This window comes from Anopheles coluzzii, chromosome 3, assembly GCF_943734685.1.
Source record: "Anopheles coluzzii chromosome 3, AcolN3, whole genome shotgun sequence".
Lineage (NCBI taxonomy): Eukaryota > Metazoa > Arthropoda > Insecta > Diptera > Culicidae > Anopheles > Anopheles coluzzii.
In genome coordinates, this window is record NC_064671.1 from 25,323,508 (window position 1) to 25,439,542 (window position 116,035).

Below are 116,035 nucleotides of genomic sequence, written 5' to 3' on the forward strand. Positions count from 1 at the left end.
GTTGCTCGAAGCTGCAGATGCTACTGTGCTACGAATAAGACGAACCAGAGAGAGAAAAGAAACAAGGGAAAGTGAATGCAACAATCGGCTCGACCTGTACAATACATGTTGGCAGCATATTTCGGTTGCAGAATAGGGCAAAATTCGGCATCAGGGCTTTTTTTTGGTGTGTCTGTGTGTGTTTGTGTGTTGGTGTGCGTGCTACGGGAAGGAATTGCCCTTCTACTTGTACCACTATGGACTATGGTTTGCAAAACATAAGAGGGAGTATTTGCTACCGATGCAAAACACTTTGTTTTAATGTGAATTGTGTTTGTGAAGCAACAGCTTTTAAAATTAGCTTAGACCGTCCAGGTTAGAGTTCGGGATTCGATTTGTAATATCAAATCGTTTGACGAAATGTGTGGTTCACAAATTGTTTAACGCTCTTCTGTACGGTGCATGCAGATTGGAGCTTGTGACACAAGGAAGTTGCGAATGGATCTTGCTGTGCATTGGCTTGTCCATAAACTGGGCCTGGGGTTTGCTTTAACCTATGCTTTAACCGAACGTTCTGCACATTAACATGTAACTACTGTGTGGTTTCAAAACGAGCTGTCTTGTCTTTCGACAACCCTTTCGTGCACGAGTAATAGAAACTTCCCCCGCTTGTGTATGTCTATGTGCCCCAGCTGACACACGCAAAAGTCCTAAGACGATTTCTCCACGTGTGTGTCCATCCCGTGGAGTTTCATACGGAACCATCTCTAGTACTTTGACTGAATGTGTACTCACTGTGTTTGTTTGTCTATCTTTTTTTTTTGAAAGGGGAAAAACAAAACTAGAAAACAAGAAATTGTAGTTAAGTGAAACGGTAAAAGTACTGACATGATAAGAAGCACGTGGGCAACGTACATATATATAAATATAATCCCAAATGTAAGAAGAACCAAGCAAACATTAAACATAAAAAAGGAACAAAAAAAAAACAAACAATTAAACTTAAAGTAACGCACGTTGTGTTCCGGGTTCGCTTACGCAAAAAAAAAACAAAACAAAACAAAAAAATACTACAAAGCAGTTATTATTCTGACTCACTAATTCTCTCTCCTTCGCATCGTAGCCGCGCTCTCCACACTTTTTAGTAGATTCCAAGTAGATGTGTAAGGATAAAAACAAGGATATGACCAGCATAGGACTAATTTAGTATGAGGGCCGGCCGGGACGCAATGGGAGAGAGTGAGACCCACACACACACAAACAGAGAATGTCCTCGCCGATCTTGTACGCGTGTACGCAAACCTATGATACAATACAACAGGAAGAAGGGATTCGGAAAGCAACGATCGGGATTCCGTGGGGTAAGGCGTAGTTTTATATAATCTCGTTTCATTCTTGTTTTTTGTTTTTTGTTTTGGAACCCTTTGTGTAAATAGATGGATTGATGTTTTTTTGGGGAATGCCAGAAGCACAGCTAATGCGGGAGGGTGAGGAAAATGGTGACAACCTGCTGGATGAGGATCAAGAGACGTGTGATCAGTGTTTTAGGACGTGCGCGCGAAAGTAAAACCTTGGGTTAGGGCAATTTAGTGAAAGAAGAGTGGTTTCGAAAACGGAATGTAAGCGTATAGGAAGGACAGGAGGAGGGAGGAGGCATTATTTATTAAAAGAGCTTTACAACGAGACGTTAATGAATATTTGCCACCATCTCCCTCCTTACCCCAATATGCACGTTCAGATCATCATCATCATACACACTACTAACAAGGTGACGTATAATGTCTCTTTTAGTTTGTTTGTAAGAAGTCTTTCCTTGAACAATACACACACACACACATATACTATTTCCTAGAAGAAACGGAAACTAAAATGTGGAAAGGCAAAACCAATCCCGCTACTTCTTGTAAACTGCCGGATCTCTCTGCACGAGAGGGAAAGGGAAAATCGAACAAAGCTATTGCTCCTTCCAAAGGGAGGACATAACAAACATTATAAAAGGATAGTGCACGGGAAGGGCGCCCCAAAGTTGGTGTGTGTGTGCGAGTGTGTTTTCTAACATGTATTATTACTACCACAGAAAAGGAAAGACAGCAACAGGAACTGGATGCTGCTGATTCCGAACGAATTAGTGTAGTAAACTGTTAATAATTACATATGCACACACTCGCACACACACACACATAAGGGACAGGCGGCTTCCCGTACGCGAAAGTGCGCGCGTTTGAATGTGATTTGAAGTAGTGTACCGAAGGTCAGAGAAGCGAATCGGAAGAGCGAAGGCAACAGGAATCGAACCGCCGCCGGAGTACGGACAATTTGTGTAACGTGTGTAGTGTGTAATAAGTAAGACATATACAGAAATAAAGATAAAGCAAGAAAAGAAAAGCAAAACAAAACAAAAAAAATACACGCGTATAGATTAGGAATCGATTGTGAATAGTTCAAACCAGCGGCAAATACACACTAGAGGTAAAGGAAAATGGGGAGGGCTTGCAGCAAAATTTGCAAACGAAGTAAGCGACGCCTCCCTCCCATAAAAAAAGAAAGCTTTCGATCGAGGAAGAGTTGTGACGTGAGTGGAGGAAGAGGAAAATGCGAATGAAAATCAGTAAAAAGAAAGAAAAACCAATCCCAGAACAGAGAAAACAGACACAGCAGGCGGTGCGACACTCAACCATCCATTACCGCGGGAGTGGTGGTGGTGGTGGTGGTATTGTGTTGGCAGTTAGGCCTCTTAGGAATGCCCGTGTAACGTAATTCGATAATTAGTCTATTATTGAAACAAAAAAAAAAAACAACAACAGTGTATTTATATATAAAATTATTAATAAAATAATTTAAACAAGTTAGCAAAACAACAATTACAATGCGTGTGTGTGTGTTAGTGTACATGTCCTGTTCATACCGCTTGAACAAGGGTGCAGAAAGAAGGTCCTTATTTGGAGCAGCGAAAGGAACAGCTTCCATCACGACAACTCCATCCATCGTGAATGTCGCCAATTATCGTACAGACGACACATTACAAATAGCACATAATTCATCGTCATTTCAAATTAAGTCATTTCCATTTGCAGACCGAGGAGATGCTGTTGAAATTTATTGCTGCTACTTCGTGGCTCACCGCGACGTCTTTTGCGCGCCACAACACAAAGGCAATCGTCCCCGGTTCTGAATGTGGCAATTCTCGGCGCACATCATAGCGACGAAATGGACGAGAAGTCGAGAAAAGAAGATGCATTTCCGCAATTTGGAAAAGGCAGCAGCCGGGACGAGCTCTGGATGATGTCGATGCAGGTGATTGCCACATTGGCCGTCGTCTCGCGTTGGTGGGCTTTAATTTAATTTGAATTATATGAAGGTAAGTGCAGTCAAGATTGTGTTCGCTAGCGCTGGTGGGCTGGTAGTAATAGTAGAACGTTATTTACTATTTTTGTGCCTATTGTTTTCTGTTTCTGCTGCAAGATTGCAACCATATATATAGTGTTTAATGATGGATATTTAAAGCACAATTTAAAGACCTTCTTTATTGCCAATACGATCTGTATCTCACCAATATGCCACCCAGATGCGAAGGCAGTCTAAAATGCCAAATTTACCTTTTTTTCCCCTTCGCCAACAACTTTCAGCGCACCGAAATTGCATTGAATTGTGATAAAATGTGTACACATCACACCCGGACATTTCACCTTTTCTATAAATTGTGCCCAATTTATTGGACTTTCAGTACACGCGCGCTCCGTCCCGCCCTTAAAAGTTGACAAAATCCAGCTCACGCACCATTACCAGCGTAAGGCGAAGCGTTTTCTGATCCGACAGCCACGCCGCATTGCCCCGGTCCGGGTTGATCCGGTGCGGCAGGGTAAGCTCGAGCCGATACCTTGGCGACCCGACCGTTACCCGCTGCTCCTGCACCTCCAGCTCGATCTGATGGATGCCTACCGAGTCATCCTCGGCGGTAAGAAACACCTCCACGACCATACTCTCACAGCTAGCCGTGGCGGGCGTTTTGCAGTTCATCTGCAGATAGATGTCCTCGGTGGCGACCGTCTGGCGGTAGGAGATCCGATAGTCCGGTTGCTTGCGCGAATCGAACAGTGCCCGGTCCTGGTGCAATTGCTGTGCCTCCCATTGCTCGAGCGTGCTTGGTTCCGGGTTTGGTTGGGTGTCTGGTGCGAGCGGCGCATAGGAGCAGGGTTTCACGTGCTCTGCCGGATCGGTGGGATGTTTTTTTGATTTCGGCTTCTGTGCCGCCGGTTCTCCAATATCTCCGGGACCTATAGGGGAAATGGTCCAGAATTGTTATTAGCACGTTGTGGGACATTGGGTAGTGAAACATCTTACCTAATTGGGGAACATCTTGGGCAGTAGGCTCATCGTCTGATGACGAGCCATCATCGTCGGCTTTGAACAGTTTCTGTAGCAGTCGAATGTTCTCACCACCCAGCAGGGACATTTTATTTCGGGGTTGTTTTGTTTCTTGGAAATATTCTCACGCGCGGATTCGTTTTTTTGGGTGCACACAGAGGACAGGCACAGGCTGGTGACTGTGGTGATGGCGATATTCGATGAAATAGTCGATAAGCGGCGTGCTGCTAGATGCATAGTAAACATGTTGCCGTGTTACCATGGTTGCGCGTATGGCTTTCCAACGCATGCGTATTAGAGATGGGCATAATGAGAAACAGATTGCACCTGGTTCCGGATGGCTCCAAACATATCGGATCCAGTACCGAAGGATAAGTTTAATGAGAAAAAAAGAACCACCTGGAAACGTTCGAAATTGTTTGGAATGATTCGAAAATTAATTGGCTAATTACTGATCTCGAGTAATTCCAAACTATTTTAGACTAATCCGATGGTTCTGAACGATACTGAACGATTCTGGCTCCGTCCAGATCGTCATGGCGATTCATATGTCTTTGGAGTCAGAACCGGAATAACCCTAGGAAGAATCTGTTTGGAATTGTGTTTGCCATCTCTAAGGCGTACCTCGCAGTGTAGTGGAATCCTATTGGAATCTCATTTGGAATTGGAAGCAACAGCTAAATCTCTAATCAACAAATTAAAGAATCCTAATCAATTTGTTAAAATCATTCTGTACAAATTACAAACCTTTCTCACAGCAGAGTCATTGTTTGTTAGGATCTAAGTTCAGTGAGAAGCCACTCAACCCCATGAGTATATGTGGCTCGATCGTCATGGTTTGTGCTGTATCATTCACTATGTCCCCTGCGGTCTCTATTCCCAACCTTTACTCCAATATTTCACCTAACGGCCACAAAACAAAGCAAAAAGGAAGATAAAAAAAAAAACCATAAAATGCTTCCTTCTTCCGCGATTTTGCCAACGTCGTCGTCGTATCGTCGTATCGATACTCGCCCACTCCAATACACTTTTTGGGATGTAAGCATTCGCAATTTTAACAGATCGATCACGATCGTCGCTTCCTTCTCGTCGTGGGTCGTGAGAGCCATAAACCTGTACAGCCGTTAGTAGTTTGTTCATTGAGCACGCATTGGGAATTGTTTTTTTTTGGTCGACTGGTTGGCCCATACAAAGATATTCTACAACACAGCAAAAAGAGTTTAAGCTTATTCTCGATCTATTGTTACCATGGCGCACCTAGTTATACACGCACCACTGTACCTCGAACAGTGCCAAAAGTTCCCTACTCCACCGGGTTCAAATGGTCTGTTCGCCCTTCCTAGCAGCTTCTGTATCGTTGACATTCTTATTGTTGCTATTGGTACCACCACCCACTACAGCACACACACACACACCAGCATTACCGGTGGCATTATCGCCAACCTCACCCATCCACCTACCTGCCCGGTACAGCGCGGAAGAAAACTTATAATCTTCTCGCTCGGCTGTCTCCATTTGGGCGGCTCGTTACGATCGGTTTCTATCCTCCCAACATCTTACTACAACCGCCGCCGGCTTCGATGCTTCGTCTTTGCGCCCCTGTTCACGATCGTTGCTCGCCTATCGTCGCTCCTCTCCCCCCGCCCCGGATCGTGACACATATGCTTGGGGGAGATATTTTTTTCGCGATCTCCCACATTTAAATCAGTCCACTACTCGACGGCAGCCGGTCCGGACGTTCTGTCGTGTCGTCTGGTCGTCTGGTCTGCGCGGTTTGGTGGTTGCGTGTGTTTCGGTAGCACGTAGTTCTTTCGAGTTGGTTGGTCGCTGGTGTTTTGTGTCTGCCAGTGTCTGCCAGAAGTCGGAGTTAAGCTTGCTGGACGAGTGCAATCGGAATCGGTGGTTTTTGGCAACCGTGAAGGTAGTGCTCGTATCGATTCAAGTGTTTGATGTAGGCGAGCTGATCATGGTGTGGGGGCTTTCGGGTAAAAGTGGCGTGTGTTATACGAGTAATACGAGATGAGGCGATGCTAAATGGTGTGATTATCGAAGCCGGTTGCGCGTTGATTTGGGTGACTCAAGCTGTGAACGGATCCTGTTACGGAGTGAAAATTGGAGTTCCTCGGTAGAGTGGTCTAAAGTGTCAAGTTACGGTTGGTTAGAAGATTGTGTGCGGTTCCGTGAGTTTAAGTAAGCAGCAAAACGTGCCACTAATTTTTCGTTTGATTTATTTACGGTAAGTAATTCTTCGTTAGAGCACGCACAGCCACATGTGATTCGCTCGCGTAGAGCTGACGCGATCGTTAATCCAGAGTGTGATTCTTCGTGTGTGGCATTCCGGACAATCGAAACAAAAAAGCTAAAAACTATGCATTAAAACACTGACCACTGTCACTGGGAATGGGTGGTGGACCCCATCGTCAGCATGTCTGTTGCATCACTCAACACCCTGTTCGTTTCCTTTCTTGGGATGCGGGAAACGCGTGATCATCGTGCCGGCACGATTTTTGGCTGTAGCCAGGCAGCAGCAGCTTCCGCATACAGCAGCCGCAACCGTACTATGCTCTGCCGAAAGCGATCGAAAGCGTTAGCAAAGAAAGCAAAGCGAAGCAAGAATAATGTGCATGATCTCGTGCCCGTCGTGCCAATCCCGCTCTTACACAGTGAATGCATTCGAATGAGATTTAACGACTTAATTATTAATACGCGTGAGTCGGTCGGTTTTGGAGGGGTGGTTGGGGGAGGGAGTACCGACCACCAGAATTTATGGCTGCCCAGTTTGATCGCAGATGGACGCTTCGGGGTTGGAAGTGGGAAGATTCGCAGCTAGAATTGTTGTTTTCTTTTCTTTGCGGCCGCTCTCTTCGCCCTATTCTGCGTAATCGGCCCTCCCCTTCAGGTCAAGGATGTTGTGGTTTGTGGTGCAGCACGCTTGTGCACACAATTTATGCGTGTTTGCGCGTCGATAATCGCGCGCCCTCCCGGCGTTGGTGGGCCTATATCTTAATTAGTCGTAAAAATTATTTATTGTCTTCCAGATTCGGACCGTGGCTGTAGAACCTAGCGATGCTTTGGTTTGGTGGTGCAAAACTTACCCATCGAGAGAGAGAGAGAGAGTTGGGGAGAGTTTTTGGAGATTTTAAAGCATTGTATTATAGATGAGTGTCTGAGCCTGAGTGCCGGCAGCGCCGTGTCCTTTTATGCCACTGGATCCCCGGCGCGTTTGTTTGGGGTGCGAGGCCAATCCACCATTGCTGGTTTTGTTTTGATAGCATTTTAATGCCCATTTTACGATCTGTTAGCTTTAGAGGCCGGCTTTAGAGAGCAATGGTTCCGAAATGGTGTGCTGAAAAGATTGCTGGCGATTGTTTCCCGATCGGAATTAGCATGATAGGAAGTGTGCGCTACAGCACGCTGGGCTTGGCGGATTTTTATGACAACATGAAGTGACAAATGGGACTGAAATGAGTACGAGAATAAGCGGTGTATTAGATCTCCCATCATCAACAGATCATCTCCGTGTGTAAGTTTAGCAAGCACGACAACACTCCTGCTGACCTCCAAAAATGTGTGTTCTTGTTTTGGGTGGAGCAAATCTGTTTGCGAAAAAAACAGTCGCAAATATGCGAAATGATGATGCGGAACGAACAACATGCACATCGATGCTCGTAAACATCGGTCCTTACCTTGGTGATGAAAACCGCATCGCATCGGTACGGGCCCCGAGAGGGTCACCATGTTCGGTGTGGTAGCAGCCGATCGTCACACGGCAAGAGTGTGAACGATGAACAAGCGCTATCGGGCCAATAATTCAACTCCCACAAGTTGGTTGGCCAGGTCCCCTTCCCATTGGCGGGCAGGGGGGGCTCTGGTAGATGTGTCTTTGTCGCCAAATGCTGGTCCACTTTCAGACACGCGCGCGGCACTGCTTGCAGCGAGATGACAGATTGTGCTTTTGCCGGTCGGGGCCAACCGTGATGGTGACGTCGATGACACCTACCAAGAAGGGAAGGGTGGTTGGGTTCGTTCTTCTCACGCGACCATCTGTTTTTTCGCAACCAGGAAACCATCAAGAGCGCTGGAGGTGATCTTTACCATTTTTTGTAACGCACGTGGTGTTATATTTGGGGTGCGTTTTTCTACGTTTTTTGTCATCATTCGGAGTCATGTTCGATCGATAAGCTATTGGATTTGTGAGGGGGTCAAAAAACATAGATGAGATCTTCAAAAATAAGGAAAAAAGTATCTGCTCCCTATCCTACGGCCACCAACCTGAGGGAGAATTCTAATTCAAATCGAAAGAAGCAGAAAAGCAAACGTTGGCAGAATCTTGATCGTGTGTCAGCTTGACGCAAGTGGAACAGCGATCGTTTTTCGCTAATCGCAAAACATGATCACGATTACGGGGGCTTTTTCTGCCGAACAACTTCTCGATCTTTGGCAGTTTGAAGCAGCGTTGTGCAGCGCGTGCTCTCCAGCGCGAAGAGAACTTTAAACCCGGTGCCTTTAACCGTAGACCGTGCCCCGTGTAGTTTAGCCATTTGTTTCGTTTTCCCACCATTTATACTTCTCTGCCTATCGTTTCAGGATCGGAGCAGATCGGCGGTACGACGCGAGCCGACGATGATCGTCCGGTGGCCAAAAATGGTGCGACCCGCCAGTGGTTTGTTGCTGGTCTGCGCATTGTTGGCCGTTTGGTTCGATCTGTCCGATGGTTGGCGTTATGACAGAGGTTAGTGTGATGTTGTGCGTGTGTTAGGATCCCGTTTGATGGAACTGGAGCTAGCGAGTTGACAAATTGGTCTTGTAATGGGAGTGGTTTGAGTCGAGTTTATCGAGCAATATTGATCTCTAGAACTTCTGGATAGCATTTCCAATGACTTTAGTAGCTTTGATTTAATATACGCTATATAAGCTACTATTTAATTTAATATCTCTAGAACTTCTAAATAGCATTTCAAATGATTTTAGTAACTTTTTTTCTATTCAGGAGTAACGGTCCAACGATTTTAGTAACTTCAATGTAATAAACTAATTCGTCTAAGTACAAGATCATGTTATTGATCTTTCTGATCTTTCTGATCTAAATCATCTCCAAACCAACGTGATCTTCACACTTTAGATACACGCCCAAATCTACTCAACTGGTTTTGCTATTCTCATTGGAACTTCGCGATCACGATCCAAGATCATGATCTATGCCTATTACTGATCTCATTTCCTATTCTGCGAACAATTTTGTTTGTTTCTGACCGACCCATTACCGTCTGTGGGACAGTAAATTTGCAATTCACACTAACGAGTGTCCCTCTCACATCAATTCGGTGTCGCTCGTGTTGCACCTTTACTTTGCCAGACGGTGGTGTGAACGCAGGTTTTAGAATATTCCACTCACGCCATGTGTTCTCCATCAACTCCAACTTCGATTTACATACAGTACCGATTCGGTGTTATTTATTTCTTCTCTCACTGCTCGATTGGACGACTTATATTCTTCTTTCCATGCCTTTTAACGTTTGATGCTACCGACACGGCTAAAAACAACGACGACGATGATGGTGACGGCAAAACATTCTGCAACAAACTCTCGCAAAAAAAAAAACAAAAATCAACACCAACCAACCATTGACTAAATGATCGTCACGCGCATCATCATACACACTCCCCTCGGATGGGGATGGGGAAAATAATTTCTTCATTCACACACACACACGCACACACCCTCGATCATCAACCCCGTTTCCTCCCGTTCGATGGTGGAAACACAACGCGTTTGGAACACGCGCACAATGAATCACATCCCATCGCAACAACAACAAAAACCGGTTGACCGGATGCCGGCGCGAACCTTTACCCAGTGCCCAGACTGTATGGAGACAAGGTGCCGACGAAGGCAATTTCGCCCCGATTGCGCAAAGTCCAGCGGCGGATCGTGATGCTGCACGACTCGTACCGCACCAAGGTGGTACCACCGGCCGCGAATATGCTAAACATGGTGAGTAATGTGGAGCTGAGGGGGAATGTTTGGTCTTGTGTGTATGTGTTGATTTTGGGGTGGGTACAAACAAACAGGCTGAACACCGAGACCAAGACGGGCTAATGGGAATTGGGCCCGCCGAAAACGTGGAGGGCGGGAGAGCGTAGAGAATGATTTTCTGTCACCAGAATGTCTGTCGCGGTGATCGCGCGCTCGGACGCAACTTAACATCATGGGTTAATTTATAACCTTGTACAATGTTTAGATTCTTAACAGATTCCAACGGTCAAAATGATGTCCATGGAGGGGAGGTTTAATACATTAGCTTGCGAACAGATTTGCCGAAGAAGGTGATCGTGTGTATTTTAGGAACATTACAGGGAAGTTGTCAAGTCAAGTTGCGCATTTGTGTTCATAACCTAAATATTTTGCACAAGATTAATGCGTTACGATCGCTCTGGAGACTCTTGGAATAGGTGCTCCGCGACTCATGAACCTTATTTGATGAACCAACGCAAACGATCCGTAGCTCTATGCTATGGCGTACACGGCACATGACATTACTGGCGCCAGCTTAACGGTTTTTATTTCGCTATAAGGGAAATCGAAAACTGCGTACCATAAATAAGATTCACTCCGCGTCTTGGGTGCTTACCATAAAGTACTCGACCCGATCCGCTGATGCTGCCAACAAACTGCCTGGTTGCCTTTGTTAAACACCGGACGCCAGATTAACGATATTTATGTGATAGGAAAAGACGCACAATCGCTCGCAAAATGGTGTAACATTTCAGTCAAAATATCGACACGATCGATTCGGGAAAGGATTTATGCAGTGTTTATGGGTGGGTAAAAAGAGAGAGAGAGGGGGAGTTGGGAACACCTAGCCGCATGAAAAAGGGCATAACGGTTATGGTTATGAAAATTGTATTGTAATAATCCTAAACATGCCGTTTGGTGACAAATGAGCGGGTGCGTGTTGTGCGTGAAGGAAACGATTTCTCAACACCCGTAACCCTGTGGCTGCGACATTTCTGTGCGCTGTTTTGTGTGCGCTACTGGCTCAGCCGAGCTACGCAAACGCCAGCTTGTCACGGGGCGATAAAATATTGGAAGTTAATTTAAATAGAAGAGAAATTTATCTTATCCCCGAACACCCCCGGTCCCATGGTGTCAACCATGGGGACGGAAGCGGTCCGTACCATATAAGGGTCGCAAATCGATACAGTGTTAGAAATGATTTAGAAGACGCAGAAGTGGTGGTGGTTACTGCGCTTTTCGAGGGTATATGCAAGATCACCAAATCTCGATCGCAACATACCGCCTTTTGGGCCATGAACCAGAAAAAAAAAGACTAAAAACCCGCCTCTGCTTCGGTATCTTTTATCTGGTATCTTGTTTGGTTGTACGTGCAAAGCCACAACAGCACCCAAGAGGACAACCGGCATCCTCGACCTTAAAGCTTAAACCTGGGCATCATAACGCAATCATTAATATGCAAATCCGTATGTGACAACAGACGGTTCAAAACGTTGTTCCCCCAAACGTCGCGGCCAGGTTCGAGTTTGCGAGCGACACGTTAATCGGGCAATCGGGGTGGACAAACGCGGGACTAAAGCACACCGGTCCGATTCCGATTTGTCGTCTTAAAGTACGTCGTTTTCGCGGTTGGCAAATTTATTGTGATCGCTTCATTTTTTTCTACGAATCGGAGGCTTCGGACAATCTGGCAAAGCAGCGCCCCCTTAATCGCATTAGGCCGGGTGGAGTGGGCTATAGGGTGGTTAGGTATTAGTGATGGGAAAAAATGGTGAAGGAATCGGTTCCGTCTAGCTTCGATTTTCCTTTATTCACCTACTCATCGGAGTCGGAGGTCCGGAATCAGTGTCGGAAAACGGGTTTGGAATCGATCAATCAGAATTGGAATCAGAATAAGGTCCAGGATCGGAATCGAGATCGGTTCTGGGATCGAAATCGAGATTAGGATATCGATCCCGGGGAATCGGTTTGCTTTGCTGCTACATTTAGAACGTTTGCAGCGGCGATTGTATCTCGTAATGGGTAAAGTTAGCAAAAATCTGGAGTCGACTCCGATAAATTCAGAATCGACTCCGGAAGGTAGGTCCGCCGTCCATTATCCAAAGTCGTTCGGAATCACCCGGAGTCGTCCGGAGTCGTTGGGAGTCGTCTGGAATCGCCCGGAGTCATTCGGAGTCGCCCGGAGTCGGAGTCGTCCGGAGTCGTCTGGAGTCGGCCGGAGTTGGGCTTCGAAACATAGGCCTGTATACGAAGCGCACGAGTAAAGCGAAAAACAAAAAACACAATGAAAGGAAATGCCTGATCACAAGCACATTAAACCCCACGACTCCTGTTCACTCCGACCAACTCCAATTCCGCTCGACTCTGATCGACTCCGGACGACTCCGACTCCGAACGACTTCGAACAACTCCAAACGATTCCGGACGACTCCGGGCGACTCCGGCCGGCTCCAGGCTGCTCCGACTCCGGGCGGATCTAGTGATTCTGTTTTGCAGAAGTCGAAATCAGACTAACAATAGTGGGAGTCGGATCGGAATCGTGGGTGCGCTCCATAGAGCACATCACTAATTGTATCGATAGCCCAGCTACTGTATTGATTTAATCAATACATTTGTGTTTTTATCAATAATTCCTGAAATAGAATTTAGTCCGAATCTAATTCTATTCACAAATCGATATCGGTCCCAGAATTGGTTCCACAATCTAGCCCAGCATTAATTTCAAAATCAATTCAACCGTATTCGGTTCTAGAATCGATTCGAGAATTGGTACCAAATTCGAATCCAGAGTCGGTTTCAGATACGATTCGATAATCAGTTCCAAAATCAATTCCTGAAACGAATCTAGAATCTAGAATGGGAAACCAGGAATTTAAACCGAAGCCTGCTCCAGAATCAATCCTAAAACCGATTCCAGAATCGAATCCAGAATAGATTTCCGAATCGATTCTTTCAAAATTATGTTTGTATGTATACCATACTAATTCCCTTGAATACGAAAACGTTTCACTTTTCATGAAATTCCAGAAGGGGATTCGAAATTAGTTCCGGACACGTAATCACAACCGAGTAGGTCCAATTCCGAGCGCCCACCACTATTCGGAACGTCAAAAACGCACTAACGATCCGGAGTGGACGATCGAGAATGGAGAGATAATTGGTTCACACCTTCTCCACAAAATCGATCTCCAAAAGTGCAATCAAAGCAGTCGGGGGGACATGCACATGCTTAACACACGCACACCGAGCGTTGGTGGACAGGCGGCTCTGGACCAATATAAGCTGACAGCGATTCAATTTAGGGTTTAGAGGGGGGGTTGAATTATCGCTCAAGCGCGAAACTCACGTGAGCAATGCGTTCGGCTAACGAGCTGCTTCCCGAACAACGCCGATCGAATGTTGTGCATTGGCGTCGGCGGGCTCGACACCATCTACCAAGATTGATGAGCAGCATCCACATCCATAAGTGGAGATCTCGCTTGCAAGAAAGTGAATTGAAAACAGGCGGAAGTGGACCTGTGCCAGAGCGTTAAAGAAGCTTACCAGTACTGCACACTGAAGGTGTGACCCACGAGGAGGTCCTATTATTTATTGGCAATTTGTTTATGGGAAGATCAAACAGATTCGTTGGTAGTTGCCGCAACTTCATTGAGACGTTTTACCCCGTACAAAACGAGCATTGGGGGGTTGGGGTTCGTCGTTCACCAGGTGTGTTACCTTTTTCTGCGGAAGACGCTACGGTTCGATTCAGCTTATTTCTCACTCTCCCATACGTTTCGCGTCTCGAAGACGCATTGGGGGAGAAAAGCAATCTAATTTGCATGCAAATCAGTGCCGGTTCACGCTCAATCCCCATGTTCCCTCACCATAAGTGGGCTCGCACACACACGCGCGCGCGTAAACTAATAAAACTCATCAGCCGATGATCTCATTCATTAGGCAGTGTTTATTTAATCTTCGACCACTGTCGAACGCATCGCACCATCAACCCGAGGCCTCATAAAGTGGCCGAATTTACGATCGACGATCGACTCGCAGAACTTCCGATCCGATTGTGGCAGGTTTTTCTTAAATGGTTCCCACCACACTCACCGCTTGGGACACCAATTTTTGCTCTCAATTTCCGGAACGTAATTTCTTATCTCTACATTCTCTCCTTCTCTCTTTTCTCAGAAATGGCACCACGGTGCGGCCCGTTCCGCCCAGAAATGGGCAAATCAGTGCCGCGTCCTAACGCACGACACACCGAAGGGCCGTTGGATCGACAACTTCGGAGCCTGCGGTCAGAACATCTTCGTCTCGACGCATCGTGTACCTTGGTAAGTGGGCATGACGGCACTCTCTTCCGCTCCGTGGAAGCTGTCAACGGGTACGACCTTCTCCGGCAAGGTTGATGACTTGGTCTTCTTCAGCAAGTTGCGCACAGTGCGTAGGAGTCCGCGTTGAAGGCAGCATTGGCCAATGCTTTCCTTCAACCTTTATCCGACAGCTTTGACAGCTTCCCCGTTAGTGCGGTCGGCGCCTACTACTGTCATCGGGTTGCGGATTTGATTTTGATCGATTTTTGCACCACTAGCAACCGGCCGGCGATCGTGATGCCATTTTCAGCAGGGTCGCAAAATCCTTCTAAGGTTAATTGCGATTAACTTTTCTTCTTGCTTTCTTTATTCGATAGGATGTTCGCCTTACGGACGTGGTTTTTGGAGCGGCAAAACTTCACGTACGGCTCCACCCGGAACGATCTGGACAGCGTCGGGCACTACACGCAGATGGTGTGGGCCGCCACGCACAAGGTCGGCTGCGGGCTGACCAAATGTCCGAAGGGTGGCCCCCGGGGGAAACCGTTCTACAACTACGTCTGCAACTACTGCCCCATGTGAGTACCCGGGAGGGGTGACTGCGGGGTGATCTTCAAATGATCGTGTGTGATCGTGCGTACTAATTAAGTAATAGTGGCGCAGGAGTTGGAGATTTAAGGCGTGTAGGCCTTGACAGCCGCTAGGATTGGATTGAGGATCAATGCGACGAAGACAAAGTACCTGCTTGCCGGGGGCTCTGACCGTGATAGAGCCCGACTCGGAAGCAGAGTATCAGTTGACGGCGACGATCTCGAGGTGGTAGAGGAGTTCTGCTACCTTGGCACGATCGTAACTTCGGACAACAACGTAAGCAGCGAAATCCGAAGGCGCATTGTTCAGGGAAATCGTGCCTACTACGGGCTCCACAAACTCCTGCGATCCAGAAGACTCCAGCAACACACGAAATGCGCGATATATCGCACACTGATACGTCCGGTGGTCCTCTACGGGTACGAGTCCTGGACTTTACTGACGGAGGACGCCAATGCACTCGCCATTTTCGAACGGCGGGTGCTAAGGACTATCTTTGGCGGTGTGTGCGAGCACGGCGTGTGGAGAAGGAGGATGAACCACGAGCTAGCTGAGCTGTTTGGCGGTGCAGACATCCTGACGGTCATCAAAGCCGGAAGGATACGCTGGCTGGGGCACGTGATGAGGATGCCGGACTCATGCCCCACCAGGAAGGTGCTCGTCAGCGACCCGTTCGGCACGAGGCGTAGAGGAGCACAGCGAGCTCGCTGGCTGGATCAGGTGGAGTCGCACCTGTCGGAAATCGGATGCAACCGTGGTTGGAGGACTGCAGCCCAGGACCGAGTTTCCTGGAAACGAATTGGCGACCTGGCCATGTCTACGAGACGTGCTCATTGAGCAGGCCAAGAAGAAGAAGAAGGCCTTGACAGCCTCTTATGGACGACCACACGTCCTTGCACCAGTTTGTGCGTGTTTGTCCTGATTTATCGCTCTGTCCCCTTTTTGGAGTGTTTCACTTTCATCCGTTATACCACGCATTTTCTCCCCTTTCGCAATGTCTGATCGCCAAGACGCGACTGTGACGTTGATGGATGGATTAAGTCGTTTGCGAGAGCGGGTGTCTCAAATGCTTTCTTTCAACGCACAGCGCGCGCGGATTTGGCCATGTCCAAAAATGCTTTCCACACCCCGAAACAGATATAAAGCTGTAATAGTTTGGAGTTGGATGTAACTTGAGCGCCAGCTGAGAAAGTTTCCGTTTCGATTGTCCGAAAATAATTAATTGGAAAGCGTTTTTGAATTGAAAATGGAACGCATCGAGATCGGTTTGTTTGTGTTGCTGTTACTAATGTTTTCGTAACTTCTCTTCCAGCGGAAATCATGAGGAGAAACTGGGCCTACCGTACAAGCGGGGCCGCCCGTGTGGTTCCTGTATGCCCAACTGTCTATCCCGTAAAATAAGGTAAGCGTAAGCAAGTAAATAAACACTTCATTTGTTGATGTAAGACCCCTTTTTCACTTTTTTTTACTAACAGACTCTGCACCAACTCGTGCAATACCGCCGATCTGTGGGCAAACTGTCGCGATCTGTACCGGACCTGGCCCGGGTGGCTCTGCAATACTGCCACGCCGGAGGGGCTGGAGCGCCAGCGGAACTGTGCGGCCACGTGCACCTGCCAAGGGAAGATTCACGACTGAACGGAGAGGGGTGAGGGTGGCCAAGGGGTGGTAAGGGTGAGAATGGGGTGAGGGTGGGTAGGGGGGGAAAGGGAATGTTGTACTTAAAAATTAAGCTGTCTCGGCCAGTGCCATTTGTATCCTAGAGAAGAGTACTGCAGGCAGAACGTAGAAAAAGAGGAAGAAGAATAAGAAGAAGTAAAAGAGGAAGAATTAAAAAGAAAAGAGGAAGAATTAAAAAGAAAACAGGAAGAATTAAGAAGAAGAAGTCGAATAAGAAGTAGAAGAAGAAGGAGAAGAAGAAAAAGGAGAATCCGAAGAAGAAGAAAAAGTAAAAGAAGAAGAAGAAGAAGAAGAAGAAGAAGAAAAAGAAGAAGAAGAAAAAGAAGAAGAAGAAGAAGAAGAAGAAGAAGAAGAAGAAAAAAAAGAAGAAGAAGAAGAAGAAGAAGAAGAAGAAGAAGAAAAAAGCGAAGAGGAGAAGTAGAGAATACAAGAAGAGGAGCAATTTCCAATTCACTTTCATCCCATTACAAGCATACTGTCTGTAGCGAAATGGGGGGCAAAACACTCTTTATTTTAGTTTGTTTCATTATGGTTTTTTTCTTTATATTTCACTAGAAGTTAGTTTATAAAGTTATGTAGGGGTTCCGACAATTGTGATGGGTGTCTGGGGTATCTTTTCTTCTCGAAAGCCTTTTGTTTCGTTGTTTCGTACTCAGAGCGAAAAAGAAAGAAAGCAACACAGTGAGAAAGAGAGGCAACAATTAAAACTAATCAACAACATTTCGGTTTGGCTCGTTGTGATGTAAATACTGGCGGGAAGAGAGAATAAAATGTCCTACAATCGTAAAAGCACGTGTTTGTTCTCATTTTTTCCCCTGTGTGTGTCTATGTGCTGTGTCACATACAACAACAGCTAAAAGCTCCGTTAAAGTTGGCATTTGTTTCGTATTCGAAATTGAACAGTATGTGTCGTGTGCTGATGGGTGGCATTGCCCCAATGCACGGTGAGTGGTCTGAAAGCGTCACGACAGGTCAGCTTCCGGTGACGAAGCACACGCGGTGATGGACGGGTTCCCCAGCCTCCCCCTCCGCTCAGGGTGGTATATGTGTAGACATGAATCACAACAAGTGGGGCCGGTGTTGTTATGCTGTTTATGTGCTGTGATGGATCTGTCGTACGGTAGTAGGCGGCACTATTAGCATGGTTGCCATGGTGTTGATGCTGCTGTTAGACGTGATGGGGGCAAAAAGGGGACCATCAGCGATGACGCTACTGCGTGAAAACTGTTGACCTTATGTTGCCGTCCTATCTCCCTAGCAGCGTGACGGTGAGTAGCTAGAATTAAATACACAAATTAATACTTTTTGCTTGATTTTTATGCAGCAAAATGTTATATAAAGGGTTATTTAATATTTTATATATTTTTTACTATTTTCATTTGCTTTTTACTATTCAATTTACTATTTATTTTGCATTTTGTAAATGAATTTGCAATACCTTTTCCAATCCTGCTAACGATACACTCCCTTTCGGTACTACTGTCCACTACTAACCTCACGGTGGCAAGAAACGTAGCCCTCAATTTATGACCCGCGCTGACGGATGGCTTCTATCGTACACTGACCTTGTATTGTGTTTCGCTTCCATGGTCACGACAGGGTGGCAAAAGGGGGACAACAGCATGGAACTCCCTTCTCCCTACCCATGCCGATGCACTTTCGCGCACCGATCCAGTGTGTCATTTTTCCCCCCGGTGTAGTGAAGTTCACGAATTGCAAGGCAAGGGATGACCTCTTTGTTGCCGGCACGCTGCAGGAAAAGCTATCAGCCAACCGATAGTAAACCGGGGATGGAGGGACAACCGAATGGTGGTCGACGAAAATCGCTCATGCAAAACACAGAAACGGGAAGCGGGGGAGGACAGCGGGATGAGGAACCGAGACAAGATCGTGGTTTTCTCACCATTCTTACGTACGAAGTAGGCGAGTAATTTAAGAACGCACAAAACATAATCAGAATTCATTACGCGCGTCGGGCTGGGCTGGTGCTGGCGGGTGCTTCATGCAAAGTGAAGCAGTCGGCCAGCAGGTGGCGATCAGTTGGAGCGCTTGGGAAAAGCCCGAGGTCGTTAGTGAAGTTTCGGAAAGGAGTTTTATCTTCTCTTTCTGCGTGTTTGTGTGTGTTTTTTGCTTTATAGCTTGTTAAGTTTGTCAATGTTTGTGCCCATTTCCAAAGCACTAAAAACACTTTGCGGATGATAGGAAAGCCTCGTAAAGATATTGTATGTGTGTGTGTGTGGGGTGGGGGTCTTTGGAGAAGAAGAAACAAACCCGACTGGCGAAGATAAACTTGTGAATGAATCTAACTTGTCAATCAATAGCTTAATTCTTGTCACGTTTAGCGTACTCGGGAGAAGGGGACAAATTGAAAGAAAGAAAACGTTTGAAAAGGCATTTTCAATTTACATATTTTATTCAAAGCAGTATATTGACCGGGTTGGATGGAGTTTGGTATGAAAAAAACAGGCGTTGAATTAAGCATTCGTAAATTGATCGTTCCGTGTACAGTTGTTCTTGTTCATGTATTCTCAGCAATTGGAATTTCCTAGTGCGGTATTTACATTGTTGGGCGAATAATTGTTCATGAGGAATGTTTTATAATCAAAGTTGTTCTTCGAAGTATGATTCTAGCTAAACCAATGCGTTATTCTTTTGCTTAATTTTGGTTAAGCTTTTCAAAGCAATTTGTAATTTATATTTAATTTTTGTTTGAAATTCAAAGAACTTAATCGCTTTGTTGGTAATTAATCTACAACTAAATAGAATGATAATGATGGCAATAACTCAAGCGAATTGGTCGTGTTCTAGTTATTCAGAAAGCTAACCAAAATTACCACGAAACAAGTGATGATGCATGTTAAAAGTTCACTTGTTCCAGAATTGACACAACAGTTTAACTCCTTAACCCACCTGCTACCAGTACAGCAATGCAGAAGAAAGAAAGAACCCTGACCCACCCGGGCAGAACATTCAACAGCTCTTTAACAGTCCCAACTTGCAGCGTGTTTAAACCACCATTTCCTCTTCCTCCTCTGTGTGTGTTGCGGTTTTTGGCACAAAATTTCCTCCCGCGGTTTGTGTTTTTGTTGCGGTTTTGTTTTGCGGCCCCCTTTTTGGGAAGAATTTTACCTCGAACCCCAGGTCGAACCGCCAGCACAGTAGTGCCCTTGCCGGACGCTTTCCCGCGTGTTGACCCTCGGCACCGCCATCGTCAACCCCTCTCAACCCCGGTTGACGCATCACTTTATATGCCGCGCGCTTATGCTGCGCGCTAACTACTCTGGGAGAGCGTTTTATTACCTCGCGCTGCTATCTCATTGGATTCACCACCCTATGGGTCTCTCATCCCCTTCGTCCGTTGTTTTAAAGCTTCCCAGCGACAGAACCACCCTGGACCGTATACCCTGGACACTAGTACCATCGCACGTAGTCATCGCACGCAACCCCTCGCGCGGACGCAGGTCCGAAAGGTCCGGTGCTGCGCAGGTGAAGCGTGTCGGAGCGTTAGGGGTGTTTTTTGTTGTCGTTGTGTTGTGTTGCTTGAATTTATGCTTCACGCGTGGTTCTCTCCCTTTCTTACTTATCACTTTATTTGTCCCCTCCCCTCCCTGGCCTCCCTATGTTTTATCCACGCTCAACCAAACACCTATATTCACTTTGCGCGCGGGGTGTTTTTCATGCGAAAGGAAGGCGCACAGGTGGCGCTACTGGTGGTGGAAATACCACGAGGTACTACTCTCTGCCTCTCTCTCTCTTTTTCTCTCTGTTTTGGGGGGCGATTTTCTGTTGTGGCTGAGGTTCCATCGAAGTCACCGGGGTGGCTCCATTCGCCGTCCGTTGGTCCGAGCGTTCGGTTCGGACTCAGTTTTTGTTGTGTTGAGCATTTTCCACGCGTGAGTGTGTCGTTTTTTTTGTCCAAAACCCCTTTTTAATTGTGAGTGACCAGTGCGTGTGTGATTTGTTGTGGCGTGCTTGGATCGTTGTCCGGGAGAGAAAAAAAAGTGTCACATGCAGTGAGTGATGCAACTCCAAACTCCCAACGCCTACTGATGTGATGTTCCGCTTTCTATGCTAAGTTACGAAGTGTTCTAGTGTGAAGAGGAAAGGTTCTAACCCCAGCAAGAATGGTGGTCAGTACGAGTACCCCTCTGGGGGGGTTAGCAAGCAGTGCGGGTCAGGGGATGGGTACAATACTGCGCACCTACAAACCACGCACACCGCGCGGTTCCGTGTCAAAGTTCCCGAGCGTTGGCAAGCTGTCCGTAATCAGTGCCGACATCAACTACGAATCCTTCCAACCGGCCCAAAGTGATGGTAACAATAATCGTGTGCAAAAGGTGCTAGAGTATGGTGGTGAGGGCGATGTGCCGAGTTCCAAGTGGCCCGATGCTACCGGCGATGGTGAGGGTGGGAAAAGTGCGTACCGATTTACCGAACCGGGTGGGGTGCGTACGGTGAGCGAGCGGGTTGAAGGGTCCTGTTCCGGGTCATCGTCGGCGGGTGTGATTATCGGCAAACCGGTCAATCTGATGCTGTCGAAGATGTCGCTGCTGTGGAATACGAGCGGCTGGCTGCGCGTGTACTGTGGACCGGATCGGAGCGAAATCAGTGCGGAGGATCGCAGCCGGATGATACACGTCGTCACGACCGCCACGACACTGGACGTGGTGAAAGATATGAACCTGCCGGGGGACTACACACTGTGGGTAAGTAGTTGTTGTCTCGTGTGCGGGAGAGAGAAAGTGGAGTGACTGTCGCGGAATGCAGCAGATACGGGAGCAGGTGGTACGGAATCGTTCCGTCTGGACTGGTTTGTTAGCTAATTGGTGGTTGGGATCTCATCTCCAACCGAATAGCAAATGAGGTTCAATAGAAAATCTGATAAACAACTATTTTGAACAAGATGTCATCTTCCTTCACTCCCGACAAAAACAGTGTCCTCCAGAGTTACTTAATGCACCTACTACTAAACTGACAAGCGTGTCGCTAACGTGTGATTTAAAACTTATCGCGAGGTCACGATCGTCGTCATGATCATCTGTCAGAAGTACACGATGGTATCGTGGGAACCACGGTGCAAAGTGAAGACATCCGGCATTATGGCCGGGGGACTGAATGTCTGGGACAAATCTTGCTAGAAGTCGTTAAGTTGGGCAGCTAATTATAGTGAAGCACCAAGGTAAAGTTGTATAATTTAGCAAGATTGATCGTTTAGTACTCCGTGTAGGAACTTCAATCGGAATTTGACGGCTTTTGATGGTGCAAACATGATGATTTGCGAAAAACGAATGCGAGTCCGGTTATGAAACGTTCCTTCAATTAATTGAATGTTGGTTTTTCGAGTGCGGTTATGCAAGCCTGGCGAACAGACGATATTGGAGCATATCTGGAAGGAAGTAAAAGCAGTAACACCTGTTTGCAACAGATTGAAATGAACGATACGGAGAGCTTCAAAATTGCTAACCATGTACAACCGTTTGACAGTACAATACCATCCAGACAACGATCTACTGGGTGTGATCGAACAGCGAGGAACTCATCCGTACTTCGCTAACGAAGTTAAAGCTCACCCATGACTGACGCTTGTTTTTGCACGAAGTAAAAGTGAAACTAGCGCTCTTGTTTTTATGCCATCTATTTCCTCCTGCGCTGCACCATCTAGCGCATCGCGCCCATTGCATCCGCTGTCAATCTCGTGCCCTTTCTCCACACACGCCTACAAACTGGCGGCGCACCGCACCGCATTATCTTCTCCACCCTTGTGACGTGTGTTTGCACTTTCTTTCTCCACAGGTCCAGATCGGTGGCGGACGGACGCGACGGTTGGAGGAAAACGAGTATCCACTGCTGGTGCAGGAGGAATTCTTGAAGTCGCTCGGTTACTTCGACGAATCGCGCCGGGCCCGGCTCGGTATCGATCCGGAGCTAAAGTACCTGATCCGGTTCCATATCGGCCCGGCCGAGATACCGATGTGCAAGGGTGTGCTGCGTTCCGGCTCGGTTGAGGTACTGAAAGGTTTAATGTTTCCCCAGTGGCGTCGCCGTCATCTGGCGATCGTTGGTAGCAAGCTGATCTTGTATGCTGGTGAGTGGGCAGTATGGGCCTTTTTCTTGTGAGTTAGATGACATTAAACATTGATTTTTACAGGTAGTGCCGCCTTCCCACCGGAAGTGTACGAACTGGCTGGGGCGAACGTATTCGAGCATGCGCCCTGTGACAATCGGCTCGTAATCAAGATCGTACCGAAGTGTGGCAGCACGTCCAGTGCACGGGACAGTCTCGATCGGGAGTCGTCGATCGCGAGCGTTGAGTTTATCGATTGTTCCGGTACGGTCGGTGTGTATCCCGGATCGACGATGACGGGCGGATCTAGTCTGGCGTCGGCCGATCGTGACGCCGTACTGTTCCTCGGCTTCCGCGAGTCTTGGGAGCGTGACCAGTGGAGCGTCTGGCTGACGGTGGTAAGTTCCCGGCTCGAGGGCTCGAAAAGAAAGGGCCGCAAAGTTGTTTCCTCCTCACACACACTCCACATCTTCACAAGGGGCCTCTTGGTGTGTTGGAATTCTGGCCGAGCGCTTTCTTTCTGGCTCCATTCAGCTCTCAATGCGCTGCACAAACAAACGAACGCTTGCCAGTTGGTGCTGCAAGTCAAGTGCGGGCGAGAATGGGAAGGTCGTACCATTCCGTGCGTTTCGGATCGATGGTTTTCCGGTTGGCGTTCTTAGCTTGTGGAAACATTATAAATACACGGCGCAACCAATGTTTCGCTTCGCCCAAGAACGCCTCATGGGGAAGGGAGCGAAGAGAACGGGTTTCGTGTGTTTTACGAAGCGATTTCTCTCTCTCCTTCGGTCGAATGCATCGCAGAAGCTTCGTTTAACCATGGCACAGGTTTGCGTTTACTTTTGCCATTGAGTAAAGCATGGATTGGTAAATGGATTGCAAAAAACAATAAGAAAATTGCTTTGCATTCTATTGCAGATCAGGCCAGACTTCTTTGGGTAAGCAAGCGGCAAAAGAGGTCTTTTTTGTGATGTGTTCTTCAAAGAAATGAAGAATTGGAAATGTCTGGGGAATGATAATAGTAGATGTAAGATTGATCAAACATAGGTTTACATGTTCGTAGGTATGTCTGATCGCTCTATGATCATGCTTTCAATATAGTTTGAACCCCAACAAGTTGTTAATATGATCGCTGATCATACAGTGGTTGAATTCAAAGCATTAATCCGATTTTCCACTACTTATTCCTTTAGACTCATCTGCATATTTTATTATTATTTGCACTAAAGCAACTCTAAACAACAATACCTCTGGAATTTAATTAGCTAATTAGCTAAATTAGGCTAACGTTGTTCGTCTTAGACGGTTAATCATTAATTGAAATCTCACAAACTGCACATCCAGAACACAAACGGTTTTCGCACAAATTGAAATGTTAAAACGTAAGCATATAGCTCACCAAGGCCTGATCTTTAGTGCATTTTCTTTCTCTTTTCCCTCGTTTTTATAAAAAGAGGAAAGGTACAGACAAAGAAAAAGGGCCCCTTGTTTTTTTACTTCCATTGAATCACTACCGGTACATCCCAAGATTTGAACAACGTAAAAGGTACTCTAAAACGCAGCAGTAGCAGTGAAATAGCGTTAGATACGCTTGGTAGCCCTTCCAACCCCGTGGGGTTCAACCATTTAAGCTCCAGTTGATCCTGAACCGGAACGTTTGAGTTTTTTTTATGTTGGTTTGTTGTTTATATGTGAGTCTTCCCTCCTCCAATGATGATGATCGTAAGCTGGTGATCAGTTTTCATGCTTGCTTTTGGAGACGATCGTCGTCCACCTGTGTGTGCGCGCGCGCACACATCTTATAATTAAGAAGGAGCAATTTTCCACCAGTCAAACCCGGACACAATGAAAGTAAAAACTGACCACAAGCAAATGGATTCACATTTTGCTAACTGGATTTAAAAGAAAAAAACACCAAGGAATAACTAAGCTAACAGGCCGATCCGTAGCGGAAATGGAAATTGAGCCAAACTTTACCCAAGTCTAGGCATTTCTCTTTCACTCTCCCGCCTGTCGCTCAGGTCGGCTTTTCGGTGAGGCAAAGAAAATGGGTACCTCCCGATGCGTGACGACCAGCCCGGGGTTCGTCCTCCTCCCTTGCTGCTGAGGTCCGATGCCGTGCGGTTGATTGTGTCATAAGCTGTGAAGCGCATGATACTGCCCACACGGTCCGTCCTTCGTCCGGTTGGAGAGGTTTGTTTTGTGGCATCGGCGTTGCGTCCACCGAACGCCGAACGGCATTCCGAAACTATTCCACCCGATGGAGGCAGTGGGTGGTTGTAAATTAAATAACTTGGCAATAAGTTGGCTTGCTTGCGTTTGGTTTGATGAGCATCTTCTGCGCAATCGTGGTCGTGCTCGTGGTTAGGAAAAATCCACTTGTCACAGTGTGTGGTGGTGGCAGCCTTTGCGCTATCGGAATGGTTGACAAATCGGGAAATTGTTGTACGCGATGCGATGTCTTTCCGCTGTCGTACAATGGTTTTGATTTCGCAAAATTTGCAATGGTAATTTTTTACACATGCAGTCTAATGGTGGTTAATAATGTTAACGAACCACGGAACATCGCATTGCGTAAGCAGTTTGCTCAAACAATTAATACGTGTTGTCAACAATTTAAATTAACCTTAAGCCTGAACAACATTAATACATTCAATAAAGCTCTGCAAAGACATCATTCCGACTCACTTGGTTGGCTAGAGTCAGATTTGGCATGAGCGGAATTGGGAATAATATGGTGGGTATGCGGGTCCTTTGGCTTTGCGGGCGGTTCGGCCTCGGTGACGCCGCTGTGCAAAGACCCGTGGCCGTCTAAGGTGCGCATGCATGCTGCACTAATTAGTGAGCGATGTGGTAACATCAATGGCCGCATATGAGTATGTTGACATGTTGAGGGCTCATTTGGAGAAGAGGCGTACACTGAAATTGGGAAATTTGTAGCGTTATTACATTGTGTAATTTTATAAGTAGACTTACACATCTGACCTAGATAGGGTTATTGGTTTATTGTGCATCGTACGATCCACTTATTTTACTGCAAATTGGGCCTGAACTTTACTCTATTTAGTAATCAAATTAACCTTACTATGGTCCAACCACATCTTTAAGTAAATCATCGAATTAGCTCAGAAACTGCTCAGAAAGGGTGATCTTCATTGTCTCGATCAACTTACTTCCTTAACTTCTCCATCTCTGCTTGCCTCTTTTTCCAACCACTGGCAAACAGACAACGAAGAAAGAAAGTCAACAAACCATTACCCCCCTCACTGTGCGAGGGAGATGACAAAGCCGTAGCGACCACACACTTACTCGATTGTGTTGGCACGTGCGATATGATACAACTGACGGAAGACGCGGAAGCGCTCGCGTAGACTTTAAGTCTCCGGCTCGGAAGTAACCCGCTTCCACCACCAGTTCCAGCCACCAATCGTTAGGCAGGAAAACAGTCGCAGAGCTACTCTAGATCAAATAATTTTATGTAATCACGTGTACCGTACACATAAGTGCTCGCTTGTAGTGCACCACCCAGTTGCGCGCGAAGCGTAGCGCCAATGTCCCGTCCCGGGCGTACGCCGTTCCGTTCCTGAACTCTTTCTTGTCACAGAGCGAGGTCGGTGTTCTAGTCCAGTTGCGAACGGGCGTTAGGTAGAGTAAGACGTTCAGACGTTGCACAGTGTCGTTTGTTGCTTTGAAGGAGTTTGAAGGAGTGATATTGGGTGATCGATCGAGTGCTGATGTAGTACTATGGTGCTGAGCAAGTGTATTATCAAGACGATGGGCGATGGGACGTCTAGCTTAAAGTCGAATAAGAGCCGTGTTACCTTTTCCGACATGGAAACGATCGAGCTGGATTCGTTGGAAATGGAGTTTGATAAGCTCGATCGCATCCCGGATGGTGATGGTGAAGAAGTGAGTTTGTGCATGAAAAGTCTATTGCGTGTTAGAGGCGAGAAAGAGAGAGAGAGAGAGAGTGTGTGTGTGTGATAAAGATATAGTTACCTATAGATATATTACTTCAAATTCACAAGTTCACAAGTGTTCATACAAGTGTGTTAATACAACAATCACCATCTTACAGGACGAACCGGATCGTAGCACCAACCAACGACTGGATCTGGACGACTCGGGTCTCCAGCAGATCCCGGACGTGTTTCTACAGGCACCGACCTCCGTCGAGGAGCTACTGGCCGGGCGCAACAAGCTGCAGGAAATTGCGCTGCGAGCGCTCGGTCAGTTCACGTACCTGAAGGTGTTGCGTTTGAATGGCAACGCGCTGAAAGAGTTCCCAGACAGCCTATACCAGCTGCGTAACCTGCGGCTGCTCGATCTGAGTGAGAATGAAATACGCAAGCTGCCGGATAGTATCAGTGCACTGAAGAGGTGAGTGCTTTACCGGGGAGGGAGCAATGTTTAGTATGATTTTCAAATTTAAAGAAATTCAGAATTCTATTTTTTTTTTATTCAGAAAGAACGGCTTTGGCCGTATTGCTTAAAGAATTCTATTTCATCTCGGTGCAAATTCGATAAGTATTATGTTAAGAAAATAAAAAGAAAAGAAAAGAAAATTCCAACAAAGAGAGCAAAAACATAAACAGCTTCAACCGTAAACGGCCATTCAAAACTTATCGTTTCGATGTGCTGCGATGTTTTTGTGTGTGCGCCGCAAGGTATGCAATGTGATGCGCATTCATAGTGGGAGAACAGGCGTATTGTGGGTCGTGCGATGTTTTAAAGACTTCGGTCGGTTGGGATTTTTCAAATCTTTTGTTTGAATCCAGTTATATACCAGTTGTATGGTTTGTTTTGCATGTTTTGTTTATTTTTTTCAATTCAGGAGGAACGGTCCAAAAAGGCCGTACTGCTTAAATATTTTCTTTATTCTTTGTTAAGTAATTTGTAGATTCAAAACGATTCATTTTAAAGAAGATTCATTTCATTTTTCATAAAGAATTCAATTTATAAAAAAAGGAGTAAAATTCATAATCTCATCCGTTTTTTGTTGTAACCATCGACGACGTAGATCATCGACATTTAATAATTGTTTAGCATTAACTTGCGAACTCTTATCAAACTGATATTATTTTATTTCAAAGTCAAAAGCTATCGTTTCATTCCAAACTCCATCTCAGCTTTTAAAATAATTGGTTTCTCTTTTCGCACTGTTACAAAAGAGCAAAAACGTGTGTCGCAAACATCATACCTCATCGACGGAGTATTTAAATCCCTTGCCTCTTCCATTTTGATGTTTTGTTTCTTTCCGCTTCAAAGTGCACCGAAAAGTTACTTTACCGGAAATGTCTATCAAATCGAAGATGATCTAAGTGCTGTTGCGCGTACGAAAATCATCACACAGCCTACGGTGGCGCAGTCATGGTTCAAGCCGGTAAATATGGGCCGCGTTGCGTTAGGATGTATCATAATGAGACGGTAACCCTCTCATCTGCAGCCGGATGAGTTGAATTTCCATATCGTCACACTAATGAGCGACAGGGCGCACCGGGCACGAGGTTCAAGGAGAGTAACGCTACCTTTACAGCACTTACTTCGGTCCTGATACGCATCTTCCACGTTTGCTTTGTGTCTTGTGCGTTGTGGGCCGCAGGACAAAAAGATGGCTCAACCACCAGAAATCTACCTCCGTTGACTTAACCGCAGCAAGCGAAAGCCAAGCACTAAGTCAAGTGTCAATTCCAAGGGTAAAATTTGGGTACCGCTTGAAAGAAACGCAAATGAATTAATTACGCATGCATGCGCGAAGCATACTGCCGCCGGTTCTGCATGAAGAATCGCTCGCTCCGCTTTATCGCGGTGACCTATACGTGGCACATATGATGGCGTCGTTCTTAGCGACGGCAAACACAGTCAAAACAACGGCATCAAGTAGTAGGTGCATGAGCAAAAAAAGCATAGCCCCCAATCCTTCTACCTTTTCTGGTCCGTTCGACATGTGACATCGATTTCTTCGCAAGGTTCTGTGTTCTGAGTTGGCTGTGCCGAATGGGCAGACTTCCGGTGGTTGCGCACTCATGCAGATACTTAAAATTAGTCACTATAAAAAAAGCCAAGACACACACACTCCCTATTTAGTGCTTCGTAAAGTCATATCCCACTGTTTGTGTGTGTGTATGTATGCGTGTGTGGAGCATCTCGAACAACAACGGGCACGGGTCTCTTCGTAGGTCAAGCTTGAAAAGCAGCCCATGGCTGGTGGAGGTTTCACCCAACGTCGGCTACTAAAGAGAGAGAGAGAGAGAGAGAGCCCAATACAGCACTGACTAGGCAAAGCGTCCGAAGAAGTAGCCCCGCCGGTGGTAGCAGCGTTTTCCTTTCCGAACCAGACCCCAAACCCGGGTGAAGTGAGTCGTGAAGACAGCCGTGAGTGTGGCGTGCCTTCCTTCGTATGGCGAGCGCGCGCGTGCTACGATGTGTGTTGTGTGTTCAGTAGTACACGAAGCCAGCTCCACGATGGAGGCATTTTTGCGCCTTTGTGATGTTTGTTAAAGCTGTAGTGGTAGTGAAATAATGTGCCTATTTTATTGTTTGTGAAGCGGAAAAAATCATACAAAGAATTATATTCTAGAACGTGAATTAGAGTGCAAAAAACAGGGAGTGTTCTCGAAAGTCATCTTCAAAGCAGCTTCTATTGCTGCATCCGCTAGTGAGTGTGATCAAAGTAAGCCAGTTTGCAGGTTGTTATGGATGGGCCCCGTAGTTTTCTAGCAACCATTTTGGAAAGGATGCTGTCCGGCAGCAAGCTGCAGCAAACGTGTTGCAATCTGTGTGTGCTGTGATGTCTGTCGGGGTTGTGAAGTGAAATGTGCAGGGAAGCGAAAAAACGAGGTGTGAATTTCGAAACATCCCGCGCGGGCGTTCGGCAGCGTGAAGATTTTTAAACGCTGATAGGTTTATTGACCACCGGAGTAAGACTCCTTTACACTTGGGACCTTCGATGTGGTTTGTGAGTGCAATTGTGCAACGCAGAAGGTTCAAACGATTTCAATGCTCGGCGAAGCGAGGAACAAGTGGAGCGCGTGGTTTTGTTTGTTTCGAGAAAACTTGCAAATGAATCATGTATCGATTGTGTGTGTGTGTGAAGAGCATGTTCTAATGTGCAGATAGCTGTTTACTATTATGAAGTGAGAAGTGCATTTTATTGTGTTTAATATGTGCATTGCTGAATTGGAATTAGGATTAAATTTTCTTTCGACCATTTCACTGATTTGTACGTGACTCCGTTGCTCCGTTCGTTGACCGTGACGAGACTTTCGGTGGCATCTTCACCTTTCGTATATGAGCTTTACGGCTTTTTTCGTTTCTTGTCGTCACCCACATTCACATACACACCCAAACTGTACGATAGGTAAAGAGAAAAAACTATCTACAAACGATAAGGCTGCTGTGATGAAGGAGATGAAGGCCATACAGCGAAAAAATGCTGAAATGAGAAAGGGAAAACTGACCAACTGGCCGCACTGATAGTGGACATAAAAAAAGCTTTATCAATACATATGATCACCCACCCGAATGATCGTTCCGTAGTGTTGTGTTTCGCTTTCTTTCCAATTGCAACTTTCCGTTCCGCGAGAGAGTAGGCGAGATGGTTGGTGCCGCCTGTAGTGCATCTAAGCTAGTTAGTGGACACGTTTATGGCAGAAATTTGGTGAAATGTTATGACAAAAATTGTGACGACGATGGAACGTAATGTGAAAATATGGAAATATGGAAATGGCAAAGAAAATTAGCTTAATCAGTGAACATTTGCTTAAGCAGACCTCGTTATACTAATGTAGAGACTAATTTGTTCAAGAAATTGTCAGTCTCTACGAGATTTTTTTTAATTAAAAAACCCGTAGTATTAGAAGCTTTCGAACATGTTTCCAAGAATTTATAAATGATGATAAATTAAAAAAACAGGTAAATGATCAACAAAGAAAACTGAACATCTAAACGTGCGTCACTACATGTGATCGCGCTGCCAGATTAAAAGACGGGCAAACCCGGGAGAAGACTAACCCACTCTCCCCCCCCCCCCCCCTAACTATGTTGCCGGAATCCATTAGTCACACTGCGGTGACTTCTTATTTGAGCCGCATGAATATTCCGGTTCGCTTTTGTTTTCTTTCCGTTTGCGGTTAGCATCCAACCCTCAAAGCGTTTGGTTTACTGGTACCACTTGTTGTACCTTCGACACCTTCTGACCTGAAATGAACGTAAATGCAAATGCATGTGTGGGTGCGTAGTTTTAACTTGCTGCTTTAGCTTGTCCACTTACTTCATTTACTACTATCACTTTAAGGGTAGTTAAGCGAAACAAAACCAAAAAAAAACCCTCTCACATTGGGGCTCTGTACGAACAAATCGAACTGCTCCGGATTTACGAATTAACGACCGCACACGGTGTTGAGTAACGCAGAAACGCACAGTCGAACGAAAGGAGAATGGTTCATGAAAACCAAATACCACCAGTGCTGCGCGTACGACGGCTGAAATATAGACAAAATGAAAAACAGCGCCGTAAAACAAAATGCATCACATAAGCGAACACAAAAAAACGCTGAAGCTGGCACGCGAAAACTCATGGCCCACGCACGCCGGTTCACGGTAGCTTACGTCTTTCGATGCACCGAAAAGCGAGGTGGGCTGGAATTTTCCCTGAGCCCCGACGGTACCGTTGACTAAACTAAAAGAAGAACTTTTTTCTTCTGCCATAAGCGGAGGGCGTTCGGTAGAGGGTTGCAAGCGGGACCGGGAGATCTATTGTTTATGGTCACGGAAGCGCATCAGCATTGATTGAAACCGATCTGTGCAGCAGGGTGAAAACACGGGGTGAAACGTTGGGATGGAGCTACTTACTTTTTTTGCGAAGAATGCTGCGACGATCGTATCGTATCGTATCGCGTTGTACTTGGGAGAGGTATGATTTACGCGAGCGCACCACAAAACATGGGCATATAGCTGTATGTGTAAGTTATGACCCGATATTAAGCGATCACGCAAATGATTGATCCATGCCAGAGTTGGCAGAAGCGCCAAGCGATGGAAATGAAAGTGAAATCCATCCATACAGCGAGAGCTGGACGGGAAAAGGGTTGATCGTAAGTGAGGCATGAAATGTGATGACCGTTTGCTTTGGTGCACTTGATGGCTACTTATCTCATTTACATAACGACAAAGTGCAGCGAACCGCGAACGAAACGTTTTTGTGTGGTGACTGTGGTGACTATCCTTACTTTTTTAGGTGCATTGGATCCATAAAAAGATCTTGCGTGTTTGATCGACCCGTATACAAAACGATTTGGATTTTAAAACAAGCAGTACAATCACACAACGATCTACATTTGCGAGAACTAATCTGGTTGCTTTTATCTCGTCCACAGCTTGGAAGAGTTCACAATCGAAAGGAATGAGCTGCGCGAGCTACCGGACAGCCTGAAGGGACTAGCGAGCTTAAGGATCTTGAATGCGGCCTACAACCAGCTGGAGCAGCTACCAGCGTTCATGGTGAACAATATGCGCTCGATGACATTGTTTGTACGTTACGGATGCTTCGATTTCTTCATTCCAGACATTTTGTCGTACAAAATTGTGAACTGTCTACTTATAAATTCCAGCAACGAAACGACTCACTCCGCAATGGGCATCTACAGCATCAAACGCAGCAACGGGATGCGTCCCAGAAGAGCGAGGAGAAGACGGACATACCGCTGACGAAGGTGAATCTGCGTGGAAATCAACTGAAAGGCAGTATCATTCTTGGGAATTATGGAGTAAGTTGTGTTTGGATGTGTTTTTTGGTAGTGTCTGATGTTTCTGAATTTTATGTCCATTGCAGCTTCTTACACAGCTAGATGTGAGTGAAAATTCGATCGAAGTGATGGATCTTTCAGCACTGGATAAGCTGGAAACGATCCAGTGCTGCAGAAACAGTTTGCGTGAGCTGACATTAAGCGGACGGAATCTTCACTCCTTAATTGCGGGCAATAACAGTAAGTCGATGAGTTGAGATATTCCAGGTTATAGGACGATGTCTCTAAAAGATCTTCTGTCTTCTTTTCGCCCGGTTTAGATCTCACAAAAATATCCGTCCGAGCAACTCCGACCAACCTGAAACACATGGACCTAAGCTTCAACTGTCTACAGGAGCTGCCCGACTGGCTCGTCGGCTGCCATCAGCTGCGCACACTGTACGCAAACAACAACCAGATCCACACGATTTCGGAACATCTGCTGAACAACGAGCATGCCACCATCCAAACACTGCATCTTGCGTACAACCGGCTAACCAGCTTCCCGCCCATGGTGAAGCGCAAACTCCCTCTTCAGAAGCTCTACCTGCAGTGCAACCTTATTGAGGACCTGCCGGAGAACTTTTTCATTGCCTGCGAACGGCTCACTATACTGAATGTGTCCAGCAACAAGCTGATGACGTTGCCAATCATTTTCGGCTCGAGCTGCAGCTTGGAGCGACTGTACGCCACCAACAACGCCCTTACCGACCGGGTGCTGGATTCGCTGATCTGTTTACCCCGTCTGCGGGTGCTCCATCTCGGCTACAATCTCCTCACGACCATGCCCGAAACGTGCATCAGTTGCTGGGGTGATCTGGAGGAGCTGGTGATCTCGGGCAACAAGCTGCGCCATCTGCCGGAAAATCTGGCAAACATGGCGAATTTGCGTGTACTACGTGTACACTCGAACCAGCTGCAATCGGTGCCGAGTTTAGGGCGTACGATAACGCTACGCGTGCTGGATCTGGCACACAACCAACTGGATAAGGTCAACATTACGGCACTGGTGCCGCGAAACCTCCAATTCTTGGATCTGTCCGGCAACAGACAGCTACAAGTCGATGCACAGCAGCTGCAGGCGTGCCGAACCCAACGACCCATGGCACTGGTGGACGTGTCGGGCAAGAATCGTCCATCACTCCCAACGGCCCCACTACCCTACCAAGAGCACGAAGATTACGAACCCTGCTGGAAGGTTGGTTTCGCAGAAACGAGCGGATGTCTGCCGAAGCTCTGTATCGCACAACTCCGTCTGCCGGCGTTTTGCAACTCGGAAGGTCTGTTCGGACTGTTTGATGGCGAAACGGGCAATGGAGTGCCGAACCTGTTGGTAAAGGCGATCCCCAAGATCCTACTCGAAGAGCGCACGGTAAAAGAAACGGCAAACGATTACATGAAGTACACTCTGCTCTCCGCCCATCGCGAACTGAAGCAGCGCGGTCAACAGGAAGCCGTAAACGTAACACTCTGTCACATTGCCCGCAACCGGTTGCCCACCGAAGCGATGAGCTACCTGCCGCAAACGGTAGCAAGTGGACGAAAGTTTATCCTGCGTGTCGCAACTGTGGGAGAAAGCTCGGCCGTCCTGATCAAGCACAACCGCTGTGTGCTGCTGAACAAGGGCAGTCCGGCACGGAAGCTGGGACTGAGTGCAAACTTCCCGGTGACGGTGCCCGATCCGGAGGTGCAGGAGGTTGTGCTGACCGATGCGGACGAGTATCTGGTGCTGGGCAATCGGAAGCTGTGGGAAGTCATCACAATGGAAACGGTGGCGGAAGAGATACGAAAGGAGGAGAACATACTGCTGGCGGCGAAGCGGGTTCAGGACATTGCCCAGAGCTATGGAGCGGAGGAGAATCTAAGTGTGATGATCGTACGGTTCAACAATCTCGGCACGGATGTGGACTTTCTGATGCGTGAGCTGCGCCAGACGATTCGCAAGAAGCCAACCCTTATCCAGGGTGGCACGGGTGTAATATCGGGGTTCTGTAAGTGTGGCTGCTGTTGCGAGACGAATAATAGTTGCTGTCATTCGGCGGCCGCAGTTCAGTTTGTGCGACATCCTTCCGGGCGCAGCGACCGATCGTCGCCCAGCGGGCAGAGCGATCAGACGAGTGGCAGTGAAACGGTCACACTGCATGGGCTGCCCCGCTCGAAGGTGTCCGACGTGTCGTCGGTGGTGAGTCGACGGCCTACTGCTACCTATTTGGCGAACGAACGGCGCAGCTTGCGGGGCGGGGTGGTACGTGCTGTAAGGGCGAAGATTGAGGAGGAAAAGGAACGGGAAGGAATGGACGAGTCCGATTCGGCCATGTCGGAGGAGCAGTTCAAGTGCTGGGAGTACATGCTGGAGCAGAACACACAGCTGCTGTTCGATAAGGAGCTTAACACCATCTCCCGCGGGTTTGTTGGCAAACGGACGGGTGTGACGGTGACAAATGGAACCTCCGAATCGGGCACGAACTCTTCCGGATCTTCTGGATCGTCCGGTGCGAGCAATCTTACCAAGCTGCAGCTAAAGAACCTCTCGACAAGCTCCCCGCAGCTCGCACAGCTGGAGAGTGACAGTGGACTTAACTCTTCGCTGGCCAGCGGGTACAGTGGCACGATGATGACAACGGCCCGAGCGACACCGTTCCTGTCGAAACAATTCGGCTCGACCCGTTCCTTCCATCCGGCCTCGTCCCAAAGCTACTTTAAACCGATTCAGTATAGTACACCCGCGACCCGACCGCGCCCTATTAATACAGGCCCAAATGCAGCTTACTTCGGGTCGTTGCAGCGACTCATGCCCTACAATCTGGAGTTTGACGGAGCATCGGTGCAAGACCGGTACGGTTCGAACGGGAACGTGCTCGAGCGAGACAGCACACTGGAGCTGGACACGATTGACCCGGACGGTGGCCGGATGCGACAGTACTGGGGAGTGGCTACGACAGAACTGTAAAGCTGTGGACGCTGTTCTTTTCGGACGCTGCCAGGGGTTGTCGCGCAAAACGCAAACGGGAAACGGTGTCAATCCGCAAAACCGGCCTGTGTGTTTGCGGTGTCTGTATTTTCGTTCACGATCGATCCTTTTGTTTTGTTTATAGCAATAAATTAAATAAATATGTACACATTTTCCGTTAGGATTACCGAGCAGAGGGCCATGCGTGCAGCCTCCGATTGGTTTAGTAGCTGTAGTTGCTGCTGTAGTAGGAGCTGTATATAGCTATGTATGTATATATGTATAGTATGTATATATATACGCAGGACGTCAGTTCTCGTTTCCGAAAGGTTACTGTTAAGGGGTGTACGGGACTCAGTTGGTCCTTCCTATTTGCCTTGTTTTTCCCTGCATTTTCTTCACCTTTGATTGACTTGTGTTGTGTGGCTGTGTGAAGAAAACACTGTTCTTACCTACTCATCAGCTCACTTCTACTAACACTGCTATCCTTGCATTTTTCCAACAAAATGTTGGTCATCTTGCGAATAATGCTGCACACGACGGTGATGGCACACTGTACATTGGATCTTGCTGTCGAGCCTTTAATCCTACCGAAAGTGACGTTCGATTGGTTTCAACTTCTTGTTTTTGGCTTCAACAAGACTCTCGGCCGAGATGGCCGTTTCGTACCAGCTACAGAAACGAAACGGAACCCCAAGGAACAACTAGTGGGGATGGAGGGGGACGTGGAGTGGACATAACACATTTTGTTCCGGCTTCCGAAAACCAAACCGGACCAATCGGGGTTTCATTTACGTATGGATTGGACTATCGCACTACGCCTCCGCCTTGCACGCGGAACGCACTACAATGCACTAACTATCGGTGTCCAAGACGACTAGCACCGGGTGATTTATGGGTTTTGTTTTGACTTACTGCTACTTACTGCTTTGGATCTCTCCTCCACTCTCTTCCCGATTTCTTCACGACTAGTTCTACACTCATTTGATTTCTGACTTGGACAATCTACTCGCTGCTATAGTATAGTGGTTTGATTGTTTTGTGGGCTGTGGGTGCTTTTACAGAGAAAGTGTTGTGACACATAACCGCGAAACGATGGTTCGCGCAAATCTATGGCACATTTCGACTAACGGCTCTAAACGGAATCACAAAACAAACGCCGGGGGGCTCTTTGCCCCGTCACTAATGCAAACTAGTGCGCAGCTGGGTGTAACACCGTGCCGGTACTCCCTTGCGCCTGCATCAGTAGTGCGTCAGGGCGGACGTGCCATTCGGTGCCGGCTGCTGCTGCCCCAGCAGTGGTGGCGGTGGTGCTACCTGCTGCGATTGAAGGGGCCCGTTTGGGCCGGGTGTACCGTTGGGCGCACCACCGGCCGCTGGAAGCTGTGTTTGCGGATGGGGCGGACAGTCACCGAGCCACGAGTCGGGACTGGGCGGGAAGTCGGGATAGCCGTGCGCGGGACTAGAATCGTTGCTGAGGTCCGACACGGCGCTACCGTGCAGCCCAGGCCGGCGAGCACCAGGGTGCATCGAGCTTAGGGGTTGTCCTGCAATGGAGAGAATTGAGGCTGGTTAGTGGACGAAAGAAAGGGGGGGAATCGGGGGGCTTCTACTTCCACTGACGCATGGCACATTGGACATACTTACTCACCTAGTGGCGTGTAGACGATATTGTCCGGGTAGGAACCGTACGGGTGGCCGGCTCCCATGGGCGGAGGCGAGTGGCTGGAAAGGTACGGCGGGGGACTGCCGTTGCCGTGGATGTAGGACCCTCGGGCACTGTGCGGCGAGGCACCGTCCTCCAGGCCCATGTTGGACGTACTGTAGCTATCATTACTGAGGTCTACAAGAAGACAGATTGGGTGTTAGCAGGACAGCTTCAAGATTTCCGAACTTTTAACCACACTTACCGTGATGACTGAAACTGTCGAGATCAATCTTTAGCTCATCCTTGTCGAGCAGCTTGTCGACACGGCTGGGCGAGGAGGTTCCCTTCATCGACCGGAAGTACTGACTCCAGCGAGTGCGACCCGCATCCTTCTTCAATCGCTTTTCTTTCGCTCGTCTGTCAGGAGTGGATAAGTTCAACCGTTACAGCACTTCACTTCACTTGTGTAGGGGATAACAGGTTGAAAGCTTACCTATTCTGAAACCACACCTGCACTACACGCATATCGAGCCCGGTATCCTGGGATAGCTGTTCCCGAACGTGGCGTGCCGGCTTGGGACTGCTGTTGTAGGCGCTCTTTAACGTCTCCAGCTGCTTGGCAGTGATGGTGGTTCGTGGTCGCTTGTTCGACGACTCCCCGTCCAGTGAACCATCGGAAAGATAGAGACCTGTCGATGGAAGAACGGTGACATAAAAAATGACGTTCTCAACGGAACTAACTGCCACCAAAAACAACCCACCTTTAGCTTTCGCTGCCTCGTAGTCCGGTTTGCAGATCAGCTTGCAGTCCTCCATCAGGTAAAACTCATCGCCCGTGTTTAGCTGCCGCGAGCACATCGAGCACATGAAGCACTGCAGATGGTACACGTTGTCCTGCGCCCGTCGGACCACCTGCGTTGGCGGTATGCCGAGATCACAAGCGGCACACTTTGTCCCGTAGCGCCTGTCGGACCAGCAGGGAAGCAGGGGGTAAGGCAGAGGGCACACGAAAACATAGATTAACACATAAACAATCCGCTTGGTCGCGTGGAACCGCTTGTTGGCACAGAATGGACCAGCACGCCCTGTTCGCGCCACTACTTTAAATACTTACTTGAAGAAATCGTCCTTGCAGAACAGCTGACCGTTGCGGGCGAAACACTTTTCGTTCAGCTGCACCCGACACTCGCTGCACTGGAGACATTTGGCGTGCCACGTCCGGTCGGACACCTTGAGGATGAACCGGTCCAGGATGAGCTCGTGACAGCCGCCACATTTGGGAATGGTAGCTGCAAAAAAATGAAGATGTTTGCAAGTTAGTTGAGGATTCAACGATGACAGTTAGTGAAGAAAATTATTTTATAGAATGCATGGTGAATGCAGAACATTGGTATTGATAAGTACATGATGCTATTATGATCGTTTTCTCTGCTATAATTCTATGTGATATAACTTTAAAGAGTGGTTGGATTCTTTGTTTATAGTTTATTATCTATTGAACGGTTTTATTTGTATCCAGAGGTCCCTACAAGCCTTAAAAATTGAGCGTTTCAGTTGGAAATTAATCACTTTCATTATACAAATGCCTAATGAAGGTACGATGCCATATTCTTTTAAGGCGATAGCCATGTCACGACTGGATTGAAATGTAAGATAATTACTCCCAAAATTATGCAATTTACGCGACAATAAACGCCTGAAGTTATGCAATTGCTTATGTTTCTAGAGCATTGACTCATGAAAAGTGTATTAAAATGAAATAAAAGAACTTCTTAGCCAGAAATAAATGCTTGGAATTAATACTTTAGTGACATACCAAGTCGGTTAAATTTTTGAATTTATAATCAAAAGAAAACAGTAATAAAACGGATTATTACTCAATGAGTTTGGGTAACATAAAATCTTTATTTTTTATTCAGTAAGGAAGGCTACAACTCTATTGCTTAGAATCAATTGCAGTAGCGCTTCAATCTATAAAGGGTTGCAAGACAATTACTTCTCGCCGCCATGAAATGGGCACCTTATTCCAGACTTTACTTGAACATTGAAGTACAATATTTGCGCAAGATTATATTTAAATGGACTTTTCAAAAAACTGCTGTTAGTGTAAGGTCTCTGATATGCGGATAGAATTGTTTGGATGAACCTTTTCAATTCGGTATTCTCTATAGTTGAATGTTCTTTAATTGGTTGACTGTTTGATGAGAAAGCACTCGTGGGTACAACTCTCGAAAAAAGAATAAACACTAATCGCTTGGAGAATCATAGAAAATAATAGTTTTTTAGCTTATTCAAAAGTGTCAATTAGAAAACATACATTCGGAGAAGACATCGATCTTAAATTAATGTTATACCTAAATTATGTTATAATAATAGCCGATAAACTATCTTTCCCGCAAAAGACTCTGGTATTGCACTTTATTTTAGTACAACAAACATATGCTACAACGTAGTTTTCTTTAGCATGCATAAAACATCAATGTAGTTGTTTCCTTTAAAATTCAAAACACGTGTTTCATCAACATTCTTTTCAAATTGTTTCTGAGAATCCGCGATATGATGTTATGTAGAAGAAATATCACGCATTTTATCACATTATTTGTCTTATGTTGAGTTGATATGCCATTTCAGTGCTTCTTATCAGCCTCATTTCAGTCAAAATCATTGATGAATGTGACCATGATTCATAAATACAACCGTTGCCATTCACCATAAATGAATGCTTTAATGAGCAAACAGAGTCTTTCAAAGGTGCCCATTAAAATGGTGAAAATTAATAGCACAGGATAAATGCAAAAGGTAACACATTTTCCCATCCAACTGCGATGCAAAGCTTCCTTTATATCGGGGTGCCATTCAAAATGCTATCGTGCTTGTTGTTTTTTTGTTGTTGTTCGGGTGGGATTCCTCATTAAAATTCCTCCGTAGTTTTCATATTAACATTCACGCCCAAACACACACACACATACACACTTACAGAGCAAAACCTCGGGTAATTCGTCGAGATTAATCGGTGGTACGCGATAATCCGGACTGCGGGCCCGCTGCTGATCCTTTTTGATATCCTCCACATTGTTGTTGTTGTTATTGTTAATGTTATTATTGTTATTATTGACACCATTGCCCAATCCGCACAAGTAGTCGCCGGTGTTCATCATCAGCTTTAACATTTCCATTTCGCTGTGTGCTTCCCTTTTCTTTGGCGCTGTTTGAGAATATTTAACACACACGCAAATGCACGCACTGCTGGCTTGCGCTAACGATTCGCTCCGTTTGCGCTATCACTGGCACAGGACATCGACATAAAAAGGCATCCTTTTTAGGAGTCATTTATCTGCACTGAAACGCTACACAGGATCTAATCGCTTTTCCGCACATTAGCTAGCGTGATGTATCATTTCTTATCATCGATTTTTGTGTCGATTTCAGCGAGCAAAAGCGACGGTATGGCAGGAGAAAAACGGAGTATCATCATCACACGTTACACATTATCCTTTCCGGTTGGGGGGCAAAAAAAACGGAAAGCTCGATGGCACACGCGATTAGCTTGGCGAAACGGTGCGGGATCAAAAACAGGGAAAAAACGCTTGTCTGCATAGGAGTGGCACATGTATCCGGGTTCCGGACGATAAATATTCACGTAGTAGCACCAACGTCTCGACCGAATTCTGTCACGTCGCTGTCACGAAAAGTGGGTTGGCATTTTACACACATTAAACACTTACAGCACGGTGTGGTTTATTATTAAAACGGCCACAAAACTCACGCAAATCACAACTCCAAAAACACGCACACACACACACACGCCTGGTGATTAAAGCCACACCTGATGATGCTTAACGTGACGGTGTGGTGTTTGCAAATTTCGGTAAAATATTTTTTCCCAAACCCGCTCGACAGTCAGACGGGAGCAGCAGCACGCGCGAAATGCATCCTCCTCGGTCGAGATCACGTTCGGAAACGAGCCAAACGCTTCATAAAACATAGCACATAAAACGGTTTGAACATAGCCGGACGTGTGTCTCGCTCTTTCCGGATGTGCGCCGTCCCGTTCGCACTGATGCGGTTTTCCCGCACGGGTTTTTCTTTTCACCATTGCATGCGCGCGCTCGTTCGCTCTCCCGCTCTCTCGCTCGTGCGAGACGCAAAAAAGTGGGCGTGTTTATCGCTATTAGAAACGGTTGGCGTGCATGTGGTTGTAAGTGCGCGTTGTTTAGGGGTTGGTCAGGGGTGCTCAATTTCAAGCGCCTCTGGTTTGGTTGGTATATTGCGCAAACAGAACAGGTGCGAAAGACGTGTTGAGATTGAATAAACATTGCGCAAACATATAATTTTAAGATAAATCATATCTCAGCCATATTATCGGGAATAAATAAAACAAACCCTTCGCTTTACCGCCGAATGCTTCCAAGTCGAATTCTCTTGCAAGGTCTCTCTTACACACTCTCTCGTCTATGATGAATCCGTTCGGCGTAAAAGGCTCCATCGTGATATATTATCCTTGGCATAAATTTAGACACCCGTCGTCCTATCGCTTCCTCCCCCAAAAGCCAGGCGTTTGCTAAAGTAACCCCTGCGGAGCCATTTTGGAGCGACTGGAGGGCGCTCTTTTCGCGGCTTGTACTGATATTAATCATCGCCTGCTTCGGTATGCTTCTTTGTGGCCCGTTCAGCCCGGCGGATAGGCGGAGTATGCGGGAAAACATTGCTCCAAGATATGAAGTGCCATTACCCACTTCTTTCGTCTATGAACTCCCTGTGAAATGGCGACCGAAGACGACGTCGACGAATCCATCGGCTTTTATTTCGACACGGGAACGAAGCAAACTGTACAAAAGTTGGATACAAAATAGCTCCCACATTTGGTTCGTCGTTCGTTCCCATTCCCTGCAGATCTGAGGGCTTCTTTAGGAGTCATCAGGAGAAAAGGTGACCGTGGGGAAGGCACCCGGATCAGACTGTGATGTTGCCACTTTTCCCGTTCCCTGTGCAGGATTAAAGTCATGGCTTGCTTTTTTTTGTATGAGGCGTAGAGTGAAGAGTGAAGCTTTAAATGAGACTTTAATAGCGTACCGGAGCTGCGTACGCGCCTGGCGCGGTTCATAAATCAGCGGTGGCGGTGGGCTTTTTTCTCATCTATCAAGTGACGAGCACTACACTTCGGACGGGCAGGATGTAATGACGTATCGGGAGGAGGGGGCAAAACGCAACCTTTTCCGTCGGGGAATTGGAAGTTGAAGTGCTGGAAAAGCATGAGTCTGACGGGTAACGAACGGTTCGATGGCATTCTTGGAAGTTGGTAGCTGCGCGTTTATTTTGCGGGCAGCTTTGCTTTGCTCGCAAAAGGTACGAGAAGTGGATTAGATTTTCCTCCCTGCTACAATGCATTGTAGGAAAGCTTTCGCTCTGTGCTTAAGGGATGGAAAAATGGGAAAATGAGCAAAGCTTTACGAGCGTAACGATGAAAATGTGCTCACCATTTTAAAGGCAAGATTAGATTGACGTTTTCCGGGAAATGCAGTGGGAAGAAGATACAACTAAAGGGCTTGATTTTATGAGCTAAAGAATATTGAATATGAAAATGCTTAAAGGATATAAAGGATTTAAAGTTCGCTTTTGTCTTTTTTATTACCTGAAACCCATGTTTAATAAAGTTCAGTTCAGTCATCTCATTTTAAGTATTTATCGTTTCAGGTGAATTTTTTTTTAGAATCTTTGATAAATCTACAAAATGATAAAAATTAACTGAAATTTGTATTTTACTATTAAAAAATATGTCAAAGTTTCGGGCTTAAATCTGAAATGAACTAAGTCTCCCAAATACCCAAACCTACTTGAGGATAAGATCAAATGAGTGAATGGGAAAATAAGGACCTTTCGGCATGTATATTTCTAGCACTTCAAAACGCTAAACACTAAAACTAAACTGTCACCGTCAACCAATTTCTCTAATCCACTCTTACCGACAATTATCATTATCGTGACAACCAATACTTTCCAAAGCGATGCGCCCCCTTGCACCACTAAGCAGCGCATGGTCCAACATGGACTTTAAGTTTCAACGTGTGTGCATGTGTGGGGCTTCCAAGGAAAAGGATTAGCCCATTCATTTTCTCCGCTCTGAGGGGTAAACCCCATTTTGCGTCTAAGCTGCTTTATTTTCACACATAAGTCTACACACACACACAGCAAAAAGAGCTGCACCCAAGACTCTTAAATCTCTAATGACCTACCAACCTACGGGGGCCCTAACCCTCCCAGTGCAGCGCTGCCAACGGAATCGATTTGTTATACTGCTAATCCAACACTCGACGGTTCGCGTTGAGCTCCAGACGAAACGAAGTGTCCGTGTGTGAGTGTGTACTATTATTCAAATTTATATTATTACCATTTGCAAAAGTATCGTCTCGCAATGGGGAGGTCTCGCTCTCGCTTTCCCGTAGCACCACACTTGTACGGATTGTTCGGCGATTTTCTTTGGCACCACTCTGCTGCTGCTCGTTTAAATCGTTTCCACCGCCGAGGATATACGACACGGTACCGGAGACTATAATAGTTATTATAAGTGTCTAATTTATTCATCTCACTTAGATTTAGAGTATCCAGTGTCCCGGCCAATGCGCCGTCTAGCCGGGAAAATGAGGGAAAAGGATGGTGAAAGTTCCTCTGCAAAGAAATTGCTTTTACCAACCGACTGCATTTCCGAGTGCTATCGTTGCAATTTCAATTGGTTGCGTACTTTAGCGCGTTGTGTCACGTCTCAATGCTAAACCCAAATAGTGAAAGAGATGAAGAGAACCCCGCTTCAAACCTTCTCGACCACCCCATACGATGGAAGAAATGAAAGTTGGTCCAGATTTGGCGAAAACTTTCGGGCAAAACATTTATCACCACGCATTTATCGGAGTTAATGTAGCACGGGAATGGGTAACCGGGGCCGTGCATCGGGTTCGGGTAAATATTCGTAATGTACTTGCCCGGCAGCATTTACCCGGGATGTGTTGTCACGGTCGTTGAAGGATGTAATAAAACCAGCTCCGGTGCTAGGCTTTTAAGTGATTATCGCCCATTTACAGCATTTGTCACCCGGATTGCCGATTGGAAAGGGAGCAAGGAAGGGACGAGGAAGAGGGAGAAGATTGAGGATAAAATAAAACCTGTCGACCAGTGTCTGTGTAGGAGTCGCGTTTAGCAAGGGTAAGCAATTTATGCGGGTAAGCCGGCAAGGTTTATTGCCCGAAAGAGAGGGAAGGGATTTGCGTTAGGCTTGAGCTACCAAACTTCACTCAGCGCTGATTAATGTCACCCATTCGCCTCACTCACCCGTTACAGGTGCATCCCGATGGTGGCAGTGGCTGCACCGGACGATCCTCGGCCGATCGGGCAGGAAATGTGTCAATTGTGTCCGTAAGCACCGTACGACTGCATCATTCATTCTGCTAATCGATCCATTTAGAATTTGCGGGACAGCAGCCGGGATCAGTATCAACCATCGTCACCAGCACCACCCAGACCCGGGGATGGATTGGTGAAATCTGTTCCACTTAAATCGTGTCTCTTTCTCTGACCATCTGTCAGCCGAACGTTCGGATTTTAGCACCCAAACTGCCGACCGAGCGCCCGGGTGCCTAGTTTCATCATCACCATGTTCGCAACTCGCCACATTTCGGAACGTGCGAGTCACATTATTATCCCGGGCCGGGTTAAACTCCACGTCGCCGCGTGGTTAAGTGCCGAGAGCGACCCGTGCCGTGCAGTGCATTGCGATTGATCCTGTTTTGTGAGCGCTCTTCAAAATTGTTGCCATCCGTTATCCGATGGAAGCAAAAGCACGCAAGGGGAAAAACAGGCGACGAACGGCAAAAGCGTCCAAGAGGAACTGATCCTTAAATACCTTATTGACATTTATACGACCAGTTGGAAACAGTTTTGGGTAGTGTAGGGGTTCGTCCACCGAGGGGTCGAGAGAAGAGAGAGAGAGAGAGTGAGCCGGTTCAACACACAGCTCAATAGCAATCGCGAAACCAGAACCATGGTAAGTGATTTCGGGGTCGGATGAATTTTATTCCGCTGGTACTCGGAGCGTAAGGTCACAGTAGTAGTGATCAGGACGACCAAAACACCCCTTGCGAAAAGGGAGTCTTCTGAGCTCTATTCAAACCTCAGAAAACCCTCGCCTCGGTAATCCTCGCTCGCTGCAGCTTGCTCACACAGGCAGGCAGGTTGGATGAGCGGGAATTTATTCATTTGAAAATTTATTGCAAATGCTTGAAAGGATGTACCGATCATTGCCGCACGATGACAGATTTGTTGGTCTCGAGGGGCGTGCATTTGTCGTTTTATTGGAAGATGGGTGAGAGGATGGCTGTGTTTTTTCCCCCGGTTCGTTCCCTTCACTAGATCGGAAGAGTGACTTTTTTGTGTTCCGGTTTTCTGTTGAGATTTTTTTTTCTCCTTCCCACCCCGAACAACACCGGTTGGTTTGTTATTCTATGGTGCGAAGGGGCACGCTTCCACCTCGCCGGAAAAGTCAATTACATTAACAACGTATGTCGCACTGTTTTGTGTCGTTAAAAAAGAGCCGAGGGAAACCTCCGGCGAGTACAAGGTGTAAAGCGATTGATGTATGCAAAAAGAAGGGAAAGCTAAAGAGAAGAGAGAGAGAGAGAGAGAGAGAGAGAGAGAGAGAGAGAGAGAGAGAGAGAGCAAGAGCTGAAGGCTATTAGGCTCATCTGTTTAATTGATGTTAAATATTTTGTAGACACTTACAGGGTCGAGCATTCCGTCCCGGTTGACAGTGATACACTGTAATTGCTGTGTTGGATCAGTTTCAAATTCATTTGCCACGATTGCAAGGTTGCACCGCATTTACCGAGCAGGTTGACACTTGTTTTTTTAAACAATTCCGTAAAAATAAAACGTCACCATTCATTTGCAAGCCTTTGCTGTCACATTCTAGAGCCAACAGTGTCCCCGGAATGTTGGCAAACAAATAAATCCACTCACGAAACCCGAACAATGCCTGTGATTGTTGCTGCTGCGATGTGTTGGTCCAGCGATAAAAATCAATTATTCACCAGATTCTTGCTCCTCATTATTTTTCCTCCAGAGCGTGCGACTTCCGTGCGCTAAACGGTGTCATTTATTCTGATTACCGTCGCACGCCCTTTGCCAGAGCTGGATAAAACACACGCACACAGCTTCCTTCTTGTTTGCCGTTCGCTCTGGTTTCGGTGCCAAAAGCTGTCGGATCGGAAGGAACAACCCCGGCGTAATGAAATAATCCAATAAAGCTATCTTAACTTTCGTACGGATATCTAGTTCAGCCCGGTGCTCAGCAATCTTCTACACCGACACTCGCTCTGAGTGAAGGGGATCTAATGCGTCAATAATTAGATCAGAGTTCCCAGGAAGCAAGCACCAACCGGGGTTCCGGGGAATGGAAGTCAAAAGTCTCATACCAATTACTCCCCGAGGGGAAGTAATAGTGGTAGTGGTGGTGGTGGTGCATGTAATGTCTGGCTACATTGAAACATCCAACCATTGAGTTTTTCCCTTGTCGAAATGTGTTTTCATTAGTGTGCAGAAATTTATGAAAACTGATAGTCTAATTCAGTGCTCGAATGCGTTTGTTCAAATGCGAATGCTCCAAGAGTGAGAGAGACACGATGCCACCGACTATACGGTGACATTTCGCTGATTCAATAGGAAGGTAAAAAGGACCAACACAAAAAAAGAGCACTACAAACGCCCCATTAATTTCACTTACACTACTTGAAGCGTACAGACACATCGAGCAAGATTGGTTCATCGACAGCCACCCGAGTATGTTAGTAGTTTTAGTTCATGTTCCGTTTGACACCCGGCGGTTCGGCCGTTACGATTTGGAGCGCGCTTGTCGAGGGACGGCCCAACAAGACAATCCGGTTCGACCAGGACCATCGGAACCGTAGATAGAACTGACAAAGCAAATGGTGCAAATAAAATCAGCTACATTGTTTGGCAAAACTCCCCAACGTTAGCGGGCGTTACAGAGGGCACAGTCATCGCAGCAAAGGACTGTTCTCGTGCGATCTCGTATTGTACGATATCTTCCTGACTGCCGCACTTTTCAACCGTCGGCGTGCGAGGTAGGTGCGTCTTCTAATAGCTTCCCTGGGACAGACCGTAAAGTGTAGCAATGAATTTTTATTTCAATTTTATTTCGGTATAATTTCTGTACCATTTTCTGCTGCCACTCGCTCGGACCAGCAGCAGCTCTTCTACTTGCTGCGGTGATAATGTGGTCCGAGGCGGGAGAGACAAGTGACACAGGATGACAAGGGATAAAACTTTATACAGTCTTCAGTCGGGAGCTGCAGAGGGCGACAAGGCACAAGGTTGGGAGGGGATTTTTTTTCTCGGGAAACAGGGTCTATTTCCGAGGGGATTGTTTTGTGGCCGTTGTGGTGGATTGGTCGCTGTATAAGGGTAGGGACAGCAGAAGCAGATCGATAAGATGAGTGAGGATTTTTATGGTTGTACGCGAGCGTGGGGCTAAATGACAGAAGCTAGAATAGTGTGGGGCTTTTGGTGGAGAATGTTGGCAAAAGTAAAAATGAAAAGCAGATCTTAAGAAGGCTTCCAAGTTGAAGGTTTCTGTTTATGTATTCTTAATGTTGTAAGCGAGACAGAGAGTTGCAATTGAAATCAACTTCGTCTACGTCTTATCAATATTTTCAAAGGTCCTTTTTACTGCACCGTAATCACAACGTTTAATCAGCTTCTCCGATTATTTTATGAAAAGATTTATCAAAACAAACATATAAAAAAGCAGACGCGTGGACAGACACACACAGTTTAAAATATATCAATATTCTATCCGCTTTTCAAAAGTCTCTTTGTTCCTTTGGGAGCGTATCTCTCCAGTTCGTACGGCTGGTTCCTTTCTCTGTTCGCAACCTCTGTCTTTACTCTTCCCCACAGTAAACGCATTTGAATGCGAAACATTCGAAGCTATTCATTCGTATTTTATGGATTCTTTCTCCCTACTTTGACGTCACCCTGCCACCCAATGCCAGCTAGTCCTGCTGCCACTTTTCATAAAAGATCCTTCGTACCGTACCGTATCGAAGCCGGAACCCGGAATGCGATCCACCATGGCTGCTTCTGCGCTCATCCACTACTATCCACCTTATCGCTTCCATTAGCTCCAACTTCCAACGCCACTAACACAACGCTTTCCTGCTTGTTTGGAGCGGGCAAGGGAAAGTCAGCCAAGTATTTACTCGGGGTTTCCTCAAGGATTGGTGTACGGTTCGGTTCCATTCGATTGGCAGTGTATGGAAGGTTTGGAGCGGAGGCGGGAAGCGATGAAGTCGCAACATGCAGCAGAGAGAACCCGTAGCCGTAAAGGACCGTTTTGAAGTGTAAGTATTCCGTATTCCGGTACGGCCCAGAGGGGAGTTCATTTGAAATACACATTTTTTCATCGTTCGTTCGCATTCCCGTGAGTGCGTGTGGGAGTTGGGAGAACCTTTTTTTAGCCTGGCGCCCATACACACAAAACGAGGGCTGGAATCGTAGAGGCGGTACGTTTGCGTTGTGTGGATGCTAAACACACAACATGGCAAAACATGAACCATTTCCAATCCTCTCCGGTTTGCGATGGCCGATTTGTCGGGACGCCGTGCTGTGGAGGAGGATTCGTGTGGCGGCATACAATAGGAAGGATCTAACGCTGTGGATTATTCCACGTTGCCAGCAACCAGCACCCGGGGCACGTATTTATGAGCTATGAGCTGCTCTAAATGGTAGAACGGTGGAAAAGAACGCTCTGGAGCCGTTGACTATGCGACTGTGTACGAAGGCTCCCTTTTGAGTAGACAACGAACCCGAACGAACAACGGCGGCAGAATCATTCTCGATGGTGCGCGCGTCCTTTCATGTTTCGATTCGTCTTTGATGTCTTTGTTGGTGACCATTTTGTGCTTTTCCCCTCCCTGGAGTTTTTTGCGACAGAACTAACCAGCAGCTCACAAAGCAGAGTACATATAGCAGAAGAAAAAATATAAATCGTCCGCCATCGTTGGAGGATGCTCGGTACTCTCCCTGGGGATCAAACCTTGGGGAGCTTGCTATGGTGGTTTCGGGGAGGTGGATTCGAACCACTTTGTGGCAGCTAGGAACATCAATAATTTCTCGGCTTTCGTTTCGTTGTGCCCTAGAGGGGAGTCCTTGCGGGATGAATATATCGCTGGAGAAGTTTCCATATCCTTTGACAGTTGCGATGTGGATTTGAAAAGATCAATAAAAAAAATCAATTGCAACTAAAGTTGCGTACCTTGCAGCTCGTCACATTGTGTTGCTATTTGTTTGAACGATCAAAGAACAACCGGAGATGCTGTGTGTCTTCGCTGCGTGTCGTTTGGGAAATCATGCAATGCTTTTCATTAATCCGTTGTAAAAGTACCTTCGAACCGAAAATCACTTAAACCGTAACAAATGTGACACAAAGCGCAATGCACTCGCGCTAAGTAATGAAACGCCATCAAAGCAATTCCGCGAGTAATGGTCCGGGGATACTTAACCACCAAATACGCGGGACAATAATTAGGATGAACGGTCACTTTATGCTTCTGCTCGTTATGTTTAATAAGTCCTCGAGTTCGCTATCGCCCATCTCTGCGATAAAGTTTTTACTGTCCTGATCTCGTAGTGGACACACAGAAGTCTTGGCCAACATAAGCGTACAACGTACACTGTCATAAATTCACTCTTTATATCCCAACCGATTAAAAGAGGTCAACTCATAATGACCACGAACGGGGTGAACTTTTGTGACTTTTTTGTAGCTTCTTTTCCTCTTTGCACTTTTGGTTATAAGTAATCGTAGAAGCGGAGGGACAAAAGTGCTCGATCCACACCAAAACCTGTGTGTCCCTTTTTGAGAGCACCATCAAGAGTTTGGTGGAAAAGAACCTGACACCCAAGCTGTGGTCATCCTCCATCCTCGGAACGTTTGCAAGCTTTTCATTTATTTAATTTACTCCACTAATGTCTACCGAGTGCGGAGTCATTCTCAGGTAGGGGCTCTGATGTACACACTTTCCACCACATCTTCCTGCGAGTTCACCTGGGATCGGCGGTGGCAAAGTTGGCAAACAAAAGCCATTTTCTGTAACATCCACGCCATTCACTCCTTCTCCAAGTGCTACGCGACTTTTGCTACTCCCCATTTAAGTTGTTCGACCTGAGCTCTCGCGCAAGCATTGTGCCCATGCTGCTTATCAGAAACAGGGCCCTTTTGCCAACAGCTACCGAAACCGAAAACGACGATAAAGATGAGGCAGCAAACTCGTAAAAAAGTACGATGACATAATGTAGCTTCCCCCGGGCAGCCCCTCGGCGGGGCCGCGAGGTAGCAAGCATTGTTTCACCTGATACACAGAGAGTGGTTGAAGCGAATCCTGCGCTTCAGAAGGGGTCGTGGCATGACAGAAGGGCAAAAGTCTGGATTTTGGAGCAGCATCAGCAGCAGCTCGTGTACAGCCCGCGCGTTTTAATACGATTTGCTAGACAGGTCCTGGGGTCCGTGGGTGGAGAAGAACCATGTGGCCGCCCTTAGCAAGGTTTCGGTGTTGATGAAATGAGATTAAGATGGGTTCGCGCTTTCATCTTTCATCCCACGGAAATGGTGAAGCACACGGAAAAAAGCCGAGCACTCCCACACCCACCTACACACAATAGACATGCTAGCGCGGAAACGTACCGAAAGAGAGCAAAGGTTGGGTCAGGTGTGTAATGTGACGGGCAAAACAGCCGTCACGTGGCCACATTTTCCGGATTTCACTTCACGCCAGGCGGTGGTCGTAAAAGCAAATGGTGGAACCCATTTCCATTGTTATCCTTTCCCCGGTGCCTTTGTGCCCGTGGAGTGAAGCAGCCGGCCGTGGTCTGTACGGGCGTGCCTTTCATCGCCCCAAAACCACCATGCTTGGCGCACCATGCTTCTGCCGGCCCGTTTCAAGATTGTTGCTTACTACCCGCAACAAACGCTTGGCACAAAGGCACTCGTCGTGCGGACGATGCGAACGGTAGCGGTTCGGTAGCAAATGTTGCAACATTTAATATTTATACAGAGCAATTCTGTTGAATATTTTAGCAGTGCTTAACGAGTGTTTTTGTGTGTATGCCAAGAAGCAGCCAGGCCACAGTGCGAAGTTGTGTACGCGAGGAGGAGATGGTTTTGTTTTAAAGGTAGCCGTACTGTCAGACCGTATGATAAGCCCTGCAGGCCCTTCTGTTGCTGCTGGAGACGCCCGGTACCATCCGGTCTGGTGGGAAGATTTGGATTTTTCAGAGCTTATTTCTGATGTTGTTGGGAGTGAGAGGAGGGAAAGGAGGAGTGGTGAGCTTGCCGGGAAGATTGAAGTAGGATCAACGCAAACATCAGACAGGTTTACTTTTAGCTACTTCGTGTTTTGGGCAACGGAGGTCAAGAGGCAAAGATGGTACCGAAAATACCGCCACTGAAAATGCCTCGGTGCACAAACGGGACAAGATAGAGAGAGAGAGGGAGATAAAAAGAGACCGAGAGAGACATTATATCAAAGCTAATTAATTAATTTATGTGCGAAAGAGGCAGTGAAAGGCACCGTTTGCTGGCCGTGATTTGAGGGCTCGATTTGATTTCGCCCGGGACACGGTCAAGGATCGGCACTGCTTTGGAGGGTGTCGGTTAGGTTTACATGGTTTTGATGATTGTTTGGACAATAATTGACCGACAAAAGGATAGATAACTGTAGGCTACTGCTGTTTAATGCACAATTTTGCTGTAAATATTGAAGCTGGAAAATTTCGAAGAATAAAATGTGTTTGAGATTGAGGAGTACTTGGAAGTAGAAGATATTGCATATCAAATCGGAAAAACAAGATGTAAGTAGCAAAAAGTGAAATTCTGGGTAAAAACTCAATTCTGGAGAGACAAAAAGGCTTAAAATCTTAAGTACAAAATCAGTACATGAAAACATCAAGAAAGGCCAAAGAAACATACTGCTGCAACAGCAGATAACAACATTCAAACACATTAGCATCCCCAAAGGATATCTTCATAAGCCCAACTCGCTCGTTCGCGGGCTAATTGGTGACGCTTGGCTTGTTACAATCGACCCATCCCGTTTCAAGCGATTCTTTATCTCCCTTCGATTCTCTGCTAATCAAATATCCGTGCCGTTTTGATCCACCGCTGAGCGCGCAGGATTACAAATAAACTCTCGAACATAATTTTACCTTCAGCAATTTCGATGTCCTTTCCGAATTTCTGAGCTGTGGAAATATTTTCCCTCCACTTGTATAGGCAGCGAAAACGAAGCAAAACAGGGGACGATCGGATAGAAACAAGCTTCCTTTCGGTTTCGTCCTGTTCAAATAGACCCGAGAGCGGTACTGTTTGCTCGGGGAAAAGCGAAGCGAAGTGTGTGCTTATACCGCGCAACATAAATTATCTCTCCCGAGATATGAAGCCACGTGAGTGAGTGAGTGACGCTTTACCACGGAATCCGGCCAGCACAGTTAACCCTCGCTCAAACCACCGACGCATTTCTGGTCGATAATTTTCCCCTCGGTTCACCCCCGGGTATGACGTGGACCCAGTGCCAGGAAACCCAATCTGCAGGAAGACTGCTAAACGGCGTATAATTTGCTGTTTCCTCTAGGAAAAACCCAGACCACCACCGACCACCAACCACCGACGAAAACTGTAGCAAAGTTAACACGCACTCCGGATACCGGTACCAAAACTCTCGACGCAGTGTCCCGAGGGATCAGCAGTATGAGGGACCGGGGTTGGTTGAGCGTTCTTTCGCCCTACCCGTTGCAGGATGTTTTCCCCTTGTTTTGGCTAACAAGCAGTTCGCTTTGCTCGGGGGAACAAGCGGTTACGGATGCTGCAAGGGAGCGGCTTCGGTGACAACCGTGGCAACAAATGGTCCCAGAGCGGGGTGACGAAGGCTGGAGCGAGGGACAAATATGTTTGTTTTAGCATAGAAATGACTCCTCGAGCGATCTCGGCGCAGCTCGACAGCGGGCTTTCCCCTCGCTAAAGGGGCGGACAAACTTCGGCCAAACTAACTTTGACATCTCGATCTCGGTGGCGGGTAAAACCCAGCCAGAGAGCGTATCGCAACAGATTGCCGGATCTGCTTGCGAACGCAAACAAACCCCGCAGGAAGCCAACTAGCGTGCTCGAGGAAGCCACCCCGTGCGTATCCCTTGGTGGCTGTGGCAACCGTAAAAGGGGGAAACCGTCAGCTCGCGAATCTCCGTAACCGGGGTTTGGAAAACAAACACACATCCGCTTGAAAAAGGCCGAGAGGGCCACGGGATGATAATTAAATTAATCATATAAATTTTTACTGCAGAAACCAGAGCGAAACAATAAAATTGTTTATTTATATTTATGGGCTTCGCGGAGGTTTTTTATTGATTCTAGACTTTAACAGGCCATTTCGGGCGCTTTCGGCACTGTAACGAAGCTGTGTGTTGAGTTTTGTGCTATGAGGGCAAGCGGAACCAGATGAATATTCATCCCCTTTATTTAACAGGACCAAACTGCTGCACCAGAGCTCACTCTGTTTGCTGAGTAGCGGTTGCTGACATCGTTAACTCTGCTCCAGAGACCAGCCATGGTTCATGGTACATTTAAGCCGCACAGATGCTGGAAACCACTCAAGAACCGGCATAACGGCGGAGAATCCTTGGACAGTTTTCCACCGAAGTCCATTGTCGCAAACGATTTTATACGATTATGGTGAAATTAAGCTGCACCATCCAATTGGGACAAAGGATTGTAACGTTCTGGGTAAAAGTGTCCCCCTCCCTAGCTGCAGGGACGGACGAGCATCGTGAGAACTTCAATACGTTTCTCATCCACCAGTGCGCGCCAGTGCGATTAGATTTCCATCGATCCCACAGACTCCACATGAAGCCCTTTGGCTGCTGCTTACGACTATAATTACTGTCGCAAATCTCCGACCCTACGCTTGTCCTTTTCCACGGTGACCACCGAGCCCGATATTGCCCGTCGTAATTGAATACTGTGACGATCAAAATCTGCCGCTCGCGGGTGTGTGTTCGTTCCCGGTGCGGCTAGGAAGGAAACATGAAACCGCGTCACGTTGCTAGACTTGCCCTAGAACCCCTAGCCAGTGCAATCAGCAAGCGGAATCGACCGTGAGCTGCAGGTCGCGTGCTGAGCCCGTGGCTGAGTACCGTCAGGACGTCATGTGGAGGACGGTTTGATTCCCCGAAGACCCCGACACACACACACACTGAAGGTGGCTCAGCGCTCAGACTACCCCATTCCAGAGTGGTTTTCCCTCGGGCAGATTATATTGAATTAGTTTTGATAATTTTTCATACTTCCGTGGCATACAGCACACACACCGTGCTTGGAAGATCCCCTGGGAGTGTCCATGATACTGGGCCAGGTTCTTTATCGATCCTTCTCGATGGTGAGGCTCCTCGAGACGGCATTCATTCCTCACCCATCAAAAACCAGGGTGGGATTGGAGTTGTCTCCTTCAGTGTTCAACTGTGAAGAGCACACTCTTGCAAGAAAGTCAGCACTAATCTAGGCATTTGTTACACACGGGGTATGGTGTCCGTCCCTCGTTGTTGTGACCGGCTTGGACAATGCTGACACAGCACACAGCAGTCCTACAAACCGTTCCCTATCGCTTTTGCTAGCTTTGGGTTCGCTTTTGTGAATGTGTGTGTCTGAGTGCAGTCCCGGTGACAAAGGCGTTTTTGTTCCGCCAAACAAAAGAACCTCCAAAGACATACAGCGCGCGGACGGTGCACACGGGCGCGGATGGAATAGAGCACATGTTAGGTACAGCATTTGTTATGTGTGTATTTGTATGTGTCTGTGTGTGTGCATCAGTTCTATTGTGTGCGGAAAATGAATGGAAAATCGTAAAATTAACAAGTCGTTCATTTGGACGGCCCTGTCGGTGTCCCCCCCCCCCACCGGGTGCTGCTACTGGTTGGGAGAGCAAAGAAGGGCTGCCGCCCGCGTACACATCAACGCTCATGAATGCGGGGAATGCCGGTTGCGCAAGCACAATGGTGCGCTTCGGTAACGATCCAGATCGCAGGGGCCCGGCCACACACACATCTGTCCCGGTGTACAGAGGTGCAATTGAACAAAGTTTGCCAGTTGGCGTTGGATTGGTTGTGTTTTGTTTTGCAGGGTTTTATTTTTCCAAAAACCTCACCAGCGAGCGATACCGGGCCCTACAGTGACACACGCTGACATGGAAGATCAAAGCATGTGGAGGAGTCTATTGATGAGATGTCAAAAAGATGTTGTTCGAAAGAAGAACACGTTGTCAAAACGTACGCAGCATGTTGCATCGATTGAAGCTTTGTGAAAGCGTATTTTGACACATGTCCTTGTTTTTTGGGGGGAAGATTGTTACTGGAGAGGTACTAAGTCAAACCAATGTTCACATCTCTGATAAAGTTATTCATTTATTTAAAAGGAAAACCCGACACAAAAAAGCCTAGATTACGAGGGGGTTTCATATACAAACAATAATGTTTGTTGTACACAGAAATAGAAACATTACAAACATGACTTAATCCTCCCCGGCTTATTGATAATAGCGCATTTGTCAACCCAGTGATTATGCCCGCACGTGACTGCAGATAATAGATTCTGGAGAGTGTTTGTGTACCGGCTTCGATGATCAACATTCGATGATTTGGGAGATGCTTTCTTGAAAGCGACAACACACACACACACACACACACACACACACACACACAAGCCCTATAATTTGCCAAGTCCCCATTACCGATCGCGGGTGTGAAGATTGCGGGTGCCATACGTTACCGAATGACCGAAAAATAACCACTTTCCAGGGCTGCCCCTACGAGCCAGTTTAATGCGACCATTACGTTTCTGGGCACGCACAGCACACAAACACGCTCAGTTCCAAAGAACGTGTACCAGCTGACGTCACGATGGGAAACCGTAAACGCAAAGGGGAAACAAATGGGTCGAAAATCTGCGCCACGCGTCCGGTGATGCGCACGCCTTGCTACGCCCTCTCCCTGGGGTTGAGGGCGATTCAGCGCGCTTCCAGCTGACGCGTGGCAGGCCAAGGTTGCCCCCTACTACAACAACTCCCGCCGATTGTGTGCATGTGTGTACGGTGAGTTTCGTCTCGTGAGTGATTAATGTGGATCGATTATCGACTGCCGTGGGACTGCGGTGGGAGTCTGCTTGAAGGCAGAGTCGCCAGCGTTTGGCACGCTCCGCTAATTTAATTACAATCTTTCGGTACGGATCTTTACGCCTCAAGAGAGCGAAAGCAAGCGTGTGCCTGTGCGGCTGTCAAGTGCGATGCACCAGGCCCGGGCCCAGGGCCGGGTGACAAAAAGCAGCGTGAAAATGGAATAGCCCTCCATTAGCACGTCCGCTGGGAGCCGTTCCTTTCGTGAGCGGAGGACAACTGCACACCAAATCCGGCAAAACGTTCTTGTGGAGTGGTCGCGTGCAGTGATCGGGGCCGAACCAGCCCGGCTACAATCGGCAACAAATGTACGAGTGAGCAAGATTGTGTGTGTGTGTGTGTTTTGAGTCGTTGCCAAATGAGATTCAAAACAAGTTAATCCTTTTGAATGACACAAACGTTTCCCGAAGGCAAGTTGGTTCCGTAAATGAAGAAAACCATTTGCGCAGAAGTCGGGGGGGATTCTGAGAGTCAGTAATCCGGTGCGTAAAGATGTGATTGAGCAATTTGTAAGACGTTGGACGAGTGTGAGACTTGAGTGCGTCTGGAATCTTGCCTGGCAAAGGCAAACGTCCACCACCATCACAGCCCTATAATCCCAATTAAAGCCTCTGGGCTGACCAGGCAAGTCAACTCCATCACACTTCGCGCCGACCGCTCGACTTCCCCAGGACTGCTTCAGGTCTGGTGCAGTTTGGTCAGGACGTGCTGGTCACTGGAAATGCGGCAAAAGGGTGACTTAATTTGTTTGGATCTTATCAAACTTTCATGATCATCCATTTGTGGAGCCTTCTGGCCCATTACGTAAGGCTGTGCTGGGGGGTGGTAAGATTATGATCGGTGATTACGAGAGGATAGTCACTTGAGTGCTATCGAGGAGGGAGGTACTCCGGAGGCTTCCGTTTCGGCGAAAATGGCTGTTCTGCTAGCGATGGTAGGGAAATGACAAAATAACAACCTCCACCTTCTCCATCTTCTTCGGGCCCCGTTTTCCGTCAATTCCCTCAATGCGTTAGGTGCTAATAGTGGTGTGGTGCCCACTTCCGAGCTCATTATTTATGCAGATGATTTTATTATAAACATACGGCACGGAAACGTTCTTCCGTTCTTCCGCCGCCGGAAAATTGGAGTGAACGGGGCAGGCGCATTCCATGCCTTGTCGTGACTGTTTCGATTACAGACCAGCGAGCCTGCACCCTGGACGAGGTCAGGTCAGCAATGCACTTTCGATTGCAGCCACCAGCAAGTCCTTCGGGAACGTTCGGATCAGGGAACCATTCCGCCTGGAACAGACCATCCTCGTAATTTGTTTTCAATTAGGAACGCACCGGAACCACGAACCACGCGCGATAGGCCACGGCAAACGGTCATCGTCAGGCCCCCAGCGTGGCTAATGCGAATAATTGGATGATGATGATTGCCATCGGGCAAAAGGGCAATATTTAAAACGCTCAAAACATTACACAGTCACTAATGGAGAGTGTACGGCAGGGACCATATCCAGGTGTAATTGTGCCGAGTTGCTTTGGTGGAGTGGTTCTGGCAAAAGTAACTACAACGCTTACAAGTCTTCTTGCCTGATTGCCATAACTTCATAAGTCGCAGGAAAGCTTTTACGATATTGCAAGGCATCTTCAAAATGGTAAAGTTGCATATCGAGCAGCAAAAATTGCATCACACTGCACTTTATGCTGCGTTTCCAGGAAGTCGTCCAATCACTTTTACGGCACTCTCGAAGAAGCTCCGAAGCAAAAGGGATACAATTTGTGGGGTGTAATATGAGGGAAAGTTTCCCCAGCTTCTTGTAGATCGCTTTAGTTCTCGGAATTACTTGTATTGCCGTTAAGCAAGCAGTTTGTTCCTGTGCGAGTGTGCTTTCATCTATAAAGCAGCCGGCTTTCTGTTTGCATCTATGTCGATCGAACGGGAATTGCGCTCGCAAAAATAGCGTTATTTTATAGCGTAATCATTCCGTTGCGATGAAATTAACCGATTAAACTTTACAACTTTTCGGTACGGTCATCCGTAGTACTCGGAGTGTTCACTTTTGGACGTTCAAAAGGACAATTATCCCATCGAGCCAATCGCACAAAAAGGGGTTTCTATGAAGCGGGGTTTATTGTGTGAAAAAATAAAACAAAACAATTAAATTGATTCCATCGAAATCGAACTGAGCACTTAACCGAGGCACTGCAGCTTGATGCGGCCGCGTGCTGATGTTACCCGGTGGTTGGGGGGAAAACACACACACACACACAAATGGCAAATTTATTTGTTTTATCACTTATAACGCAATAAAACGTAATATTTATCGCTCCGCCAGCGGCGGGATGGGCTCTGTGGCTGAATGTTTCGAAAGCGGTACAACATCGAGCTATTAAATTACGCTTAATTCGTTTAAACTAACTCCACACAAGTTATGAAGAGTGTGTGTGTGTATGTCTGTGTACAACGAGTGGTTCTTGAGGGTTGATCATCCTTCGGTGAAATATGATCCTTCACGCTGACACTGAGCGTTACAAATGGAAGGTGTGAACGCGCGTACGCGAGGATCCTTGTTTCGATCGCGTCCCTTGTTCCCTCATCCCTAGGCCAATGTGTCATTGCCCGGAAGGGCCGTTTGTTAATTTTATTGCCTTTTTTCCTCCGCTCGGGGGGATTCGTTTTTTGTACCAAGGGCCGAACAACTTTGGAGTGTGCACATGTGCAATAAATAGCTATCATCTACCATACCCCGTTGCCTTTCCGCGACAGAAAAGCTGGATCCCTGTTTTGTGACTGCCTGGCTTTTCCCCGCTGAAAACCAGCCACACGACACAGACACACACAACAAACACACAGTAGGAAAAGTCAGCTCAGACAAACACAGCACGCGCTGCGGTGTTTTCGAGAATGACAGTACATAAAACATTATTACGCACTCGGACGGGTGTGACATTTACACGGCGGGATGCCACACCGCCCGGTACCAGCAACACCGGACCGCATACACACATCCGGCAGGAACACCCGCAGCGATCAGGACCTTTTTCCTGCCGTACACGGAATAACAACAGCGACAAAAAAAAGCGAAACGGGGCCGCCCGAAAATGGGTTCGTCCCGATTTTGTTGGGTAAATAAAACACGCTGACACACGCGGCCAGTGCACTGGTGCGCGTGACAAGTGACGGCAGGCTGGCGGTTCCGAATGTACGTTAGCACGGGTTTTTCCTTCCGTTTTGGGAGTCGCTCGAGACCGAAGTAACCCGTTGAGCGGTGAACGACGAACAGTTTAATGGAGGCGCACGGTTAGCTTGAAAGCGAAAAAGCAAAAACTCCCCTGCGGTGGACTCCGGGAGCAGTCGTTGAAGTCGTGGCTTCGAGGAGGTTTTTTTTCTGGACGAGTTGGTGTGCAGCTTCTTCAGCAGGCAATAAATTAAACCGTTTGTGCATGTAACCATGGGGGATCCGCGAACCGGGAGATGGCACAAATGGTTCCGGTGCGCTGCTGGTGGTAACAGGGCGAAAAATGGACACGATCATAAATCAACGAACGCGCACGGGAGAAAAGATAGGCCGTGAAATGAAATGCACTTTTATGCAAGAACCTGTTTCTTCGCATGTGTTTTTGGAAAGCAAGAGCAGCACGGCAGTGTGACTTACTTGGTAGGAGAAGTGGGAAATGGATTTGTTTTTTGGTAACGATAATGATACAAGCTTGCGAGAAATATACCCAGAATATGTATTGCTCTACTATTAAGCAATCATATTGTGTAATAAGATCTTATGAGGAATTGTTACTGGGAGACTCTGTCGTTCATGAAGAATGATGTCACGGTCTAATGCTAAATTTTGAGTAACTCCATATGCCCATTAATTCTTCGTACAAACGAGCAGAGAATGAAGTCATCACGTTCACCTGTTAATAATCACAGGAATTTGAGGTTTCTGTTAAACATCAACATGACTGTTTTAGTATCGTTGAACTTCTTATCTCTCCAAAATGAATTCAAGATTCAAGTACAAGAATTCACCCAGGAATTTTTCAGGGATTCAAATCGCCTTAGAAAGCGTGAAATGTCTAGTGACATAGTGACAACATTATAAAGAAACTTTGTCATTTGATGTTCGAATGTCACAAAATCTTCCTCAGAAATCATAGTACGTACATCTGATAACATAAAAGATATTTGGAATTCGGAATAGATAAAACAATTCTGGAAAACTGTGTTGAAGCGTTGTGGTGAATCGATGATCCATAACTTTCAGGTGAAATTTCAAAAATTCATTTTTGCTTCAAATGCATTTACCATTCCACAGAACAGTCCCCCCTTGCACGTTGAACGCATGCACGTTCGTTTATCTAAATCCAGGTTTCTAAAAAAGGAAACTACTCGTGTCTTATTTTTCGAAAATCGCTTCAACATCTATGTGATTCACAACGTCCATGACACTGACCCACATTTAACACTCACATAAATGCTAGTGTCCGATAAGCAGCACACCCGGTAGCAGGGCAGCGGGTACCGAATTGACCATCGAATAATCGACCCACTGCGAGTGTCAGAAAATGGGACAAAGCCAGCGAACACCACACCTTGGAAAATGTACGCCACACATGTGAAGGGTAGGGCACACAGACACACATACTCACATATCATTCAATCTGCTCGAGCCAAGAGCGAGGTGAGGTTATAAATAAAATTGGATACAATCCCCGCTTAATGCAATATTGTGCCGGAAGTGGGTGGCCGGTGGGTGAGTCCGAACTCAAAGCGGCTAATTCAAGCTCAATCGAATGTGGAATCTTCAAACCGGGTGGAAAACGCGAGCCGTGCGGGAACAAGGTTGGTGCGCTAATGCTTGCTCACACATCATTATTGGTAAGGTTTTGGGGTGATAAAGGTTGGGCAGGAATGGAGGATGGTTAAAAAAGAGCTGCAAACCGCCCTTTTTCCCAGACCGAACCGCGCCTGGGTCAGTATGTATCGGGTTTTCTACAATCGACCCTCTTGTTTCGGATGATAATCGCCGGAAGTATTGGAAAAACCTCAAACCAGAGCGATCGGAGCAGGCGAGCGGGGATGGTTTTGAGCAGCCGCCGAGTTTGCCAATCGATCGATCGACGTTTACAGATCGTAAACAAAGCGTTCGCGCCACACAGAGAAGTTGTGGTTTTTGTGTGTTTCTTGTTCGGCCGAAAAGCTGGGAGTGTCTTACAGCATTTGTGTGCGCGTGTGTAGCCGCTGTGCAGTACATAATATAGAAAATAGATACATTGTGAAACAGACAATGATATCAATTTAACTTTTGAAAAATTGATCAAAAACACATTTAACATAAATTGTTATATATTTTGATAAAAAGTTTCGTATAAATAATTATACAAAAGAACAAAGAAGTTATGTTGCTAAAATAATACCATTTTTCATTAAAATAATTCTAGAAATTGCTTCTAATAATACTTCCCTCTTGAGGTAACCCAATATACATCAGGTTTGTTATTATCATTTTAATTAAATACAAAAATCTGTAATATATTTGCTGGTTGCAACGATGAATGGAAATTGTTGTAATATTTAAACATCGATTCGTTTTTGTTTCCTAGTTGTTTTGTTTTAAAAGACAAAAGTTGAGCTTTATAATGTCTCCTAAATTAGTGCAAGTCTTGTTTTGAGTTTCATTAGAAACCTAATAATAGAGTTATGTATTGAAGGCGACCACAAAAAATTACTTAAACCCCTGGAAACGTAAAGGATTCCCTAAAAACTCAAATGATATTAAAAAACGAACACATGAAAAAGGTGAAAAACCTCACCCTCTTAAACAATCTCCGAACTTTTGACATTTTTTGCTATTTATTATAGCACATTCCATTTCACTTTGAGTGTATTGCTTTCCCCAGTTTGGATGACATTTATGAAGTAATGTGTTTCACAAAAAATCCACAAAGTCGTGTTCGGTTTTTTTGCCTCCCGTGTGGTGTACATTTTTCTTTAAATTATTGTCCATCTCCACCTCGCCCAAAATCCCTCGCTTCGCTACAACCTTAACACATGTGTGCATGTGTGTGTTAGTATTTCTAGTAATGGTATCCCCTTTTTTGTTGGTTGGTTGTGAAAAATACTTTTACATACCGTTCCATTTTTTGCTGTTGCTACTTCTGCCCTGCATTTTGGGTCGCTCGTGAAGTAAAAACTCTCCCCACAGGACATCCCTCCCAGGCTAGGGCTAGCAGAGGTGCGTTTCTCAGCAGACACGCAGGGAACGGAGGTATGAATGAATCTTTGTTCGGGGTGTTTAAGCCCCCTGAAAAACGCACACAACAACAGCAACTGTGCCGGGGAGGGATTCCGTTCGGGAGTTTATGACTTTTTGTTTTCGGTCACGTCTCGGTCAATCCGACCGAGGCGTGGTTTATGAGAGGGTGCCGGCGATGATTCTAACGCATCATGAAATATTCATACACGGAGTTTCCATTCTCTATTCTCATTTTTTTACAAAGCATTTTGTTTTGGTTTTGAAAACGGATGTGTTATCCTTCCACCCCGGATTGTCTTGGCTGTCGGAGAAAAAGGCGGACATCGTTTGTGGTGAACAAAACATGAAACGAAAAAAAAAATGGCGCAAAACGAAAAGAAACGCGACTGTAGTCGATAAAGAAGGCGACTGCATTGTTTGAGAAATTATGTGAAAGGTTAATATACAGCCGTTTGCTTTTTATTAGTGCGCGTTTTATGGTTCGCATTGGGCTTTTTTGTGTGAGAAGATGTTGGGTTTTGCCGGCAGTAATGGAATTTAAAAACAAACGATGTGTAAGGGGGGAATGGTAAAAAAACGCTATCATTTGTCGAGGAACGGATTGGTTGTGGTACGGATTAAGGGTTGAAAGTCATGCCGCATAACGCTGCTTAATCATGGCGAATGACATATTGTGGCAAATTTTAGTAATCATATTTTTTTTCCAGTTGGGATAAGGGCATGGAAATAATGAGGTGAAAACATAAAAATCTTTTGTTGTTAAGTGTGTTTGGGAGATTAAACTTTAGTTGAATTGGAACTTCAATTAGTGCATTTTGATAAATTATTATAAATTGGCATAATTGTTTTTAAATTTTCAACTAACAATGTAATAAAGGCTTTAATGTTATAAACAATTTATAATCGTTATTGCCTACGTTTGTCAGTCTCTCAAGCACGTTTTAAAAATGTCATTTTAACAACTGATGATTGCTGTTTACATAATAATCCTTTTCTGTAGTGTTGATCAAATTACGCATAAAAACCTACTTCTAACTGCTTCAGTTCACAACAAGCTCCTCTTCAGCCACCTAATTTACAGATTAAAAAGTGAACGATCTCTTGAGCATAATCACCATTCACGACGCATAGCTAAACGCAAACAAATCTAACACCCTCGAAGCCAATGTCAAGTTGGCTGTCACTGCCTGCTAACTCACCCCACAGCCACAAAATACAAAATAGAAAACCTCTCACCATAAGGACTCGCCAACACTCACGTAACAAAAATCCTTCCGATGAAGTGAACGCAAACAAAGGGAAAACTCTTTTCCCTCCTTGCCTTCCCTCGGTCGGTTCAGCAAGTTGGTCTAATTCGTCCTTCATATCGCCTCACTCACTCATTGTCACCCACCCATCGATCTCATCACAAACACACACACACGCGACATCCATCAAACCAAATTCCAGACGTTTGGTTTTTACCGTCATTCAATTATTCACCGGCTTTTTCACTTTTTCCCCCTCGCCCGGTGGGCAGAACAGGGCAATGGGGAATGGCAGCGTGTGGCAAAGCTAAACATTAATCCACGTGCACATGGATGGGCAATGTGTGCTGTATAGTATACTGCATGTCCGTAATAATGGGTTGCTTCCTTCCGCTATTTTGTACTTTGGGTGTTGCTCGATGAAAGGATGTGGGGGGGGGGGGGAAATAGGAAGCAAAAGAGCCCGACAGGCAACAGCAACAACAGCAGCAGCAACAAAAAACAACAGAAAAGGGAGTAGTTCCCCTCGTTCCATTTTCTCGGCACCACCGTTGACCGTGTTTGGCGCGACGTTCCCGGAGAATGCATTAGGATATCATTATCGAAATAAATAACCACAGATGGTGTACGGTACGGTTAAATGGATTCTTCCTCCTTCACCCCCCTCGGACCCACCCGATATTGGGTGGGCGAATGAAATATACGGAACAAAAAACACAGGACAGAATGGAAAGGAGTCTCTCTGATTTACGCTCCCCGGTTGAGGGCCAGGAAAGCCGACAGAGAACAATTTGTTCGTGTAAATTTTAATTGATCCAGCGATGTAGTTCCGTGACGTTTTGCGATTGGCATTGTAATCGTTTTTCCCCGGTATTTAAAATCAGCTATACACCGCCCCGTTTTTTATTGAAAAGGTGGATTTCAATGAGTAAAACAATGTCCCAAAGGGACGATCACGTTTGACTGATCATGTCGTTAGAGTCATTCAGTTATATTAATTTATTTTTTTTTGTAGTATGTTAGGGTTAGGTTATAACACTTAGATGTATTAATAAGACATTTTAACACACTTGTCAAAGTTGGCAGACATATCCAGCACTTGTACCATCTCGACCTCGTATTTAGAAGAAATGCAGCTGAGCAGCTGCTCTCGATACGGCGCTAAATCAACCGTGAACGCTTTCACCGCATCTGTCCTTGCTTTTATTAGATCCACCGTCTCGCTATAGACCTGGGAGAAAAGATGTATTAAAAAGAGCGAATTAAGAGACAATTATCATGAAACTAATCCTTTCTAATTACCAAAGAGCAATCGCCATCAGTACAAGCGATCGCTGTTTGCAGTCCCTCAAAGATTTCACGCTGAAGATGTCCAATTTTCTGACGATAAACCATGGTCGAGTCGTACAGCGGCGCAGTGGCTTCGTTCGAGCAGAGCGCCACCGAACCTAAACTAGCTCCAGCAACTGTTTGCGTACGGGGGACCAGATTCAACACACATTCGTAGTGCCGCACGTAGGGGCGCAACATTTCCATGCCCGACGAGTGCAGCCCGTACGACGTGTACAGGATGTTTTGTACGACTTCTCCGAAGCGATCGTTTCCTTTGCGCGTCGTCGACTGTAGATCCTCGAGTGTGGTGCGGATAAAGTTGTCTACCTGGTCGTAGAACTCTTCGGGTGCATTTTTCACACTCTCTGGAAGATGCTCTGGTGCTCCGGTGCCAACCATGGTTCGAAACAGCTGACGTCCCTGTGATGCTTCGTCTTGAAACCGCGTGGATGCCGTTCGCAAGGCAGCACCGTACAGTTGATTGTAGGATCTTACGAGCTGGCCAATAGCCTGAAGCTCTTTCAGTGCCGTCGCCTCCATGTCCGGTGGAAAGAAAATGGCTCTCAGATAGTATTCTAGCTTTTCGACGCTCGAAACTATGTGCACTGCCACTGTCGCGACCATTGCCTGGCTGGTGGCGCCTAACAGAAAGTTATTAATTGCCCGAAGATCATCAAATTCCAGAGTGTCTTTTTCGAACTGCACCTTCTTCAAGTGCTCGCTCATGGTGTGCTTCAGCTGCTTCATATCGGGCGTAGCGCTCTCTTTCCCAAAGTACTCAGGAAAGCGGAACTCAGAATCACACAAACTCTGCTGGATCTCGTCGAGCGCCTCGGCTAGCTGTTGCATTTGAAAGGTATCATTCGCTTGGAACAGTTCCGTGATCGTCTTCGTTGCATTTTGGGCAACGTTAAGAGAGCCACGGACACTGTGTAGCGCTTCGGAGACATTGTAGGTAAGTGGTAGCTGCGTTTCCAGTGTCACTTCTGACAGCGAGTGTGCACTAACACGAAGTACATTCCGAAGGTACTCCAGCGTTGGCAGATAGTCGAGCGGGTCGGGCAAGGGAGCGGTGAGACACCCGCCGGTACACTGTAAGCAAAATGGGATGCAAACGAACAGGGTGTAACGATGGTCGAAAATTGAATCACCTGAACCACTTCACTAACCACTAGCACTAGCACAACAACAACTCTTCTAGGGAAAACATTCATCTTGGGGAAGAACTCGACACCTACTGCACGCGTTCCAGTACACAAGTACAAACGCTTGAGCCGTGCGCGAGCAGTTTGACTCTTTTATATCTTAACACAAAAACTCGATTGCATTTCGGGCAGCACTCCGTTGGGTGTACCCACCATTGCACAACGGTTTGTTGTTCCATGTTGCTGTTTGAATAGTTGCAACATAGCTGCAACCGAGCGCACCTGTTTAATCTGGAGCATACTTTGTGGGACCACCTTGTCGAACCGGTGTCGATCTCCGGGGAAATATATCTTCGTTAATGCACCGTCATCTAGGGGGAGTGATATGAGCTAACTCCGCTAACTACGCTAACTCCGCAGCACGAAGCCAAGCCTCCACGGGGCAGTGTTGTTTTAATACCGATGCAGTACTGTAGCGCTACAACATAAGCGATAAGCGACCGATAAAGGACTACTGCATTGAACTCCGGGCAGCTTTACGCTTAGGTACGAATGGTCAATGGGTACTGATAAAGCGATGCATGGGTTTTAGTGGTGGTTTTTGTTTGGGCTGGAAAAATTGACAGTTGAATGTTCATGACGTTGAAAGTATTAATATCGCGTTTTATGTCATATGTTATTGGTCATGATGTTGCGTTGGTATTGTCAACATCATTTCAATATATTTTTTTTTATTCATGAGGAACGGTCCAAAAAGGCCGTATTGCTTAAAATCATTTCAATATTTCACAGTGCTTAATTTTGCTCCAGAAAAATACCAACTCATCAGGTAGTCTAGCAATTTAAAGTATATCTTTCCTGAGCACGTGTTCAACGAGCACTCTCTCTCTCTCTTTCTCTCAAACCATGCAAGTTTCCCCTAACCAAACGTCCGCACGTCACGGTACTTCATATAAAGAATTAAATGCAAATAAGATTTATGAATTGGGTAAATATTTGCGCTCTTGCCACTCCTAACGAACCAAGTGCAAACAAAACAGACGCTCTTCGGCGACTGAGGTTTGCTTCGAAACGCTATGCAGGGAGATACATGCAGACCCCACCTTTCGGTGTATTTTCGTGTTTTTGCGTTGCTCCAGTTACTCTCCCGACGGACAGGAGCTACCTGACATCAAAGTAAGTGCCAAAATGTTTGCACAAGTGTTTGTGTGAGGTGAGGTTGCATTAGAGCATCAAACCAACTAGACAGACCACAACAACGCACAACTGGAAAACTGATCCATTTTCCTAGCATGACAGGCAACCGAACACAAAACGCACCAGTGGCACCAGAGCAAATAGTGTTCGTTCATTGTGGTGGTTTTATCAGCGGTTTCAAATATCTGTCACCATCGGATGATACTTTGGCTTAGTTTTAATAATTCATCCCATTCATCCGAACAAATGGTACACGAGCTACACGGGCCCGGGAAGCGACTGGAAGGCGGGGGTACGCGATTAGTTGGACTTTAGTGTCCGGACAAGTCAACCCATTGGATAGCAACCTAAACCATAGCAGATAGGTTGGTGGTGCCGTGTTTGGTGAGACACCGACCCGTCTGCACCCGACCCGTGGCCGCATTGTCGGAAACGCAGTAATGTGCCCGTAAGGGGCAACGGTAAGTCAGGTTCGGTACAAAAATGGAATGCCTCGGGATGCCATCCCTGCCAGCGGTTTGTCATATCCTGGGCAAGGCAAAACACAAACATAGAAAATGGCTGCGCATGCGAACGTTGTATGTTGCTTTTCCCCCATCTCGTTGGATCAGCGGGTGAGATCCGGGCGTTGGAACCGGAAACGAAGCTTACTATGGGATGTCGGACAGCCAAGCTGTCAGGGACGCGACGGGTAAATTCAACATGGCGTTGACATCTTCCCTCGGGACAGGCGCGTCTGGTTGGATGGTGTAAGAATGTGCGTTTTTTCTCTCTTTCGTTTGCAAAACATTACATTGTATTAGAGAACGCTTCAACGTTTAAAGGCTATAGAAAAGATCACACTTCAAAACGAATGACTAGCGATGGTTCTTTAAACAAAGCTTGGAACCAAAAATTCTTCAATGCAATCAAGTTTAACCAACAGCTATTCAAATTAATTGGTTTTCCAACAAATCTTCCATAACAGTCATCTCTTGTACAAAAACACTCACATTTTCGCCAACGTAACAAAGCCAAACACTCGCAAGGGTCGTCTTTTAGATCACCTTCCGCAGAACCATATGGTCATCTGTCGTAAATCGTCGGTGTGCTCCTGATTTATGAGTGACATTTGGCCGCTATCGTTCAGCCAGAGAATTCCCCGTACCATCCATGCACTTATGCAACGACAAAAACACTCATCGCAAAAGGGATAAAAAGCGGCAACGAACCCAACCTTTTCCCCAAGGGTTCAAGTTTCAATGTATTGGAAAAAAATCCATTCCCTCACCATACCGACACGCGATCAAGGTGCAAAAAAAAACAGCTAGAAAGGTAAACCAGGAACAGAACGAAACACTAGACACAAGGTGGTGGCTGGTCATCGCACATACACACATGAGAAATATATGCGGTACACACCCTAAGCGCTGCTAAGTGGTAACACAGCACACTCCCCTTTTCGCGTGGCAATGGATAATTTTTCGGATGACCCCTGAGCAAGGAGTCAGCACGCGCGTTCGTACACAGACGCATCCTGAACGCTCATTAACACCGGTAGTAGTAGAAGGTAGAACAGTGAAGGCAGATAGTGTGTGAAAAGACAATAGCCGAGGAAAACAAATAAGTGCATTGATGTCTACATAAATTGAATTTTATGTTTTTCTTCTCAGAATTACTTCAGAATTTCTCTTAAAAGAAAATCATTGTGATAGAGTCTGATAAATAATCATTTATCTACAATATAGTAAAATATTAGTTCGGAAGGAACAAAGAGTATCATCCAAACTAGAATATATTTTGTTCAGTAACTTAAAAGACTGACATAAAACAAAAGATTTGATCACAAATGGTTTTTTGTTCAATGTTGAATCTTTTTCAAGGCACTATTTCGAATGAGTTTGATCAACTCCAACAACTTCCAGGCTTTAGCGTATAAATTGCACCACACTGTACACAATCCTGTACGATTTGTATTCATTACCCTCCAACCAATTCTTCCACGTTCAGGACGCATCTTTTTTTTCCTCTCTACCTAACCTTGCAGTCTGACAACTACCTACAACTTCCGTGCGCAAAGGACGATTAATGAGTCAACCCCTGGGGTCGGTGTACGGGATCGGCTAAAGCTGTAAAAAATGGTCTGCAACGCTATAAAACGCATCGGCCCGTGACCAAAGGGTGGGGGAAAAGGCAGAGAATGATGCTACCGCTTTGGAAGAGTCGCAATGGATACCATGCCGCCGTATCGCTTCCTTCCGGAACCATATGGTAGATGGAAGTGTGCTGTCTGTTTTTGTTTTTCTGACTCCGAATTCTTATGCTAATCGTCTGGTTTAGCATAGCGGGGAGTGGGTGTAATGCGATCACACAGGACATGGCAGCTTTGAGAGATGCCCTAAATATACAGACGCACCTCTTGAAGCTCCGTGTACTTTACTGTCTTATGTTACAGCAAGGTACGGCACACAGGTCAAATAGTAGGCCCAAAAATGTAAGATGACAATTGGAATGCTTGTAGATGCAAATGGATAGGACAAAATACCCAAATCAAGCATAATCCAGTGTAGTGTTGATTCTGTCTTTCCGTTCTCAAATCTTTTCCTCTTCACATTCACCATGCTCATGAAGAATCGATTCAATTCCCATCCAGCGCTAAACAAACTTTTCCCACACTTTACAAACGTTTTGAGCTCATAACAACACCAACTACACCAACCGGAGCAGAGTAATTGCATGGGAAGTGCCACCGGCTTGCCCAACCGCAGGACCTCGGGTGTGTTGGGCTTTCAAACTGCGCGACGAGCTGTATCGGTTTGCCTTTTTATCGCCCGTGCTCGAAGTCGGCCTCGATTGCCTGCGGCGCCTGTGTACACGTGCCCGTGAAAATAGCGTATAAATGAACAATGGCCCTCGAGACTCGATAAATATTATGTTTCAAAACATCCGCCCGGTAACGGGGGTTGTGGGCAAACCACAGCGCCGTGCGTGTGGCCACGCGCCCACGGATCATGTTCGCGCGCCTGCAATGTCCTTTGCCTCAAAAGCATCAAGAAGGGCGTTTGTTGTTTGTTGCATTTCTTTTTTTTCCCCTTCCAAGTGATCCATGCCGGGTAAAATGGCAAAACGAAACATGTTTCATGATGACGAAGACAAATCACACCCCTTTCCGTGATGTTTCAAGCAAACAATTGGGACACAATGGCACTTTAGAGTGCTTTTAGGGTGTGTGGTAGAGGAAACTATTTTCTAAACAATCTATGCGATGGAATGGGACACAAGGAAAAGTTTTTCAGCTCTACAAAAGCATTGCCGGGAGATAGGGATGGACAAAAGTTTCCTCAACAAAAAATGCTGAGTGAAAAGCCAAACGTCCCAATCTTCAATTGTCTTTTTTAAGCTGTATTAACAAGAAGACATGCAAAAAAGCTCTTCAGAAGTAAGAAAAGGTACACAAAAACGAAGCAGATGTTGGCAATGCGTATCGAATAGGCAAACAATTATTGGCAAATCTGGCAAGGAAAAGGAAGCACGGCAACTGGAAAAAATCAACTACCACCACCAGCAGCACACGCCCTGGAGGCAAAAACTATTTAAACAACCAGTTTTCACACATTCAATTAGAGGGTTGTGGCTTCTCCCCGTTCAAGCTACGAAATGCACGTCCACACGTGGTCACGTGCGTACACAGGGCTTTCCTTTCCTTCGTTCGCCTATTTTTTTCCACTCCAGTGGGAAAACCGACGTTCCGGGGGTCGAGTGCGTTAATTCTCGTCCATCGATCCGGCCCTCCCGGGGCTGTTGATTTTGCGATCGTAAAAGTGGTCAGCCGTTGATGGAAGAAGAAATAAAACAAACCTCTCGCCTCGGGAGCCTCCAGCTGGTGGTGGTAATTGTTAGTACAGTGGTTGTTACCGGAAACTAATGAATGCAGCGGCGTCGGCCACGTGGCTGCACCATCCCTGCCGCGAAGCGTGTCGATGGTTTGTGGCAATGCACATTTTCTCGCTCGCTCGATGTGATTTTCAATTTCCGGTACCCCTCACGGATGAAAGCGAAAAACACTTGATCGCGGTTGGGTACGTGTGGACGAACTCTTCTTTTTTACGTACACTCGAAAACCCGCGTCGTTATTGAGTGCGAGCTTCAAAAAAAGAACATTCAAGGATCAGGTGGATTATCCAGTTGTTGGTTATCGGAGTCGTGGTGGTGGGACGGGATTTACTGGCTACAGAGTAGACGACTTTTAGATTGCGTATCGAGTCGACACCGTAGACAACGGGCCGGTTTAGCGCTGCTCGTGTCCACCACTGATAAGACGCTGTGGGATTAGGGATTGTACAAAACGGGTATGGCACATGGGAATGCAGTTTTTGGGTAGCTTAAAGGTCGCAAAATTGTTTATATACGAGCATTCTTTCCATTTTGAAGATAGCTTGATGAAGAATATCAAGAATAGAAAGCTAGACTGTCAGCTTTCCAATATAATGTATACGAGTGTCTCTAAGAAACCTAAATTAAATTGTTATCTTAGCTCTGATGCTTCGTTTGCCTAATTGAATTTCATCCCAATTGGTCAGCAATCCGTGGCAGCTCAATCAAGTGCGCCCTTCCCGATTTGAAGGCTGTCAATCGAAACGCGACTTCAATCTAAAACGATCGCCACTGGGGTAAATAAATAAAACGCTTCCAGACGTCAGCTGATAACAGGTTGCGAGCGAACAATTGGGCAATAAATTAGAAAACATAATTAATACTTTCATCCGATATCGATAGCTCCGTATAATCAATCTGAGCCTTATTGACGTTGTATATTGCCTTGCTCACAAGATTGGAAGGGGCTCAGGCCGCTAGAGAATGTAGGTATGCCTTCAACGACCCAATTCCAGTGGTACTTCAATGGTGGCGCTTTCCCATTCTGGTCCCAAACAGTCTGGGGGTTGGATTGAAAAACGGTGGCAATAGGAAAATTTGAGAAATAAAAATACCTCACAATTTGGGGCATGAGGAAGTTCCCTTCCAACGATTCTATTAGCGTTTGCGATGATTGAAGAGCAAACATCACTATGACAATTGTGACAAATCAATAGCCTGCATGGCCGAATTGCTTCCCAAAAGCCCAACACACATCGTGATGCATCCAATTTGCTTCCCGTCCTGAGTGCACTGGAAGTGCATTCGACATTTCACCAAATTATCGAGATTAAACCTCAACCCCTTCGGGGAGGGGAGCTTTAAAATGCATCGGTTTAGATGGTTCCCTCCTCCCGGTCTCTTGTCAAATAGTGGCTCCATTTCATGCTGATCGAATTGAATATTTCACCAAAACAGTCACCAACCCCGGTCGGTTCCGGTGAGGAAAGGCGAGCGGTAAAGGCAAATATCCCATTTGGTGGAGTAGACTGTGTGTACGATAGTTTGTACGATCCATCAAATTGATTGGTTGACGATCTGTGCGAGCTGTGCGAAGATGCGGACGTACACGCGGACAGCAGCGCGCAAGAGCGCGTTTCGCTTGTCAGGCGTGCGACGGAGGCGCCACGAGCCATCGATTGCACAAATTTCATAAGGGTGCCTCCGACGTAAGGCGACTTCATTTTGACAACCCTGATGCGGGGTAAGACTGACCGTGCTCGGGCAGGTGCACGGTTGAATCCCGCGACCGGATCCATGATTGCCGTGGACGAGCAGCGGTCGAGAGACTCATGGAGGGAGGGACCAGTAGTCTCGATCCCCAACCGCCGTCCGTGCCGAAAGGTTCCGGGACATCAATTAGCGGTGGTCGATCCCATCCATCAAACGGTTGGCATGTTATCTGATAGACGCCAGGCAGGCACTGGCAGGCAGTCACAAGCGCAGTGGCGCTGTTCGACATGTTCTAAGAAGTAGAACATCGTCTATCGGCGTAACTCGGCCCATTTGCTCAAATGTTCAAACACGCTCGGAAAACAGGTAACCGTGTACGGTCGCTGTCGCCACCAAACACGGTTCCTTTTATTTTGCAATAAAACGGCACATTACATAATGGCCGCGAGGGCCGAGCGGCTGCAGTATGGAACGCATCTCACAAACCATTTGCCATTTGCTGGCATCGCACCACCGTCATGAGTCGCCTGCATCGCAGGAGGAAAGCAAAGATTTCATTTCTGGTTGCTACCGGCTGCTGGACACTTCCGGCGATAAGGTACCATACCATGAATTTTGACGTTGATTAGAGGTTAAGGGTTTTTTTTGGTGGAGTGTTGTTTGGAATCTCCCCGACAGTGCAACGAAAACTGGCACGCGAGTAACTGATAACCTTTGCCCCTCGATCGGCCGAAGAGAGTCTTAGACTTCGGAACGATTGACATTTACTTTCCCGCTTTCCGAGGCACCGAGAAATATGCAAACATTTTATTGCGCTTTTTAGCCGGTATGAACGTTTGAACCCCGTATGACCTTCATTACCGAAATTTCGCTTGAGACGGGCTGTAATTCGTCTGGCGAACTTTGGCGAATGCTTTGGAACGTTTTTTTCTCCTACTCACTGCACACATCACATCCGTTTGTTTGATTTATGTTGGTGAGGTCTTGTCGAAACGGTACGCTCTAGCGATTTTTGATTGGCCTAGGTTTTCTGCAATCGCGTCCTATGTCCATTGATTCCGAAAAATCACTCAAAAGTGATAGTTACAGTTGCATGCAAATCGGGGAATTGAGAATTTAATAAAAAAAAAACTGTCATTAGAACCTACAGACAACAATACTAATCGTAGTATTGCGTAGGCATTTCTAGGAAGTGCGTTTTGATCGTGATAACATCGTCTGAGGTGATCCTTATCGAACGATCTTGCTTGACAAGGGACCAAGCAAACGTGCACTATTGGAAAGTTTTTCCTGACCTTGGGTGCGGTGTGATAATATATCTCTGGTACTCTCGAAAGAATGTCTTAGGGCAGCTACAAAACGTTGAAGTCCTATCGATCACATAATTTCGGTAGTTATTGATCTGTGCAAGAAGAAGAAAGTGAGAGAAAAGAGTGGTGGTACATGCGATCAGATAGCTCCCGGGCAACTTTGTACTTGATACTTGATAAAGTGATGCGAACGAAACTTTTTACTTATCTTACACCGTTTGCTGTAATGTCGCATATCTTTTCCACCCGATCGGGTGGGGTGCTGGGCACGACACCGATACGGTTTTTTTGTAAAACGATGCGTACCCAAGCTTGTAGTAGCATCCAGAGATGAGGAGATATCAAGAACGGTTCACCCGGGGGTGGTCTTTGGGCCGGAACTTCGGCAAAGTACCATGGCTCTATCGGTAACTCAGGAAACTAATATCTTCCAAGACGCTAACACTGCGCCGATGCAAACAAACGCACCAACTACAAGTGTTCAAGGTTGCTCGGTTACGCGGTGTACTTGAGCGTAGCGTCTAAGACTCGGCGAATAGTACAATTCGTTGTTGTTTGTACAGCTCTCGATACACCAAATCCACCGACTACGGTGTTGTGGTGTAGCTGCTGAAGTGGCAGAAATGGGAGGGCATGTAATCCAAGCAGGGTGGGTCCATGGTTCCCGCCGGGTTCCGGCGCATGTGCCGCTGGATTGCGTTTGTGCACTTTTCGCGCTCTGCGACAATGTTCCACCGGCGCAAAAAGGTTGTTATCTAGTGCAAACAGACAAACACGCTGGAGTAGTAGATGCTGACGCTGTCATCGCTTGGGTCGGGATTATCGGTGCGAGATTTGGGCAATATTAGCAAAGCGGCTTCCCACCCCAGTGCTACCCAACCATAGACGAAGGTCATGCGTAAATGTTCTTTTACGGTACGGTACATAGAAGATAAATCCAAAAAATACACGTTTGGTAATATTATTGACCAACTAGCATTCAATGGACTCCCGAACTGGTTCCAAAACTATGTCAAACCAATGACACTCGGTCATTTACCGATAAACATCCGTCCGTCAACGTCCCAAGTCGGCAAGTCGCGCTCTAGTACCACAAGCAGTCACAGCAAGCACGTTGCCGATAGATCTGAGAATTGAAGTTTGAACAAGTGGAACTGTCTTGTATATGTCACCGGTAGGTCCGATAGCGCGGATATCACCGGCATCATCATCATCGGTTGCGCGGTTCGCGTATCTTCTGCCCCACAGCGCGATGGCTAGCTGAAGATAATCGAACAACGGTTCAGGAACGGTGGAATGCGATTTCTCGCTTACGCGTTGCCTAACGTTGCCCTTTTCGGGGTTAGGGGAACCGAACCTACCGATGAAAAAATAAACGATATCTATTTCGGTGCCCACTTCTTCTTACAACTCATTCCCACCCGGTTGTTTTCTCCATCCCCCAGAAAAGGTATCCCCCGATTTAGTAAGGCTTTGATTTGAAGATCCCCCAATGGTGGGTATTGATTTTTATGGCCCCGCTTAGTGCTTGTAGCGACTGCGACTAGCCGTGGATAGTCTGCGGGCGCGTTTATGGCGGGCTTGAACTTACCTTCGAGAGCCTTGTTACGTGATATCAGTGCCAATAGCATTTCGGGATTTGGATGATGATCCCCGAGAAGCTCCCCGGACAGGCCGGCGCCGATGGTGGAGCTTTGCCCGTGCAGTGCCGGAAGCCCGGTAAGACTGCCACCGCTCAGGCTACCGTGTCCGTTGCTGTTGCTGCTGCTGCTGCTGCTGTTGTTGCTACTACTGCTCGCGCTGTTCAGCTGCAGTGATCTCGTTGATCCGATGGAAAGTCCACCACCGTCGAGTGAGCCGATCGTACCGAGGCTTGTCTGTCCATTGGCCATCGAGTGACTCAGCAGGGATGAGTGGCCGGACCCGAGGGACGATGATGAATGTGCTAGCGGGAGCATCATGGAGGAGGGCAATGTCATCTGCGAGAGTGACATCGCATCGATACCGATTGTACCGCCGGCAGAGGACACGCACACGGACATTGAACTGGTTGCTGGTTCGGCAGGAAGGATATTTCTTTGACACTGTTTTCAAGCTTTTACAACACACGCGATTCTTTTGAAGTTTTTTTTTAAGATCACTTTTCACATCGTTGGTTTTGACATTCACTAAACACACAAACACTGACTCTGTTGAAAGTTTTCAGATACTTGATAAAACATTTTGAACAAAAGAAATGCACACACTCAAACACACGAAATTCCTTCTAAAGTTCACCAAAAACTGACACACGATTCGTTCCGTGAACGAAAAAAAACATCTGCACCGGACCACTAACCAACGGCGACTAGATTGCAGTGGTTGCGTCGGTGTACACGAGGTGCGTGTACGTTGCAAAGTTGCAGGAACGAAGAAAAAAAACAACAACAACAACACAACCACCCCCTCAAACGTCACCGAACTCGTTGGGGGGTTACTTTCGATAACGACCATCCATGGTACACTTCTCACATACAGGTGAAAGTACGGCTCCTCCACAAACCAATGAGTAAAGTGCGTGAAGGAGTTCGTCTTTCGTGGTGCCCTACCCGTCCCGTTTACCCCGAACCGTATGGGTTTTATCACCTTGCCTATGCAACGGGTAGCGAAAAAGGGTTTGGCTGCGTACCAAACCGAACCCACCGTTGTACCACTTGTCCACCGGGAACCGCGAAACGCACTTGTAGAACGCACTGCTGCTGCTGCTGCTGCTGATGGCCCCGAAAACCCGACCGGCACGACCGAGAGACTAGACGACGCGACGTATAGCCGTCTGGGAAGAGTGCTACCGAACACCCGTACACAGCATAGAGCACTGTGCCATTGGCACTGTGGTGAAGAAGCGCCTGCTTATCACTTTCGAGACCCGGCCACCGCCACCCTGCCCATGTCCGCGGTACCCAAGACAACTCTCCAAGACAACGACCGTCGCGCGACGAGCTGATTGGAGCGATTTAGAAGTGTACCCCCGTAGTTCTAATTTGTGTATGTTGTGTGTAGCGTGGTTTTTTGCTGTTGTTGTTGATATTGTTGCTTCCACTGTCACCAACTGGGCGCTATCGCAGCAGGCCACGGTAGCAGCAGAAGCACAGTATGTACCGGTGAATCTAATCGCTCGGAGGACACACGCTGTCATTACGCACTAACGGCTAGGGCGACCTCTGCAAGCAGCACCCCGAAGGAGGTCCTACTAATTGCGGACCTAATGGGGTAGTTCGCGGAGTGATAGTTACCCATAAAGATATCTCGTTTGTCTGTACCTCTGGGTGGGGCTTGAACATTCTAATGAGGTTCCTTTCGGTTGTTGAAGCGCTATGTGCTACAAGAACAACTTCTAATGACGCTCCACGCGGTCATCTCTCAAGATACTCAATGTCTATGCGTCCCTCTTGGCCCTAGAATAGCGATAACCGACTCCCTACAATTAGTATGCAAATTCTAACACTTCATTTACGGTCGGCTTAGAACATAGTAGTATGGTCGCACTTCTTTTCAACCACAAATGCAAATGGGCGAGCCGTAAAACGGGAGCTAATTTCCACGAATCTGACCCCGAGTCCCGCGAAGCGTCGGGGGATGATCGTTTCCTTACCACAAAACGGCACACGAAACCTTAGCTGATGAACGTGAAAGTGAAAGTGCCGAATCCCGTCGGCAGTAGGGCGAGCCCGGGTAAAAGTTTACCAATTAAAAAACATTTTCATTATGCGCGAGTTTTCCAACCTTTCCCTCCCCCCACCCCGTGTAAGGCTTTTAATTGGCAAACACACAGAGCAAACGGAGCAGCATGTGCGCGCTGTTTCGTTAATGTCTTTTGTGTGCCTTCCTTTTTTTCTTGGGCTGCTTTCTTGAAGATCCAACACCTCGCACATCCCCGTCTGTAGAGTACGCGCTAGCAGACGACGCCGGAAAACACGCGTACAAAACTAACCTCACAAACACGGCAGCGGACGACGGAGCCACGCTGGATGGCCCAGCGTGCTAGGGCGTTAGGACGAACTGTTTCGCTAATTCTGTGTCCGTTCCGAAAAGGAAGACGAGCGAACAGCGTGTGTCTTCTACCCCCCCCCCCCCCATTCCGAGCTTTATTTGGCCGTCATTTTGTGTGCGTCACGGCTTCTCCCAAGTATACAGCAGCAGCAGCGCCAGGATTTTCATAGCTCTTTTTGCCTTTTTTTGGCTTCTCCCGCACCGTTTACGAGCTGGTTGTCGAATTTTCACGGCTGCGCATTTCGGCACAGCGATGGTGGTCCCTTTTTCCCTTCGGTGAGGTTTTTATCCGGAGGTGGGAAGTGTGGGTTGGTGGGCTAAAATATCAAAAGAGTGGATCGGGCGACACTGGTTGGCTTCGGAGCGTTCGGAGAGATATGAGGGTTTTTCTTTCTACTCTGTCCCTTTTCTCAGTTCCATGGCCGAAAGGGAAAATGGGTAAGATTTCCTCCCCACAACATCGCTTTCCCTGGTAGCCTTCCAAGCAGTGGAGATGTGTAGATGTATTGGTGTCTCTCACTTGCTCACCTATACAAACAAACACACCGTACAAAAAGGCTCCACCCCCGTTGCCATGGGCGATGTACCAACACCGGCGCAACCGTGCGTGTGACATGAGATCCACACACCAATACAGAGGTAGCTTGGAAAAAACAGTCTTCCTATCTAGTCGCTATCTGTCTGTCTGCGTGTGTGTTTTCTGTGACATCGTTTTGGGATGTCGGGGGGACGGAGAAAATCCCCCTGAACGCCATTTCCATGCGTCACATACGCACACACGTACGAGGCGCAGAGGCTGGGGTATGCTAATGTTGTGAACAGTTTTCCACACATTACGCATAGGTTCTTTCTCTCTCGCTCTCTCTGCACGTGTCCTGCAGCGCTTGTTGGTTGTTGAAAGTGTCGCTGATAATACCGGAGCGTCCATTATCCTTTCACCATGCATTCGTAAGATGGAATGATTAACACGGCAGACACGTTCGACTGCTCTGTTCCCGATAGCTCACTGCCAGTGGAATTCGAAAGGGTTTTAAGGACAGTGCGTTGGGGATGGAGTACAGCAATAGACAGGATCACCTCGAAAATCTATCAACGAAAGGTCGTACACACCTGGTTGGCCATGGTTCCCGAGTTCGGGTGGCGAATGTGCGTTGAAACCCGAATTATCATGCCGGCGCGCGATTCCGCTGAAGGATGCTGATTGATAATCGGACGCTATTAGTGGGAACCGGTGCGTGTGGAATCCTTTTTTAGGTCAGCAAAGCCATTTCCATTACCATCGGAAACGTTTCATTGTTGTGAGGAGGGATTTTAGCTGCATCAGCATATGTCAAGTCGGCATAGAAAATGGAATAACCAATACTTTGCAAGTCGCATGGACAGAAGAACAAAGCATTGATGTGATGACACCAAAAAATAAAAAAATAATAAAGCAGAATGTAATAGAGTACTCATTTCAAACAGATGCTGAAAACTGTTTTTTTTTTGTTCAATATCTAAATATCTTTCGAGTTTTATTTTCAACTAGTATTCTGTGACTCTACGAGACACGATAAATTAATTCCAAAAAATAAGAATGTTATACAAATTTTAATCTTATAATTTCTATCCTGATTCGTCCAAGCCTTTATGTAAATTGAAATCTGGATAACAGAATTGAAATGATGATAGGTACCACCTTTTAGCCCAATAGAGTTTTGAGAATTGAGAGATGAAAGTAACTTTCAGATAATATTACTCTTAAGGCTGATGTATAGAAATAAAATTCGAGCAATTGGTGGCATTGGTTAAAACTCAGAACAACTCACCGAGTCATACACTCCTCCAAGATGATCAACACAGTTCCATCAGGGAAAAACGGGTCCAAATTTATCGAATACAATGGTATTTTTCTCATATTTCCGAGCTAATTCTCGTATCTAGTTCTGGATGATCAAACTTAAACGTAAACAAATACCTAGCGTTCAAGACCGTGGGTCGTGGCGGCCAGAACGCGAACAGGAACAATATATATCGCCTCTATCCCTTCGCCCCCTCTTCCTTCAGTTCTTTGACTACCTTTTTGTTTCCCCATCCTAATTCTGTCATCTTACTTGTGTTGGCTGTGTTGCAAATTACTTGCTGTCTAGTATATGTTTGTCTAGTTAGATTAAAGTATTTGTTTGTTATCATTAATTTTAAGTTTTAGTCAGTAAGTTTCCCTATATTTAGCCCTCTGAGACAGATATTTGTATCTAAATAAATAAATAAATAAATAAATAAATATAAACAACTATAAGGAAAATAAACGAATATTGAATTATTGAAATCCGGCCCGCATTGTACCTTAACTTCTTCAATCCGACCATTTAAGTTTGCCGACCCCTGAACTTGATGACTATCTCGTTGATTTCAAACAAGAACCGTTTGACGCCTAAAGGTATGCAATGTGATGTTTTTAGCGCTGGTTCGGGCGAGCTTTGGGGTGGATTGAGAATGCAAGTATACTAAACTATTTTCTTTAGTATAGAAATTGTGTAAAATGCTAATAATCTAAAATAAACTAATAAGCTAATTCTGAGCACATCCCTATGATTACAAAAGGTCTATTTCTTGAAATGCTTCAACTTCAACCCGTTTTATTATGTTTCATTGAATTAATTTATACAATTTTGAATAATACACTACACACTAGAGTGATGTTTCATTCACATTCACGACATATGGTTTTCGTAAAATGTTTAAACCCATGCATGCTTGTACGTCAATCTGTATTAAAGAACTCCACTCTATCCCCAGCTACTGCCCGGGGGACGTTTACTAAGGGGGGTTTTACCTGTAAAATAAGAAAGGATACGGGGTTACTTATTTTTTCTCCTTACTCTTACTTTACCGAACCTAGCAACAATAACAAAAAAAATACCCTCCAACCCGTACTCATACCCACACTTTGTTCCCTGTTCGGTTGATTCTGTGTGGTGACCCCGGTAAAAAGGAAAAGCTATCCCTGCACGGCATTAACTATTTGCACAGGAAATGGAACCATGTTGACATTTTATGTGTACGTTGGAAGCGGAGCAGGGAAAAGCCCCTGTGAAAAGGCGAAAACATTCTTCATCTTTCTGCCCGCCCCACGGAACTTTTTTGTCAATCGTCATGGCGACCACCGCTGCCGTTCGTTCCAGCGGGCCCCAAAGCAAACGCAGTAAGCAGGGTGGATAATGCTTTACTGTTTGCGCACGGTTCACGTTTTATGGAAAGTTCAACTTACCTTGCCATCCTTCGAACTTCCTTCCTACTCCCTCAAACCTCCAGAAACGTTAGCCTGGCAGTGGTGGTGGTGGTAGTGGAAAAAATGGAAGTTCTCAATCATTTTCCAAGCGAAGCTCACCAACCGAAGAGAAAACCGACCAGACCGGGGATACAGAAGGAAACAAATGAAAGGTACACACGCCCGTGGGTTGTTGGTTGGGTTGGTTGGTTGTGCACGGTTGTGCTTTTATTTTGCTACATCCGTATCGCCCCCGGGGGAGAGGGATGACTATTTGCGCACACGGGAGATGTGCATAACTCATGCTGTCGTTGGGTTGTGTGTCTGTGAGCTGAGAACAACAAAAAACCCTCACCTCAAAACCTCGCACCTTGGGAAAGAGTTGGGAGGTTTATGGTGCTAAGTAAAAAAATACATTGGAAACCATAAACGTGAGCTATAAGTTTTAGAATGTACTGATTCCATTCACTTTTAAGGAGGAGAGAACGTGTGAGCGATACAGGAGACACACACATCATCGCACCCAACATTTCTCGGTTATGTTGCAAAGTAAGAGCAAGGTTTCTATTTTTTCTATGTTTTTTTACGAATCGTTTAAATTGTGAACCAAAAAAAAGAAATGCAAGATGGCCGCTAAAGCCCTCGTACGGCCGCACACTTTGAATCCAACCGCCCCCCTCCCCCCCCGCCCCGGTACGCCATCTACCAGAATGAATGATAAATGTGGAGATGATTTTCAGAAGTTTTTCCCTTATCTTTCCCTGCGCATTCCAGCATGTGATAAAGTTTGATTTTCCTTCACGATTGCCCCTTTACCATTTTCCCTTTTTTGAGGCGATACCGAGGGTACCTTCCTCCTGGACGTGGTGAAGTTGAGGTGAAAACAAATGAGTGCCCATTAAGCCAAGAGCCACCCCGAGCCTAAAGATTACTTACTCTTATTCCGGGTGCTGGTTTGGTAGGCTCGCTCTAGATGGCCCTTTTTGGGATCCGTCACAGAAACGTTTGCTCGCCAACGGTAAAGTTTTCTTGTGGGAGGAAGGTGGTTTTTATTATGTATTATTTGGCTTCGGCCAAACAGTTCAGGCCACGTGTGTGGGGCACACAGTGAAAACACAAGACGACACAGTGCTAGAAGCATAGCAGAGTCGCTGACATTTCTGTTTGAAGGAAGTTGATGGTGGCGTTTTGTTGAACAAATGAGACATCTTTTTTGTGAGAAAGGGGAACCATTGCACACTACTAGATTGTTGCTCATCGCAACGGGCGAACGCAATGCACCCACTTGTGTCACATAAATAAATAAACAGCCCGCACGGTGGCGCGTTATGCCGCGTGGGGATATGTTTTGCTTGTCGCGTGAAAGTGATGAGCAGCCCATTTTGTTTTGTTTTACATTTCTTTATTTATAATTTGCTATGTTATATATAAAATATTCTTTATTGTATAAACACATGAGTCAAACAAAATTTTGGACACAACCAACACATCCAGAAAGGTTTGATGAAACTTAGCTAAAATGAAGGAACTCTTAAATGCTACTTTCTCTTTTGCGTACAACTATCAACCTTACTGTCCCTTTTCGCTCGAAATCACCATTCCGGTTAAGCTTTCCGTGATCTTACCGATTTCCGAACTCTTCTCGTACAGCTTCGGTTCCACCGGTTTGATCGCCTGCTTCGCCACGTTCCGATTCTCATCCACACCGAGCAACAAGTCCGCCTGCGATCGTACCTCCTCCCAAGCGTACTCAATATCATGCATCTGCGGATCGATACCGCAGATCATGAAGCGGATAATAAACTTACCCTGGTACGTCGCAGGTATCATAAAGATCTTCTTCCGCTTCGTAATGTTCTCCAGCAGCTGCTTCGACCGTGCATCATCTCCCTTCAGCCGGAAGCAAACCAGAGCGAGCGTCGAGCACAACACCTCGAACCGATCGTCCGTCCGGACATACTCCTCGAACCGATTCGCCAGCTGTATGTGGAACCGAATCAAGCTCCGGATCTTCTCCGCACCCATCGTACGCAGCGTAATCCACACCTTGAGCGAGCGGAACCGACGACCGAGCTGAATCTGCCAGTGCCGATAGTCCGGTGCCTTACTATGACCCTGGAACTGATGCTGCAGATAGATCCGATCGACGCTGAACGATTGCGTTACCGAGCCCGCATCCTTAAACCACATCGCGCAGCAGTCGAAGTTGACGAACATCCACTTGTGCAGATTGAAGTTGAGCGAGTCGGCCAACTCCGCACCCTTCATGATGTGCGTGTACTCCGGCAGACAGAGGGCCGCACCGGCGTACGCTGCATCGATGTGCAGCCAGATGTTGTGCTCGTTACAGTACGGACCAATTTCGGCTAGATTGTCGTAGGCGCAGGTTCCCGTTGTGCCGAGCGTTGCGACACAGATCACTGGAAAGAGGCCCTTCGCTACGTCTTCCTCGACCGCCTGGATGAAGGTTGAACCGCGCAGTATTCCAGTTTCATCGGCGGGTAACAAGCGCATCTTGATCGCACCCAGAATGCCCGACTTCTCGACCGCACTGTTGCTTTGGTCGCTCGTGTACGCCACCAAGCGTCCGCGTATGTCCGCCTCCGTCAGCTCGGGATGCTGCGTGCGCAAGCGACGAACGGCTTGCTCGCGGGCAGCCAACACCGCCACCAGGATGGACTCGCTGGCCGATCCTTGGATGATGCCACCGCCGTTTCCTTCGTCGCAGTTGAGGAACGATTTCGGAAGATTCAGCAGCTGTCCCAACCAGTTCATCATGATCACCTCCAGCTCGGTACAGACGGGGCTGCAGATCTGTGAAGAAGTTGCAGTTAGAAATATTGTGTTATCAATGGATTTTATGACTTTAAGATCACTTACCCAACTGAACCCAACAACTCCCAGCCCAGCCGCCAGCGTTTCACCCACGATCGATGAGTAGGACGTTTGCGATGGATAGAAGGCGTGAAAGTGGGGCGACTGCCAGTGGGTAAGCCCGGGCAGGATGCACCGTTTGAAGTCTTCCATGATCGTTTTCCAGTCCTCTGGTTCGTTCTGCAGCTCTCCCGGCAGCAGATCATGCAGATAGCCCGGCTCTACCGAGGGCAGGACATCTCTGTTGGAAACGAAAGCACAAGCACACCCATATGCAAACACCGTTTAGTTTGGACAGCTCGAGGTGGCACTGTTTCCCTCCCATTTGAACGCACCTGTCCCGGATGTTCTCCAGGTAGTCCGCCACAAAATCGATGGCCGCTCGGCCAAACTCACGAAACTCATTAATGTCCATGTTTGCCATGTTCGATGTCCCTGTACTCACAGTTCCACTTGAACGACAGTCACAGCAGAAGAATGCACTTTACACAGCTAGACGAATAGTACATGTAGCACACACCACACTGGATACGGTTAGAACGGCACAAGAACACCTTCTAAAGATTGCACTGTCGCGATCGCGATCTTCCTGCCGGTTTTTCACTCGGTTTCGCTGTCTACACTGGATCGTACCTTACCGGAGACTGAGGATCTTCGGCAAACGGCAAGGCTTATTTATGGCCAGCTCCTACCCTTCTTGCCAAGCGCAATGCAATGGGGTGGGAGCAAAAAGGGGAGGTCTTCCTACAGGCTGGCGACACCAGAGTGTTGTTCAACAAATCCCTCCACCAGCACCTTACCGCAGCATCAACATCGGCAAACAACAATAAGGAAAACATCAACAACGCTTGGCGTGTGTGAGTGTGTCCCCACCTTTTACGTTGCGCTGGTCGCATCAACTCAAAACAGAAGGGTGGCGTGTCGCACCGGAAGACCCGCGTTCGCGTAACGTCGCTGCGCGCAGAAGAAAGAAGGGAAGAAAGTTGACCCTTTTGCCGGCATTGGTTTTGGCTTGCATTCTGAAGAGCATCGTTCAAGTGGACTTAAGTGGGCCCCTGGTCCCGGCCGACGTCTCCAGACAGGTTGACCGGTCATCTACCTGTCCGCAAGGGTGGCAGATCGGAGAGGGAATTCGGGGTTTTTCGACAAGTTATGAAATACGGTGCGGAAAGAGATGCAACACCACATAATAATATCGACATGGCGAGAGATATTATAACAAAAAAAAACTGCTCATCATAAAGATTCGGCGCTCATTAAAATGTCTGCACCGGGTGCCGTTTTGCTGGGTCCGGTGGGGGCTGGAGGCAGTCCGGTCGAGAATTGCCGGAAAACTTTCTATCCCCCGCCTGCATGACAATGGCGTTGAGATGGAGAGGACATTGTTGAGAAGTGAGAGAGAGAGAGGAGGAGGAGGAGGGCTCGGCTGTATGCTAATTGATTGATCTCCATCAGCGTCATTATTAAACGGTTACCGGCAGGGGACCTACCCGAAGAAGCAGATGAGCACCCTTGGCACAGTGGTGTTTGTCGGTGGACAGAAAGTCGAAGATTTCAAAGATTTAATTTGGTATCGTTTGCAAACTTCATAACTTAATGAAGTATTGACTAATTAAGGCAATACTTTAAGTGAATAGCTAAACATTTAGTAAGATATTTTCAAAACACAAGCAAGAAGAGTTTGTCAGATTCTACTCTCATGTTTGGGTCCTGTTCAAATCATCCATAAGATGTTGTGTGAAGCGTGAGCTTCAACGTTCGTGGCATTCCGTTCGTATTACAGCAGATACATGCTAACTTTGAGGCTACCGCTACGGACCGCTACGGTGCTCATTCATGGATAAGGTCTATGCTGGTGCCAATCATCAGGCCAGTATCTAACAATATCTTAAAAGCCAAGCATTTCGTTATTTTTTGGAACAGGTGTACTAAATGTAGGTTACTTCAGTCGCGCATGATAAGTTCCTATGTAGTAACTGATTTTTTGCAGGAGCATAGATAAAGATTGTCCTTACCGATGTGTGAGAACAGTATTCGGATAACTAGTGTAAGGATCTAGCCAGGAATCCTCAAAGTTTGAAGATAAGGTGATATTGAGATGTCCGACATTAGGTGATCGCCGCTGTTATTATTTCAAATTAATGGGCTTAGCTGATAATGTTCAACATGTCCATGAACGTACATTTGGGGCGTTATACAAAAGCCGAGGATTAGCTGTTTCCACAACACCTGAACGATAAGAGGATCAAGCAGGATTACTACAAAGCATCCGATTCTCCAAAGATCTTTACAACTTGTCGCATAGATTGTTTGGAGAAATCTAAGTCTACTAAGAGGATTGCATAGCGAAACGAACCAAGCTATTAAGAAAACTGATCTTGTTAGCTCAGTGATTACGGTGACCTAAATTTACAACCAAAACTCCAAACAAAGTCTGTAACAGATAGGTGACCACACATCCAACAGTGTGATATAGTATTTATTTCTTCATTCGTTTTTTATTATCAGAATATCTACGGTAAACATAAAGCCTTAAAATCGGCATGATCATGCATAAGTATGTATTCCAAGGCTGGTAATAAAGACGTAATATCGCCACGTTTGGCAAATATTCTAGAATTTCTTACCAAAAGGTATCGTAGGTATGCTCTACGATGTTTTGACCACCCAACTGTCCCATGGTGAAACCAAACCGCCGGAAAAATGACCGATCGCATCGATCGTGTCCAAGCGCAGACTTAACCACCGTCAACAGGTACCAATTATCTCGCCAAGAGGCTGCCGAAAACACCGCGGACCGCAAATAAAATCGAAAGTCTCGGGGCTCCCACCTGGACATGGTGGTTCGGAGCGGTGGGCCGTGGCTGCTTTTCAAGAGGGTAAGTGTTATACAAAAAAAGAGGAACAACATAAAACAAAACGTTAAGGGGAGGAGGATAGAAGAGCTGAATGAGAGAGGGACCAAAACATGCTGCGTCATGTGTCGTGTGCATCGTTTAGCTGTACATTACCGATTGAAGCGGGTTGGGCCGTTCTTGGACGGCAGTTTGGGGTTTGAAATTAACATCGAGAAGGGTAAAAAAAGGCCCATCAGCAGGTTGTGGCTGCAAGATTATGGCAAGCGAATCTGTCTGTGTTGACCTCTTTCCTTTTTCTCTCTGTTTTCCGATCACTTCAGGACAGGAAGTGGCGTTAAAATTTACATACCGGGACTACGGGGTTTCATTGCATGGATGAAAGTGTGCGTGTGTGTGTGTGTTTCTTCCTTTTATTTTTAAACCCATTGAATATGCCTTTCTCATGCCATTTCTTATCTAACTCGGGCGAAATTTTAGGCCCATGTGTTGGGGATGAGCACCACTCGGTTGACTCTCTCCCCCCCGGGAGGTCTGACTGGATGATCTGGAAGGGGAAATGATTTAATCACACATCGTTTACATACCCATGATGCAATCCGGGCCAGACATTGTATCATGATTCTACTGAAACAGCTGACCGCGAACTGACTGCCCCCTGTTTTGCCTGTTGTTTTTGGGGTCGTGTGTAAAATGTAAATGCTAGACACACGGTAACCGTTAATCAGGCGAAAGCCAGGCATTTTGTTGTGTTGATTAAGACATTCTTCATCCAGTGTGGCCTGAAAATGGAAGGCAAAGTTGTTATTAAAGCATAGCAAAACATGTTGCAGTAGACATAAACACAAACACACATAAACAAGTTGTGCTAACAATATAAAAACGAAAGTAAAGTTGTAAAAAGGAAAGCAAAGCATGCAAAAACTAAAGCTTCCCCCAAATGAAATGAAATGTTTGAGTCAATTTGTACCAATTTGTGGCTTTAACATAAAAGTGCATCGCGGTGCGAAAGGTGCAAACTTAAATGGGACTAAAGTGCTAAAATCAAAACAAAATACGAAAAAATAAATAAAATGGGTAAAAAACAAACAACCAAACAATTAAACGGCAAAACGTTTGGTCCGTTTTATCGTTCGCGCGCTTTTTGAATAATTGACGTAAGGTCCAATTCGGAAAATTGGTTACCCACTGGGCTGTTTTTGCTGCGTATGCTGCTGCGTATGTGTGTTTCTTGTGCGAGAAGAAAAAGTCCAATTGCCGTGTGGTGCAGGCGAATCAATCGCCTCTAAAGCTCCCTTTTTTTCTGTGGCGCTGGACACCCGGGAAAAGGAAAACTCCCTGGAGGGATTTTTGGTTGCGCGTCACTAGCCAACCAACGATTTGATGTAATTGCATCGTGCATTCGTGCAATTGCAATGGTCAGTGCGGACTGCAATCCGGTTAACGGGGGACGGCAAAACAAAAAACAGATCCGTACAATTGATATGTTTTTCCCCGACTTTCGTTCGTTCGTTTCGTGTGCAATTGGAGTGAAGTGGTCATTGGTCATTCGTTGTTTGTTGTTGTTGTTTTTTATCAATTAATTTGCGTACGTTTGGATTGTTTTGATTGCCCGTTAGCGTTTTCGACGGCTAAAGAAGAAAAAATATCACCTGGAAAAGGTCAGTTAATCAGTGAAAGAGTTCCTCTTTGGCCGGTCCAATGGTAGAATTGTCGACTCGCACGATTTTAGCAAAATGCCCGCCATGGGTTCAAGTCCGGTAAGAACTCCTTATGTAGAAAACATACTGTCTTACTATGGATAACTAGTAACAGACAAAAGGGCATGATTAGATCATTTACACCTCATATGTCTCATGCAAAAGTAGATAGTTTAATTAAAGAGTGCAACAAGAATCATTTGGTCAAATTCAATCAATGGAAATTTACGCATCAATACCCTAGTCGAAATAATAAAAAAAGAAACGTCTTGATTCATTCTTTATCCAGTTCTAATAATTACATTTATATTTGTCATTTTCATGTATCCACAGTCAAATAGGATTTTATGAAAAAAATCCTTCAGCCGCAAATCAAATTACGCTGATGTCTTTGAAACCAAATTACCAATTACCATATACAGTCTGTTCTCGAGTTACGCGGTTCTCGACTTGCGCGGATTCGGAGATACGCGGTTTTATAAATTTGACAGATCAAACGTCAAAGTATAATTGCATTTTTGTTAATAATTTTAATCCACTTAAAAGCCAAAAATATCAGAATGTTCGGCACAAATCGTATGAAATAAGTGATAAAGTGTATAAAGGACTAAAATAAATAAATCTTACCGGGTTATCAATTGTATTTTGGCGAAAACTGCGAAATTCGACTTACGCTGATATTCGAGTTACGCGGATTCCTCGGGAACGCGCGAACCGTGTAGCTCGGGAACAAACTGTTACTTAGGAATGGACGTTAGACGCAGTTATCATACCTAAGATCATTTTATTTACTAAAATAATTTAGATTAATTACAGCAGCTCTGTTCCAAACAAAAAAAAATAGTGAAATTTTTGATAAGATAAACTATTACTCCCCATTGAAATTGCACTTGCAATAGCCGCGTGTATGCCGGTCGTAAAAATGAAGGTGTAAATTTGGTCATTGCTACAACGGTTAATTTGAAAACCCCGAAAGCTCTTTACATGCATGAAAACAAGCTTAGCATTGAGTTAAAGCTTTCGAAAGCTTTCCAACAGTTTCAATTTCACCACTCCCTGTTAATTCACCACATATCGGCGTAGTTCACCACTTGCATCAAACGGCTGACGGCATAAAGATTTAAACAAACCGTTAGAGAACCGTTCCAATTTTAAACATGTTTTGGGATATTGTGCAATTTGAAAAATCGATTTAGAACCGCCAAAAGACACACGTTAGATAATGCTGTTACTGTTCTGGTACGATTACAATAAATGAAAATTCTCTCAGACACAGCTAGTACGTATGTAAATCCCCAAGTGACATTTGCTCGAAATTGTTTTCCCATATCTGCTCGATTAGTACTCGATACGCCTGAAATTGTGGATTTGTGTGTGATCAAGTGTGTTGAAAGCGCCAAGATTTGGTGTGATCGTAAATTACACGTTCCTCTATCGATGGACGATGCCGTCGAGCTCATTTTTCATTCATGACTATGGTTTTTTGATGAAAAACAAAAGCTAATTTTATGTGACGTTATTCTATAAAAATGGGTATTATTTAAGTATAAAATGGCTACATGACCAACTATAACGATAGCAAACATCGTTTCCGGGCGAATCTAGAAGAAAGTAACGAAAAAGCCGCATTACATTTGATTTTAAAGGACTTTTTCTAAATTCCCTTAAACTGGTGCAGTTTAAGGGAAGTTTAAGGCTCCAGTTTAAGGGAATTTGCTCGAATTCCCGATTATTCGTGCTATAAAATGTCAGTTGGGTCAGTACGTCCTCTGTAGAGGCTAAAATTCACTACTAAAATTAATAAAACACCATTTCTAGAAGAAAAAACAAAACGGCTTTGAAGTGGTATGCCTTAGATTTTATTATCAGCCCAACAGGTTCACTATATAAACATCGAACATCGATACAACAACGAGCCCAATAAGCATATACGAACATCTGGCTAAAACGGTTCATCGCGCATAACGCGTTATTGTGTTATCGTTACTCATTATTGCCTGGTTTGCCGGTATTGCAACATGATTGCCACGCGAATGTGTCCCTAAGTTGGGTACACGGGTACACCAGCTTCCCCGCAGTACCAAATTCCCCCTGGTCCCTGTAATACTTGCAGAGCGCGCGCCGAACGGCTACGCGCGCACAGTGTACGTGTTTTTCGTTGACTTGCACATGTAATAATAAATTAAACGTTCACTTGACGGTACACAACAACATAAAAACACAAAACTTAACGATGTAGATTGTTTGCATGAGGATGAGGAGAGGGTGAGCGACAGTGCGATGATGCACAATCTACTTCTTCTGCTCGGCCAGCAGCTCGTCGGCGGCCGCGGCCACCTCCTTCCACGAGTAGTCAATATCGGCCGGCTCGGTGAAGCGCGAGCACACCGCCATGCGCAGGAAGTACACATCGTTCACCTTGGACGGGACGAGATGGATGTTGCCGCGCCCGTTGATGCGCTTCAGCAGCGCCTCGCTCAGCTCGTTCGTGCCCTTCAGCCGGAAGCAGGCCAGGCCCATCGCCACCTCGCCGAAGATCTCGAACCGGTCGTCCGCCCGGCACAGCGCCTCGAACTGCTTGGCGAAGCCGCAGTGGCGCCGAATGTGGGCCTGCAGATTGTCCACCCCGTACAGGCGCAGCACGAACCACAGCTTCAGCGCACGGAACCGGCGACCGAGCGGGATCTGCCAGTGGCGGTAGTCCGGCGCCGAGCCCTGCATATCGTGCTTCAGGTAGAGCGGATCGACGTTGAACGCGTTCACGATCCAGTACGGTTCCTTCAGCCACATGGCGCTGCAGTCGAAGTTGACCAGCATCCACTTGTGCGGGTTGAAGTTGAACGAGTCGGCCGTCTCGATGCCCTTCATCAGGTACCGGTACTCGGGACAGATGAAGGCCGACCCGGCGTACGCCGCATCGACGTGCACCCACACGTTGTACTGGTTGGCGACGGGTCCAATCTCGTCCAGCCGGTCGAACGCGCACGTGTTGGTGGTGCCGAGCGTCGCCACCACGTAGAACGGAATCAGCCCTGCGTCCAGATCTTCCTTGATCGCGTGTTCGAGCGTTTCACCGCGCAGCTTCAGATTTTCGTCCGCCTTCAGGCCGCGCAGCTTCACACCGCCGAGCAGTCCGGCACGCTCCACCGAGGAGTGGGATTGATCTAGCGGTGAGAGAGATTAAACGGATGGTTAAGAAGGTTCAGGAGTAAATCAGGAGCATGAGAAGGCAACACTCACTGGATGTGTATCCAACCAGCTTCGACACGATCGTATTATCGTCCCAGTCGGGATGCTCCTCCTTGACGCGCTTCATCGCCTTCGCCTTAGCGCCTAGCAACGCCACAAGCGTCGCCTCGCTGGCCGTGCCCTGAATGACACCGCCACCCTGCCCCCCGGAGCAGGCCAGGAACTCCTTCGGCAGGTCCAGCATCTTGCCCAGCCAGTCAAGCATAACCACCTCCAGCTCGGTACAGGCAGGACTGGCAATCTGGAAGCAACAGAGGTCCGACAGGGAAAGCTGTTAGCAAGCTCATTTCTTACTAAGCTACTACTCAAGCTTACTTACCCAAGTAAAACCAATGCAGGCGATCGCACCGCTCAGCATGTCGGCCACGATCGCCGGGTAGGAGTTGGCCGTCGGGAAGTAGGCGTGGAACTTGGGGCTGTGCCAGTGCGTCACACCGGGCATGATCACGCGCTCAACGTCGGCCATCACCTCTTCCCACTTTTCCGGCTGCTGCGGCGCTTCGTCCGGAATCAGTGGCCGCAGGTAGCCGGGCTGAACGGTCGGCAGAACACGCCTGTGGACAAAGCGGGACAACGAAAATGCGTTCTTAAGTGTTGGCGAGGGTCATGCTGCAACCTTATGTGCATCTAAAATCAGCTCGAAGGTGCCCCAAATTCAGGTCATGTTCAAACTGTGCCCATCAACATCAACGGGGCAAAGGAATGTTGCAAAAGCTCGCACCTTCTGTACGATCGCGTGTGTAGGTGTAAACCGGCAAAAAAAGAAACAACCCCCTCCCAATCGAAATGGAATGGCACACAAGCAATGAAACACCACGCTCTCGGCCACTGATTGATGACGGCTGTTGCTGCTGCTGCTGCTGATGGCAATGGCATGGTTGGACGAGCCTCGCAGCAAGAATCTCACCGCCGCCACTACCACCACCACCACCACCATTGTCCGTGGGCTTTTGTTGCGCAATTCTACACCTTTTTAATGGCCCAGTCGCGGGCGCTTGGCGCGGTGTGAGAGGGGGTGAAAGAAGGGGTGATGAGGACATGTTTTATGTTACACGTATATTTTCGCGCAAGACCTTCATCTTGATTTTGAGCACACGACTTTCGTTAGTCGTCCCTTCACCCCTCTCTACCTCTCTCTCTCTCTCTCTCTCTCTCGTCCATTTTTCGATTTTTTGGAAGTAGAGTTTTTAAAGTTTCGTATTAGATCAGCACCGAAAGTGAACGGACCGTAGCTGAACTTGACTGTCTTATTGCTCTCAAAATAGGGAAACTACTAGTCTACGGCACTCTGTGTTGGAGTTTCAGTGTCCGAGGTTATGGTTATGAAAGGGGAGGGGGACTACTTGTTTCTAAGCAAAAACCGCATTCGCTTACGGTGGTTTGCATTAATCATTTAACACGTGTGCGTGATTGTTTAAGCTGTGAACAGGTTTTTTATGTTTATTTGTCGTTGCTATAGCAACTGATCCACTGTTCAGACACCCAATGAGGTTGGATTGATGTCTGACTTCCGCTGTGTGTGTGTGTGCTGTGTACATACCGTGTCTGGTATGTTATGGTAATCCTTGATCAAGATCGTGACGATCGCGCTCACAGAAATGTATGAGCCATGTTCATTTCAGCATAAATTGTACCTACTGAACATGAGCACTTGGGTGTGCTTTTTCATTACATTTGCTGACGTTTGATTGATATTTAACCTCCTCCTAACGAACGAGAAGGTAGCAGCAGACAACAAAAAAAACTAATTTTATACAACTCATCGTGTGTTGCGTTCTGCTGCGCAGAAATTCTAATGAGATTTTATACTTCTGCTAATAACAAAACAAAAAAGTAACAGACACAGGTCTCGGACCTTCCTACACCGACAGAATAACAGACACAGGTCTCGGACCTTCCTACGCTGTTCTCGAACCCGTTTACGACATCGCGAGACTACTTCTAAGCCCTGGCAGAGATACGGCATGCCAACACAACCGGTCATTCGTGCTTTCGGTTGTCCTTGAGCAGTGATCCATCGTTAATCAATGTTACGCAAGCGCGGGAATGCTTAAAGCTGCCAACCCTTCCCTCTCTCCTACTGCAAGGCGCAGCCGGTTCTACAGACATGGATGACTAAAACCCGGGGCCATTTGGGTTTTCAACTTTCGCTAGCAAATAACCGCGACAAATTAGAAGCAAAACAAACCCAAAAAAAAAAAGTTTACAATCTCTCTGGCTCTGGCTACCACTTCCCCCAAATTGCTTACCGAGACTGGGCGGATCGCTTGCTAACCTTGCTGTTGGCACAGGTGTCACCGACACCGCGCTGCATGGAAAGCACAAACCCGTGACCGTGAATCTACACGATGCCGTGCGCCACACTAATCTGGCGGATGTGAGGACACACATTTTGGTTGGTTTGTTACTGCGCGCAGCAAGGTGAGCAATTATGACTGTTTATTGCCAGCAAATCAGCTTAAACCTGAACGCGAACCTGCCCACCAAAGGGACCAAACTCCAGCGGTGTAACGATCGAACGGAACTGGCATTATTTAGCGCCGGTTCATTTCCCAGCAAGAGACACACATATCCACCTACGAAAGCTGTGGAGCACTATTGGAAAGAATCGCAAACCTTGATCGGTGATTGTTTCAGTGAACTTGGGGCAGCGCCGTCACAGTCGATTGGTTTCAATTCTCCTTTCGAACTTGAATTAAATTGCCAATATCAATGCTTTAAAACAAAGCATTGCTTTACCATATCGACACGGATGCACGTGGCTTGACTGTTCTGTGGCAGAGGCAGAAAGTATACGATAGGTCAGGGAAATGCTAGCGCCAAACGCAGTTAACCGGTTTCGGGGGTTTTGGGGAATCCATTCCGGCCCGGCGTGGTATTTCCCCCCGGCAGGGTCGGTGAATTTCCAGACATTAGTAACCCGATCCCGAGCCGACGGGAATTCACACACAGAGCACGCACACATTAACAATGATATGATCGTGACGCGATCAAGAGAGACACACTCACACATCTAGTAGATGTCGTTAGAAATGTTGGTGACGATCAGTTACCACCACCATCACACCTACCTGTCGCGGATGTTCTCGAGATAGTTGGAGATGTAATCGACCATCTCCTTCGCAAAGTCCTTGAACTCTGGCGCCTGCATTTCGGTCTGGAAAGGGTGATAAAAGCAGAAAAGGCGATGAGTACCATCAAGTGTGAGTAAGTAAATAAGTAGTTGGTTTTTTGTAAACTTGTATTAGCAAGCGTGTTAGTGATTACTTACGACTGGTGGGATGTTAAATGGGTTAATACTGTTGTTGGCCATTTTATCCACTGTTAGTTTGGAGGGGGGAAATGAAGCATGTTAAAGTTTTGTTAGTTTAGTTTGTTAGTGTATAATACAGAAAGTGTAGTAAGTAGAATAACAGTAATACGATTGAATGTAATTACTCTCGTTTCACACGGCACTGGCATCTTGATAAAATTAGTTAACAAATGGTAAAAGTAAAATATATTCAGAAGCTTCCAAACGACGCTATGACTTATGACAATCGCTGACAAACACACAAAAAGGCGCGGACACTTTTCTCTTCTACGATGGACGCGGCACAACTGTCCGGGATGCTGTACTGCACTCTCTATCATGGGGACACTCAGCAACAACGGTAGTAGTAGAGAGAGGCTCAATATTAGCCTATTACACGTGAACTCAAAAGCGTTCTCACACACACACACGCCTGTTTTCGGTTCTCAACACTTTATAAAGGACACCGAATACACCGATCGGTCGTGATTTAATTGAGTTTGCAGTTTCCGTTATTATGGCATCCTTCCTTTTCCCACGACTTCTCTCTGTGTGTGCCAAAGTGCCAATGGGATATTATGGGAAACTAATTGAGTTAAATCACTCGCTTGCTGTGTTACCTTTCCTGTCGGCAGCTGCTGCTTTAACGGTTGAATCTAAGTCAAAGTCTCAAATTGGCAATCAATAAATGGGGCCCGCCTTCCACTGACGGATTGGACGGTATAGAGCAATATTGATTGCTTATCAGCACACGGCATGAGCTTGCAGGAAGATTGCATTGAAAACTCTATCAATCGCATGCTACAGGGAAGTGCGTTTGTGTTTTGGGCCAGAGATAATGCTACGCAATGGAGTTGCTGTTTAGAGGGTGTATTAGATGAGATTGCATGATGCCGTGGGATGACTTATAGTGGACATCTCCCCATTAATGATTCCAATGATAAATCAATCAAAATCAATTTTATGTTAAGGTGGAAGTAAAGGTAGCTTTAAAATGAAAGTAAACTTTGAATTTCTGATTATATTTATTTGTGTTAAACTATACTATCAGTAAGCTGCATACATCCATTGATAGGCAATTGAATTTTCACTCATTTTGTATTTAATTTTCTCAGCTAATTGTTCAAATTCCATGAAAATTAAACAAAAAAACTATGAAAATATAGTTGAAAAATATCGAAAAATATCGAAAAAATTATTAAAAAAAAATTATTAAATTGAAAATTATTTTCATCCATGTTAGTGTGTAATTTCATATAAAGTGATGCATGAAATAAAATATTTTGAATTGTTTTTAAGAAAAAAAGTAAAATAATTTTACTTTCACGGCTACCTCTAATCACAACTTTACACAATGTGCATCGTTCGCTTTGGTTAGGAAGTGATTTTGTACCATTCACTTGCATTCTACCGCTCCATTGGGGGCAATACAGATGATGAGGTAAAAAAATGCAACATTAATACCCCCCCTACCCCCCACTCCCCCAAAGTCCTTGCAGCGGGAGACACCCCACTGAGCACATTATTAGTTGTTTTCCGTTGTTCCATGTTTCTTCCGAGCACAGAACGGAGTCTTGGAAAGGAATCGCATTCTTCTGTCCAGTCCAGGCATACACACAGGCACAGACACATCGAAACACAACAACCAGACACAAAATGTCCATGATTATGTAGCTCACTAGTCCACCAGCACCACTTTCAGTTCCGGTGGACCTTCGCCAAGTCCTCGGGATCTGCACATACACGGCACAGCACGGCACTACTCGACGCTTTGCTGTGGAGGTCAACCTTGGAGGTGAATTAAACGATCACAAAACAAAATTGGCAAAACCAATAAGGAGGGGGTGGGGAAGAAACTGTTGCAGCAGTCTTGGTCAAGAACGAGATCCCAATCAAACGCAAAAGTTGTGTCTCTTTTACATTCCCAACCACATTCTAAGGTCGTGCGGGTTTAATCTCGTGTGAAAGCGAGCGCATTGCAATCGTGATCCAACGCGCGCTGTGGCCTCCAACCGCGAGGAAGGCTTCCACTGTCACGCGAACCAAGAAAAGAACGGCCGGGAATCGGAGAACCAGTTTATGCGCTACAGTTACTGCCGAAGATTTGTGTCCACCTGCTCCCCACACACAGAGGTACGCAAGTTCCTGGTGACTGGTTGACCTCGGTTGAATCTGATCCTCTGGTTTGTGCTACCAACACCTGTTGCTGTACTTCTCAACCCACCACCTTCCACCTCAAAAGCTCTAAGTAGTAGTTCCCGGAGATACTTACAGCTTCTATGTGTGTAACACTTCCGTACCACTAAGATGAGATCTCGCTCGAATAGGAACTTGGGTAGCCCGATGGGTAGAATAAATCACGACGACACTTGTTTTTTTCTTTTTCCGCTGGAAATGAAACGGACGAACGAACGAATGATTTATTGGAGCGTGAAAAAGGAATCACTTTTCTCCTTCCCAGCGCCGGGTCGGGTCGTGCGCTAATGGAAGGATAATGGTGCTTTTCTGCTTGCTTGGGGGGAACTCTGTCCCCGACACGTTCAAAGCACACTCACACCCACACATGCACACACAACGTACCGGAACCGGATAAGTATGGCTTTGTCAGCAACCGTCGGAAAATGCGGGAAAACACTTCAACTTGAACCCGCGCGGCACAATCACACAGAGCACCACACACACTTGAATGCTGGTCGGTGGTCAAAGGAATCGTGTGGTGGACGACTACACGCACGTACCGTGTCGACCGAATGTGGCTGATGAATGAAGCTGCACAGTGACCGTGACGAGCTTTTAAAGCACCCTCCCACTACCGGCAATGCAAGCCGATCTACGCCGAAGCCACCGGAGCCGCGGAGAGCGTTACTTTGGCTTTGGCCGCGCGTGCTCTTCTCACGCAAACCGACGGCCGACCGACATGTTCGTGCGCGCCAAACGCGAGAGCGCACGAGGGACAGGGAGACACAGCCAGTTCGGGACCGGCATTAATGGCAATAGAACCTGTTGCACTAACCGCGCGGCGGGGTGGGGAGGGCGAGGGAAAATGTGCATGCTAATTCCGTTGCATCGCGTTAATGAGTGTAGCGCAGACGGAGCCATGGCATGGGAAATGCATTTGTTGGAATGGGTCAATAGTTAATGGAAAATAGAATTATTGTTTTTAACACATTCTCTATATTTTTGAATCGGTGAGTGGGCAGGGATGAGCAACCTGCTGAGGCAAGTCAGACGTTCGGGTGGCATCATTAGAACATATTTTTCACAATAACTGTTTGCACACATTGGAAGGAAGATGATAAAATAAACTAACGTATTTGCATTACGACATGGATTTTCTAAGAATGTCTACCTTGTATGAACACAGATTGTGTTTGATAAGAGAGCTAATTCTGGATATCCTGTTCGTCTTCTTGATCAAGGCCTAGCGCCTGTACCACTACTAATGGGCTAGACGACTATCAGTAACTTATTGAGTACCCGTCAGGTCTCACAGTCTATATAGGGGCTTGAACTCATGAGCGACATCTTACAGTCGTTGCTACCAAATTTTGGCTCTAAGGCATCAATTTTTGACAGTGCGCATGAATTTTTGCCTCTAAGGCATCAATTTTTGACAGTGCGCATCAATTTTTGACTCTAACGCACCTATTTTTGTCTGTAAGTCATCAATTTTTGACTCTTGTAGGAATAATGACAATTTTACAAGGTATTTAAGCAGATTTTTAACAATTGTTATTCCACAACTCATAAAAAATACAAAAACTGTGTAAATTGATTGTTTCTTGAGAAAAAATTATGAAATTTTAGAATTTCTAAAGCTTTTGTTTACAGCTGAAAATACGTGCCAATTTTATTCACTCCATTGAAACTGCCAAAATTGGCAAAACAATTGTTGTATTTTAAATTGTATCAATAAAATTATTCACTATTTAAATTAATTTCAATCATTTCAGAACACACAGTTTCAGAAATTACATACAATTTTGTAAATAAAGCGATTGACTCACAGTCAAAAATTGATGCCTTCGAGGCAAAAATTGATGCGCTCTGTCAAAAATTGATGCCTTCGAGGCAAAAATCGTGAAACGCTGTCAAAAATTGGTGCCTTCGAGACAAAAATAAGTGAGTTAGAGTCAAAATTTAGCGGCAACGACTGTATTAAAGTCGTTTGAGTTGACGACTGTGCTATGGGAGCGGTCTAACATTTCAATAACAAATGTTCTGTTATTCCGGATTGCCAGCTCATTAGTGATTTGGGCGGTTCTAATCCCACCAACGTGGTTCAAAAACAATCAAGTAAAAATGGAATGGTTTATCTATTTACAGAGTGCTGGAAAGCGCTCAAATACAAAGTTAGCGCGTGCTCTCCACTGACTCGCAGCAACGCTAGACAGACGGGCAATGGTGGTTCTAGATCGAGGGCACGAGAGCTTCCAACAGCAGCAGAATACACATACTACGACGGGGTGCCATGAGCAGAACCGAAACGACGACTTCGTCCTTCATTCGTTCATTCAGTTTCAACAAGTTCAGCATGAATGCTTGAGCTTTTCGGAGTGGACGGGGAGGGTGGAGCTGGGTAGTGAAACACAATGGCCGACTGACGGCAGGTGCCGAAACACTTTCCACTCGTCTTGATGCGGGTTAACATGCCGGGGGCGCCCCATCCATATGAATGAGGTGGAAATGAGGTAGGATTTCGACCCCGACGTCGTCGCAGTCGGAAAATCGGAGTCAAGTGTGCTCGTAACGGCACAGCATAAGCATACATGCACTGCTGGCCGGTAAGCGGCGTGGAAAGGTTTTATCGTCACGTGATTTAAGAGATTGGACGGAGAATGGGTACGCCTGGTTGCAGTGGTAGACGGGGTTTGGCGATTTAGCACGGTAGAGATTCAGTGTGGGTAGAATATGATAACGATGGACCATTAAACACCATCAGTTTTGGGATAAGTTCGATTATAATACATATTAGGCTGAAACAAACTGAAACGGTTTATTTATTTGGAAACAAAAGCATCATTCAATCCCTTATCTGCCCACTCTCGACATTGATCTCGTACGAATGGTGCGTCTTGGACGTAATCGCGACACAGATCTAGTCCTTCGATTTCTACTTCTTTTCGGCGGAACGGATCCTTCCTCATTTTGAGCTAGCATAAGCTCCTGTGCCATCCCTAGCGCTAACGAGTTGTCGAAGTGCCCCGTGAGATCCGGTTTGGGGCCAAAAATTGTCGACATGAAAGCACTCCACTTCCGACTCGTCCAGCGCACCGTTTGCGCCCAATAACCCGTCCCGGTGGTGCTAAAGAATGCGGTCGCGAAAGCTAGGACGGTGAGCAGCACCTCCATCAGGATGTCTCCACCCGCATCCTGATAGAGGTTGACAGTTTGCAGGGCCGATATGACTTTAGAGATGTGATGCTCCAGAGCGCACCAGACCAGCACTTGAGCGCCTTCAATAATGGCCAAGTTTAGCAAGGTTTCGACTACAACCTGGACGTACGACGGAAGCTGACGCCGATATTTGGCCGAAAAGATCGTCAGCTTCGAAAGCCATATGATGCTCGAAGATACGATTAAAAGTCTCCGCACTCGGCAGTAGGTCGACTTGCACGTCCACGGCGGCTTGCACCATACGAACACTGGAATTTTGTACCCCAAATGAACCGCCAGCGCAAGAATGAGCGACTTCAGGGAAGTCATTTAGGACGTCGGGGGTGGTTTGCTAGTTACTTTTTCAGAAACATTTGCCTCCTCCGTGCCTTCCGGTTCGGCAACGACGGATGGGGCTGGAGGATAACTTCTATAAAAGGTGAAATATTGAATGGTAGACATAAGACATTGAATGGAAACTTATGTTTGTTAGAATACATTTGTTCCTACATACCTGTCACGAAGTGCGATCTGCTTCGGATATTCTTCTAGCCGTGCCACAACCGAGTGAAGGATTTTCAGCGCCGTCACAAGGCGTAAAAACTGGAATCCTCTTCTAGAGCTCGAATTAGCCAACGCCTTCAAATAGTACGGGCGAAAGGCTGTAAAATCTTTAACAAAAAATAAAACTGTCTTCACCACCAGTGTCTGAAAAAAACAGGAACATTACGAAAAAGGTAAATATAAATGAGTAAAACAATTTTCGAAAACTTACAAAAAATATATTCCTGTCACCGTTGCACGTCTACCGGCTTCGTGTAAAAGCGTAAATGAAGTTAATGAACATATTGACTAGCCTACTACGAGCATTGGCGTCAGAAAGGGAAGTAAAGCGAGACTGGTGTCAATGATGGTGCAAAGTGGATCTTAATTACTCTACTTCGGCAAGAAATGGGCTACATTTCTTTCGCTCTAATGCGGCCTCGTGAAGCGGCATTTGGCACCGGAACTTTGTAGATATGTAAGTAAATTAATTCTTGAAAAGTGAAACTTACCAAAAGTTTGTGCTTGCAGATCCACCACAACAGGTACTGTACCGGGATCCACACTAAGCGCAGTGCAAAGTCACAAAACACTATATTACCAAGCACCTGCCAAAGAAACGTCCCCCGATAGGGTGAGGAGAAATGATGTTCAAGATGAAAAGATTATTGAGCATTACGATTCTATCGCCAGATTGCTCCACAACTCACTGGGGACCGCATCACTTAAAGCGGATACAGCCACCACCCACAACGGCAAATGCATCCTTACCATTATCAGACAAATCATCATGGTTTCAACCTTTAATGTTGGCTTTCTCGTCCGTTCCGCATCTTCTTCCTCGTCCCGCTGCTGTTCGTCCGTGTAGAAAGGTATGGCCTTTGCGAGGACGCGGCTTATCGCTAGGCTGGCGCTGATGACGAATATGGCGGAAGCAATATCGGGCTCCATGGCAACGGAACTTGCCTTCCCGTGCACGTAGTCTAGCGGGCTCGTTGCCTGCAGATGGATGATTAACGGGAGCGCCAGGCAAACAAACCGGAAAGTCCACGAGCAGCGTATGTACGCCTCATGGTGTGATACCGCTTCCATTCGGATTTCAGTTTCCAGATAGTTCCACTGGATTCGTACCACTACGCAAGAGTGTCAACGAGTTTAACTCCACTTGAATGCTTTAATCCTACCCGAGAGCGGTGGCTACTTTGTGCGTTATTAAAGATCTATCGATAGTTTTCAATGCAAATCGGACTAAGAAGTGGGCCTGCTACGATGGAACGAGAGGTGCGGTGGTGTCTTGTCAATCAGCAAGAGCTGAAAACGGAGCGCAAGGTTATGCACCTGCCCTCTAGGTTAAGAGTTCATGTTCGAGGATACGAAAGTTAAACGCCTTCCATTCCTTCCTTTCGGTGCAAAGTTCAGGTGTTCGTGATCTGCGCCAAAACGTGACGTATCGATCCAAAAAATTGTTCACGTGCTGCATTAAAGCGTCGTCGGAAGTAAACGTGCCGCTAAAGTCGTGAGTAGAAAATAATGGCGCTATCAAAATGCTTAATTTAGCCAATTGTCAATGCCATCATTCCGTCCCGCATACACTGCCTGCGCATGCTGCCGAACGATTCAGAACAAACGGAAATGAGGGTTGCAAAAGTCCCTGTAACAGACACCCACCCCACGCACGGTGGGACTGGGCGGCAAAAGCAAGAGTAGAACCAGGTCCGGAAAAAGGAAAATCAGAAAGTGCCTTGATGGTGTATGAATGTCTACAAAGGCAACGAGTAGAGAAACATACTAGGATCTCTTAGTGGCAAGCACCCGTGATTCCTCCAAGAAATTGTCAGAGTGCTACGATTTCAAATGCAACCAAAGCACCGAGATTCAAGAGCAAAGACGGTCGAATCCAAGGGACTGTCCCGTTTCACCGGAAACTCGTTTCCACTCTAGGGAGAGAAAATTGTGTTTACTCATCTTCTTTTCTTTTGAAGAGCGACAGCAAGCCGACGGTAGCGAAGCGTGGGCCCGAAGGACTCCATCCGTATCCTTGCGGACTTCCCACTTGTTGAATGCGTGTGGTAAGAATGGTAAGATTTGAGCGCGGTTGGGGTGTGGGGTTTTACTGATGCGTTCTCGGTGTACGCTTTTAACATTGAATGGGATTTTTATCGCAACCGGGTAGGTCGGTCGTTGAAACAGGACCGTTGTGTGGCCGACGGGCGAAGACGTAACAGTGATAAAGATTGATGAATACGAGTTGAATCATCACCACCGCCATCGTTATCCTCTCGAAACGGGGTGAGTAGTTTTGGACGTTGAGTGGATTAGACCAGCATGTTAGTTGGCCCACGGTGTGGGGCGAGGAAATACAGTTGAGTGACGAGGATTTTTGGGGGGAGTGGAGGATGGCTACACTGATTGCTCGCTATTCTACTGGCGGTCATTGTATGTGGGTAATGTTGGTGTTTGGAGTTTGGAACGAGCCCAGAAAACTTGCACGTGCCGAACGGGTTATTTATGTTTACACCAGAAGTATACACTACTTCATCGACTTTTACTTTAAAGTAAGAGAATTTAAATTACATATTTATTTAATTATTTATTATGACGTTATTTATATTTCATTCATTTTCATGATTTCATGCTAATGATACAATTGTTATGTTTTTTTTATACTACATTTATCTAATTTAAGTGGGTAAAAGCAAGTAACAAAGTGCTAGGCCTAAAGAAAAGTGATAAGAAATTATAAATCTCTAGTATAATGGCACTCTCAGGATGCTTTCTTCCAATGCTGAAGCAAAAAAAAAAGGAAATAGTTGAATGCTTATCGTTTGTGCAGCAGGATAATGATGCTGCAGACAAGGATACAGATTTATACTTCTTCCGTTGGATGTGTCCCAGGTTATTCCAGACGCGACTACCTTGCATTCACGAAACTAAAGAGACATCAATACTGAACTCACCCAGATTACTTTCGAGGCCCAGGTCGTAATCCAGACAGAGGCAGAGTCAGATACACATGAGTAGAGGTCCGTAACGCTTCCAGCAGAAAGGTTGAATGAGATTGAATTCACAACTGTGGAGATATCAAGATGAAAATTTGCTTTTGAGCGGGAAGATGATCTCCGGAACTCCTTCCCGGCATCGTGTCCGTAAGCATATAATTACTTCTGAATTAAGAAATTCTTTATTTATATTAATATTCACTATATCACAGACGAAAGAACAACATTAGCTTAAAGTGCTACTGTTACTTCTCCAATGAATAATATTGGATGGGATGATAGTGGGATAGTTACAAGGTAATATGTGATGATAAATGGCATAATGATTGTCGAGCGGTGATTTTTTCTTCTTTCCCATATTATGCTTATTTGACATAACAACTGTTTTCGATCTAAATCTGCTTAAGCCGCTAGTGAGCTTGGTTTTATCTGTTGCTGTTACTTGTTGCTGTACTCACATAATAGGATAGATGTCATATTCTACAAATGTCCAACCAATAGCGCGATTTTTCTTCTTTTTTTGTGCCCGGACACATAAATTCAATTTAATAAACTTGAAATTTTCCTTCAAAATTACGGTAACATTTAAACAATTTAAAAGATAAAATGGCTACCAACGAACGCAAACCGTCCTATTTTGTATAGTTAGATCCAGTTGTTGACCCACTGTAGACATGTGTTGACATGGCTCTTTGGAAATTCCTATTGGATTTATCTAAAAAGTGTGCTAAGAGTCCAATTCCCATCACATAAAGTTCATTTCCCGTAATTGTGCTTCAAATTTTAAAATGCAATTCTACCATTGATTCCAAAGCAAAAAGAAAGTGTTATATCCTCATACCAGAAGTAGAACATACCAACAATGAAAAAAGCAATCAATGAGGTGTAAATTTGGTCATTGCACAACGAGTGTACATTCCATACTCCCCAGAAGATAGATTCAAATAGTTTGGACCCTTCTGGATGCAAGCCGTTGTTCGGAGCCATTGGTTCAGAGCCAGTACCAGAGCCGGTCGTGTTTTTTGAAGCTGATGCTAAAATAAGCTGATGCTTTGATTTATCACATTTCCTGTGTTTGCATAACTAAATTTAACAAATTCATAACGCGGCATTGTTCAATCCAGCAACATCACTACATGCTCACGAATTTGCAGTCATCTCCGCCCGACCAACCGTTTTGGGCATTTTCTTGTTAGTCGGATCTTCCAATTCCTTCGGCTTGTAGTAATGCGGTGCCACCTCTAACAACCATTTGCTCTCAATTTCTATAACGGAACGCATAAACTCTTTCGTTGTAAATACCAGCTCATGGTACAGCAGCCAGCGCGGCAAATCTTCAAAAAGAGCCGAATTTGGATGAATCATAACGTCTTGATTGTGTTTGACTGTTTTATAATTTCCCGACTTGGAAAGCCGCGCCACATGATAAAAGTAGCCAGCAGTAATCGCCTTCCGTACATTCGTCGTGTCAGACTCTCCGGACACCATCTCAATTTCTACCCGCTGCATAAGCCCCACGAGCTGTTCGCGCACATCACGCGCACGCTTCATTGAACGGTATTGGATGAAATTTTCATAGCACCATTGCGTGCTGTAGTCGGACTCGACCCATTGATTGTACACCTGCATAAGGCTCAGATGGTCCCCGTGCCTGTGATTAAAGTTCTTGCGTGCCGTATCAGCGTGAATGATTTTATCTTTCGGGCGGTAAAATATAGCACCATTGACCGACAGCATGGCTGCGATCGAGACGATCTCTTCCGAGCATTTGTACTTCTCACTTGCCAGCAACATTTTAGCCATCATTGGGTCGACGGGGAATTCGGCCATACGACGGCCCAGCTTCGTCAGCTCGCCATGGTGATTCAGTGCACCGAGCGCGTACAGCTGTTCCAACGCAAGGATTAACGTTTGATGCGGAGGAGGATCGAGAAAATCAAAGTGCAACAAATCATGAATTCCAAGCGTCTTAAGCATCAGCACTGCGTTACCCAAATTGATACGCTGAATTTCCGGCACGGTATTATCTTCAAGCTCATTATTGTAAGCCCAGGCCGTGTACAGCCGGAAACATTTACCAGGGGCAACACGCCCGGCGCGACCTGCCCGCTGATTGGCAGACGCTTTCGAAATTGGCACGACAAGCAGGGTTTCCATTCCGGTGCGTGAATTGAAATTGTTCTGCTTTGCAAACCCTGGATCGATAACATAGATGATATTGTCGATTGTTAGGGACGTTTCAGCAATGTTAGTAGCGAGAATCACTTTGCGTGCGTTCGGTGGCGTCGGTTCAAATATCTTCGCCTGCATATCGGAGGGTAAATTTGCGTAAATTGGTAATATAAGCAGCTCCTTCAGTTTCGATCCCAGACGTTTCACACGATCTTGCAGCATTTCTTGGCAGGCTTCAATTTCTTCCTGACCTGTGAAGAGAAAAAAAAGGAAAAAAAAACAATGTTCAGTCGCTATAAAGTAATAATGTTCGGTGCGATCGAGTATGAACTAACCGGTTAGAAAGACTAAGATGTCACCCAAAGGTTGGGTGGCGTGTATCTGTAACACGGAAACCACGCAGGCATCGATGTAATCCGCTTCGGGTGCTTTCGTGTAAAATATGTCCACCTGCGAATGAAATGCAATAATATTAGTAGCTACTCAGGAAGGATCCTCGAAAAGAATGCTTCTCCTTTTCTGTTAAAATACCACCTACCGGATAACGTCGTCCAGGGATTCGAAAAATGGGAGCTTTATCGAAAAAGTCCGAAAACTTTTCCGCATCGAGCGTGGCACTAGAAATGAGCAGCTTTAAATCCTTCCTAAATCTAGCAATATCCTTCACCAAACCGAACAGAATATCCGTATGCAGCGTGCGCTCGTGCGCCTCATCGATTATCATCACCGCATAGGAGGCCAGATCGGGCTCGGACAGAAACTCACGATGTAGCGTACCATCCGTCATGTACTTGATAACGGTCCGTTCCGACGTACAGTCCTCGAAACGGATGCTGTACCCGACCTCGTTACCGAGCTTCACGGCCATCTCCTCGGCAACGCGTGCCGCCACGGACATGGCAGCAACACGCCGCGGTTGCGTACAGCCAATCTTCTTCCCTTCGTTCGTAAATCCGGCCTCGTACAGATACTGGGGGATCTGGGTCGTCTTTCCCGAGCCCGTTTCACCTTCAATAATGAGAATATTGTGCGCTTGAATGGCGGCAATAAGATCCTCCTTGAACGGGTAGATTGGTAACGACTTTTGCGTTTCTTCTATGGTCATCTTTTTCCGCTGTGCCTCGGTCAGTTCCGGCTTGTCGTCCTTCTTCTTCGTACCGGCCATCTGCAGTGCCTCCACAAAGTCGATCTGCTCGTCGAGCAGCAGCTCGTACTCCTGCTGCTGGGCGGCCCTTTCCTTCGCATCCTTCGAGCCGAACCCATACACGGCCGACGCGAGCTGTTCCGCTTCCCACTTTTTCTGCTCCGAGTGGGGCATACGTTCCCGCTCGTCCACCTCGACGTACTCCTCCATTTCGCCCTTCTTAACATCCTTTGGCATGCGGTAGCGCTGCACGCGCTCCAACTCTCGGGCCTTCTCATGGTCTTTGGCGATTTGCAGCAGACGCTTCTTGTGTTCCCGGTCGCGCCGTTCGCGCTCCGTAATTTCGGCCTCCGGAAACAGGTACTCATCGTCCCGGATGTCCGCCTCGAGCTCGGCTACCTTGTCCTCTTTGCGCTTTTCGAGGTACTGCCGGCGGGACTGTTTGCGTAGCTCCGGCAGCAGCTTTTCCCGGTCGGCCGTTTCGAGCCGGAGACGTTTGGCGGCATCGGCACCGCGCTTGTCAGACGATGCCGCTAAATTGCGCGTATTGCTTTCATCGCGTTGCTTCAGTCGCTTGGAAAACTCGTCACGCTCCTTCAGGTCACGGTGGCGCTCTTCATCGCTGCTATCTTCGGAAGAGTACGATTTACGTCGATCTGTGTTTTTGGACATGTTTAATAAACAACTGATGCAGTACGTATGCGAGGAAAGATATCAACAACTCGAGAATGGTCAGGTTTACTCATGCAGAGACAAGCAGACTGCAATCTACTGTCATGTTGGCAGAGTGACCAGAAACTATCGTTTTATCTGTAGCACTGCTTCCACACAACAGGTTTTTGAAATGTAATGTTTCGTAACGTCTCGTAATGCTTCGTAACGCTTCTTTTATCGGTGAACCAATTTCGTTGTACGTGTAATATCCAAACAAAATTGCCTTTTTCTTTGTTTTAAAGCGTAAACCAATAATGTAAGATAATTTTAGTAAACTTTTATTTCTTTACGCCAAATTTATGTTAGATAATCTGGACTATTTGGTACAATTCAATAGGTATTTTTTCGATCCACTATTTTTTTCTGCCTTGGCCCGGCAAGCTCACTCCAAATCGATTTTGAGAGCAGAAATCTAATTCCTTCTATCAAATCTAAGTCTGCTGCCAGATAGACCGTAACGAAGAAAATTTAAAACCGAAAAATAACGCTTGTTATTGTAAACAAACAAAAAGTGAGTTTTGTTTATCGCAATTTTGATGAAAATAACTCAGATACTTTTGTTTGATTTCTGTTAAAGTGATGTTTGGCACTACAGAAGTATGCAAACAGCAACTTCGTTTCGTTTTCGCTCGCCTGCGGGTGGACCGAAATCGGTCGACTGAAAAAAGGAGCGTTACAATGCGTTATATTTCAACTGTTTTCGTTACGGAGGTTTTTCAGTGTATCTGGCAGCGGCATTCGTGTAGGCAACATGCATCGAGACAGTGATCAACAATAAAATCTTGTCTGTCGAAAATTCACAAACAAGATATGAAAACCGTTGTAAAACACTGTGACAAAAGATCGATTAATACCGCGTATTTAGTGAATTTTAGTAAAGAGGCAAAGAAAAAAAAGGAAAATTCCACAGAGAGAGATTCACAAACCTTTAAAGAATCATGTGCCATTGATGTTTAGGAAATCTTTAGGATTTTAAGACAAAACCTTAGTACGAACCTTAGTATCAATAAGAGCAAAATGCGACACGGGCCTTGGCGTAACATAAAATATACAGTGTATTTAGTTTTGTTTCACAATAAATTTACAATGTGATTGAAGCTTCAGTGTCCCCATTGTTGAAGGGGGGCGAAAACTATGATAAGAAAACGAACCGTTTCGTTAACGATACAACTGTCGCCCACTCGAGACTTGCACCATTTCCACGATGTACTCTCTATCTCGCTCAATGCTGCGACCACTTGATGCTCTTTATATCGACACCCTCCTGCACCATCTCCCACAGTGGAGACATTTCGCGCAACCGCGTCACATGCTTGATGCACTTCTCCGCCGTATAGTCCACCTCCTCGATCGTCGTGAACCGGCCGATGCCGAAGCGTATCGAGCTGTGGGCCAAATCCTCATCCGTACCGATCGCACGCAACACGTACGAAGGTTCCAGCGAAGCGGACGTACACGCGGACCCGCTGGAAAGGGCAACATCCTTCAGCGCCATTAGCAGCGACTCACCCTCGACGTACGCGAACGACAGATTAATGCAGCCCGGATACGATTGGACCGGATCGCCGTTCCGGATAACCTGCGGCAGCTCCGCAAATATCTTATCCATCAACCGCTTGGACAGAAACTCCATCCACCGATGATCGTAGGCCATCTCGCGGGCCGCTATCTCACAGGCGGCACCCAGCCCGACAGCCAACGGTGTCGGTACGGTGCCACTGCGCAGCCCACGCTCCTGTCCACCGCCGCTCTGGATCGCTTCGACGCGAACGCGCGGCTTGCGCCGCACATACAGCGCACCGATGCCCTTGGGGCCGTAAATTTTGTGCCCCGAGATGGACATCAGATCGATGTTCATCTTGTTCACGTCGAGCGGTATCTTGCCCACGGCTTGCGCGGCGTCGGTGTGGAAAAACACCTTCTTCGCCTTGCACAGGCGCCCGATCTCCGCGATTGGTTGCTTCACGCCAATCTCGTTGTTGACCGTCATGATGGACACGAGTGATGTTTCCGGTGTGATTGCTTTCTCCAGCTCTTCCATGCTGATGAGTCCGTTCGATTGTACCGGGAGATAGGTGACGTGAAAGCCTTCTCCCTCCAGCGCACGGCACGAATCCAGCACGCACTTGTGTTCGGTCTGTGTGGTGATGATGTGCTTTTTCTTCACGCCATAGAACCGCCCAATACCCTTCACCGAGATGTTGTTCGATTCTGTGGCACCGGACGTAAACACGACCTCCTTCGGATCGGCCCCAATAAGGGAAGCGACCTGGGCGCGGGCCTTCTCCACGGCTTCCTCCGTCTCCCAGCCGTACGCGTGCGTTCGCGAGTGGGGATTACCGTAGTAAGCGGTCAAGTACGGCATCATGGCATCGAGGACGCGCGGATCCTGTACAAAAAAGAATAGGAGATAAAATAAGACACACAATTCGAGCAGCACGGAAGAAGGCATATCTCGTTCACTGGAGTTAATCGTGTGCAAAATCACGTTGTGTAATCCTCGCCATGATTGACTGATAAGGGACCATTTCGATTAAACCGATTGCAGGCACGACCCTACCACCAAAGTGGTGCAACGTGTCGTCATCGGGTGGATTCTCCTTCCGGGTTTGGTAGGTGATTAGGATGTATTATCTTTACCCTCTTTCCCCCACTTACCATCGATGTGGTCGCTTGGGCATCCAGGTAGAGCGGCCGGCCATCTAGTACTTCGTCTTTGATGCTGAACTTTTTATCTGTTCGTTGGCAAAAGGAGAAGAAAAGTGTGAAAAATGTAAATGTGTGAAAAATAAGAATGCAACATGAGTGAGTAATTTGCAGCCATGCATCTCATTTACACAACATTGCACATGCAATGGAACCCCCCACCCGAATCCCCTTCTCTTCGTACGGGGGAGCTCCAACGAGAATGATCGATCTTACCGGTGCCGTAATTCCGTGTCGTTCCATGACCCGTACTGCGCAGCAGTTGGATGGTTAGTTTTTTATCAGTAACTAAGCGCGACCAGCGTGACAACATCTTGCAACCGGACAGAACTGCTCCTGGCAAGCAAAGTGGAAACACTCGAAACTGATAAAAATTACAGAAATTACCGAGCCGCGAACTGCCGTGGAGTGGTGTTATTATGTATTTTGTTTTCCGCAATGACTGGTTGACAGCTCTCTCTTGGTGTATCTTGCTTCCTGCTCGCTCGTTGTGCAATGCGCCGCAACTGACAGCGGTTGGATTATCCGTGTAGCACAGCTCGGTTTCTACAAACCAGCGCGATTGTCGCGGTTTCAATAAACGGAAAAGGTAAATAAATTTCTTGCAAAAACTAAACGAGCATGATTCGGTTGTTCCTGCAGTATTTGACAACAATCTTAACTTGTTTAATAATTTCTTTTTTTGAAAGGTACTCTGGCTCCTCGCTATAATGAAGCGCTATACGAGATGTACGTCGACCTCACTGTCGTACAGCGTATCAAGCTCGCCAGGCTCCGGTGGGCTGGCCATGTTGTACGCATGGAAACGGACGACCCAGCCCGTAAAGTCTTTTTAGGCCGTCCACAAGGACAGAGGAGGCGTGGTAGGCCCAAATTGAGATGGCAAGATGGCGTGGAGGCGTCCGCCATTAAGGCCGGGATAACGGACTGGAAGACGAAGGCGCGAGACCGTGAGCGGTTTCGGACACTCCTGAGGCAGGCCAAGACCGCAAAGCGGTTGTAGCGCCGGATAAGTAAGTAAGTAACTCTGGTACCTAGCAGTCTTGCCTTTTTCCCAGGAATTATTAATTTTAAAGAATTCAGTACATTTTTCGGCGGAAGGGCCTTATTTTTTTAATTTAACCTTTGAATAAATTAACTCTTTCTTGACTTTACAGTATACAGATTATTCCCTACACACAGATTACTACCTAGCTGATTACTTAAAAGATCATTATACTAAAAAAATGCTTGTTCATACATTTGCTTCAAATTCCGCAGTTTCGCTAGCGAAGCTGCTTCATACTTTGCAGAACTTTACAACGTTCAGGACTGGAAGAACGCGACAATCGCTTAACTCTGTAGAAACCGTAGAACAGTTGCTTGATGGAGCTACAGCAACAGAGCCGTTCTGTGTTATCAGAAATTAAAAATAAACAAGGGATTACACAATTTCTAAGCAATATTCCATACAGTAATCGTTTAAATGTTTACAGTTGGTGGTTTAGACAAGTGTCTATATTCCTTTTACAAATAAGTAAATTAAAAGAATTATAACAAGACCCACACAAAGGCGGGTTTCCCTCTTCCCAATCACTCTAATGTCATACGGCACTTTCTTTGTTGTTAATTCAATTTACCCACACACAGGGGAAGCGAAATCACCTTCATCGGTGGTGCATACCCGTGCATCACTTCCTGCTTTCAGTGCCTGCGAGAATAGATTGCTTGTATCAAATTCGATCCCCAGTTCGGACGGAGGTGGAACAGCTGTGATAGTGCTAGGGAAGCTGCAGGAACGGACATACACACATCGGATGCAAGTGGGTGTTGAAGCAAAGCGTTGTCTATAAATGGCCCCGATAGCATAGAGTGCAACGTCCCCTCCCACTGCACCGCAAAGCCATTGTTGTTTATGTTTACGTGTGTGTGATTTTTTCCCTCTCTTCTGCTGTGCCTCTTTGCTGGGAATAAACCATCCATTCCAGTGCATCCCGTGGTCGTGGGGCGTAGAATGGCCATGGAGAACGGGACGGAATCCATCGAGGACGATCTGGATAGCAGCGCGACGGAAGCGTTTGACCAAAGTACGTTGAGCATGAAGCAACAAACCAAGGGCACCGTGCAAGGTACAGCAAAAGCGTTCTTTTCATTCTATTCCAGTTCTACACTCGCACGGTCGCAAGGTTAGAGCAGCACGAACGGGTTGCAGGTGGCTTAGTCATAGCAAATGAAACCGAATCGAACACACCGCTGACTCACCCACTCAAGTGCTTCCCCTATCGTAGCTCTGTTGCTTTATCAGTTTTTAAACGTCTCGCACGACAATGCGACGCACTTACCCTGCTCATACGCGCCTCGTTTCTTTTGCAGACATTTGGCAACGGCCCACTAGACGACCGCTGCCGAATGCTGGCGATGTAGTGCTGTGCTTCGAGATTCCACTCGCACGCATACTACCCACCGGATCAGCAGCCAGCGATGGACAGCCAGTATCGGCGGCCGCCGGCAAAAAGTACGTCATATACGAGGTAAACGTGCGGAAGGATGGCCCCGGGCCGGACCCGTACCCGACCAGCGTCGAGCGGCGCTACACCCACTTCCTGAAGCTGTACGAGGGGCTGCGGAAGGATCAGCCCGCCCAGCTGCAGACGGTCTGCTTCCCGAAGAAGGTGCTGATGGGCAACTTTACCGCCGAGCTGATCGGTGAGCGCAGTGCCGCGTTCGAGTGCTTTCTCGACCATATCGTAACCGTGCCTTCGCTGCGTGATTCGCCCCACTTCCTGGAGTTTCTGCAGGGCGACGAGCTGCGCAACGCGTGTCAATTGCTGGACGAGCGGCGCAACGAGCTGGCGGTGCCGCTGCTCGAGAACTGCTTCCGGCTGCTGAACAAAATCTTTCTGGACAAATCGAAGTGTGTGCTGCTGCTGCTTTGTCGGCTGGTGGCCGCCTGCACCACCTCACCGATACCGCACCCGTCCGCGGAACAGTGGGCCGAGCTGGCGCTGCGCCGGTACGAGCACGTGTGCGATACGGAGCTGCTGGTGCTGTACATTCCGCTGCTGCAGACGTGTCTGCATCTCTGGTGGCAGCGGGGCCGCGACCGTACCCTGCTGGAGGAGCGGCTGAGCGAGATGGGCAAGAAGGGTATCAAGGTGAAGGGTGGGCCGACCCTTGCCCAGGCCATACACGCGTTGGATCCGCGGGCGGAGACGATCTAACCCCAACCCAAGCAAGCAAGCAAGCAAGCATACAAACCAACAAAAAGCAATTTTGCAAATGATCATCACAAGTGCATGAAACCTATACATCACACAAACGATGAGACTAAGCTTTTCCATCTGTTTTTCGTTGTAATTTTATTCGTCCGTCTTAGGTTAAAAACACATTTAGTTGGGGTTGTTTTTTTAAAATTAGTATATTCAATATTTTCATAGTGCAAAACAATGGTGCGCTTTTAACGCTTGTCGGTGTACATTTGAGTGCCGCGAGCGGGCTTTGCATTTTTTTTTTACTTTCGCTATTGTGATCGTGATTGTTGGAGCTATTCGTAGAAGAGAGAATTTTTAGAAGGCAAACGTTTAACTATACATTTACTTTTATTTGTCACAGGCTTGGACAATTTTATAAATAAATTATGCGAAGAAGTATTGATGCTGTTTTGAATTACAAACTTATGGGTAATCTTATAACAGTTTATAATGGGTTTAACTATTTGCGACACTTTTTTACCTTTTCAATTTTTCTCTTTATTTAGAATACTCACCCGATTACAGGGATTCGTAACCAATTTCTGAGGGAGTGGTTTTCTAGGGGTACTTAAGGAAGATATTGTTAATTCACTTCCGAACCCTCAAAAGTCTAGAAATAAAGAACTTCTTTCGAATCCGGTCGATGCTGACTTCTGCGACTGCGTCCGACTCCATACGACTCTGACTTCAACTCCGGACGATTCCGACCAGCTCCGACTCCGGATTCAAACCTGCTTCGGGTTTCGACATCAGCCGATTCTATCTACAACTCCGACTCCAGCTCCGAATCACTCTGACGGCTCCCCAAGCGCCACAGATTAAGATTAAACGTCTGAAAAATCAAATATCCATAGAAGAAAAAACGAATGCTCCATAAAGCTTCACTGGTTCGCTCAATAGATGGCGTTTTATAACTCATCATCGTATTGCTGTCCTTTTCTAGCCATGCGTTTCGCCTAGCTTCATCTAATCATGGCCTATATAGCCGTCTAACTTACCGAGCTAAAATCTATAAGATCGGTCCGTGTGGTGAGATACACGGGTTTCAACACCATCGGCCATTGTGCAAAACTCACTTGCTTCATTCTATATTACATTGGAGTTTAGTATTTAAATAATCGTATCGCCGTTCTAGTTCTAGCGATGCATAACTTCAATGCGAAACTATACAATGTTTAATGGAGCTGTGGCACTTGGGTCCGAATGATT

The 116,035-nt window shown here is 46.4% G+C and overlaps 10 protein-coding genes across 19 annotated transcripts; 3 read left to right on the forward strand and 7 right to left on the reverse strand.

Annotated features, from left to right (window-relative positions):
- Nucleotides 1-3,476: 3,476 nt before the first annotated feature.
- On the reverse strand, nt 3,477-4,541 carry LOC120957708 (dynein axonemal assembly factor 6). The gene is made up of 2 exons (XM_040380040.2): nt 4,321-4,541; nt 3,477-4,253 (listed from the first exon to the last, which is right to left on the reverse strand). Exons 1-2 carry the CDS (start codon nt 4,430-4,432, stop codon nt 3,727-3,729), a joined length of 639 nt encoding a protein of 212 aa, XP_040235974.1. The 5' UTR covers nt 4,433-4,541; the 3' UTR covers nt 3,477-3,726.
- A 980-nt stretch (nt 4,542-5,521) lies between these two features.
- LOC120959409 (cysteine-rich venom protein-like) lies at nt 5,522-16,929 on the forward strand. The gene is made up of 7 exons (XM_040382728.2): nt 5,522-6,580; nt 8,932-9,076; nt 10,203-10,339; nt 14,534-14,679; nt 15,036-15,236; nt 16,562-16,651; nt 16,725-16,929. Exons 2-7 carry the CDS (start codon nt 8,968-8,970, stop codon nt 16,885-16,887), a joined length of 846 nt encoding a protein of 281 aa, XP_040238662.2. The 5' UTR covers nt 5,522-6,580; nt 8,932-8,967; the 3' UTR covers nt 16,888-16,929.
- A 3,826-nt stretch (nt 16,930-20,755) lies between these two features.
- On the forward strand, nt 20,756-35,895 carry LOC120956726 (protein phosphatase PHLPP-like protein). Its single transcript, XM_040378429.2, has 8 exons — nt 20,756-21,635; nt 22,723-23,014; nt 23,078-23,391; nt 27,072-27,373; nt 32,371-32,524; nt 32,605-32,760; nt 32,826-32,979; nt 33,060-35,895. The coding sequence occupies exons 1-8, from the start codon at nt 21,054-21,056 to the stop codon at nt 35,726-35,728; spliced, it is 4,623 nt and encodes a 1,540-aa protein (XP_040234363.2). The 5' UTR covers nt 20,756-21,053; the 3' UTR covers nt 35,729-35,895.
- LOC120956727 (LIM/homeobox protein Lhx3) lies at nt 35,790-78,748 on the reverse strand. 5 transcript variants are annotated; one of them, XM_049609713.1, is made up of 8 exons: nt 78,664-78,748; nt 76,285-76,882; nt 38,491-38,665; nt 38,138-38,340; nt 37,870-38,065; nt 37,639-37,793; nt 37,380-37,571; nt 35,790-37,275 (listed from the first exon to the last, which is right to left on the reverse strand). In XM_049609713.1, exons 2-8 carry the CDS (start codon nt 76,733-76,735, stop codon nt 36,971-36,973), a joined length of 1,677 nt encoding a protein of 558 aa, XP_049465670.1. In that variant the 5' UTR covers nt 76,736-76,882; nt 78,664-78,748; the 3' UTR covers nt 35,790-36,970. The 5 variants fall into 5 exon arrangements, with proteins under 5 accessions (XP_049465670.1, XP_049465669.1, XP_049465668.1 ...); XM_049609712.1 differs by lacking the exon at nt 78,664-78,748 and adding an exon at nt 77,376-77,648; XM_049609711.1 differs by lacking the exon at nt 78,664-78,748 and adding an exon at nt 77,319-77,648.
- A 4,646-nt stretch (nt 78,749-83,394) lies between these two features.
- Nucleotides 83,395-85,695, reverse strand: LOC120959634 (3,4-dihydroxyphenylacetaldehyde synthase). The gene is made up of 3 exons (XM_040383195.2): nt 85,182-85,695; nt 84,853-85,087; nt 83,395-84,786 (listed from the first exon to the last, which is right to left on the reverse strand). Exons 1-3 carry the CDS (start codon nt 85,268-85,270, stop codon nt 83,542-83,544), a joined length of 1,569 nt encoding a protein of 522 aa, XP_040239129.2. The 5' UTR covers nt 85,271-85,695; the 3' UTR covers nt 83,395-83,541.
- A 5,542-nt stretch (nt 85,696-91,237) lies between these two features.
- Nucleotides 91,238-98,716, reverse strand: LOC120957195 (aromatic-L-amino-acid decarboxylase-like). 3 transcript variants are annotated; one of them, XM_040379260.2, is made up of 7 exons: nt 98,523-98,716; nt 98,215-98,330; nt 95,922-95,971; nt 95,722-95,807; nt 92,970-93,204; nt 92,642-92,891; nt 91,238-92,565 (listed from the first exon to the last, which is right to left on the reverse strand). In XM_040379260.2, exons 3-7 carry the CDS (start codon nt 95,961-95,963, stop codon nt 91,694-91,696), a joined length of 1,485 nt encoding a protein of 494 aa, XP_040235194.2. In that variant the 5' UTR covers nt 95,964-95,971; nt 98,215-98,330; nt 98,523-98,716; the 3' UTR covers nt 91,238-91,693. The 3 variants fall into 3 exon arrangements, with proteins under 3 accessions (XP_040235194.2, XP_040235196.2, XP_040235195.2); XM_040379262.2 differs by lacking the exon at nt 95,922-95,971; XM_040379261.2 differs by lacking the exons at nt 95,922-95,971; nt 98,215-98,330; nt 98,523-98,716 and adding an exon at nt 96,089-96,285.
- Nucleotides 98,717-100,919: 2,203 nt separating this feature from the next.
- Nucleotides 100,920-103,451, reverse strand: LOC120959620 (uncharacterized). Its single transcript, XM_040383142.2, has 4 exons — nt 102,633-103,451; nt 102,374-102,469; nt 101,833-102,026; nt 100,920-101,748 (listed from the first exon to the last, which is right to left on the reverse strand). Exons 1-4 carry the CDS (start codon nt 102,951-102,953, stop codon nt 101,649-101,651), a joined length of 711 nt encoding a protein of 236 aa, XP_040239076.2. The 5' UTR covers nt 102,954-103,451; the 3' UTR covers nt 100,920-101,648.
- Nucleotides 103,452-105,019: 1,568 nt separating this feature from the next.
- Nucleotides 105,020-108,946, reverse strand: LOC120958179 (pre-mRNA-splicing factor ATP-dependent RNA helicase DHX16). Its single transcript, XM_040380793.2, has 3 exons — nt 107,571-108,946; nt 107,368-107,482; nt 105,020-107,283 (listed from the first exon to the last, which is right to left on the reverse strand). The coding sequence occupies exons 1-3, from the start codon at nt 108,846-108,848 to the stop codon at nt 106,001-106,003; spliced, it is 2,676 nt and encodes an 891-aa protein (XP_040236727.2). The 5' UTR covers nt 108,849-108,946; the 3' UTR covers nt 105,020-106,000.
- Nucleotides 108,947-109,927: 981 nt separating this feature from the next.
- LOC120957817 (cysteine desulfurase, mitochondrial) lies at nt 109,928-111,921 on the reverse strand. The gene is made up of 3 exons (XM_040380191.2): nt 111,813-111,921; nt 111,549-111,625; nt 109,928-111,279 (listed from the first exon to the last, which is right to left on the reverse strand). Exons 1-3 carry the CDS (start codon nt 111,907-111,909, stop codon nt 110,113-110,115), a joined length of 1,341 nt encoding a protein of 446 aa, XP_040236125.1. The 5' UTR covers nt 111,910-111,921; the 3' UTR covers nt 109,928-110,112.
- Nucleotides 111,922-113,171: 1,250 nt separating this feature from the next.
- On the forward strand, nt 113,172-115,225 carry LOC120958082 (sorting nexin-21). Of its 4 annotated transcripts, none has more exons than XM_040380641.2 (3): nt 113,172-113,398; nt 113,564-113,662; nt 113,949-115,225. In XM_040380641.2, coding segments are annotated over exons 1-3 (948 nt in total). In that variant the 5' UTR covers nt 113,172-113,397; the 3' UTR covers nt 114,797-115,225. The 4 variants fall into 4 exon arrangements, with proteins under 4 accessions (XP_040236575.2, XP_049465674.1, XP_040236572.2 ...); XM_040380638.2 differs by having other exon boundaries at nt 113,179-113,398; nt 113,564-113,704; XM_049609717.1 differs by having other exon boundaries at nt 113,174-113,662.
- The last annotated feature ends 810 nt before the right edge of the window (nt 115,226-116,035 follow it).

Coding starts and splice junctions, on each gene's coding strand:
- LOC120957708 (XM_040380040.2), bottom strand. CDS start 4,432: ATGTCCCTGCTGGGTGGTGAGAACATTCGACTGCTACAGAAACTGTTC. Junction 4,254..4,320: donor CCAAGATGTTCCCCAATTAG/GTAAGATGTTTC, acceptor TTTCCCCTATAG/GTCCCGGAGATATTGGAGAA.
- LOC120959409 (XM_040382728.2), top strand. CDS start 8,968: ATGATCGTCCGGTGGCCAAAAATGGTGCGACCCGCCAGTGGTTTGTTG. Junction 10,340..14,533: donor CCGCGAATATGCTAAACATG/GTGAGTAATGTG, acceptor CTCTTTTCTCAG/AAATGGCACCACGGTGCGGC. Junction 14,680..15,035: donor TCGACGCATCGTGTACCTTG/GTAAGTGGGCAT, acceptor TTTATTCGATAG/GATGTTCGCCTTACGGACGT.
- LOC120956726 (XM_040378429.2), top strand. CDS start 21,054: ATGGTGGTCAGTACGAGTACCCCTCTGGGGGGGTTAGCAAGCAGTGCG. Junction 21,636..22,722: donor CGGGGGACTACACACTGTGG/GTAAGTAGTTGT, acceptor CTTTCTCCACAG/GTCCAGATCGGTGGCGGACG. Junction 32,761..32,825: donor TCATTCTTGGGAATTATGGA/GTAAGTTGTGTT, acceptor TGTCCATTGCAG/CTTCTTACACAGCTAGATGT.
- LOC120956727 (XM_049609713.1), bottom strand. CDS start 76,735: ATGTCCGTGTGCGTGTCCTCTGCCGGCGGTACAATCGGTATCGATGCG. Junction 37,794..37,869: donor CAGGTGTGGTTTCAGAATAG/GTAAGCTTTCAA, acceptor CACTCCTGACAG/ACGAGCGAAAGAAAAGCGAT. Junction 37,276..37,379: donor TATCGTCTACACGCCACTAG/GTGAGTAAGTAT, acceptor TCTCCATTGCAG/GACAACCCCTAAGCTCGATG.
- LOC120959634 (XM_040383195.2), bottom strand. CDS start 85,270: ATGGCAAACATGGACATTAATGAGTTTCGTGAGTTTGGCCGAGCGGCC. Junction 85,088..85,181: donor CTGGAGAACATCCGGGACAG/GTGCGTTCAAAT, acceptor CGTTTCCAACAG/AGATGTCCTGCCCTCGGTAG. Junction 84,787..84,852: donor GAGTTGTTGGGTTCAGTTGG/GTAAGTGATCTT, acceptor ACTTCTTCACAG/ATCTGCAGCCCCGTCTGTAC.
- LOC120957195 (XM_040379261.2), bottom strand. CDS start 96,283: ATGATAGAGAGTGCAGTACAGCATCCCGGACAGTTGTGCCGCGTCCAT. Junction 95,808..96,088: donor CAGTGCCGTGTGAAACGAGA/GTAATTACATTC, acceptor CACCCTTTCCAG/ACCGAAATGCAGGCGCCAGA. Junction 92,892..92,969: donor CCTGCATTGGTTTTACTTGG/GTAAGTAAGCTT, acceptor TGTTGCTTCCAG/ATTGCCAGTCCTGCCTGTAC.
- LOC120959620 (XM_040383142.2), bottom strand. CDS start 102,953: ATGGAAGCGGTATCACACCATGAGGCGTACATACGCTGCTCGTGGACT. Junction 102,470..102,632: donor TGATGATTTGTCTGATAATG/GTAAGGATGCAT, acceptor TTTCTTTGGCAG/GTGCTTGGTAATATAGTGTT. Junction 101,749..101,832: donor CAGATCGCACTTCGTGACAG/GTATGTAGGAAC, acceptor CACCTTTTATAG/AAGTTATCCTCCAGCCCCAT.
- LOC120958179 (XM_040380793.2), bottom strand. CDS start 108,848: ATGTCCAAAAACACAGATCGACGTAAATCGTACTCTTCCGAAGATAGC. Junction 107,483..107,570: donor TCCCTGGACGACGTTATCCG/GTAGGTGGTATT, acceptor TTTCATTCGCAG/GTGGACATATTTTACACGAA. Junction 107,284..107,367: donor CATCTTAGTCTTTCTAACCG/GTTAGTTCATAC, acceptor TTCTCTTCACAG/GTCAGGAAGAAATTGAAGCC.
- LOC120957817 (XM_040380191.2), bottom strand. CDS start 111,909: ATGTTGTCACGCTGGTCGCGCTTAGTTACTGATAAAAAACTAACCATC. Junction 111,626..111,812: donor GACACGGAATTACGGCACCG/GTAAGATCGATC, acceptor GCCAACGAACAG/ATAAAAAGTTCAGCATCAAA. Junction 111,280..111,548: donor CCCAAGCGACCACATCGATG/GTAAGTGGGGGA, acceptor TTTTTTGTACAG/GATCCGCGCGTCCTCGATGC.
- LOC120958082 (XM_040380638.2), top strand. Junction 113,705..113,948: donor AACCAAGGGCACCGTGCAAG/GTACAGCAAAAG, acceptor TTTCTTTTGCAG/ACATTTGGCAACGGCCCACT.